This window comes from Uloborus diversus, chromosome 7 (assembly GCF_026930045.1).
Source record: "Uloborus diversus isolate 005 chromosome 7, Udiv.v.3.1, whole genome shotgun sequence".
NCBI classification, from domain to species: Eukaryota; Metazoa; Arthropoda; class Arachnida; order Araneae; family Uloboridae; genus Uloborus; species Uloborus diversus.
The window spans coordinates 150,427,592-150,549,835 of NC_072737.1; the positions used below are offsets into that span (position 1 = coordinate 150,427,592).

General features: G+C 34.2%; 3 protein-coding genes across 3 annotated transcripts; 1 reads left to right on the plus strand and 2 right to left on the minus strand.

Moving 5' to 3' along the window:
* Positions 1-39,569: 39,569 nt before the first annotated feature.
* On the minus strand, positions 39,570-75,483 carry LOC129226056 (anaphase-promoting complex subunit 2-like). Its single transcript, XM_054860637.1, has 12 exons — positions 75,258-75,483; positions 73,847-74,303; positions 70,632-70,725; positions 65,354-65,486; positions 63,902-63,994; positions 60,180-60,372; positions 57,667-57,784; positions 56,802-56,977; positions 50,859-51,145; positions 47,378-47,636; positions 41,045-41,274; positions 39,570-39,782 (listed from the first exon to the last, which is right to left on the minus strand). Exons 1-12 carry the CDS (start codon positions 75,321-75,323, stop codon positions 39,570-39,572), a joined length of 2,319 nt encoding a protein of 772 aa, XP_054716612.1. The 5' UTR covers positions 75,324-75,483.
* A 214-nt stretch (positions 75,484-75,697) lies between these two features.
* LOC129226178 (histone deacetylase 11-like) lies at positions 75,698-108,385 on the plus strand. Its single transcript, XM_054860778.1, has 9 exons — positions 75,698-75,825; positions 76,834-77,003; positions 78,954-79,054; positions 95,626-95,742; positions 97,364-97,543; positions 98,663-98,759; positions 104,476-104,545; positions 105,167-105,275; positions 107,969-108,385. Exons 2-9 carry the CDS (start codon positions 76,865-76,867, stop codon positions 108,119-108,121), a joined length of 966 nt encoding a protein of 321 aa, XP_054716753.1. The 5' UTR covers positions 75,698-75,825; positions 76,834-76,864; the 3' UTR covers positions 108,122-108,385.
* Positions 108,386-109,626: 1,241 nt separating this feature from the next.
* On the minus strand, positions 109,627-121,285 carry LOC129225994 (uncharacterized). The gene is made up of 3 exons (XM_054860568.1): positions 121,048-121,285; positions 112,396-112,542; positions 109,627-110,607 (listed from the first exon to the last, which is right to left on the minus strand). The coding sequence occupies exons 1-3, from the start codon at positions 121,270-121,272 to the stop codon at positions 109,999-110,001; spliced, it is 981 nt and encodes a 326-aa protein (XP_054716543.1). The 5' UTR covers positions 121,273-121,285; the 3' UTR covers positions 109,627-109,998.
* Between the last annotated feature and the right edge of the window lie 959 nt (positions 121,286-122,244).

Genomic DNA, 122,244 nt, shown 5'->3' on the forward strand with positions numbered 1-122,244 from the left:
TGCAAAAAAAAAAAAAGTAGAAAAATTAATTTGAATTTTGAAATTTGGAATTCAAATTATGTTTTTCGCAATCACGACAGGGCCCTACTCATTGGAGTTATTCTTTCTAGAAACGGTTCCTGTCCTTCCAAACCGGCCCCTCCTTCTGTGCAGTTACGTGTGCATAGTTGTGTGTGTGTAGACTTGTGTGTGTGCGTAGACCTGTGTGTATGCACGTAGGCGTGTGCGTAGTGTATGTGTGTGAAGTCGTTTGTTTGTATGTGTGTGAGCGTGCGTGTGTTTAGGACATGGACGCCTCCGACCAGGAGAAGCGGATAGCTCAGGACCGGGGGACAGCCGCGCCTGGAGGACGGCGGGCGGTGGTCCCCTGGTCCAAGCTGAAAAAGGAACCGTAACATCAAGGACGGTCAAATGAAAGCAATAAGCAATCGTCATTGCTCAAAAAAAAGAGAGAGAAAACTAATGGGATTTTTCTCCGTCAAAGTAAAAGACATTCAGACATCGAAGTAATACATCGTTTTGGATATGCTTACATCATAAAATGGTATGTTTAAACTTGAAGCATCTGAACAAATTTGATTGCAAGCAGCTCAGCTCAAAAGTTCCGAATGCTTTGAGGTCACTTTTATTCAAGCCGAAGTGCTTATTACATGAAATTGAAGTCTCGTAATGAATATAAGACGTTCTAAAGATTTTAAGTTAATTCTTAAGAGGAAAATTGATTACAAATTGAACTTTCTTCTTTTCTTGAAATGTCGGTATCATTTGTCATCTTTATTACGTTTCGATGTTCTCCAATATTATTTTACGTCACATGATGTTATCTTCTTGTCTTCAAAAATTACTTTAGTTCTTAAAAAGTTACTTTAGGGTAAAAGTACGTATATTGGAGCAGGACTTAATTTTCATAAGGACGCATGGGAGCTGAGCACCTGCACTTATTTTCAGTTTTATGCTAATTTTAACGTTTCAGTTGAAATTCAGGCTACTTAATTGTAAAAAAAAAAAGGAGCTTTGGATCCATTGCGCTTCAACATTTCTTTTGGTAGAAATTGAGCCATTGGAGCATTTGACAATCGAGGGAGAGTTTGATCTACAGTTAGAAAATGTTGATGTTAGGGAAAGCAGGCTCGTCTACTTCTAAACAGCTTTTTTTCTCGTTTTGATTTATTTGAAGTTGATTACCTTACGTCTTTTTCTGGATAGATGAATGCGCTTTTTTTTTTTTTTTTTTTTTTTGAGGGGGTATGGGTGAGGGAGGATATGTGATTAACATGTATGAACGTTGAAATTTTTCGAAAGTAGGTTCTCTTAGTTCTGACATTACAAGTATAACAAAATGCAAATAACTTGTCTATGTTAGCCAATTTGAAATTGTATGTTTCATCAGGCTAGACATTTAGGAAGGGCGGGGGGGGGGGGGGTCAGGAAGGAATGGTTTCTTCCTCTCCCCTCCCATTTCTTTGAGAAAAACGAGCTGATGTGTGCATCACATGACTTCCTTTTACACCAATTTAATGCTATTTCCCTATTATTGCAATTTTAATGGGATTCTCTCTCTAACTGTTTAAATATCACTAGCAATGGCCACATTGAAAGCAGATTTAAAAAAAAAAAAAAAAAAATCGCCAAATTTTTCGCCAAGTTGGCGACAAAACTTGGCAACCAAAAGACTGGCGATATATCGCCAAGTGACCGCCAAATTATAACACCACTTGAGTTTGCATCGAAATTAACAATGATTTCCCCCCAAAAAGGTGCAAAAGACCCCTTTAGAAACACCCGAATGCAACCAAAATAGGAGGTGCACAACTAGACCCCACTACGAGTCTATGTACCAAATTTCAACTTTCTAGGACATACCATTTTTGAGTTATGCGAGATACATACGCACATACGCACATACACACATACGCACATACATACAGACGTCACGAGAAAAGTCGTTGTAATTACCTCGGTGATGGTCAAAATGGATATTTCGCGTGTCTATACATTCTTAGGCACTTTTCCGCATGTGGTCGAATCGAAAAAAAAAACTCAACATTCATTTGGGGGTGAGCAAAATGGAAATTAAGGGCGATTTTTGAGTGAAAATTTTTTCGCGAATACAATACTTCCTTTTTTGTAAAAGGAAGTAAAAAACGAATTTGATTTTCGATAGTCTATGCAAAAAATAACATCCTTCGACCCCCCCCCCATGAAAAAGGCATGTGTTTTTATTTTCGATACAATATGTATTTAATAACAGCCTTCGCACCTCCCCCCCCCCCCGGAAAAACTTGAATTAACAGACCTGGGATTAATAAAATCCTATGAAATTATCTAAGGCCCAAAAGGAATAAATAAAGCTATTAATTTTCATTAAAGAATCTCAATACTCGCCCCCTTTTTTTTTTTTTTCAGAAAAATTGTTTTTTAGTATCTTATGCTAAAAATTGTTGCAAATAAATTTAACTCAAGCAAAATAAGCAATCTTATTTTTCAAAGCTACAAGCCGGAAACTTCCTCCGCCCCTCCAATGATACAGCATTCTTTACTACAGGTCAGTGACAGGAAAATAAATGCTCACTGAATGCCGTGTACGGGTACTTGGTGTGCCTTCTGCTGAAGAGTTAATTGGACGAAATTGCGGTTAAAGAGAACAAGGGACGGAACAAATGGAAGAGGAAGTGGTGAAAGTGAAGATCACTTACAAAAGGTTTGTCGCTTCAATCGGATTAGCGAATAAGAGAATCTGTCCACAGTCAAGTTATAAAAAAAAAAGTATCAAGAGACCGTTTAAGTTTTTCTGAAAAGGTTTTGATTGTGTAACGTCTAGAGTCTAGAGTTATGGTTGGTTTGGATGTATCTAGTTTCTAAAACAAATTGAATAGATTTTTTGATTAATGAAGTAAGGCCAAAAGAACTTATTTTGTAACAAACTTTTACAAACATTCATGTTGTAAAAGTTTGTTGTGCATTCATTTCATGTTGTGATCGTCACGAAACATTTTTCTACATCAGGGGCTCTCAAACTTTACCGACTCGAGTTCCGATTCTTTCCGATAATGTTTTCATGGCACCATAGTCTACTTCTATTATATACATATCGAAATCGCCTCCAGGGTTTGGAAACCTCATTAAAACAAATATATTGCCAATCCATCAACAACGCTCATTTAGCAGGAGAATTAAAGATTTTCCGAAATATTCGATGGAGGAACCTTTCGTATTACGGAATATAAAAATCTTGGAAATCACTTGCCACATGGGGCACAAACTCACGATCTTTGATGAAACACCGTAAAAAAAAAAATCGCTTGCTGTTAGATCCGCAGAACACGATGGCCACGGAAGAAAGCGATTATCGTCAGCAGAACCTCATTAAATTCAACGGTTAGGAAACTCGTTATTAAAGAAATGGTGAACATCTTCAGATAATGAGTTTAAAAATGAACAATTATACGACTTAATGTCTTAAAAAAGCTTCAAATACCAAACATTTGGGAAATAATACTTGTACAGTTTCTTTCTCCAGTAAAGTATCCCTGTATTAGCAGAATGTTTCTTTAAATCTTCGAAGATTTGGAAGGAATGGCCACAAAAGCTGAACACTTCGCGGCCCCCCTCTCCAACTTTTGATTGCTTTCGGTATTTAGGGTTACAATTGATTCTAAGAAATTGCTAAAGAGTTATTAACCTTTCTTTTTCGGGGAAAGGAGCGGAGCAGGAAGCGAGTTAACATCATACACACCTGGCGTTTATACAAACAGAGAACTGATTTTTAACGACTACAGTGGACGCCGGTTTATTGAATCGGTGGTTAATTGAATCAACCGCTTTGAGGAATCAAATCATCAAAAACAGAACAAAATCCAGCTTTATTAAATTAGCCGCTTTATTGAATCAGCCGCTTTATGGAATCAAAACTGTTTGCATCAAACGTGATTTGTATAAGCGGCTGTCACCTTGTTCAGAAAAATGCCTGAATTTCAAAAGAAAAAAAAAGGTTTCCGGGATAAATTTTCGAAATACCGTGTTCCCCCCAAAATGAGACCTAACAAAAAAAAAAAAAAAAAAAAGCCCTAACATGATTTTTGTGGGAAATAAACCTCAGTTAAGAATATCATTTAAAGAACAATTTATGACACGACTGCCAGATAAAAGTCTTATAACCTACAATAAGATGGGCACACTTTAATCTGAATAACCAAGCAATAAACGAAACAAAAGGATGTGTTGTGACAAATATCGTTATTTGGTTCGCGAATACTTAAATCGTTTGTTAGGAAAAATCGGATGAAAATTCGCGTTACGGTTAGAACAAAATAAAAATCCCGCTCTCCCTTCTGTAAAAATTGAATTTATAAAGAGCTCATTATAATTAGAACAATATTGAAATCCCACTCCCATCCCAAGAAAATGAGAACTTCTTGATTAAAATGCAAACTTATTGATGAAAATCTTTTGAGCATAGCAAAACGGCTGTTTTGTACGGTTGAAAAATTGTTTTCAAATTTCTAATCTGCAGAAATATTTGGCCCTTCAACTTTAGCCTTAGGACTTTCGCTTCAGTAGAAACCCATATGTATCCTCTTTTAATTTATTGAGAAAATTTGAACAAATTTTATCTTGTGTAGAAAAAAAAAGCTCTTTCGCGCGAATGACAAAGTACTTTAAGTGTTGTGAAAAATAAGCAGTTTGTGTAAAACTTATGTTTTGCTAGTCGCAAAAGAAAAATCAGGAGGGAAATTTGAAATTCCTTTTAAAAGCCCTTGCTTAGATACTAAATTAAATTACTAGTCTTTTATTTATTAACTAATAGAAAATTACAAAGATCTTGAATTCAAACTGTTTTTTGCCACGAATTGTGATAGGACCCTACCCGTCGATATTCTTGCTTCTACGACTGGAATGGAAATGGTCAAGAAATTTGCACCATATTATGACCGGTGATTTCTAGAATAGGTAATACGAGGCATATCCACAGAGAAAGAAATTGTGATTAGGTTGCGGGAAAAAAAAATAAGATTTTACGGCCGATATCCACCAGTGCACCTATCATAAAAATTATTTACAGCGTACATGTATTTGTATTTTTTTATCAATCTTAAATGATCTTATCCATCTTATCAATCTTTTAAATAATGAGAATTAGTAATCTGGAAATTTTATTATTTAGGTGAAGTTTTGCTGTTAAGTTCATCCATATCGGTGTTCTTTCCTGAAATAATGTAATTTTAACCAAAAAAAAAATCCTTCTTTAAGCACTTTTATTATACTTAGCCTGATTGTCACAGGAAAAATCTGAAGCCTACTTTTGCTTATATCTCAGCAACTAGACCACTTAGAAACTTCGGGATCTCTCTAAATAATTTGCTTAATCTTAAGGTACAACTTAAAGCTAAAAAAAATCAATTCTAAAATAATTTCTTATTTCGGTTAGGATGAAAACAGCAAATTTCATGTAATTTCCCCATTAAATGTTCAAATATAAAACCCATTGTTACAAATTTTGTTACCTTACAACAGCAATACTAATAGTATTCATAATAATAAAAAAGATTATCAAGGCTTCTCTGGAGCAAGCATGAAATTTATCCACTATCATCGCTTACGAAGGACTTTTATCCTCATCTATGCCAATAATCAAAAACGGGGCTAAGTAAAGACACATATTAGGATCTTTATCACAAGTAACTTGTATGTTGTGAAATATGAATTACTTTCGCAAACCTTTAATACTTAAATGGTTCTAATTAAATTAGCACACAAACAAATCCTAGAGGGGAACATAGATTAATTTTTAGTGCCAAATGCTTAAAGTTTTCGAAACGTATATAGTTTTTTTCCTTTTAGTCTGAAGTATTTATATGAAACAAAGAGGTGAAATTTCGTGATGGTAAAAATATTCTATTTCTGAAATACATTTACACTAAAAAGAATAAAATAACAGAATTTTTAAAAACTACAAAGCACTTTTCATAATGCACTCAAAAGGACAAAATAACATTTCTGGGTCAGAAAGAACAATATTTAAGTATTCCTGTAGTTTTCAATTATTTCAAGAAAATGACTCCACAAACGAGGAGAAGTGCAGCTCTAGTCATTTTAAACCAAACTTTTCCAGAAATATATGCATGTTTCAACACTCAAATTTATGACAGAATGCAGTTAGATCAATGTTAGAAATTCTCTACCTAACTTGAGCCGCACTTTTCCTCGTTTGTGGAGTCATTTTCTTGGAGTAATTGAAAACTACAGGAATACTTGATTATTGTCCTTACTGACCCAGAAAAGTTATTTTGTCCTTTTGAGTGCATCATGAAAAGTGCTTCGTATTTTTTAAAAAAACTCTGTTATTTCAAAAATGTAATGTCTACTTGAGTGAGTACCACTGAAAATAATATGAATAGTACTACAGAAAATAATAAACCACAGAACGATTTGGAACTATGACCATAAAAATTTCACTCTAAACAAATTTTAAAAACAACCGTTGTCATGGTGATCTGAAAAATCAGAGCCACATCAAACCTTAGTCAAGTGAGAAAAATAAGCAATTTGCAATTGATCAAAAAAATCGAACAAAAATCCAAAGGAATTAAATTTACCGAGTTATTTAATTACGTACTAAACGGAAAATAGCGACAAAATCAGAGTCGATTAAGGAAAAAAATCAATCATTCATACACGTGCGTCAAATTAATATTCACTAAGAGACTACAAAACTAGCTATATTTACCACATAACCTTGAATAGGAGCGCACCAGTAGTGAGTGAAGAAAGGAAAAAAATGCAGGATGGGTGTTTCAAGTATGAACATCTGTGAAGTTGCAAACATTAAGTCACAGGATATCGTGAGTTCGTGCTTGTGTTGGAACTCCCGCAATTACGCGTAACCTCGGACATGATTTCGGCATTGCGTTATGTAAAAGTACAGTTGAACTCGCTTTCAACGAACCCTTATTTAACGAGAACCCGGATTTAGCGAGGAAATCGGAAATACTTGGTTGATACAACGTTAAGTCTATGGAAGCGCAACTCCCATTTAACGAGCAAACCCCGCCAAGGGCGCCCATATGCAAAATTTTAAGGGGGGGGGGCTCAGATATTTTCCCCATGGTTTAGCAGGATATTTTCCCCATAGAAACCGATTTCAGTACAGATTAGAGTTCTTAAAGTTTGACATTTTTACTTAATTATTCATTAATGACTGGAGAAGAAATGTTTTTACATTTTTGCAAAGAACAAAGTACTAAAAGCAAGGAATTTCTAATTTCTAAGGGGGGGGGGCTTGAGCCCCCCTTGTTGGGCGCCCTTGTTGAACCCCGCTCAAAGCGAGCAATATTTTTGTAAATAACATTCCAAATTCAACCAAAAATTTAGTGATAAATCATAAATTCTAAGCACAAGCGATGCCAGCACTTTTTTTTTAAATTTGTGTAGTAAAGGAACTTCTAAAAATTATATATGTGTATATTCCTAAAAATTAATAACATAAGAAACAGACCTTCAGACAGTTCAAAGCAAAGTCACCAACTTATTTGGTTGTGCAGTGGTAAAAAAAAAAGAGGAAGAAAAAAAGCAGCTAAGATGAATTTCATGATTTTTTTCACGAACTCGCTTTTTAGCTTTTTACGAGCACTTGGTTATAACGAGCAAATATCACGGTCCCTCTGCTTTCGTCATGAGCGAGATCGACTGTATTCGCTTTTTTGAACAACTTGAAATTTTAGAAACATTTCCGGTGCCAGAAGTCTTGTGAGAAATTAAACAACGGTCGTCATGAAACAACGACCGACCATGTTTAGTGATAAATGTAAGTTATTTGTGACGGTGGTGTAGCGAGAAATTTTTCATGGGGGGGGGGGGGGGGTCACATGAAAATTTTCGAAATTAAATGGCCGAAACACGCAATTTCAGATCCTTGCTTGTGTGTTCATACCAGGGTTCGAAAATATTATGATATTTCCGAAAATATCGAAATATCCGATATTTTGATATATATCCGATACTTTCAATTAACACAAACTAAAGTCTTCAAAATAGTAAATGCATCCTCAAATCACTCTTTATGTTGTAATAATTAAAATATGTGGACTTAAAATTAAAAATTCTTTCATTATTTACATCTAAAAATTCACTTTGCATTTCTATCAATTTTAATGGAGTTCATTTAGCATTAGCTGTTTTACTCATGTTTCTTCTGTCAGCTACTTTTGCAGTTGTATGACTCAGAAATAAATAATGTACATTAGTCAGTGCACAGTTATTAGACATTTTCATTTTTTCTGAGCGATGTTTAATAATTAATTAGGCACATTTAATATGAATTAAAATTGTTACATTACTAATAATTTTATGAATATAAAATACAAGTAAAAAAGGAATATTATGTTACTTTGTTATATTAATGATGTATAGTACCTAACTTACATCATAAAAATGTACTACATCATAAAAATATAGTACGTAGCTTTTTAGTTATTTTTAACAATAAATTAATAATATCAATATGATTAATATACTTTTTGTATTGAAAATGCCGCAGTTGAAAAAATAAATATTGAAAATATCAAAATGCCATGATATTTTCAAAATAAATATCGGATATATATCGTGATATATATCATGATATATATCGACTGATATATATCGGCAAACCCTGGTTCATACCATATAATTTTGTTGCTTCATGGGGGTGGGAGGAGCTTATGACCTCCTCATTACCCCCCCCCCCCCAGCATCGTCACTAGTTTATGATGTGTGTATGCAAGGAAACAAACTGAAGTTTAGCGTCATTTGGGGCTGTCCATAAATGATTTCACACTTTTTTTCAATAAATTTGGCCATTTTGTGACATATCAGTTTTTCATATGCATATTGTTGGCAAAAGTGATGTCACAGTTCTTGTTACTCCCTCCCTCTTCCTTGTCACAAACCGTCACACTTTCATGACTCCCCCCCCCCTTCTACTTCAAAGCGTGACATTATTTGTGGACGCCTCCTTTAAAAAAAAAGATTTTATAGCTTTTCCTTTTTCGTTTAATAGTTTAACAAATAAGTGAGCGTTTCTCAATCTTTTTTGAGCCGCGAGCCGGTTATATGTTTTTTAAAAAATTCCCCGAATTGATTATTTGATTTTTTTTTTCTCTCTTTGAAAATAGATTTTTTTCTCCGTATCAAAGGCAAGATTTTTATCATTATTTACTTAGTATCATATTACATTATTTAGTTTTTATCATTTTAACTGAATGTAAAGGTAAGTAATAATTGTACTTATTTTACATAAATAAATAAGCTTTCAGAAAAATCACAGAAAATTATGAAAATTGATCTCAAAATAATTCGAAAAGCGTCGTATAAATAAATTATTATACTGAACAAGGAATTCTTTTTAACGCACAGTTAAAAACCATCAAGGAGTAGTCGAATTTTCCCACGTACAAAATTTACTATGAGTTGTTTTATGATCAGTGCCGCAGAGAGCCAAGGCAGGCCCCTTGTCAGGTTTGTCGCCGGGGCCCCCGGTCGCCCAAAAAAAGAAAAAAGAAAACAAAAAGGGGGGAGGGGAAGAAAAAAAAATCAAAACTGCTTACTAGAAAATAATTAACTCTATTATATATGCCACAACAAATACCAAAAGAGTAAATTTTACTTTATCTTTAAGTTTCCGCTTATTCAGAGTTTTTTCCCCCTTTTTTTCTTTCTTCCTTTTTTTTTCGTCAATGTCGCCGGGCTCCCCCAATGACCGGGCCCCAAGTTTCCGAATAGGCTGACACGACCTCTCGTCGGGTCTGTTTATGATACATTTTTCTCAAATGTCACATTTTTTTAGTGGCATGTTTGCAGAGATTTACAAAAGATAGGAAAAAAAAAACAGGTTTAACAGTTTTTTAGGGGGGTGGGGACTTTGAAAACTCGTGCTTGTAAACAAATAATAGGATTGATGTATCAATTTTCGACTGATGGGGATGTATGCAATATATCCTCGTATTGACTAGACCCTACCTCAAAAAAGCACGCGATGTAATACATCTGTTACTGTGAAAATCCACAATTCTCAATTAACATGACCCCAAGTATAGAAGGTATAGTTTCCATATGTATGCAAAGTAGACTCAAGCAATTCATATTACTTTCTGTCCTAGGCTTTCTTTCAGCCTAACTTCAAATATAAACATATACCTATAAATTATGCAAGGCCCAGGGGTCCCCCCCCCCCAAGTTCAATAGCGCAGTTCCCCTTTCCCCAATTTTTTTTTCTACCCTCCTTCCCTTGTTTATTTTTTATTTTCTAGCTCTCTTTTTTGTTTTATTTATTTTTTTAGTATGTTTTATTTATTATTATTATTTTTAAATAATTTTTATTTATTTAATTGTTGTTTTCACTGCTAGAAAAGTTCTGTGCTACGCCATTAACATACACACACACGCACAAACTAAATAAATAAATGGAATAAAATATAGACATAATAAAATAAAATAAATAAATTAAATTAAAAATAAATCAATAAATAAATCTGAATAAATAAATAAAAAAAAATTAAAAATCCTCCCCAAAAATTTTGATGGCGCAATTCGCGCCATAATTCCCCCTGTGGTCACCCCTGGCCAAGGCCTGTTCATACCTATTTCCCTATCAAAAATAGTCACCGTTCGCTTGATCGCTCATCGTTGCATCACTAATTCGGATACGTCAGCCCCAAAAATTAAAAATTCAAAAATAAAGAAAGAAAAGAAAAAAAGAAGGTTGTTTTAAATTTGAGATCACTGAAGTGAAAAAAATCTTACTTCATGGGAAAGGTTCTGTTTTTTACAATTAGTATTTTATTATATTAGTATTTTATTATATTATATTTCTATTTTTATTATATTGCAATTATTAGGTTTTTGCATCATTATTGGTTATTGACCCCCAAATATTTTGCACACGAGTCTTCTCTTCCCCTCCCCTTCAATTAAAATTTTTCTTTCAATTTATATGAATTAATAAAATAAGAGAATCCCATTTTTCCGGAGTTGAGAAAATTTCGTTTTTAACTATCGTGAAATAAGTCAATGCAAACCGAACCAGGAGCGGACTGAGGAACAAAGTGCTTCTTCTTTTGGAAATGAAGAGCAACCCCCCCCCCCCCATGAGAGCAGCCCATATCAGAAATACATTGCATTATTCTATTTCATTTTCTGCGCTACTTGTGATTGAAAAAAAATGTTTGCTTTGAGAAATATTTCGTTACATTTATTTTTAACTTAAAACGGGTGTGTCTTACAAAGTTATAATCATTTTGTAAAACTGTGCAATCAACTACTGAAAAATGCAAATAAAGTGCTTTAATAATTTCAACTGTTCTAGAGTCTGAACATTATTTAAGTTTTTGAAATTCCTTGAAAAGTTCTTCAATTTTGTCTCTTATCAAGAAAATAAAGTATGAATTGTCCGAATGGCCAGAATATTACTCATTCGCTATTATTTTCTGAATCTCTACACCATTGCTTTTAAACCATTTTATACAATTTTTATACTGAAGGGCATTTGATGAAAAGGGGGGGGGGGGGGTGCTGGGGATGTGATCAAAAACAAGCGACACTAAAAGTCAATATGAGTAAATGACGATGTGCTTCTCTTTTCTCCTCTCTCGTTTTTCCTCTCTGTCGATTAATGTCAACGATTTGTTGAACAAGCAATTTTTATTTTGATTGATCTTGATTTGCAAAAGAATGCATAACTTTTAAAAGACTTTGTCTATTTTTCTTCATATTCTTGTAGTCTCAATTACCCCATACTAGGCCTCAAAATACAGATTTTTATACCTATTTTTCAAAAAATTTCCCGGGGGAGAGACCCCCGGACCCCTTGAAATTATGGATCTTCTACATCCGACCTAAAGGGACACTCTCCAGTTATCCCTACCACTGCAAGGTGAATGAAGAAATAATAAGAAATCAAAAGAAAAATAACAACAGTCCAATAGCGGATTCATTTAAAATCGAGACAAAAAACATCTTCTATGTTACATATTTTTATGCCATTATGTGTGTCTATATGTATATATGTGTCTTAAGACAATGGGCAAATCTGGGCCCCTCCTGAAAAAAATTTCTGAGTACAGCCTTGGGGTATATACAAAAGTAAATATAAAGTCATAAATCAAACCAACAAAAAATCCATCATTTAACAATGCTGCGAGCATTAATATTAATTTCGACATTTATTTTTTATCATACAATGCTAGTCATTCATATTAATTTTGCAGCACTAAAAATGTACTTCATAAATTACTAAATATACAGCGAAAAAGTCAAATCTAAGATTGAACTGGTGTTAAACTATGTTATCTTCATTGTAGAAACAAGAGAAGAAAGTAATCAATATGCGTTTGAACAAAATTAACTTTGAATGAGTATGCAAACAGAATATTCAAACACCGTTTCAAATTTCTGTTGAATAGAAAACATTTATTTAGCTTCACTTACGGTGACCCTTGACGAAAAATAGAGTTAAAAAAAAACGCATTTTTGTTTGAAGGTGAAAAAGCAAAACCTCAGGATTTCATAATAATTAAAATACTTTTCGATATAATCAAAATCTAACTGGATGTAAGCATTTTTAAAACATTTATTACTTCAATTGCTAATTAACAAATAATTTTGCCAAATTAATAAATTACAAATTTAACCAAAGTGAACATCACTGTACATTTTTTTTAAATTTTAAAATCACTTACCTGGATGTAATAAATATGTAAACAGCTCGAATCCAAAATTACACTTTAAAATGGAAGCGTGCCCCAAAATGCGGATGCAAATTTTCAAGGGAAAAAAACAAATATAGATACATTGAGGGATAAACTCGTTCTAAGAATGGCAACTCGGAAACTCCCCGAATTCAAAGCGAACTGTCGCTCGGAGCAGGCGGATTCCGAATTTCTTTTTTGCCATTCATGCAGCAGCATCTGAAAAGATTTCCGTGCGCCTGACGTCATGCCCAGAAGGTGGCGCTGACGGAGCGGTCAAGTTCTTCACGATCAAGAAAGTTACAAAGATAAACTATGTGGATGGAAGACATGTTTGGCCTTTCTAAAACTTGGTTTCCTTGCTTAGGAATGTCGGATTTTTTCATGATTTTAATAAAAATGAGAAATTTCGGAAAAGTAAGTTTAAAAAAATAATAATAATTCGTGAATTGATACCAGAGGTGCTCATCCTCCCAAGAGTGATGGCGCACCCCAAAAACCATAGGCACCCATATGGGGGGAGCAAGTGGGGACTTAAGCCTCCCCCCCCCCCTTAGAGTATAGAACTTCCTGGCTTTTAGTACTTTTTTCTTTGCAAAAATGTAGAAACATTTCTTTTCCAGCCGTTAATGAATAAATTTTTTTGAATGTCAAATTTTAATAACTCTAATCTGTACTGAAGTCGGTGTCTATGTCTTGCAAAACCACAACAAAAATATCCGAGCAACCCCCCCCCCCTTAAAATTTAGCATGTGGGCGCCCAAGTCCAAAACCGAGAGCCCCCCCCCCCCCCACCTGTTCCAATAAAGGAGAAAATTGAGCCAAAATAATAACATCCCCTCCTAAAAATTTCAATGGTGGAACCTGCGCCATGACCTACCAACCTCCCCCCCCCCCGACCTTTTGCTTGGGGGGGGTAGAGAGTAAATTGGCCCCCGTGGCTGTGAAAAGTTAATATTTCTACATATTGTGAGCATGGTTTTTGTTGTTTTCGGATGAAACTTGTAAGAGTATACACCCTTCACCTCCTTCTCCCTAAAAAACTTCAAAACGACTAGCCTGCCTTCCCCGCTGGTGGGAGCCCCTGCAGATACTACTTAAGAGACTTGATATTACATGGTTAAATTAATGGAAAGTAAAAGGTTTGTGTAAAAAAAAAAAAAAAAAAAACTAAAAAAGTTTATTAAAAAAATGTCTAGAAAAAGTTATCCTTTTTTGTATCACAAATGGGGATAAATAGCGAAAACGGGGACACGAGGGAAAATAATTTACGCCTCCAGAACCATGTCTTACTATGCTCTTTCGATTGCTACTTATTATTATTACTAGAATATTGCCCGTCAAGATATGACGGGTGAAAATTGCTTTTACATTTGAACGAAGCAATTGCCTGCTTGGTGATATTTTGATAGTGGAAATTCCAACCCAAACTCCAGTGGATGAACCCTAAACTCCAGTAGATAGCGATCCTTGTTGTCCACTTTTTCGTTTCTTCATTCCTCTGAAATGACAGTCTCACAAGTAAAACAGTTAAGTTACCGGATCCAGTTTAGCCTTGTCGCAATAAAGCCTTTCCCTTCGTTTTAAACATTACCAAAACATATTATCAAACTATCATGCCGTGGCGCGAGTTTCATTGTTGAAACACGCGGGTTACTCGATCATCGGCTATTATTTATATGAGGATTTACTTATTTATTTATTACACTATCCTATGTAGGGATTGCAATACCGGTATACCGGAATACCGAATACCGGTATTCGGAGTTATTTTACAATTTCGTAATACCGGTATTTGTTAGGGTAGAATAGCGGTATTTTCGGTATTAGCTAAACATAACAAATTGCTTTTAATTAAAGAGTTTTCAATTTAACTAATTAGATATCTACTGCTATATTTTAAGTATAGATTTCTTTTTTGATGAGACACAGTAATAAAATCAATCAATTAAAGTACAAATTTGGCTTCAAAAGCACGAATTTATAGAACATGAATGAATAAAATTAGTTAAAAGATTAAAAAATAATATTTTCATCACCAGATAGTGTGATGAAGCGTACTTCCGTGAGTTAATGTGAACGAAACCACGTTTTATTTCCTCCATTTCCTTGACTTGCCCTCTTATGAAAATTAATTTTCATCAATTGCAGCAATTCTTTATGTATTTTTTTAAACATTTGTCTCAACTGTACTGAATTTTGAGAAAATCTTTTTCTTGTTAGTATAACAAACGGTAATTAGTTGTCAGTGGTATTAGTGTACTGTTCTATCTCGTTATTCAGTTTTACACTAAGCGAGATCATATTTATAATGCCTTAAACATTTGCAAAGAAATAAGGCATAATCATTTGGAAAATATTTTGAGCTATTTACATAATTATAAAAACTTTCGGAACGAAAACGAAAAAAAAAAAAAAGAAAAGAAAAAAAAAAGAAACTTCCAAGATGAAGTTCATTGTAAATTTCAAACCAAAGGATTAATAAAAAGCAAACACAAATCTATTCTGAACAAGAAGAAATCGCTGAAGATGATGTTAATACTGGAAAAGATTTGTCGCTTGATGAACCGTTATAATTCGCTGTAAATAATAATGATTAAAAAAAAACCTACTCAAAATGCAAAAGGAACACCCACAGTCACAAAAATTATTTTTTCAAAACCAACTAGTTAAAGGTCGAATTATTTGAAGCTGAATGACTCAGGCAACTACAGAAGTTGTATCGCGCATTATTAACAGTACCACCGGCCTGCGAGAATCCAGAAAGAATATTTTCAACTGAAAGAAATTTGTTCACTAAAATGAGTTCCATGCCTAGTAAAAACTAAATAGATGCATTGTTTTTTTTTGTTTTTTTGCTAGTATAAACTTTTTATTATGATATATGTTCCTTTATTTTATACTAATGGTACCCACACGGCTTTGCCCGTAGTAAAAAATTAAAAGGTCTTTTGGTACGCCTGTATATTTACAAATAATGTATGGTGAATTTCTCGGCAATTAGCTTGCCTATGTAACGGTTCCACGTTATGATAACTTAGTAATTTACTCATCCATCTTATGATAATTTAGCTCGGGAAAATGTTCTTATTATTGGAATAGAAAAAGAACAAAATCGAATTTTCGAAAAATCGCTTCGAGGTGCACACTCTATGCTACAAACTAATTCTGTGCCAAATTTCATAAAAATCGGCAGAACGGTCTAGGAGCTATGTGCGTCACAGAAATCCAGGCATACAGACAGAGATCCAGATATGCAGACAGAGAGACTTTCAGCTTTATTATTAGTAAAGATTTGTTCACTATAAGTAAATAATGCTCTTTTTGAACAAAACAATAAAATATAGCAACGAAATATTATGGTTTTTAATGTTTTTTGGGATATTTTTGGTTTGGTATTGCAATCCCTAATCCTATGGTTTCCTTGTCGAAATTGCGGGATCGAATACTTAACTCCAGTTCACTGGAAAATGTAATTTGGGAGCATGAAAGATCTTGAAAGTTCACAGCGTTACATTGCCGAATAGTTGTGTAATTAAAACTAGACATGTCATTTAGGGGTACCAGGAGGAGGAGAATTGCTTCCCCCCTCCCCTGATTTCGAGAAAGCAATGTATTTACACTTGTGGGAGTCATATTCGGTTGATTTGCTGAAAAAGTAAGGGATCAAAAGAGGTGTTGGTGGGGTGGAGGGGCGGCGCCCCTACAGCTGAATTTTTTTTATATAAATTAGGCTAACTGAAAGAGTAACCTCTTAAAAGTTTAAGATATATCCTGAACAGTCGGGACGAATGACCAACGTACACTCCGCAATTCTCCTGATTTGTGTGCTCCATATTTGAGTAATGACTCCCTCCTAAATCAGAAGCTGCTTCTGATCTTTGGTATGCTCTTCCCTGGGCCGTGTCCAAGGGGAGGGTTTTAGATGTTAAACCCCTCCTATTTGAGAAAAATAATGAAAAACCATATGAAGAAAACTGCGCATTGGACTAAAAATTAACTTGAATGTTGAACTTTGTGCACAGCATTTTCACTGCGTTTAATATTGCTGCTCATGAGTAGACTTGCCAGACGTCAGTGGCGTATATATGTTTTTATTTCGGAGGGAGCTCAAAGAACCAAGATTAGCTCCCCCCCATATATATATATATATATATATATATATATATATATATATATATATATATATATATATATATATATATATATATATATATATATATACATTTATTTATTTATTTATTCTGTAATTTCCTTTTTTTGAGGGGGAAGTAACAGTGCCCTGATCTTCTCATTTTTTCGATGCGGTGAAAGGATTTCATACTGTCAGTCCTCTTTATACTGTCATACAGTGGCGCAACCAAAAAACAGTTTTTGGGGGGCATTCTTAAAAAATTCTCGCTTCTGGTGGGAGAATAGATCGGTGGTCCTCCTCCAGAATTTTTTTGGAATTGCAGTCCTAAGAACGCAGTTTTAGACGGTCTCTGGTGATGCTACGGGGAGGAAGAATTCGGGGGCCCTTCTGCGGAAATTTTTAGAAATTGAAATCTTAAAAACGCCATTATAGGCTATATTTGTTAAAGTTAGTGTAATGAGAGGAATGGGACTTTGTGAAGTTGCCCCGAATGGAATTTTTTAAAAAATAGAGTGAAACTCATCACTCCTCAGCCCATTTTTCCAAATTGAAGTTCGAAAAACGCAGTTTCAGACTGACTTAGATAATTTTACGGGCATGGCAGTTCTGGAGCTCTCCCCAAAAACTATTTTGAAATTAAAGTCCTGAAAAACGAAGAGATATTCAATTATACTAAGTGCAGGGATTTAAACGCTATCTCCACCTTAAATTTTTCGTAATTGTAAATTTTTTATTTTCAGATTTTATACGGGAGCAGTGGGACCCTCGTCCGAAATTTTTTCGTAATTGAAGTCTTAAAAGCGCGATTGTGGACCATATTTGGTAATGTTTGGTGTTCAACTATTTTTCAAAATTGAAGCTCCATAAAAGTAATCTTAAACGATTTTCGATGCTTTTAGCAGGCTAGGCGTTTGGTAGTTGTCCCTTGAAAATTTTTCGACATTGAAGCCCTGAAAACGAGGTTTGAGAAGCTCTTTAGTGGTTTTAGTGGGTAGAGAGGGCTTACAAAGTGTAGCACTTTGAAGACTTAAGAAAAAGAAAAAAAATGGGGCGGAAGGGGTAAAGAAATAGGAGGTGTTGGACGTAATTACCCAATCAATAGTCAGTAACTTTTGAAAATTTTATTTTAAGGTTCTTTTCAAAAGTAATTCAGATTTTCCCCCAACATTAGGCAATCTTTGGAAAGGAATAGTTCGAGAATCCTCCCCTGAGAGATAAAACGCAATTTCAGGTCATCTTTGGAGACGTCTAGAGGTAAGGAGTGGTTTTAGAGATCCCTCCGCAACTTCTCAAAATTGAAATCTTAAGGCACAATTTCAGACTATTTTTGGTAGTAACCTTAGTGAATAGGGATTGGTTCGGGGATCCTCCTCCAGAAATGAACGAAAAACGCCTAAATAAGTGCATTTTTAGAACATCCATTGATCTATTTCCATTATTAATCCAACCGAACAACTAATTTAAAACTTATTTTAAATTTCTTGCTGGGGACGAGAGTTAAAGAGAGAAATATTTTGAAAACCCTTCGTTTTAGAAAAACAAGGAAGAAAAGGGGGGTGGGGTGCGAAGAGAGGGGAACTTACTTTCCTAAGAAATAAACTGCATCTGTTAAAAACATTTTAATTTAAAGATTTATTTTGAAAGAATTGAGATTTTCCCTTATCATTATTTGCTTTTCTTTTTGTAAAAATAACTTCGCTTTCCCAAGGCACGTTCTTTTCTTGAGTATGGGGTATGGATCCCCTGACCCCTTCTGAACACCATTGTCTATTGCCATCTAACGCAGAATTCCCAAACTTTAACGATTCGCGGCAGCCTTTGAAGAATTTGAATTTTCTCACGACATCCTAATCTAGTTTTATATACATATTATTGTTACTATGGACCTGCGGCACCCAGTTCGGAAATCTCTGATCTAACGTGTTATAATAGTTATCACTATCATATTTATTTATTCCTTCTTTCTTTCTTTTTTTTTTTTTTTTTTTGTAGCAAAAAGTTTGGAAATTGTTTTTGAGCGCGCGCAACTAAAACCAAAAATAACTGCCTTTACTTAAATTTTTTCCAGATTTTGGAGGGGGCCCGGGCCCCCTCAGCCCCTCCCTTATATACGCCCTTGCCAGACGTCCCGGTCCCAGTTTGACCGGGACAGTCCCGGTTTTCAGACAAAATCCCGGTGTCCCGGCCGGTTTACTTCACGTGCCGGAAAAAAGATAAATTTGATTACAAATGACCAAAAAAAGTCTAAAAATAAAAAACTGTTAAGAATTATTTAGGGTAAATACTTTATTATTTGAAACATTGATTTGTAAAATTAATATCGGATTGTTTGAATTTTTACAACAAGATTAAAACTAAAATAGATTTTCTAAAACAGTCCTAGCCAATGAAAAATGCACATAACTATTGTTAAAATTTTTATTTCTCATTTAAAGTGTTTCTTCTTATTGAAGTAGCTTTTAATATTAACATGTAGAAATAAAATGTCTTTTATCTGCTTTGATCATGCATTACTACTCCTGTTTTAGGTCTCCACTTTTGAAGTCGGGGCCTCCTATAAACTACTACCTAACGTAACTGAGTAGGTTTAGTTTTAAAGAGTAATTTCGCGTATAGTTAAATTAGTGTTTAATTCAGGATTCGGTGGGTTATCAGTTACGTTATGTAGTTGTTTATAGGAGGCCCCGACTTCAAAAGGTTATTAAAAATTAAGAGATCGTATATAATTAGTTAAGTATTTAAAATAATTCATCGTATAATAATTTAAATCAGTGTTTATTTTATAATTCGGTGTTTAGTTTAGTTGATTTTTGTACTGGAATTGTAAAATAAATTTCATTTCTATGTTTGGGTAAGAAATAGAATGCAAGTGTAATCAGTTATTTTTTGCTTTTTAGTTCCTGGGTATTTTTTGAAGGCGGTTTTTTTTTTTTTTTTTTTTAAATTTAAAAATAATTTATACTGTACCTGCAACTAAGATTTGAAAAAAAATTTAAGAACTCCAGAACGACCTACCTGCACAACCCTCAACCCCAGATTCCTTGTGAGTTTTGTAGCAGCCTTTTGTGAAAATAATTTTCTTCCCTAACCTTCATTTTCATGAGATAGAGTCTAAAGTTGAAAAAAACCTACGAATGTCGTGAAAAAAATTTCGATATATAGAGATTTTTTCCGTATATAGAAACAATTTTTCTATTTAATAGACATGGAAATTTGCTTGGATTTCGATATGTAGAAAATTTTGATATGTGGAAGTTCGATGTATGGAGGCTCGAATGTACTTCCTTTTTTGGAAAAGGAAGTAAACAGGTCAAACATGGCCGTTGTTTCCGTAGCTTGATATTTCTATTCCGATCTTAACCTGCAGACTTCTCGGGGTTCCTGAATTTACCGTCTCAATGGATGGAGATGTCTGATATTTTATTTTTCGGCCGGGGGGGGGGGGGGGGGGGTTTTCTCTTATTGCGGTTCAACGATGACGTCACTGCTCGTGGCTTCTGTGACCAGGTAGGGATGAACTTACAGGCGGCCCTTTCTAGGAAGCGGGTTTCTGGGCAATTCTCACAAACTTGATTCGAAGAAGTGCTGAGTGAGAGACCACTCCTAAAAAACTCAAGGAAGAATAATCGCCAAGTATATCAGACATTCATCCATCTCTTCTTTGATTAGCGAGATAATTTCAATCTTGGTGCTGTTGGCTGCACTTAATGGATATTGCATGGTATCACATAAAGTCGAGAAAAAAACTGCAAGAAACTTTTATACTACTAGGTCAAATTCAAAGTGATAGGAAAAAAAACTTCATAGCTCAACCGGTTTCTTTAGATTTTTAATGCCTAGTACTTTAACTACTTAACTGCCCAATTTGTTCTTAAGAGTTATTATATAACGACTAGAAAATAACCCGTCAAGGTATGACGGGTGAAAATTACTTCTACAGTTTAACTAAGCCATTGCCTGTTTGCTGATATTTTGATATTTGAAATTTTAACCCTGAATGTACCTAAACTCCAGTAGATAGCGGTAATAGTTTTCGTTTTTTGATTCCCCTGAAATGAGTCTTACGAGTAAAACAGTTAAGTTACCGGATCGAGTTCAGCCTTGGCACAATAAAGCCTTTCCCTGCATGTTAAACATTACGAAACACATTATCAAATTATCAGGGGGTGGCGGGAGTTTCATTGTTGAAACACGCGCGTTACTCGATCATTGGCTATTATATATATGAGGATTCTTCTGACTAAATCTTGCATTTTCATAGATATAGTTGAAAATATTTGTGTTTGTGTCTGGAATATTCAAAACATCAATAACGCTTAACAATCATAGGAGCACGGCATCAGACAGTGCCTAGTTTTAGAACGGTAAAGCTATGTAACGCAAACAGATAAGATTTTTTTTTTTTTTAAACATTAGATTTCAATTTACAATTCACAATAAACCATGATTTGGTGAAAAATAGCATTTGAAGTTGCAATGTAAAGAATGCAAAGGCCCTTAAAGTTAAATAAGTCTTCCTCGGTAAAGTAATCTATATCATCGTTATAATCTTTGGATGTTTGACATGACAGCTTTTATGGGTCTGGCCGTTCTAGAATTCTTCGTCAGAACTTCTCCTCCCTTCTTTTCAGCTATATACATCTCCAATTAGTTTTTAAGTGCCTGACACTTGACACCCAGGCTTTATGAGAGGGGGAGGGGGGAGACTACCGAGGCACTATCCCGTGTGGCTTGCCGAACTAGAGGGGACTTGAGTAAATGAGTAAAATAAGAAAACGACAAACAAAAGCAATAAAAAAGAGTTAAAAGGGGGACTTACAAACTTTAATCTCCTCCAAGGCTTACCTTAATCTCGTCTCCAGTCTCCAGTAGACTTATGAAAGGGGAGGTCCTTCCCAGTGGGAGGGTAAAGCTAGGGCCCGTGCCCCAGGTGGCAACTTCAGGGAGCAGCAAATTCAAGTATTGTGCCCGCAAGGGTGGATCCAAACACGTGCCATGACAGTCATGACGAGCTAAAGGAGACTTAAATTGCGAAAAATTTTCGGGTGAGAGTCCTCCAATTTTCAGGTTACTCTACTGTCACAAAAGACACCTAAAAATTTTCTTTTTTAGATTTTGTATTTCAAAAAAGTTCCGTATGAGAGCCGCTGATATTGATACTCGCATATTCGGCCTTAACTGGTTAAATATAGAATATAGAAAAGTTTTTAAATCAATTTAAAAACATCAAGTTCAAATAATCTCTGATAGAGATCTCCTCCCTGTTTAACGATAACATACATAGCTTTAAAATCTTTTTATGAAGGAGAGCTCCCGAAGTTTAAATTTCTTCCACCCATATCTACAAAGGTCAAAATACAAACCCGAACCATGATCAAATTAGCTTAAAATACGTTTTAAGGACTTCATTGACAAAAATTCTGCATTTTTAATAATTCAAGCTCGAAATGTTTTTGGGGACGGGTTCCTGAATCCATCTTTGCCATAGCCTAAAATTGACATCAGTGTCCAGGGAAAAAAAAAGTGGGTGAGAAACCTGTTGTTTTCACTTTTCTTTACTAAGCATAGCTTAAAGTTGCATTTTTAAGACTTCGGAAAATTTGTGAGAGAGCTCTCAAATATTGCTCCCCTAAGATCGTTTCAACTCGCGTTTTTAAAACTTCAATTTCGGAAAAGTTCCGGGAGAGTCCCCTGTCCCCTAAACGTAACTTCACCATGCAAAGATGTTCTAAAATAGAATTCAATTTAAGAATAATCTGAAAAATGTATTTACTAGTATGAAAGTGATTTTTTCTAAATATGATGTTTAACGAACAGTTCCAAACTGCTTAAAAGTTTAGATTCATCGTTTATATTACAAGATGTTTCTGAAAGAGCACTGAATACCGAACGTTTTTCAAATGCCACGAAGTTTTAAGTACAGCTGCTACAACAGAGAAATGAGTAATGAACCAGGTAGTAGAAGCAGGAAAAGGGAAGGGAGAGCACTTTCTGTATTCTCTCAACTTGAAATTTAAGTATTAATTCTAGAGTGAACTAAACAAATTCAATTCTACGAAAATATTTAACTTTTAACGTTGTCATCTTTTTACTATTCAGTTTTAAAAAACTGTGAAAGAAATTTTGGCAGTAATACCAGAGCCTGATTACTGAATAGGCCACCTAGACCGCGGCCTAAGGGAGGAGCGGTTTTTAGGGGGACTAAATGGGGCCCATGCCCTTCCAAAAGGGGTAAAATTAATTTAGATCCCATTAACTATCTTTAAATTCATTTCTTCGTAACATAATTCAAATTTTTAAACTATTAATTAAAAAAACCACCCAAAGCATATTTTAATAGAATCACTTTTGTTTGTTGTAGGAGTAATATCGAAGTCGGAAGTCAATATAATATTGTGATTCTTACATAAATTCTTCGATAAATCAGTAATTAACATTTAAAAGTAAGTGTGTACGTATAGTAGAAGAGTCATTCAATCAAAAAAGATAATTTTTGAAATTATGGATTTCATTTTCAATTCATAAGAAATGGAAACTGAATGAAATAAAGCCCCGTATATGACTTTCGCAGCAAATTCTTATTAATGGAAACGACTTACGAGCACAATGGCAATTGCTTCGAAATTCGCAAATCAAGAGTTTCTGAATATTTCAGTGAAATTTATGAGCTATGAAGCTATGGTTTTTTCTCAGTAACGTAACACATAATATTTGAAAGTCTCATAAATCCGACGCCGGGTTCATTCGCGTAGTGATGGAGAGGAGAACGTAAAGTTATCCCATAGGAAAAACTGTACATAAATTTATAAAAACTCAAAAGGAGACTATGGGCCTGTTTCATAACTTATTCCTCGTGTTTTAAAAAATTTGAGTGTTTCTGATAATTTCCGCTCATTCTTACAGGGATTTTGTGAAATATTTTAGGGTTTTGCATTTAATTGACTTGAACTGTTAAAAGAGACATTTTTCGTCCGCATTCGCCATTCGCAGTATCTTCGCTCACAATATTTCTGTACTTCTAAGTAGATTAATTGACTTTTAAGGCAGAGCCTCATTAACTTACGGTCCTACAGGTCCGTGGAACTGGGTACCACAATTTTAGGGCACACAAACAAGGAGTCCTATACTGCCGTGTCCTTGTAAAGGGCAGTAACAGCAAATTTTTCATTTATCTTTTTTTTTTTTTTTGGCATCTATTGTACGTTTGCTTTGTTGTACAAGCTTACTTATTTGGTTTCCGCTGAAAAAAAAAGCGCGAAAAAAAAAGTATAATTCCGACATTTCCCTATTGCTAGTAAATATTGAATCCAAGGCACATTTCTTAAAATATCTCGAAAACTCATTTTTGCAGATACTACCGTTTACCTGCACACGGCAGTATAGAACACAGAAATTCCAAAACAGAAAAAAAATAACGTTTCGAAAAATATATATAACTAACTGCGTTGCACGATAGATGCTACGTCAAGTGACGCATGTTAAGCAATCAACCTTAAATAAAAGAAGGGAAAAAAAGTGTGAAATCTCCCGTCAACATGCAGAAAAGAGCAATTTTATGACTCAAAATTCAAATTTAGGCCTCTATTGATTTATTATTATTATTATTATTATTATTTTACAATTGCAAAAATTCAGCCATTGTTATTTATAAGCGTTAACATTCCGTTTCAAATTTTCTGACGAAACCCCATAGGATGGCGAAAATCCCCCTATGTAAGTTCCTGAGCATCAAATGATTCCTATGCTAAATTTGGCAAATATTCATCGTAAACTGTTGACTGTATAAGGAAAACGCCCTATGACGGATATGGAGAAAATCCTCCCTCCCCCTATGAGAATTTCTAAGCATGACGGACCTTTGTGTCGAATTTGGCATAGATCAGAAGTAAACTGTCGATTTTAATAAAGAACTAGTAGCAACCGCACGGCGATGCCCGTGCTAAGAATTTAAAGGAAGTCCGTTGAATAAATAACTCCCCCCCCCCCTCTTTTGATGTGAAATGATCATTTTTCTCCAACTAAAATGCGTACACACCTTATCAAAAAGCTATTAAATATCTTTGGAATTTAAAACTTTTCGCCAAAACAAATAGAAAGATTAACAGCAGCTTTGAAACTCTAAATAATCCTTTGACTGTATATTCGCTTAACGCGCCGGGCTACCCTATAATAAAAACGTTATAAAGAACAATCACAATTGAATAAGACGACAAATCAAATTATTTACTTAGATAAAAATAACTATAAGAACAAATACAAACGTTGCAGAAATAAGGAAAATAAAAACCGATAACAAAATCTTACAAAATCAAATTATGTACCTGAACATTGAAAAAAAAAAAGAAACAAAAACAAAAAGCTGAATTCAAAAAGCAGTTCGCTGACCACAACAGTCCCACAATAGCGTATCGTCTGAGCCGCGAGACATGGTTCCTCGCAGCTATCGACACTGTCGGCCAGCGCTCTCTCGGTGAGTTAACTTACGCCGCCATCTTTTCAGAATTCATAGAACTAAACTTACCCTGCCATTTAATAAGAATTCATAAAACTCAACAATTTAATTTGCAATTACAAATATTTCAGTCAATCTGATTTAAAAAAAAAAAAGCTTTCCTCAATAAATGGACTATTTAACACACACAAAAAAAAATTTCAATTCGAACCTGTAGTTCCAGAGATTAACGCGTTCAAACGAACAATCTCTTCAGCTTTATATTATTAGTATAGATACCCCTCTCCCTACACATACATCCATTTTTAAATGGATAGGGTCTGGTGGAGGAAAGTGGTCGATGGGGCAAAGTAAGGCCCCTATATATACGACCCGACGCATCAGCTTAAGATTAGCCATCTTGGATCGGAGCGCGTGTTTAAGTGGTTGTCTTTTCTGGCGAGGTGGTTGTTCACTGTGAGCAACTATTAGCAGCACGTGAATAGTTTGTTAAATAAAATACTTTTTTCGGCAAATTTGGCGAAATCCGAAACTTTGCAGCGGTAACCCTACCAGCGCAACAATGAAAAATCCGATCCAAAATGGCTAAACTTAAGTTGATGCTTCGGCCTATCTATATAGCAGCTCTAGGGCAAAGTGGTCATAAATCAAATAAAGAGCTATCTCATCAAAAACAACCCTGTTGTAAAAATTTCCCCGCTAAGAAAACCCATAACTTTTCCGCAAAAAAAGAAAGCCTTCACACATCCTAAACCCCAAAACCCTCAGCCTTAAAAAGTTATGATATCTAGTTTGCCCGCCAAGTATCTGCCAAGCTATCATCCTCCCTCTTCTCCTCTTTCATCACACCTACTTCCATTAGAACCTCCTCTCATTTTCAACTCCTCAGAAATATGGATAGATCCTTTAAATTGTTTATCCTGTCTGGCGGGAAGCTTTTCAAAGTGAAGTGGTTCTTGGTGAGCAAAAAGCTTCCCGCAAACAAGATAAACAATTTAAAGGATGTAGCCATATTTCTGAGGAGTTGAAGTTGGGAGGAGGTTCTAATGGAAGTAGGTGTGATGAAAGAGAAGAAGAGGGAGGATGATAGTTTGGCAGATACTTGTCGGGTAAACTAGGTATGGGGCCGTGGTAGCTCGATCGGTAGAGTGTCGGATTCGGGGCCGGAGGGTCCTGGGTTCGAACCTCGATGGTCGAAGACCCACCATCGTCATTAAAGGAGACTGGGCGACGTTAAATATGCTCGTGGTCTCAATGTCCTCCAAGTGAAACGATACCTCTGGGGGTGCTAGCAATAGGTAGCTATTAGCTCTTGGACTAGTTCTAAATTCTCATTAACTGTTCGATCCGGTGATGGTGCTGCCATCTATCGGTATATAAAATAATGGAGGCAAGGCACTTAGTATGCAGTCCTCGACATAAATACAGTTGTAGTCAGTTGTGACTCTGAATAGGCATAGGAAACTAGATATCATAACTTTTTAAGGCTGAGGGTTTTGGGGTTTAGGACGAAGGCTTTCTTTTTTGTGCGGAAAAGTTAAAAGTTTTCTTGGCGGGGAAATTTTTACAACCGGGTTGTTTTTGATGAGATATCACATCGTTTTGCATTGATATTATTACTTTGTCCGTATTTTTAGAATTGAGAACTTCAAGTCAGAAAATGTTCAATTGAAACAACCCTGTTTTGTGTTTTTAAGGAACAATAATGGCAAGCCAAATTTTACGTCAAGTTATTTTCTGACCATTTAGATTCTATGATCGTTTTGCGAGAATTGGGCTGTTTAAATTTTATTGCAATCCTTGTATCCTCTCTGTTGCATAGAAAACTTCTTGGATAATAAAATACTATATTTTAAATTATATTGTTTTCGAGTATTTTACAACTTCGCAATAAATTCTATTAGTTTCTTTATTTGACGGATTATTCAACATTTTCATTAAGGTTTGTTTAATTGTTTTACAGCTTGCGGGCTATTTTAATCTAGCTTTTCACTTTTAATTTTATGACTTTTTTTCTTAAACCGTATTTACTTTTTAAGAAAAAACATCGTATTTACGTTTTAAGTTTTTTACGTTTTATGGGATAATTTTAATTGTTTGGAGATTTATCTTTCTTTTGGTGGAGGTCTTTGTCTTGTTTAATGCCTAGTTTTGTTTAAAAGAACATTAAAAAGACGAAATAACGCATGTTATTGCCAAGGGAAAAAAAACATTAAATATTTAAAATTGAAAGTGTTAGAAGAGCTATACAACAGTATAAAGCTTGATCATTTTTTCCCTTTTGTTTCTTAATTAAGTAATAATTTTTCGGAACTCTATTTGAGTGTAATGTTTTGTTATTATGTAATTTAGGTAGTTTAGACATTATTCAGACGCTAACTTTATTATATTCCTAAAGAGATAACATATTAAAAACTATCACACCTTTCTTGATGATATTGAGGAAATCCAGGAGTGAAATATGATTAAGATTCTTAGTGAACCAACTTTTGACTATAGTTAACCATCAAAAATTTATTTAAATAAAGTTAATTTCTTCAAAAGAACTAGGAGGGTTGAGCATTAAAAAAATTACGGTTATTCATGATGGTTTTAGTTCAATTTTTTTGAACTATGACGACTTTACTCCACCCCACGTCATTAATCCACATGAAAAAGAAAATGCCATTAAGCTAATTAAACCAATATTTTTCTGCCGAAAATTCAGTTCAGCGTGTTCTTTATTAATGTGACGTAAAGTAAAGACAAAAAAAATTTGAAGTTGGGAAAAAAAATCCTGTAATTATTATTTATCAAAGTTGATAATTCTATATTTTATGACCACTTTATCCCACAAGACTCTAATAGATTTCTTAAAACTGCTATCCTTGATTGCTAATACGTTTGTTTCACAAAAAGAAAAAAAAATCAATTTTTACTTTCCTCTATATCTAATATATAGAAGAAAGTATTGGATTCGTGCAAATTTTCGAATTTCGAATTTTGACGGATTCGAACGTTTTGAGGTGTGCTGAGTCCATTTCGACCATTTTTGGAAAATGTCTGTCTGTCTGTATGTGTGTGTGTATGTGTGTGTGTATGTGTGTCACGTCTGTGTGTGACCAGTTTTTTGTGGCCGCTCTACAACAAAAACTACCGCATGAAATCGAACGAAATTCGGTACACATATGTGCCCCTATGTGAACTTGTGCCCATTAGTTTTTGGCGCGAATTCCTCCAAGGGGGGTGGAGCAATGGGACGTTTTTCGAGCTACGCGTGCTTGCTATTACTCAGGAAGTAACTGGCGGAATCAAACAAAATTTGGTCCATATGTTGGTATTAACAGGAACAGGTGCTGATTCAATTTTGGTGTCAATAACGCAAACGGGGGTTGAGCTATAGAACGTTTTTTGTCGTCAATTGTGACTGCTGTATCTCAAGAAATAATGAACGGAATGAAAGAAAAATTTATCGGCAAGTAGCCCTTAGTGGGTATAAGAACTGATTTTATTTTTGTGTCAACAGCTAAAAAGGGGGTAGCGCAATCACCCGTTCTTTTTTTCCATTTTGAGTGTCCTATCTCAAGAAGTAATGCTACGTTCTGGTTGAAATTTGGAATATATGTGAATCCATGTGTAAACAGGCTTTGGTTCAATTTTGACGCCGATCGCTCCAAGAGGTGTTGATTTTTTTTTTTTTTTTGCAAATAAAAATATTTTTATTAATGCAACAATAAGAAAGATAAATCGTAATAGATTGTCGTCTGCGTATTTCTCGTGATTTTAATTGTATGGAAATGATAGGAAATATTATCTCAATGATTTAAAATTTTTAACTGTTGCCATCTTATGTTTGTTAACAAATAAAATATTTGTAATTAATTCAAGCAAGGCTTTTAAAAAAACTTTCAATTTTCGCTCTTTGCTTTGCTTTTGCAATAATTCAGACATTGGGATGGTCGTCAAGTTTTTGCATGTGTAATTTTGTTTTTGTTGGGAATATTGCTTCCTCGTCAAGCATGGGGAGGGATCAGAAAAAAATAAAAAAAAATTAATTTGAATTTTGACATCTTGAATTCAAATTATGTTTTTCGCAATCACGAGTGTGTGTATGTAGGCATGTGTGTTTGTGTGTGTGGGGGGGGGGGGGGGGGTGTTTGTGTGTACGGGTATGTGTGTTTGTGTCTGTGTGCTGGCATAAGTGTGGGGGGGTATGTGTATGTGTGTGTGGGGGGTATGTGTATGTGTGTAGGCATTTGTGTTTGTGTCTGTGTGCAGGCAGGAATGTGTGGGTAGTTGTGTGTATGTGTGTGTATGTATGCGTGTGTGTTTGTGTAAGTATGGGTAGGTGTATGTGTGTGTAGATGTATGTGTGTATGTGTTTGTGTGTGTGTATGTGTGCGTGTGTGTGTAGTTGTGTATGTATGCGCGTGTGTGTAGGACATGGATGCAACCTGAAGACGGCTTTCGCTATAGGTGCTGCATCGTGAGGAGCCCGCCTGTCCACGGTGATGGTGCAGAGGGTGGCGGTGGGAAAAATCAAAGGAACGTCAAAAACGGTCAAATGAAAGCAATAAGCAATCGTGATTGCTCAAAAAAAGAAAAATATAGAAGAAAGTTTCGTGATGGCCACAACATACTAGTTACTATTATGTTTTTACTTTCTTCTATATCTAATACATAGAAGAAAGTATTGGATTCGTGCAAATTTTCGAATTTCGAATTTTGACGGATTCGAACGTTTTGAGGTGTGCTGAGTCCATTTCGACTATTTTTGGAAAATGTCTGTCTGTCTGTGTGTGTGTATGTGTGTGTGTATGTATGTGTGTGTGTCACGTCTGTGTGTGACCAGTTTTTTGTGGCCGCTCTACAGCAAAAACTACCGCATGAAATCGAACGAAATTTGGTACACATATGTGCCCCTATGTGAACTTGTGCCCATTGGTTTTTGGCGCGAATTCCTCCAAGGGGGGTGGAGCAATGGGACGTTTTTTGAGTTACGCGTGCTTGCTATTCCTCAGGAAGTAACTGGCGGAATCAGACAAAATTTGGTCCATATGTTGTCATTAACAGGAACAGGTGCTGATTCAATTTTGGTGTCAATAACTCAAACGGGGGTTGAGCTATAGAACGTTTTTTGTCGTCGATTGTGACTGCTGTATCTCAAGAAATAATGAACAGAATGAAAGAAAAATTTATCGGCAAGTAGTCCTTAGTGGGTATAAGAGCTGATTTTATTTTGGTGTCAACAGCTAAAAAGGGGGTAGCGCAATCGCCCGTTCTTTTTTTCCATTGTGAGTGCCCTATCTCAAGAAGTAATGCTGTGTTCTGGTTGAAATTTGGAATATATGTGAATCCATACGTAAACAGGCATTGGTTCAATTTTGACGCCAATCGCTCCAAGAGGTGTTGATTTTTTTTTTTTTTTTTGAATAAAAATAGCTTTATTAATGCAACAATAAGAAAGATAAATCGTAATAGATTGTCGTCTGCGTATTTCTCGTGATTTTAATTGAATGGAAATGATCGGAAATATTATCTCAATGATTTAAAATTTTTAACTGTTGCCATCTTTTGTTTGTTAACAAATAAAATATTTGTAATTAATTCAAGCAAGGCTTTTAAAATAACTTTCAATTTTCGCTCTTTGCTTTGCTTTTAAAATAATTCAGACATTGGGATGGTAGTCAAGTTTTTGCATGTGTAATTTTGTTTTTGTTGGAAATATTGCTTCCTCGTCAAGCATGGGGAGGGATCAGAAAAAAAAAGAAAAATATAGAAGAAAGTTTCGTGATGGCCACAACATACTAGTTAATGTATGGATTGTTATTTTATTTTTCTTTGCTTATTTGTGTTTTGTTTTTTCCTTTCTGAATTAGCCAAATGCTATTTCCAGGATCCGAAAACGCATGAAACACGATACCATGTTGAGGCGTTGAGAGGGGCATCCTTGAAAATAGCATTTCCATTACATCGCACATCAACCGTGAAAAAATGCATTTAGAAATATGTTTTTTAAGTAACTAGAACGTGACTGGTCACACCAAATGAGGCACTGTGGAGGTGAAAGATATGTTACTGTACTTTCTTTGCATTCGGGTTATTCAGAAGGAATAAAATTTTCGTAGGTTTTTCATTGGAACGAATGCATCCAAATCTTCTTTCAGTGTATTCTCTCTTTATACAAGTGCGCCCCGATGGGAGGTGACTGATCCCTATTCGGATTTCCTTATTCGGCAAAATTTTTCTGACGATTCGGCAATTGAGAATTTCCACACCACCGAAAATTCAAGTTCATTGCATCCCTGCCTTTAGTGGTATCCGCACGGCTTTGCCCGTTGTTGAAAATTAATAGGTCATTCGGTTCGCCTGTATATTTACAAATAATGGATGACGAATTTCTTGCCAATTGGCTATGTTCATTCGATCTCCCATTCCACGTCATGATTATTTCGTAATTTACTTGTCCATCTTATAATAATTTTGCTCTGGAAAGCGTTCTTAAAATTGAAACAAAAAAAGAACAAAATCGAATTTTCGAAAAATCGCTTCGAGGTGCACACCTTTATGTTACAAACTAACTTTGTGCCAAATTTCATGAAAATCGGCCGAACGGTCTGGGCGCTATGCGTGTCACAGACATCCAGACAGAGAGACTTAGAGCTTTATTATTAGTAACTAGTGGCACCCGTACGGCTTTGCCGGTAATAGAAAAATTAAAAGGTCTTTTGGTTCGCCTGTATATTTACAAATAATGTATGGTGAATTTTCTCGCCAATTGGCTTGTACCCACGTTACAGTTCCACTTTATGATAATTTCGTATCTCGCCAATTGGCATGTGCCCATGTTACGGTTCCACGCTATGATAATTTCGTAATTTATCATAGTTTTTTTCTTAAAATTGGAATAGAAAAAGAACCACATCGAATTTTTGAAAAATCGCTTCGAGGTGCACACCCCCATGCTACAAACTAACTTTGTGCCAAATTTCATGAAAATCGGCCGAACGGTCTAGGCACTATTTGCGTCACAGACATCCTACAGACATCCTCCGGACACAGAGACTTTCAGCTTTATTATTAGTAACTAGTGGCACCCGCACGGCTTCGCCCGTAATAGAAAAATTAAAGGTCTTTTGGTTCGCTTGTATATTTACAAATAATGTATGGTGAATTTTCTCGCCAATTGGCTTGTACCGACGTTACGGTTCCACGCTATGATAATTTCGTATCTCGCCAATTGGCTTGTGCCCATGTTACGGTTCCACGTTATAATGATTTCGTAATTTATGATAGTTTTTTTCTTAAAATTGGAATAAAAAAAGAACCACATCGAATTTTCGAAAAATCGCTTCGAGGTGCACACCCCCATGCTACATACTAACTTTGTGCCAAATTTCATGAAAATCGGCCGAACGGTTTAGGCGCTATGCGCGTCACAGACATCCTACAGATATCCTACAGACATCCAGACATCTAGACATCCTCCGGACAGAGAGACTTTCTGCTTTATTATTAGTAAAGAAGATAAAGAATACAAATTGTTATTAATTTTTGTTCTTGGCAATAGTAAAAGAGCTTGTTCCAACTAAGGGTAAGGAAAGTAACATAAATTTCCTTACTATATGATTCCAACCAAACTGGCGCCACGACAAAGCAGTTATAAAAAGTGTATAGTGAAACTAGCTTTCAAACTGATGACTTAAACCAAGAAAAAAAATCCTTGAAAACCAGTATTATCAAAGTCTGATTACCTCACAGGCCAATTAGGCCTGGGCCTAAGGCCCCATTTTCCTAAGGGACCCCGAATGTTTTTAAAACTCATGCATAAAATTAAAAAATCATGTATTTTTGTGAAATTAATAAAACTTCTTTAAAATAAATGTTAAAATTATTTTAACATTATTTTGCGTCAACTAAAAGTCATAGAATAAAGCCTTGGGCCTCACTTTTAGTTTGCCGCGCACTGTGTATTATTTGAAAAGTTTCGAAAACCCAACACCCACAAATCTATGCTTGCTTACAGGGACGCTTCGAAGGGATGCAACTTCCCGAAAATTCCTAATTCGGCAGATGTTCCACGCAATTGGGCATTTGGAAATAACATTGCAACATAGATTTTTTTTTTTTTTTTTTTTCAATTTTTAAATTGTTCTTCCCAATGTTCCTCCTTTGTTACATGTTATGTTTGTATGAAAATATCATAATATTTTCTAAAATATCGAAAATACCCGATATTTTGATATATTATTTCGGATATTTTGATATATATCCGATATTTTCAATCAGCACAAACTACAGTCTTTAAAATAATAAATGAATCTTTAATCACTCTTTATTTTCTTACATTATTTTTACAATATGTAGGCTTGAAAGTAATGTTTCTTTCATTATTTATATCTAATATTTATTTTACATTTTTATCGATTTTAATGGAGTAAATTTAGTATTAGATGTTGTACTCATTTTTCCTTACTTACATAGTTATATAATTCAAAAATAAAAAAATATGCATTAGTCGGTGCACAGTCATAAGACATTTTTTTTTCTGAACAGCATTGATTATTTAACTAGGCACTTTTAATCTATTAAAATTGTTACATTACTAATAATTTTATGAATATAAAATAAAAAAGGAATATTATATTACTTTGTTACATTAATGATGTATTAATACATCATAAAAATATAGCACATAACTTTTTGGTTAATTATAATAATAAATAAACAATATTACTACAATTTATATATTTTTTATATTGAAAATTCAGTAGTTGAAAAAATAAATATCGAAAATATCAAAATATCATATTTTCAAAATAAATATCGGATATATATCATCTTTACTAATAATAAAGCTGAATGTCTCTCTGTCCGGAGGATGTCTGGATGTCTGTAGGATATCTGTAGGATGTCTGTGACGCGCATAGCGCCTAAACCGTTCGGCCAATTTTCATAAAATTTGGCACGAAGTTAGTATGTAGCATGGGGGTGTGCACCTCGAAGCGATTTTTCGAACATTCGATGTGGTTCTTTTTTTTATTCCAATTTTAAGAAAAAAAAAAACTATCATAAATTACGAAATTATCATAACGTGTAACCGTAACATGGGCACAAGCCAATTGGCGAGATACGAAATTATCATAACGTGGAACTGTAACGTCGGTACAAGCCAATTGGCGAGAAAATTCACCATACATTATTTGCAAATATACAAGCGAACCAAAAGACCTTTAATTTTTCTATTACGGGCGAAGCCGTGCGGGTGCCACTAGTGATATATATCATGATATATATCGACTGATATACTCTATATCGGCGAGCCCTGATGTATTTGTATTTTGTCATTCGGTAAAATTGGAATTCCACTCGACAAACTGAGAACTTTTCCCTCCGAAAACTTTTAGTTCAGAGCGCCCCTGCTTGCTTAGGGTTGGCCTTAAAATTAATTTGTTAACTTAATTAATAAAAGTATATTTAAATCATTCACTTTTGTTTTTGGCAACGATCAAAAACCTTGTTCCACCCACCAACGACAGAGTAAGCACAAGGGGGAGGGTGGCGCCATTACAATTTTTGTGAGGTTGTTTTGAGGGGCATATTTCTCTCTTTTTGGGAGGCTCTTTTTTGAGGGGCACTCTAGCATTTGAGGGTACGCGCTATCGCTTGGGGGGGGGGGGGCACCCCGGATGTAAGCTTAATAAAAAACAGATAGCAATAAAAACTAATTATATAAATCAAAACATTCAGCATCCAGCCTGACATTCATTTGAATTTTGACGCCTTGAATTCAAATTAATGTTTTTTCACAATCACGAATTGCGATAGGACCCTACTCGTTGGTTTCTTGTTTCTACAATGGAATGGAAATGAAATTCACACACGTCATATTATGACCAGTGATTTTCTAGATCAGGTAATACGTGTCATATCCATAAAAAATGGTAATTAAGTATATCTATTGCAGTAAACTTGCACCCATCATTTATCATAATGATTATATTTACAGTTTATACAGTTATGGTACTTTTTATTTCTGATGAATGTTTTATGATGGGAATTAAAAATCGGAAAATGTATTTTCGTTTCTTAAGTTCATCTATATAGGAGTTTTTCCTTAAAAAACATGACTTTACACACACACAGACAAAAAAAAAAAAAAAAAAAAAAAAAAAAAAACGCTTTAAAATGTAAAATTTGCTTGAGTTAAGCCTTGAATGAACGCAAACGATTTATAACCATGACGTCGAAAATTTGTCTCTCTTTATAAATATCAAATCGAGTTGAATTTATTCTCGTCGAAATGGTAATCTGAAAAATCAAAGGAACATTAAAAACGGTAAGTGAGGATAAATTTGTCATTGCTCAAAAAACAAATAAATAAAAGCGCTTAAAATAGCCACTAAAAATGAAATGTATCTACCTACACTGTAACTCTCTCTCTCGCCACACTTTTCTTTTGTGTAAATGCTCGTCAATGATCATCAAGATCGCGCGTTTGCCACACAAGATCATGTTTTACCCACTCATCTCTCAGTTGTTCGCCGCAAGGTCAACTGCGCTATCTTTTTGTTCCGTTCTTTTGTTGAAACGGAACCCAAGCATTCGTGAAGGTCTCCTTCCTCCTCATGAATGAAATAAAATTATACTACGCGAAGCTCGAAACCATATGCTAGAAGTTTAGAGGTGCACCTCACATGATAGTGATAGCATTTCTCTATATACCAGTGGCGGCAAACTTGACTGATTTTGATCAATTTTAGGTTTCCTCCAGTGGGGTAGCGAGAAATTTTCCATGGGGGGGGGGGGGGGAGAACGGATCATTTATTTCTACACCTACCCAACAGACAAATTGATATATATAAATATATAGATAGAAAAAAAAAAGATTTAAATCGGTAGACAGGGGCGGATAAAGACTGCCATTTTAGGTCATGCCGAGGAATGACCCCCCCCCCCCCCTCCTTCCTTACAAACGAATCTACGGTTGTGGGTGCGAAAAAATTTCTGAAACTTCTTGGGTGTCAATAAAAAGCGCCAAATCGGCTAGGAATAATGCACCAAAAAGGGTAAAAATGTTACTAATTAATTTCATAAGCAATGAAAAGAAGTAGAAATTTCAAATGTTTACTTTAAAAAATTGAATTTAAAAGAGTTCTGCAATCGTTTACATTTTGTTCATAAATTGTTTGAGCACAATGTGGATGGATCATAGTGTCAACGGTTTTAAGGAGGGGGGAGGTTCATGATCCCCACGACCCTCCCCCTGTATCTGCTCCTGCGGGTAGATAAATCATAAATACTATATAGATAGATGCCGACCCTGAACTAAAATGGGGTGGGGGGGGGGGGGGTAAGTATCCTTGTTGAACCGAACGAAACTCTAAATTTTACCGAATGATAAATTGCGAGCATTGTCATACAACCGCATCCATGAAAAGAATTGTTAGGCATTGTTTAAAAAAAAAACAATATTGCACTTGTGTTCAAATTTGCCGAATCGTTATCCAAATTTGCCGAATTGGGAGCTCACAGCTTCTGGATAGATAGATGTATAGATTGATATAAACAGCCATAGCGGTAGACATGTGCAGAAGTTGTATTTTTTGAAAGTAAAAGTTTTGAGGCGAGCTATAGTTATAAACTTTGCATCTTCATGAGCAGTGCCGGATTTAGGATTTTTCTGAACCGGAAAAAAAAAACTTGAAACCATAGCGGCTTGTGTGGGGGAGGGGGGGGGGGGCAACCGCTCCCTCACTTTAAAAAGTAGGAGCTAGCCCCTCCACTTTGCTATGCTCAAAATTAACGATCGATCAAAAAATGATCGATTCACGTGCTTCAAGAAAAAAGAATGACCTTAATAGGGGTTTCATACTTTTCTCAAGTTTAATGTAATGTTAATTGTTAAGTAAAATAGAGCTTTTTAAATTAGAAGAAAGGAGTCTACTGTCCCGATTTTTGTGGTCGTGTCCTGAATGCTACATAGATGATAGGTGATTACATCAATAATAAAGTGAAACTTCATAAAAAAATCAGCTGTAGGGCATCCTGCACTTATTTCAACTGCCCCTGCGCCCCCACCTCCTTTGACCCCCCACTTTTTTGGTGTACCAGTCACCTATGCTTGAAACTGCCGTTCTTTCAGGTTTTAATACCCAGTTTCAAGACCCTTCCCCCTGCCCAACTCAGAAATGAAGGAATTTGCCCCCACCCTCCCAGAAGTTGCCATCAGGTACAAGGACCCTGGTTTGCTTCCTAATAGATCCGGCACTGTTCCCGAGAGATATTATAAGGATTAACCTGTGAATGCCAGAATCCTAGATAAGGTATTATAGTTCATTTCGGCGAATTCAGTCAGAAGTTCTACAAAAAGACTTGAAAACCTTTATAGACTTTGTTTCCATCTTTTTCCCCCTCCATCATCACAATTGTTAAATATTTTAATTTTAATTCAAAATTTAGTTTTTAAGGCATAATTTCTCCTTTTTCAATACCTTGGCTATTTATATATATAATCCTTGGGCTATTTATATGGAATTTTCCAGCTTTGTCAGAATCTGGAAATTCTATGATTTTTCATGGTTGTTCCTCCCTTTGAAGTAGCAAGCGACTAAATGATCCGACATTTAGAAGGTTAATTGGGAAATTATTTGGCTTATATTTATGAAGTGCTTTTTCGTGTCTAAAATATGTCGATGTATGGTCCTTGAAATTTTTTTCTTCAATAAGGGTGGGAACCATGATACAGGTATATCTGCCACAGAGAATTAATTTTTACAACAGGACTAAGTTTTCTTATATTTTCTTGCCTCTATTAAATGGTTGATATATACCGTGTTCCCTCCAAAAGAAGACCCAATCTAATATCAAATTTTGTCAAAAAAGGTACACTAGGGCTTACTTTCAGTGTACCCATCTTTTGTCTTATTTCTATGCATAATAATTGTTCATATTTAGAAAACACATTTATTCGGGTTGAAGAAGTACATTTATTTAAATTTAAGAAATATGCTTATTCAAGTTCGATTCTCGTTTAATAAACATTAAAAAATATACAAAATTATTAACACGAGAATGAATTCAAGCACATATGCATGGGGGGTAATGTGGTCACGAGCTAACCTTTAAAGTGAACAAAGGCATTCTAAACTGCGTTTTGGGGACTTCAATTTTGAGAAATTACAGGGGAGAGCCCTATTTGTGCCCAAATACTACTTATGCCCTTTTCTGATTTCTACAGCAAGAGGTTCAGTCTTTTGAATGACAATTCTAACTAGGGCTTTTTTTAGGATTAGGTTTCATTTTTCAGGAAACGCGTTACATTTTAGCGTGTGTCTGTCGGTTATGGCCACGGTCAATGTGATGATTGGTTTTTGTTAACAACTAGCTGCATCGCCTGGCTTTGAACGGTCTATCTCAAAAATAAAAGTTGTGTCAAGTGATGTATTTTCAACAATCAGGCTTAAATAAAAGAAAAAACCCGATGTAAAATTTCACGTCAGAATAATGACGACATATATTAAAAACCCCCATTAAAATTTGGACATCAGTCCCTAAAAATTCCCATTCGAATAAGAAAACTTCATAAATAAAGTTAACACTACCATGAAAATTCTAATGAATACGGAGAGATATATCTAAAAGGGTCATTATAATAAAGGCAAGAGTCCCGAAATAGTGAGAAAAGGACCAAAAACTCCTTGTTAGAATTAAAACTAAGCCCTATAAATCCTTGTAAGAATTAGTATAACAGTCCCCGAAAATCTCCAGTACAATCTCGACATCAGTCCCCATAAAATTCTTACTTGAGTGCGGGCAACAGTCCTTAAAAGCCCCCCTCAGAGTAAGGACAACAGTCATTCCCAAAAATTCAAATTAGAATAAGGACAATAGTCCTCCAAACTCTCCATTAGAAAAAAAAAAGTCCATAAAATTTCCTACTCTGATAAGGACATCAGTTTCTAAAAATCCCAGTTAGAATAAGGATTAGTTTTCAAATAACATCAACAATTGCTTTAAAAATATCTGGATAAAGAATGGTTTTGCATTCACACTTACCGATAATTCAGTTTAAAAATGAAAAACATTTATGAAAAGAATTATTTTAAATTCTGTGAAACATCAGGAAAACTAAGTGTTCATTAAATACACAGTACAAATGTGCATACAACTAGATGTAACTGCAACTTAACTACAGAACACATAGAAATAAATGTCATTTTAACTATAAAACTTTTATTATCAATACAATATTTATTACAATATAATATTTACAAATAACTTATGAATCAAACTTTGGTAGTTTAAACATTCCCGCAGAATACACAAGCTGTCGATCTCTAACTTTTTTTTCTAGAAATTGCTTCATGTCCTGTATAGAGCATTCATTTGTGCTGGTGCCTTGAACTGCAAACATCCTTAACATGCTATGAATACGCTCCAAAGGCAACGAGTCCATATTTGTTAACATTCCAACAATGAAAGACCAAAATCTCTGGGGGAAAAAATACAAAATATTTCAGACTTTTAGGAAGAAATTTATTAAAGTTTGCTGCATAAGTTGAAATATATTAGTCAACAATTTTTTAAACTAGTTTTTATGGATGTTTTCAGTAAAATTAAAAACAAAGCGTCAAATATCGAGAAAAAATTAAGTCAAAATTTGTTTAGATGCAATTAAAAGGAAATTAATGTTGAAATTTGGTGATAAATTTCTCGTGAAGACAATGGTTCATTTTCTTTTAAGGAAGTAAAAGGTGCTCCTCCTTATGTCCACCAAATAATGTAAATTTTGAATCTGGAAGAATTTTCTGTATAATCCGAGTTTTCAGTGATCTGAGGTGAGGGGAGCCCGAATTACCTTGGATTTACTAGACTCTACTGTATATGAAGTAGAGATGAGACGGACTCAGCTTGGGTTCGAGAGCCCGAGCCCGGGCCCGAAGCGGGCTCAGGCTCTAGAATTTGAAATAGATTTTGGGCTCGGGCTCATGGTAAGATTTTTAACCTTCAATCTCCATACAAATACTTTTTCTATTGAAAATGGATTCTTTATTTTTAAATTTTACTTTGCTGTAGTGTAAAAATGCATAAAACTTAAACCATGGAATAAAATATTTCAATTTTTATATTAGAATTTCTTTTTTGGGCAATAAACGTATACTGTTTTTTTTTTTTTTCAAAAACAAAAAAAGGATATTTGACTTAATATTGCCTCACATGAAAATTTGAAAAAAAAAAGACAAAAAGTAATTAACAGTTATTTATAACATGTTTGTTTGCGATTACTCTATTACAAGACATAATATACTAATTCATCTGAAATACAGCATTTTGAGAAAAGTTTTAATAAAATGATTTTTATTAATAGACAGATTTATAAAAAATGTTTTGAACCAATCGCTGTTGAAATAATAAGAACCCATTTTTGGTTGACTTAAAATAAAACAACAGCTGAGAAACCATGTCGGACTCTAGTGGGTTCGGTTTTGAGAGTTTTCGACTCGGGCTCGGATTTTGACACGAGACAATGTCCCCAGGCTCGGGCTTCCAAAAATGAGCCCGAACTCATCTCTAATATGAAGGTAAGAAACTACAACACAAGCAATATCTCATATTAAGTTCAACTGCTGACATGACATTATCTACTTGGGGCACAAAAGCACACAATTCCTTACGTATGGGACTGTGGATATTTTTAAAAATCATTATCTGGTAATTAAAAAAATAAAGAGCAATGATTTATGTATTTGATACCTGTAGCTCTTCCTCTTTCATTTCTTGTGAAGATGCAGTGACAGATTCTTCTTCCTCTTCAATCATAACGACTGATTCTTGGTTAGTAGTATTCTGGTCCTCAGTCAAAACGAAGACATCCGTTTCTTCTTCATAGAGAATACCATGACTCTGCCAGAAAGTAATTTTTCGTCGCAATACTGATGCTTGCAGCTGTATTTCTGTACTTAATTCATTTATACTCCAACGAGCTAAAATAAGTGTTAAAAAATTAATTTCAGATCTGAGCAGGCAGTATCATAGGTCTGGTGGAAGCATTTCAAATCTTCAAAAAGATGTAGCAGAGTTACAGGTAAACATGGGCGGATTTATGGGAGGGCAGAGGGGGGCAATGCCCCCCCCCCCCCAGTTTTGGGAGAACGTAATGTAGTAACAACACATCTTCCAAAAATAAAAAAAAAATCATTATTTTTTTGTTTTTGAATAGTTCAGAAGAGCATGGGTGGATTTATAAGGGGGGGGGGCAAAGGATGCAATGCCCCCTAGTTTTGAGAAGAGTTCATATAGTAACAACTTATCTTCCAAAATCTTATAACAAAAAAAAATCATGATTTTTTTTTTCTTTTTTGAATAGTTCAATGAGACTGAAGAGAATAGCCAATGTTCTTTTCTGAAGGGAGAAAAGAAAAAGAAAAAAACCGAACATTAAATACAAATAGGTACTGAAAACATAGGCGGATTTAGGACTGAGTTCCTGGGGGGGCAGCATTTTTTTTTTTTTTTGAGCAACAGTTTTAATTGCCCCCCCCCCCCCCGCATGTTTTGTCTGTTTTCCTGTGATGCATAAGGCCATGCTTTACTTTTTGTTGTGCGTCGTTTTCATTAATGTGTGTTTTCATGCTATCATTTTTGAATTGACCTTAAGAGGGGTGACTGGTATCAAGAGAGTGATGCAAGGCTCCCTTTTTAAGTGGGATATAAAATATCTCCAATTTTAGGGGGTCTGGGGTTTTTTCCCCAGAGAAAATTTTGTAAAATGGATATAAAATACTGCATGTTGAAGCCATATACTAGTTAATTAAATAGACAAAAATCTCGGGGGGAAAATAGACAAATATTTTTTTTTATTTAATTTTTATGATTTAAATGTGCTTTGTGATGTAAGTTAATACTTTAAAAGAAATGGTGTACAAATTTAGAAAATAGGTAACATGAGAGTAACATGCTGCTTATTTGAACAATTCATAATTTATGCACTTGATAAGAAATAAAATTGAAGCACACTTTGCTAAGGAGTTTCAAAGACTTGTCTAATTATTTTCAAGGTTTGGTTGGTTAGAATGGGTGTTTTGGTACAAGAGCCCTAGTAAGCTATACTGCGCCAATTCTTTTCAACGGTTTTAGAACATTTTATAATTCAAGGCACCTCATTTGCACTTTCCAGTCTCTGAAATTGTGTACTGGATTATACAGTTGTACAGTATTGTTCAAACTTTGTAAAAAAAAAGGTATTTAAGTTTAAAAGGAAAGATAAACTATAGAATTTTCATTACAACAGCCTTTTTTTTAATTATAAGCAGTGCAGAAAACGAAAAGGAATAGAGGTAGTGTATCATTTTTTTCCCGGGCTAAACAGATTAACAATATGCAGTAGAAGTAAGATAGAAGCAATCAATACAAAATAATTTCCAAAATACTGCATTCGGGATTAAATAAATAGCAAGATATGAAACATGTGAGTCACCAAAAATTATTTCAAGTAATATGTTACAAACGTAAGAACCATGATTTTTACAATTTTGATGCAGGATGTAGCGAGGAGCTGAGTTCGGCATATTTTGGCATTCCTCCCTCTACCATTTGTTAGAAATTTTAAAATTTGAGGTTTGTAGCCACACGTTTCCAAATATTCAAGGAATTCAGCCACTTGAAAACAAAATTAGTTTTTTCAAGCACTTTCCATTTTTTAAGGAACAATCATGCATTTTTTTGCAAGTTACGGGCCCACTTCAAAGCAGTGGCCCTAAGCTATAGCTTGTTTATCTTATAGGCGAATCCGGCCCTGTATGTAATTCACTCTTACCTGCAGAGTTTTGTAATTTTTATGAAAATTCGTCAGTTTTTACGGTTAAAGGATTTTTACAATTTTATCAATCTGAACGTGTAAATCCAGAAGGTTCTTCAAAATCTTTTAATCTGTAACAACACAAAATGTCTAGTTTTTGAAATCACGCAAATTGAAAATAAACATTCTGAAAAGAAAAGAAAACAAATCATGACGAGTAGATTGTTCTGTTAGTGCAAATGGGGGAGGGGGGTTCCCTTTGTTTTAGGTTCTAATTTGTAAAAATAATCATCAATTATTATAAGTGTTGCAACCGAATGCATAGCTCGTTTAGCCTATGTTTTCATTTATATACTTGCCCAAATGGTTTTCAGTTCAAAATAGTGAATTTTGACATATTTTCAGCACCCCAGTGATAGCTGTACTATTTTTATTTAATGTTCGTTTCCCCCCCCCCTTTCTTTTCTCTCATCAGAAAAGGACATTTTTTTCTTTTCTCTTCATTTTCATTGAACTATTCAAAAAAGAAAAAGTCATGATTTTTTTGTTTTAAGATTTTGGAAGATGTGTTGTTACTATATAAAGTCCTCCCAAAACTGGGGGGCATTGCCCCTATGTCCCCCTCTAAATCCACCCATGCCTTTCTGAACTATTCAAAAAAGAAAAAATAATAATAATTTTTTTTAAAATATTTGTAAGATTGGATTGTACTATTTGTATTTAATGTTGTTTTTTCTTCCCATCAGAAAAGGACATTCGCTATTCTCTTCATTTTCAATGAACTATTCCAAAAAGAAAAAAAGAATGATTTTTTTTTTGTTTTAAGATTTTGGAAGATGGGTTATTACTCTATAAAGTCCTCTCAAAACTGGGGGGCATTGCCCCCTATGCCCCCCTTCCTATAAATCCATCCATGCCCTTCTGAACTATTCAAAAAAGAAAACTAATAATGATTTTTTTAAAAAAATTTGGAAGATGTGTTGCTATTACATAAAGTCCTCCAAAAACTGGGGGGGGGGGGGCATTGCCCCCCTCTGCCCACCCATAAATCCGCCCATGACTGAAAATTGGTCTAAATTCACTATTTTGGACTGAAAACCATTTGGGCAAGTATATGAATGAAAATATAGGCTAAATGAACTATGCATTCAGCTGCAACACTTATAATAATTGACGTTTGGGACACTCCCTCCCCCTCCCCAATTTGCGCTAACAGAACGATCTACTCGTTACGATTTGTCTTCTCTCTTTTGAGAACACTATTTTCAATTTGCGTGATTTCAAAAACTAGATGTTTGGGTTGTTACAGACGAAAGATTTTGAAGAACCTTCTGGTATCACGCGTTCAGATGAAATTGGCTGATTTGAAATGTATGCTATTGCAAAAGAAGTACATAGCTTAAAGGTTTTTGTACAGCATAATACTATCAAATGTAACAGTTAACACCATACTCAACGAATGTATGTAACAATGAAACAAAAGACTAGAAAAATTGTCCAACCATTGAACAAACATAAGGTAAAATCACTGTAAACAATGCGTTAATTTTTTTAGGGGAAAAAATTAAGAATCTCAATCCCTAGCAGTTCAAAACTAAATTTCTGATTTTCCAGAATCATACATTGTAAGGAAAACGTCTGAATAAAAGAAAAAGTGAGGGAGATATATTTCCGGCACGAAAGCTTTGCACAATTCTTGTAAGATCGCATTATTACCTGATGAAATGTTTTTCTGTGTTTTCTTTATTTTTTAAAGGAAAAAATTTATATATATGAAAATAATAGTTAGAACTGTACTTCATGCGCTTGGAAAATTTTCGGCTTTTTTTTTGAGAAAGAAAAGTAAATACTATCGCAAACTGAATAAATTTTAGTTATCTGAACGTTTCGATTAAATGAATCTTTTTACTTAGAGGGAAAATACCATTTTCCTTACTTTCTAAATACTGTTTAAAAATTACGGTAAGTCATAATCATCTAAGTCTAAATGAGACAATTATTGTCATTATTGAAATCTGAGTAAATAAGTCATCAAAAGTTTTAGAAAAATTTGCTGAAATTTGTTAAAAACCGATAAAAACCTTACACAGATTGGTAAAATCGTAAAAATCCTTCTAACTGTAAAAACTGACGAATTTTCGTTAAAATTACAAAAAATCAAACAAAAATCTGCAGGTAAGAGTGAATTACATGCAGGACCGGATTTGCCTATAAGATAAACAAGCTATAGCTTAGGGCCCCTACTTTGAAGTGGACCCCTAACTCCCAAAAAATTGTGATTCGCTCCTTAAAAAAATGGAAAGTGTTTGAAAAACTAATTTCATTTTCAAGTAGTTGAAAACCTTGAATATTTGGAAACCTGTGGCTACAAACCTTAAATTTTAAAATTTCTAACAAATTGTAGGGGGAGGAATGCCAAAATGTGTCAACTTCAGCTCCTTGCTACATCTTGCATCAAAAATGTAAAAATCATGGTTCTCGCGTTTGTAACATATTACTTGAAATAAATTTTTTTGTGACTCACATGCTTCATATATTGCTATTTATTTAATCCCGAATGCAGAATTTTGGAAATTCTTTTGTATTGATTGCTTTTATCTTACTTTTACTGCATATTGTTGATCTGTTTAGCCCGGGGAAAAAATGATACACTACCCCTATTCCTTTTCATTTTTTGCACTAATAATTTTAAAAAAAAGTTGTAATGAGAAATTAAAGTTTATTTTTTCTTTTAAACTTAAAATAGCTGTTTCTTAAAAAGTTTGAACAATACTGTACAACTGTATAATCTACTACTCAATTTCAGAGACTGGAAAGTGCAAATTATTGGTTCTAAAATCCCTGAAAAGAATTGGCGCAGTATAGCCTACCAGGGCTCTTCAGCCAAAAACCCAATCTAACTAACCAAACCTTGAAAATAATTAGACAAGTCTTTGAAACTCCTAAGCAAAGTGTGCTTCAATTTTATTTCTTATCAAGTGTATAAATTAAGAATTGTTCAAATGGGTAGTATGTTACTCTCTTTATACCTATTCTCTAAATCTGTGCACCATTTCTTTAAAGTATTAACTTGCATCACAAATCACTTTTAAAGTGTAAAACTTTTTAAAAAAATGATTCGCCTATTATTTCTAATTAACCCTTATAAGACTTCAAAATGCAGAATTTTATATCCATTTTATATATTTTCCTCCCGAGACCCTAAATGGCCGCCTAAAATTGGAGATATTCAATATCCCACTTAAAAGGGAGCCCTGCGTCACTCTTTTAATACCAGCCCCCTCTCTTTTAAGGTCAATTCAAAAAGGACAGCATGATTACACACAGTAATGAAAACGGTGCATAAAAAAGTAAAGAATGGCCTTATGCATCACAGAAAACAGATAAAAACATGGGAGAGGTGGGGGGGAGGGCAATTAAAAATGTTGCTCCAAGAAAAAATCCTGCCCCCCAAGAACTCAGTCCTAAATCCGCCTATGCAGGTAAAACATTACATGATGAAAATGTCAGAAGAAAGTATCCCTTTTTCTTACACCCTATTCAATGTGAATATCGGCGAAACATGAAAACCAACTAACAATACATGATGCCAAACAAATATGAAGTAAAAATCTGACGCAGAGGTCAACTCAAATTACGGAAGCTTCAGTGAAGCACTTAACCATCTGAGTCTACTATAATCTGTTTCTTTGGAATAGGCCCGTCAAGGACACGTTTCCTGTGTTGTCTCTATGGAAGTGGTAAGAAAGATAACAGCACCATACTCTCGTTTTTATGCACTGCAGTTATGAAACCACATTGAAATAAATATAGTGTTAGTACTAGAAATTTCAAAATTTATACGTTTTAAATCATTTTATCTTTTGCAAAATTAAAGATAATGAATTTTTTCATTGACTACTGCAAATAAATGTGTCAAAATTAAATTGGAAACTTTATTCTTCCTCATACATTTAAAAATATTTAGACATTTATAATTTATTACGTCTTTCAACATTTCTTGTTTAAAATTTTAAAATGTATTTTTGTCAATGAACCTAAAATAAATTTGATTTAAATCTTATTATTAGAAACATAACTAGAAGAAGAATCAACCATGTTATATGTTGCAGAGGCAACATATGAAAAAGTTCATAGTATCGTAACCATGACAACCAGAATTATGAAGAATGGGGGTTACTTGGGCTTGACACACTGATTTTAAATACATAGACTATAGCAGTTCAGAACTGACAGTTTTTAACTTCTACTCTAAAATATTAAAACATAAAATGAATTTAAATACTAACGCTTTTCTTGAAAATGCCATAAAATGGTAGCATGAACAGGTGTCACAGATACATTCAGAGTTCTGCCCTTCAATTCAATGCATAAGTCAACATTGCCCAAGTGAGGTTTCCACACGAGCGTTCGATTTCCCTTGAGTGATTCAAAGGCCTTGGTATACTTCTTCAGATGCTCCCAAATGTACTCAGGAAGCTTAATTTTTTCTTCCTTGAAGGAAGGCCAGAACTGAGCAGATAAGATCATGGTATTCACAGGAAAATCCTAAATATTCAAAAAGTATAACTTGAATATAAAAGAAACACATTTCAATCAATCTGTGCATTAGATGAGCTGTTGAGAGTAAAAGTGTCCGAAGTCAATAAAAAAAGATTTTGAGCAATTGAACAGTAGATACTTTCTCACAAAAAAAAAAAAAAAAAAAAAACTGCTGCTCTTCTGTTCTATGTTTACTCTCTATGGGCACGTGATTAAACTTAGACTTACACCACTTTTGTATGACATACAATGCGGTTAAAACTAAAAATTTCTGCTGGTGCCTATACAAATTAAAAAAAAAAAAAAAAAAAACTTAACCATTTCTGCGCTAAAATGCTCGTATATCAGACAAAAATCATGAAAGCCATGACATGATTTCCTCTTGTATGATTGTCAAACTATATATACCGTAAGATGGGGTAACTTTGGGACACTTTTCAAAGTTTTAACCCTGTTCCTATCTTGATTTTCATACCAAAAAAGCTTAAAAAATCATTAATATATCAGTTAAGTATTCCTCTTACAAGATATGACAAAAGAATAACTGTATTTGCTATGGTATTTCATGAGAAAAAAAAATTATTTTGTGCCATATGTACCCCACTGATTGGGATAACAGTGGGACAGTGCTTTATCCTCATTGAAAACAGTAGAAAACAAGATTTTGTACCAATGTTACCCTGCTATTATTATATAGGTGCATTATCTGCATTAGAAACAGCAAGAGAGAAATGAGTTTATATTAATCCTAAAATATTATATTTAGCAGATCATGAGAACAATACATTGTACTTACCGAGTAAAACTCAAGACAACAGATATTACTTTAAACTGTGCTTTTAAATGTTACTAAACAAGCAAATAATGAAACCAATATTATTTAAACACTTTATAAAGTTTAGTTTTTGTCAACCGAAGCCAAAAGATTGCTGTAAACTTGCGGCTCCTTAACACTGAAAATTTCTCAGTCCCAGAGTTACCCCATGAAAAGATGAAAACTTGCATTGTAGAGGTTGTAAAACATAGAATTTATAATAACATGGTTACTTCTAGATTAATCACTTCAGGAGGTATTTTTCAATGTATATGCAGATCTTAATGTAATTTGGTGGCATGGGCATCCATACACAAAATTTTAAGGGGGGTGGGCTCAGATATTTTCCTCACAGTTTAGCAGGATATTTCTTCATAGAAACAGACTTCAGTACAGATTAGAGTCATTAAAATTCGACATTTTTAATAACTTATTCATTAATGGCTGGAAAAGAAATGCTTTTACATTTTTGCAAAGAAAAAAGTACTAAAAGCAAGGAAATTCCAATTTCTAAGTTGGGGCTTGAGCTCCCACTTGCCCCCCTATATGGGTGCCTTTGTTTGGTGGGCGCAGTTCTTGAAGCGTAAGCTAAAGTTGTATTAAAACAAGAATTTTCAAAAACAAATAGTTATAAAAATTTGCTGTCCCAACAAGTGCAGTTGACTAGGGTTCTGACAACTGCTGTTACATAACTGCACACTACAGGTCTACTCAACGGTAATTATTTCAGGCGGAATCAAAGCAGTGTGTCCCACAGAGAATCCAGTAAACTAAAAATTACCCACTGTTCCAAAGTTAGCCACCCAATCCAAAAGTTACGCTGTTTCTTGGTATTTCAAATAGTTAAAAGATACACATAACTGTAACAATAACATAATCAAATATAAATATTAAAAACGGCACCAAGAAATCTTTTGCAATTACAAAATTCTTTTAACTGCAAACAACAGTGTAGGCGCTTTTCTGTTATAGGTACGAACGTCACTTGCACCATTTTTAACCTTGTTCATTTTATTCATTGTCACCATGTTTGCTCAAACTTATATAGGAGGTATTTGTTTGGCAATACCATACAAGCCTAAAAGTTTCATTAAAAGAAAAATAATAATGTGCCAAATAATGAGATTAAGCCACTGACAGTGAAACAAGACACCAAATGAAAAACAGGCTATTGAATAATATGAAAAATTCCATTAAAATAATTTTCTACATGGCAAAAAAAAAAAAAAAAAAAAAAAAAACGCTCTATTAAAATGTAAAAGAAGTCAAATACATTAGACTTTCATTCTTGCGGCTCTTACCATCTGATCAAAAGCATTGCTTAGTTACTAAATTAAAAGTTACTTGTAAAGTGAAGTTACTAAAATTGAAGTTAAAGTTGATGGACTTTTCAGCAAATACATTACTGAAATTTGGAAACCATATTTATAGCACATTTATTCATACCAAATAAAAGATATTGATATTTTGGTTTGCCTTAAAAATTGCCAATAAAACTCTTTGGAATTTTGCCTAGTTCTGAAACTTTTCTACACTGCCTTTTAATAAAATTTATTTTCAGGGGTTTTCACATTTACTTTAGGTATTTTCAATTGCTAGACTTTGATTTAATACTTAAGTACAGTCAAACTCCCATATAATGAGCTCAAAGGGGCTGTGGCATTTGCTCGTTATTAATGAGTGCTCGCAAACAACAGGTTTGTGAAAAAAATCATAAAAATTTATACATGCTTGCTTTATTATTTTTATATTTCTATACCATACCAAAGAAGTTTGTTATTTGATTTTAAATCTTATTGTCTTTTTCTTGTTTTTGTTTTCAAGGAGCGTTGGGTCCAAAAAACATCGTCATTTGCATCTGTGGCTTCAAAATATTTTGAAGTTTTTATGCACTTTAGAAGCCAAAGTATGTCGAGGGCTATTTAACATCAAATTCTTCACATTTGTCGTTATGGTGATCACTTTCATTTCTTTCTCTCTCTTGGATTTCAACTACAATATCCTTGGAAGTATATCCTGGAAGTGATAAAACATTCTCTTCAACAAATCTATTATTTTTAAATGCTCCTCAATTCCACGAATTAAAAAAAAGGCTGTGTCATCACTTGTTCTCATGATTTATGTCTTATCTCTAACTTTTAATTGAATTCAAAATGTCAGTGGAATTTTTCCAAAAATAGAATGATCTGAGAAGGAAATCAACAGACATTTCATGAATTACAAAAATTTTGCTTGTATTAAGCGGGGTTTGCTCGTTAGAAGCGAGTTTTGTTCCCATAGAATTAACATTGTACCAACCAAATCTTTTTGATTTCCCCGCTAAATTCGAGTTCTCGTTAAAACAGGGCTCGCTATAAGTGACTTCGACTATTTGTTTTTAAAATAAAAACAAAAGACTTAATAAATTTTCATACCCCACTTTCATAATTCTTTGATTCAGTTGAATTCAAATGAGCATTTAAACGTTTGGAATCCGCAATGTCTCTCAGCATCACTTCACAAGAATGCAGCTGAGATTCACCGAACCTCAGTTTCAGTAGCTCCAAATACCGAATCTCACGCTCTGTATTATAGGAGAAAGTCGTCAAGATTCTGTCAGCCAGAAGACTCCTGTATTCATTTACAAACAGCTCCTTGCTTCCATAAATGTTAACTAAAATGCCAATTATGTCTGAGGAGCGTTGGCATTCTGTGGATTTTGCTAAAATTATAAAAGAAAATAAGGCATGTTTCTATTATCATTCAAAATTTATTTTAAATACACAATCACAATAGATATTCAGAGATCAAAAATCAGTTTTTGCACTATGTGAAAGGTACTCCTGGTTTTTTTTTCTTGAGATGGGTAACATGAAAAGGAAAGAATTTGATAAAATACTATCAATTGCAACTTCCAAACCAACTACAAAAAAATAATTTTCCCTACATATGAAGCCCTTGTGGCCTATTCACTGAATCAATTGAACAAAAATTTTAGATAGAGTAATTTTAAAGTATGCGCCAAAGATTGTGATGATTTTAAACAACACAATGCTCATGGCCACAGTTATAGTGAGCAAACTATACAAACTACTAAGGATGGACAACATGGGGTATGTTCACATAGAACAACCAGTAGGTTTAATGATGTTACAGAAAGGGTCCATAGGATGTTTTCATTAACCGGTAGCTGTAATAGAAAGCACCCAGTTATTCACTGGTCACCTTGGTCGACTGGCTACTCGATGCCAATAGACCCATGAAAAGAAATAATATTACACAAGGTGGAGATTATCCATAAACAGACACCCAGCAATGATTATTATATTAAAATAAAACAGTATTTTGCACAAAAATGTTTAGTTTTGTTTAAATTTTAATTAAATGAAAAATCATCAACTTTATTGTGTTAATGGAGTGAAGTTGATTGTGTTTTTGGACCCTAATACTATGTATTTATCATATATTTATTTATATACTATGCATTTATTTATCTATATGCTATGCATTTATTTATCTTTTTACCATAGATCTTAAAATAGAATAGATGTGCCTTCTCCCCACTTTTCTCCTCAGAGCGCGCGCCAACATCCCCTGTTGGACATCACGTGATCAAGGGACAACCCGCACAAGAAACTTTCCCTTATCGAAGAGACTCACTTTGCGCTGCAATCATTTGCACAATTAAGGGAAATTAAAGCATTTAACCCATGGGTTAAATGCTTTAAGCATGGGTTAAATTAAAGCATTTTACCCATTATTAAAGAAAAAGGGAACACTCTGTCCCTCACGTAACACCTCATATTTTTCACTAAAAGTAATAATTAAAAAAGGTAATTTTTTTTTCATTAAGAAATCGCCAATGTATTTGTACTTTTGCAAAAAATGTTCTTTCTTACCTTTTTAAGTTATTACTTTTTAATGAAATGCGGGACAAAATGACAGCTTTTTCATGGAATAGTCCATTAGATATTTTCCCATCATAATTTTTGAAGCAGGCGCACAAGCTATTTAAACTTTTTTTCAAGTGCTTTAAATACTAAGTAGAAATAGACGTCTTCAAAAATCTTAAACAAAAATTGACCTTATAAATTTTCTTTTATTTCAATTAAATTTTTCAAATACAGATAAATAGTTTCAAAGCGTGCTTTTTCCCACAACTTTTGAAGCCAGTGCAACAATTTAACATAAGACCCTCTCTAAAACCATAAACCACAATTAGAAATACAAATGTAAATAGTATCGAATATCAATTAACTCAATTAAATAATATTCTAATATTCACATGCGTTTCGCACCAACACTACATTAGCCAAACAAATAACTTTGGTTTGTTCCTAATTTTTAAGCAACTTCAGTGTTTTTTTTTTTTTTTTTTGAAGTACTCAGAAAATAAATTCATTTGCAATTATAAACTACATGAATGGTCATTTGACTTCCGCCCCCTCTCCAATTTTTCTTTTCTTTTTTTTTTCGTTCCATAGAATAAGATAATTTTGACAATTTAAACTCGAGGGTTAAGAAAACTAGTGATTATTGTCCCTTAACAATATTAATTTTGTTACTTTCCTACTTATTGGTCTTTGTGAATTATTTTCATTATTTGAATTGACTGCGCGATACATTCTAACGCTTAAATACTTAGTAACGATTGATTTTATAAACTTGTTAACGAGAAAATCTGCTGCTTCTGTTTCCAACATATGCTTATTTAAACTTAGAAAAACGGAATTCGATTTTTTTCTCATAACTCTTGTGGTCTCATGAGTAACATTATATTTTTGTGTTTTACTCCCAAAACTTTTTCACATTCTCTCTCAGTTGTTCTTCACGAATGTACATATTTCAATGGCTGCAATCTTGCAATAAGTTATCATACTTGAATGTGTCCGAAAATTCTTAAATTTTAGTAGGCCTATTTTTTGGTTTGTTGTAGTTGAGACTGCGTTGCAGTCCTCGCAGTTCACAACAGAGTGCACTTGCCGGACAAAAAAATCCAGCGTAGTCAGAAACATTAATATACTGCGTCATGTTAATTGAGATGATTTCTGAATCTTCCAAATCGTCGTCAAAGGAATCGGAAGAAAAGGTTTTCTTTCAAAGCATTTTTGTTATGCTTCAAATTTAATCTTAGCATTTGAAGGTTGTCAAAATCAGCGAAATTGGAAGAACTGGAATCGATCAACAGCGTTCATACACTTTTGGTTAAAAAAAGTTCCCTGACTTTTCCAGGTTTTCCAGGTTGTTTTTTAGAAAATTCCAGGTTACTCGCTTCATTCAAAATTTAAGTTTAAATAGTAATATTTTTAAAATAATTAAAATTGTTCAAAGTAGCGATGCAGAAGAACTGAAACTTCTCCCCTTAGATTTAAAAAAAAAAAAAACTTGTTTTTTTTTTCGTTTGTTTTCTCTGTCAAAATTTTAAGTTTTTTTTAAACACTTTGTTCAAAATTGTTTTAATTTGTTTACTATTTGTTGAAAACAGAGTACTTTCAAATTATTTTAGCGTTTCTTTGATGTCACGCGTAATATTATAGCGTTTTGCTGTAGTCCTGCAGCAACCTTTTAGCATCCGCTTTTGGTTTACAATACTTTTTATTTGCTTATAAGTAGGTTACACAAAACATATTGAGCAAAATGCAATGCTAAATTTCAGTATAAATATGATTAACTTGTTGCATCAATCGGCATACCATGTAATGCATAGTAACAAAAATCAACTCCGCCAATCATAGGCCAATGCCAATAATCTTTTTTTTTTTTTTTTTTCACATATTAAAGGACGCTTACATTAAAATTTCAAACTTTCTTTTCCAGAAAGTAATAGTTAATTTTCAAAAATTCATAACTTTTTGCACATTTAATGTTGTTTTCAATATTACACATTAATATAAACGTCCAATTCTGTTTCTGGAAGTTTAAGTCTACTTCCATTGTGCAAACGATCAAATATGGCAACAAAGTGAAAAATTTAAAATAATAAGTAGATTTTTGGATTTGTAGTATAAAAGTAGTAATAAATAATTAATAATCCTTAAAAAATTACAATAAAAGCAAAATAGTCAGTATTTAGCACATAAGAGTCTAAATCAATTTTAAAAAAAATGTTATGAAGATTAAATTTTGCATTTTTCCAGAAAATAATTACAAATTATCCGAAAAAAAGGGCACAATTTGTGTTGTTTTCAATAGTTTGCATTGCAATTAACATCCAATGCCATTTTCGGGAACTTAGGCACTTGAAAAAGTCTTGTGTACTTCCATCTTGGGAATGACCAAATATGGCGGCTATGCCCAAAAATAAGAAATAACTTTGATTTGTTGCATGAAGACAATTAAAAAATAATAAATCTTCATGATACTACAATTCATTGAAAAGTTTTTATCACATTTGCGTCCGAGGCAGTGAGGATAAGATTAAGTTTTAAGAGCAAAATTTTTCATTTCTCAAGAAAATTATTACAAATAATAATAGAAAAACAATTTGCAGACCATTTTTTGTTGTTTTCATCAGTTTTCAATTAAAGAAAACATCCAATTCTGCTTTGTTTTTAGAAACTTAGGCATTTTTGGATCGTATCTACTTCCATCTTGTGAATGACCAAAGATGGCGACTACGTTTCACACGTAGCTGAAATGATTTTCCGATCAAAAAAAAAAAAAAAACGATTTCCCCAGATCGACCCTCCCATCTACAGGTTGTGCTTCCGAAGCAGTAAATTGTCTTCTCTCCTGTTGAGTTTGTGCATAATTGCTGTTCACCTGATTTTTTTTCCCTTGGGAACTACTGAGAGCCAAAAATGGCGGCTGCTGAAGATTTTTTGGGTCGCCACTTTTTTCATTGCTTTAAAATTGTTACAATTTTTTTTAAATACATCGATAAAAATGAAGATTAGATCTTATAAAACGAAATTCCCTGGGAAAAAATTGGGAAAAGAAAAATTTTGGGGACACATTTGGAAAATTCCTTGACATTTTTGACTAAGTCATTTTTCCTGATAATTCCAAGTTTTCCCGGAGCGTACGAACCCTGAACCGAACAGAATGTTGTGGCAACCCATCTAAAACTTTAGGCAGTAGAAAGAAATGCGCTCCCCTCACTGACTCCATGCAAGAAAATCTTCGCTCTTTCGGCGCATTTTTCGTTGTGAAAAAAAAAACGTTCATTTTTCGATTGCAGTTTTTAAGTGCCAGCGTCGGTTTAGATAAAAATTTACAATTTTTTTCGTGAAATCACAATAAAAACGAAGACTAGATCTCATAGTACTTAATTCCTTGGGAAAAAAATGGGAAAAAAAAAATTTGGAGGACAAAATTTGAAAACTCCCTGACTTTTCCCTGACATTTTTGACAATGTCATTTTCCCTGACAATTCCCGGTTTTCCCGGAATTCCCGGAGCGTACGAACCCTGATCAAGGCCTCGACTGTGATCGATCAAGGGCTATCTATCCCTTTTTAAGATCTATGGTCATGAACCCCCCCCCCCCCCTTTGTATCCGCCATTGCTCCACAACATATTTAAGATCAAAAGCGACTCTTTAATTTCCGTATGAATGAATATTCTTTTTTTCGCACTTCGAAATTGTCCGACGGTTATTGTTGAATCCCCCCTCACAACCTGATCGCACTGAAACAAGTTTCAAGGTGATCCTGAGTAAGCTTATACGTCATTACGCAATTTAGAACTGGAATTCGGGCAGTTACATACTTTTCATATGTTCCCAGCACACTTTTCATAGAAATTAGGGAACCTAAAAATCCAGTTTTTCGCGGACATACTATAACTAATTTTCCATCGCTGGTTTTTAGTGATTTAATATAATGCTCGGCATCTACAGTAAATTGTTTGAAATATTCTTAATTTCGATTCTGCATGGGGACTTTTTTTGCCTTTAGCAGGAAGAAAGATTTCTGCTACTCACTATGTCTTTATTTTTTAATAAAATTGGCACTAGCATCGCATTCATCAAAACCTCTTTCGCTAGAAAATCTCAGATTCACACATATAGAGATTTCTCACATAAGTATAAGGAAAATCTTCAGACAATCCTAGACTTTTAATGACGCTTCGCATTGTTAGATCACTGCTGCCCCAGAAGAGGGAGACACGATGTCCCTTGATCACGTGATTCTCGGCAGAATCATGATGACCCCACTTTCTTCGGGCGAAATACACTGCGCTGTAGGAGGAAAGGCCTATCTATCCCTTTTTAAGATCTATGCTTTTTACTATGTATTTATTTCTTTATACAGACATTCAACATTAATTTTTATTTTTAACGACAAAAAGGTCCATTTTTATGAAAAAAAACAAAGCAGGTATGGGGAAAAAAATAACTGAACAAAAAAACATCAAAATGCAATTAAATAAACATACTTGGATCAGCATCTATAGGATCAGGACACCATTTTTCCCAATCATCTGCTTCTTCTTCGTTAGAATAATTATCTTCCAATTTCAAAGGAACTCCTTTCATAAGTTCACATGCAAGCTCCCCACAACTATCTTCTCGAAGGCTTGATATAATGCACCTAACAGTATCATCACGTGATCTAAGAAATTAAAGACCTTTGAGGTTAAAATTTTATGAAGCATACTCTAAAAATGCACCGCCTAGTATTTTGATACAAACTGAAAATCAAAACATTTTCAAAAATGGAATGAAAACATTCAGAGAAAATGATCAGCTGAAAATGAAGGCCAGTATAAAAATAAAACACATTTTTTGCGCAATCACGATTGCTTCTTGTTCTCACTTGACTGTTTTTGGCGTTATGCTGATTTTATCTCCCCCCCCCGCCTCCCTCCGCAGCACCACCCTTGGCCGACCTCACGATGCTGCTCCTCTTGAGAAAACTGTCTCCAGGTTGCGTCCATATCCTACACGCATACATACACACACGCATGCCTACACACTCATACACACATACCCCCACACACACACTCGAACATACACAGATATACACACACACATGCCCACACACTCATGCTGGCACACAGACACAAACACACGCCTACACACACATGCACACAGACACAAACACACACACCTACACACACACATACCCACACGCATACACATATATACACACACATACACATATATACACACACTCATGCCTGCACACAGACACACCCACACACACACAAAAAAACACGTGATTGCGAAAAACATAATTTGAATTCAAGATGTCAAAATTCAAATTAATTATTATTTTTCAAGTGTGGAGAAAAAACTTACTTTAAATATTTACAAACAGGTTCGCTTACAACTTGCAAAACAACTCCTGTATGATCAAGTACTCTCAAAGCTTTGATTGCTGATATATAGGCTGTTAAAATATCAGCTGTATTCACACCTAAAACAAAAGCAGAGATAAATACCTTTACAAAAATAATTAAAGGTTTTTGCACTATATGAAGTTTCTACAGATCACACTTTAAAAAAAGAAAGAAAGAAAAAAAATCATACAGTAATTTCTCACTTAAATATATGTCATCTCTTTTGTGATCCTCAGTTTTATGTAAATATTTAAAGGTCCAGACAAAAAAAAAACTTTTATTAATATGTCAATGATTTTCTCCTACTTATATACCTTTAAGGTTTATTTGTTTTATAATAACCATTACTTTCATGTATACCAGAGGGGGCAATTCGGACTGAAAAGTGGGGGGAGAGGAAAAAAAACTGACAACTAAAAGCCACTGGATTTTTAGTGGCAGCAAAAAAGTGAATGAAAAAAGGGGGGGGGGAGTACAAATTTTTGCAAAGGCTGATTTTGAAAGCATATGAGTGGTAATTGATGTAAATCTAATAGTTTAACTCACGTTTTTCTTAAGATTTGGATCAATTATGTACACAATAACTTTTCTCGAAGAAAACACTTAGAAATGAATTAGGCTTACATTCTTTACAACAAAGTATTTTGAGATGTCACAAATGGTAATAATTTCACTAAGCAATGGATCCTTTTGCTGATTGCATAGCAGAAAAACAAATTTAAAATTGTAAACAGTCTGAGTTGCGTTGGCTATGCGATATATCGGATGCAAATTTTGACGATGTCACGTCGTTGCGTAGGGTGTAACTGAGACTGCTTAAATAGCAAGTCAATCAATCAATTGATCTCTTATCATTTAGTTCCGTGGCTGCAGTTGTCGGTTTTGTTTTGAAGTGAGCATGTGAGATCGGTTTGATTTGTCCACTAGAGATGAGTTCGGGCTCATTTTTGAGAGCATGGGCCCGCCTGAGCCCCAAAATTTGTAACCGAGCCCGCCCGTGCCCAAGTATCTGGGACCAGTAAGTCTGGGACCAAAATCCAAGCCCGAAGGAAACTTTCTTGTATGAAAAACCGAGCCTTCTACAGTTTTGACATGATCTCTCTGTTAATGAAAAATGTTACGTCAAATGTTCATTAACAGAAGTTTCTAAATTTTCTTAAAATGCGCCACTTCAAATGCATTACTGTATAACGTATTGCAATAGTAATTGCAAAAAAACACTATAAATAAGCGTTAATTAATTAATTTATTTATTGGAAGGGGGGGGGGGTAAATTTGACATTGATTGAACTGATTTAAATGTTCTTTTCATTTTTTCACAGTAGGAAAATGTTTATTAGCTTTGAATTTGTATGGAGATTGGCGATTGAATATCTGTGCTTGAGCCCGAGCCCGAATCCTATTTTCGGTTCTAGAGTCAGAGCCTGCTTTTGGCCTGGGCTCAGACTGTCTTGCCTGGGCTGAGCCTGTCTCATCTCTATTGTCCATGCAGAGGATGTGGAAGATTTTCTAGAGAAATGTGAAAATAAAGATTCGTTTGCCTGCTAAAAGTGCAGGAAGTGTTCTAAAACAGTACCCTATGCTTGGAAGGGGTTTTTTAAAAAGGAATTTAGGTTTTAAAGAGTTGATGTTTTGAGAATTAGGCGTAACAGGGTCGGAAAGTCCGATTCGGCTCAGATCAGGTTTTGGAGCCAGTCGGACTGTACGGGATTCAGTGTGGGGTGAGGCATCCTCTCACAGACTGTGTGTCCCCTACTAGGGTGAGGTGTCCTCTCACAGACTATGTGTCCTCTACTACTGAATTGTTTCCTGTTTTGCTTGGAAGCAAGGTAAATAATTTCCTGTGCTGCATACGGCGAGGGCATGGGTGTGCTTGGAATGGAGTGACCATTGCCAGGGCATGGTCTGTCGTAAACGAGTGGAAGTTTTTCAACTCAACAGTACATCTTATAGGTGGATGTAGAGTTCGTGTTTTGTGTGCCAAGTGCTTGTGTGTGGACTCCCAGTGGTATGAACTTTTCAATAGTTTTTTTCCTGGACTGTACCAACAATGCGGCATTGTGTTTAGGGTCGATTTATGAAGGACGTTTTAGAACTGACATTTAGAGAAAACTAATGTGTGATATTTCTTAGTAATGTTTGTTTGGGGGAAATATTGTTTGATTTGTTAATGGGGATTTGATATTTAGGGGGGGCGTTTTGAGGGGTATTTCAATTATTTAGGGGGCTCTTACATTTGGGGGGGTCTCTGCAATATTGAGGGGGTGCACCCTTGCCCTTAGGGGGGCACCCCTGATATAAATACTTCATTTTCATTATCAAAAGATTTAAACTCAATTTAGTGATGCCTAATTCAAATTTAAGAGTAACAATTTGCAATATTGTTAATACAATTATCAAAACAGTTGTTTATTACAAGACAGTTCCTATGAATCAGAAATTGTAATAAAAACAAAAAAACAAAATTTTTACCTGGATGTAGAAGTCTAGTTTCAAGTGAAGTTTTAAGAGTTGTAATTAGTTTTGGCCGCAAATTAGTTAGCGCCAAACATTCCTTTAAGTCCAAAAGAGCATTTTGAGATTCGGGAAATTCAATTATAATATCAAATAATTGTTTCATTCTCACTTCAGCATATGCCTCGTGTAGAATATTGACTAATCTTTCCTGTAAAAGAAAGAGTTAGTTTTCAAAAGCAACATATCAAACAAGTAAAAAACATATTTAAAAAAATTGTTACTGGAGTATTATACTCCATAAAATAAAATTATCAAAAGACATTTTGGTTGAAATTATCATCCCACTTGGTAAAATCAATCAACTTTGCCCAGTACTTTTCTAGTGAGAGTTTAGCTTCTGTCTAGACCGAAAATCAGAGAATGTCGATTTTTACCAAAATATTTGAACTTTTGCTGATGCCTTTGGTACCTGAATGGTGCTATTCACCTACTAGTGCATTTTAGAACCTTTGACTCCGAAAGCACTGACAGAGCTGCAGACTTTGAGGAAAAAAATCAACTCCGACTCTTAGAACTTCAATCCGTTGACTCTCGACTCTGACTCCTTTATCCCAAAATCAATCCGACTCCGACTTTTTGACTCTACACCCCTGCATTTAAGGATTTTTCAAGGATAAAATGAGCATTTTTAAGGTCTAGTAAGGACTATTTGAAAGTGTGTACTTGTTACAATAACAAAATAATGAGTTTTGATTTCGTTCCAGTTCACATAAAAGCTTCAACATTCACAAAACCATTTACACCTTGTTACAAAAGCTTTAAAATCAATCTTAATACTAGGCAATAAGGATCAGACTGACTACTACTGACCTGAAATTCCAATAAAAGCAAAATATTTAAAAATTAAAGCCTAATGTAGTACAATCAGTAATTGAAAAATTTCCAAACGTAATTTTAAAAATTTGTTGTGGTTGCACGGGCAAGACACATTTGAACTATTCTCCCAATGTTTATTCGCTTAATACAAGCAATAAGCATTTGAGTCTTTACCGTGCGCAGAAGTTTGGCCTCAAATGCATCGTTTTTAGTCACATGCGATTCAAGGTAGCAATACTTGAAGCTGCAGATTTGGCAAATAATGGCGCTGATTGTTGTAACCAATTATTTAATAACATAAATCAAATTTTAAAATAAAGAAATTGCTAAAAGAAAAAATAAAATTGGCAGATTTAAGACAGCATAGGTTAAAAAAGTTTCCACGTTTAAAAATAATTGAAAAATTTACAAGATGCAAAAGGATTGAAATCTTAAACACTGCATGCAACTTTTGGCAAAGCACTAGCTCCACGTTAGCCAATTTCCAAAAATAAGATATTTACTAAATGAGCTGTTAATTCTGAATAGAAATTCTGCAAGACAGAGGTCAAACCCGCCCCCCCCCTTTTTTTTTGCAAATTTTTTAATGTCTCTTTTTAAAAATAAGTCACAAAATTCAAGAACTAAAGATTCATTTTAATATTCTTCAAGGTTTTAAAACACTTGAAAATGATTTTTTACTTATTTATTTTTTTGCAAGCAGTTTTCAAAGTTTCTCAAAAGCTTATAAACCATGAAAAAATACATAAGTGTCACATACATCAAATTGTATTTTCAAGAAAGCCATTCAAACATTAATTTGTAAAGCTTACACCTTTTTTTTAAAGAACTCTATTTAGATATTGTTGGGAAATATTTAGACTTTTCTTGTCTGTGCTTTTTTTTTTCTTTTTCTTTTGAGAAGAAAAAATGTTAATATTAATGTAATGCAAATGTTAAATATTAACCTACTGCAATACATAAAATGTATTTATAAAAATTACATAACTGAATTGCACTTTGACATTAAGTAAATTCTCATGGTGGGTTCTAGACCACAGCTTTTATTCCAAGCCTCAAAAACAAAAATATTTTTAAATAACAAAATAGTATCCACAGTAAAGCATGTGCCTATGAGGCAGAATTAGCTATCAAGGTTCATACTCAATTTTAGAAATAAAAATGAAGAAGTTTGGAGAAGAAAAATTAGATTTTAAAGAACTACTTTTACATCATCAAAATTGGTATTTCCTATTCTGTTTTGTTTTAGATACAATCACGTAATATAAAGTAATAATTGGATAAACTGCTGCAAGTGAGGTGAAAGGGAAGCAATACACATACAAATACATGTTAATATTGTATTATACATGTATAAAACTTTGAAAGAAAAAAAAAGGCATTAAAATATAAATAGTAATTTCTAAGCACATTATTTGTGCAAAAATTTTCAAATTTTAAATTTTTTCCAGTGGAAATAAACCTTTTCAGAAAAAAACTTATTTCCTCAAAAGCTTATGTTTTTTCCCCAATTGCTCCTATCTTTAAAGAGTCATAATATTTGTTTAATTAGAAAGGCGAGAAAAGTGATATACAGTAAACCTTTGTTTTACGCGGGTTTATTTTACGTGGTTTCGATTATACGCTGTTTAAGATTTGACAACTTTATTTTATTTTATGCGGATGAGTTTCGGTTTTATGTGGATGCGGCAAAGCAAATAGATAAAATATTCCCCTCTTTCATAATCCTAACTCCAAAGGACCTCAGATTACACATAACAAACTGCATTTTGGCGAGCTAATAATCGAGCTTGGGCCAGTGGTGACATTTTATGCGATTGGTTCCAGAGCTCTTTCCAGAAGTAAAGTTATTAAACTCACACAGTTCAGAACTCACTGGAAGAAGAGCTTTTAGGAGTGACATAGGAGGCCAAAACCAACGAGGATACTGACGTCGGCGACGCACAACCAAAAATGTTAGCATTGAAAATTTTGAGCCATTCCTCGACAATAGAGATGATCTTTCTGTTTTGTTAGTGAAGGAAGAGTCTATCATGGAAGGAAGATTCTATCATGGAAATGATCATGGATGCGTTAATGCACTGCAAAGAACTACAGAGAAAAATTCTTGATTGCCAAAAGACTATCATAGCCAGCTCCTTTCCATAAAAACTAAATTAATATATGTTTTCTTTATGCATGTTGTGCATAGAAATCGGAATAAGTACACATTAAACTTATTATACAATTAGTTGGATGCTTCACTTGCCAAATCGATTAACTCCATAAAACGAAAAGTCGAGAAAAGTGATGATGAAGATAGTGTTATCCATAGGAGTGAATGGGCCCTTGTGTTACATTTTCTGCCATCGCAGGATCAGAAATGTACTGAATCAAAAGTTTAATATAAATTCACATTCTAAGCATTGATTAAGCACTATTAAAGCAGAAATACGGATTTTTTTAGAAAGAGGAGTTCATCAATTTGGCAACTGAGGTATCAAGTTATCACTAGGACAAAGTATTTTTTTTATCCACAGAACCTAACCCCTATTTTAACACTAATATTAAGTCCCAATTTACGCAGTTTTGATTTACCCAGCATTTCTGAGGTGTTTCCCCACCTAAAACAAGGGTCTACTGTATTTTGAATAACTCATAGAAAAAGATTGCATAATCTTAAACCAAAAATGGAGGAGGTGTGCAGAGTTAGCATCAAAATGCAAAAGTCTAAGGGCAATTCAAAATAATTTCCTAAATGAAGAAGTAGTGGAGGAGTTTTGAAGGCGCATACAATCCCCAGCTGTAGTAAAAAATTGATTTGTAAAAAAACTCTTTAAATATGAAAATAAATGGGAAATAAATTCAAAAAAAGTACTTACTTTATACTTTTCTAATCGATCTACTGGTTTTGAGTTGTCTGTGTATTCATAAAAGATAGAGCAGAACCATTCCACAATGTCAGTAACAATCCACTAAAGCAAATAATAATAGCATAAATGGGAGATATAATCCACATCTAATTCTCTTCACAATTTTAAATAAAAAAAGAAACAGATATTTCAAATAAATTGCTGCCTTTAGAAATGCCTACACAAACCAATTAGATGTCTTTCACTTCAGATGTCAGTCTTAAAATTAAGATGGATCTCGAATCACCAAATAATTTATGACTACATTTCTCGTTTATGATGTCAAGATGACATCATGCTTTTTTAGAACATTTTTGACTCGCCTCCCCCCTTTGTCACAAAATGTAAGGGGAGGTGTGGCACGTTGGTCCGCTTTTTTACTTATTTTTTATCTCATCAAAAAATTTAATGAGCAGTTCAATGTTCAATAATAATTTTCACTAAACACTTCCCAACACCTCAATATTTTTTGGAAATGTTGAAATGATAAACTGTTTTTGTATTAATTTTTTAACGGAACTTCGTAAAGTGGACCAATGTGCCCCATGGGTGAGGTACATTGGTCCGACTGGTGGGGCACGTTGGGCTACATAACTCAAACAACATTTGTTATAATTTTAGTGATATATACTAACAAACGTTGTAACTACCTAGTTCTTTTTTGTGTGTAGAGTGAAAGATATTAAGTTTAAAGGTTAATATAACATATTAAATTGATAAATCATCTTTAATTGAAAACATTAATAAGCATTCAATATTAGTACACAATTATCTTTTGAAAATCAAAAGAAAAATCAATTGTTGAATATTCATGAGACAATATTGAAGTTAACTAAAGATGTGTTAAATGACATTTGAGAATATAAAAGTGCTACTTCAAAAGCTTTGGAAGTAGCACTTTTATTGGACTGAGTTTTGGGAGGATGAGTCATGATGAGGTAATGGGTGAGCAACCGCCTCAATTTATTAATGTTTTCTAGGGTTCTTATTGAGTAGTGAGGTCTTGCATGATCATGGTATGGAATCACACTTTTTCGGCTGACAATTGCTAGAGAGAACTTCTCGACATTGCACTATTGGATTTCTTTTAGTTTTGGTTGATATTTGACAAAAAACTTGTAAATTTGGCTGACATCCAAAATGCCCTCTCCAGATATTTTTCTCTAGAAACCAATTGATTTGTATCAGTCTGGCATTGAAAATTTGCTCAGTAGAAAGAAAAATGCTACTGATGATTACACAAACTTGTTGAAAATTTAGGGCTTGAAAAAAAAAAAAAAAAACACTGCTTTCAGGTTCTCCAAGAAAAATAGAACTAATAACTATCATTTACTAATGCTCTAAAATTTTATTGCAAGATTACTGATACATTTGCATGAAAGAACTGTTATTAATAAAGCTAATTTGTACTAAATGAATTACCAGGTATAATTTATCTAGAAGAGGAGTTTCAAAATTTCCTTTACAGACATCCTGTATGTGCTTTTTTACTATATCTTGAGCAACATTAATTGGCACATCTCCAATTACAGTCTCAAAAAAATGTAATTCATACCTGAAAAGGAAAAAGTATTTGCTTAGTGAATGCAATATCAATGCCCTTCCAGTGAATACAATGAATATTAATTTTTAATACACGTTTTAGTTTCGGGGTGGAAAGGGGAGGGAAGGAACATAGATGTGTTGTCTATTAGAAATAGTATAAAAATTTAAAATAGTAATTCTCATTAATGATTGCAAATTGTTATAGGCATGGAAAAACCTTGAGCCTTCAATACAATTGAGAACTGTAAAAAAGTGCATGCAAGTTCAAAAATTTAAATTTAAGCACCTAGTGTTATTAATGAGATTCAATGCTAAAAGAAAAAAAACGAATTTATTGAGATAACTTTCCTCTAAAATCAATATATAAATCAATAAATCAGCAATATATTTTTTAAAAAAATAATCAAACGTAGTTTAGTTACAAAACCTGGTTACTGAGCTAAGGGGAATAAATACGTTCACAGAAAAAAAAGGTGGGGACGGGGAAAAATGTTTATAACTACTAACATAAGATTAAATGAAACTCAGAAAACACTAAAACAAACAAGTAGATGAAGCTTGGCTTCAAACAAAATATTGGGGTTCCCCTCCTCCTGTGCTTATTTTCTGTCTCTATTTATGAAAATAATAATAATAATAATAAATAAATTAACTAAAAAACTGAAATTTATAAAAACACAAGGATTCATTATTCTTGCTCCAATCACCCATTAAATTTCTAGGAGATAATTTTCATGTCTTTTTAATTTTATGATCATACAAAGAGGCTCAAAATATTAATGAATGCATAAAAATGTCTGATTTTTGTTGTTGACTTATTCCACATAATCTAGCTACTATTTTCATATTTTGTGCAATAATATTGGATAATATAAGGGTAATGGTGGCTAAAGAATCTCATTTAATGTTCATACTACTAATTACTTAAAAAATGCATTTAATAAGTTTTCTGTGCTCTAAGTGGGAAAGCGTTTCCTTAATTAATAAAGAAACCTATTTCGCAAAAATTCACTTATTGCATCAGAGGCTGACACAAATTAAACCAGGGTTGGCTGTATATCGACTTTCATGCAAAAATATACACCACCTTCATTCAGAAATAGAACACTCAAATACAAATGTGACGACTAGTGTTCACTCTAGAAAAAAAAGGGCAGAGTGCTGGCCTTTGAAAGGGGCACTATTTTTTAAAAAGGGCACTATTTTAACCCTTTCCGGCGCGGTGGTCACAAAAAGGGACACCAATTTTAAAAATTTCTTTAAAAAAAAGTTTTTTCTTTAAAACTCCAAAAATCGCTGCATCAGTTGCTTTTATTTCTCTTTAATGCACACAGATGGCAGCACTATTAAATATGACTCTTTTTGTTGTCTTAATTTCTTGTTCAAAATACCTCGATTTTCAAGCTCAAATACAATATTTTTTTCAAGATTTTAAAATTTACACCATAAACTAAATCAGTCAACCATTTTCCCTCAGGAATCCTGAGCTAATCAATCATAATTTTGTAAAAGATTTGAGTTCATTTTTAAATGCATAAACAAAGTTTCTTTCCAGGTGTCCCCAAATGTGGACACTGCCCGTCTAGAGCATTGATCTCACTGTTGTTGGTGAAAGATGTAATTTGATACATTTCAGAAAGGGGGGACCAAAAGAATAGTTTACAATGGGCTTTTGTTTATTTATTTTGGGTTCTTGACCCAGAACAGGTGAATTTGAAGGTCCATGCCTGCACACATTTGAGATCTGCTTTTCCTACCAGACAGTTGTATACTTTTTTTATTATCAGCTTTGATATTATTTTTTCTGTAAATGGTATTATACAGTCGTATTTTTTCATTTAATATTTTATAGCGAAAAAGGAATGCACATAAAGCAAGAACAATATGCCAAAAATATTTTTAACATTTTAAATTGCTTATTTAGATAATTTTATATAATCTATATGAACTTTCTTGAATTTTACTTCATCTTTATCTTGGAATTTTTATAGTAAAAATATTGAATTTTGTGTTCTAAATATTCTTAATGGCATAAATTATTGAAATAATTAGTAAAAATGCTTAAGAGCTTAAAATATTTGAAATTACTCCAATTGTCATACGTGGTAAGCATAACCACTTCAGAAAACAATTTCTGCTCTAGGAGGGCGGTGGTCACAAACGGGGACACCACCCCAAGATGGAGGGGGTGAATTTAAAAAAATTTTGACTGTAAAATCAATGTCCAGATAACCAATTTATCCCATCCATTGTGTTTTTTTTTTATATTTCTAAAATTTTAATGACCCGTGCCTGTAAGGGTTAATGGGGTGTCCCCCCACCCAAGGCCAATGATGCACCACTCAAAAAGTACTGAGATCCCCCCAATAAGAAGATTAAGAGGAGAAATAACATTTTAAAACACCTTGCAAAAATTCCCGCATGGAACCCCCCCCCCCCCCCAATCGCCGTCACCACTGACTTCAGTATTAAATATGACTTCATCCAGAAAATGCACTTGTCTTCAGAATAGGGTTAGCTCATTCCCCCCCCCCCCCCCAGCACACAAATGCCAACTAAGCTAATCATTTTCCACTCTCCATAGGAACATTTATCTTATTCTGAAACTTGGTTTTGGGTGTTTTTCAACACTTTTCAGGCCATAATTTTGGCTACCTGGCTTTAGATGTTTTTCAACACTTTTCAGGCCATAATTTTGACTACCTATCCTATAAGAGTAAAAAAATTCTAGGCATTTCAAAACCCTTTTAATTTCAATTTAAGAAGAACAGTATTTAATTACTGATCTATCCTTTCTACTTAAGAAACTGCCTAGTAATGTGCATAGTGCCATTAAGTATTTTAGTAGACATCAAAATCATGATAAATGTAAGTTCTCATTTTTAAAATATATTACACTTCAAATAGAATAATTAAATTAAAATACTGTGTGCAGTGCTTCAGAAATGCAGTCGTAGCAAGGTGCAAAACAAAAAAGACTTTATTTGAGTTCTATTTCCTAGTCTTGGAGTTGTTCAAATTCATAACACAAATGTGTTTACAGATGTATGCGCTGCTAACTGCAATGGCATAAGCAGCTTGGGCCACGCAAAGACATCTCAGACAATTTTTGTGAAAATTTAATATATCGGCATTTTATTTTTGTGATTTTTTTAAAAATCAATTTTATAATATTTATGAACGCAAAAGAAGCAGTGTAAGATCATTTTAGTTGAAAAAAGCACAAGTATGTCAAAAGTCTACTTTTTCTTCTGTCAATAAGTGTTTAAATGGTCTGTTATATGAATCATATACAAAGATAATAAAAATACTTAGCAAAAAGGAAAGAATTGAATGAACGCCCTGTCAAAGCAATATGTTTCCATTTTTAAACGATTTTTTTATGGGGGGGGGAGGGGGCTGGGGGTTAAAAATCCAAGATATTAAAAAAAATACCCTTGTATTTTAGCCCAGTAAGCTTTGCACTATGTTCTTCTTAGGAAACAATCAGAAAGTAAACTTTCCAGAAACAGATGTGAAAAAATTTGCTACACAATCACTAGCAATGCGCTAAAATTAGCTAAGCCTAATTTTCACGTGCAAACGAAAAACGGACACAAAGGGCTGAAAACGTTAGAAAAATGTCAGTTGATTCACGTTGATTTTCAGAAGATCAAGAATGGGAAGGAATGAAACAATGATCTCTCCCCTTCCCAGAGGACCCTACTCTTCCCACAACCTTTAAAAAACCCACCCTCAGTAAAAGGAAGAACATGCCTTTGTTTCCTACTGATAAGCCTGTTTGAACTCTGGGAATCTCATCCCCTCTTTGCCTAGGTATTTGCTTCCCCTTTTGTTTATGAGGCCGTTTTCAGGGTAAAATTCTGGGAACAATGATAAGACATTGGCGTTTTTGCGGATGATCGCTGGACAAATAAAATTGCTCCGATATCGCGGCAGGTCCAAATGATGCTTGAGGCATCTTTTCAAAAAGCCAGGGTGCAATTTCTTATTTTTGAAAAGGGCAGGGGCGCATTCTGCTGATATGGAAAAGGGCAGGGCGCATTCTGCCTGTATGGAAAAGGGCAGGGCGCTGCCCCCCTTCAAAAACGGCGTAGCGGGAACACTAGTGACGACCAGCAATAGGCTCTTGGCCCAGCTAGGATGGTTCTAGTCAATTAATTAGTACCCAATGAAGATCAATGGCCCTCTTAACACTATCCACACTCTTGCTCATTACCACCTCTTCTGGTAAGCTGTTCCAAGTGCCCACAAAACCCTACTAAAGTAGTAGTTTTTCCTTATTTCTAGGTTAGCCTGAGGTTTGAATAGCTTAAAACAATGACCTCTCGTCCTGCTTTCAGTGCAAAAATTTAATCCATTAATGTCATTCATTTTGATACATTAAAAACAACTGAATCATGTCCCCCTCTGATCCTCCTTTGCTCCAGGCTATACATATTAAGCCTATTAAGTCTGGTATCATAATCTAAATCTGAAAGTCCCCTTACTAGTCTAGTTACCCTTCTTTGAACCCTTTCTAATGGACAAATTATCTTTCCTCAGATAAGGTGACCAAAACTGCACAGCATACTCCAAATCATGTCTTACTGAACTAACAGATTAACAAGGTCCTGTTCTAAGCATTTACCACAGTGCTAGATGTGATAAAATTGTAAATGCAGCGACACAAACTGATTTGACAAATGAAAAAATTTTCAAAATTTTCACAGACAAAAATATTCAACTAAATCTGCAAAATGCTGTTATAAATTCTGCAAGAGAAAAAATGCTCCTAAATTGAGAATTGACTTTGGAGTCTGCATTAAATATCTTATATGCTGTTATTAAGTGTCTAATTTAACTTAAGTGTACAGTGTACACTGCAGGTTTAAAATATAAAGTAAGTGTTTGCATTGCATATTTTATTAAATAATACTTAGTTCGTATATTCAAGCTTTTTAAAGGAAAAAAAATCCCCATTAACGTTTGTCAAATTTAATCCCTGGTTAAGATTTTAAAAATTTGGCTAAGGCTTTTCAAAATTTGGCCAACTTACTGGCTAACAGTTTAAAATCCCTAGCACAGGTACTAGATTAAAAGATAATAAATTATTTTGATTATAGTTTATTATGAGTCTTTCAGATGATTTTCGAAAAGAAATACCAAAACTTACAACTTTTTGATCGAAGTGGAAAAAGTATTCACAAAATCTTTGCAGCAGCATTTGCCATCTACAGGAATTTCACAGAAAGATTCAGAACCTTTATCTGTAAGTAATAGCAATTAAAAATAATGAAGTAATAAAACTTGCAAACTACTCTAAAACAGAATTATCATTCAGTAAAAACTTTTTGCTTTATACACAAATCTTCAAAAACAAAAACTATAACATAATAATTTATAAATGATTACTATTGTGAGGAAATAATATTATTAGTATGACCATTGTGCGTGTGTGATGAGATGGAAAGGCACACATCCAGTTTACAGGTGGAAATGGATGCATTGATTAGTTTTCAGGGATGTTGGCGTTTGCAGATGAGTGTTAGCCTCTAAATTAAGCAGAGTCGTTTTGAAATCAACAAATCACACAAGTAAAATTTTTACTTTTCCTCCTCATTAAGATTGACTTCTTTTAACTAAACATCTATTCCTTAAAATAGGTAGCGAAGGATGAAAGGACACATGCCATATTTTAGAATTTAGCGACATTTTTGGCAATATGAAAAAAAAATTTTTTTTAGTATACAGTAAAACCTCGTTAAAGTTCGTCAGTCAAGGGACCAAAAATTTTTGAACCACTTATGCGGGAGTGACTACTTATGTGGAGTGGGAAATTAAGGAAGAAAAAAAAACGCCTTACAAATATTAATGAATAGTAGTAGAACTCTGTGAGAAAAACAATAACTTATCTAATCAATTTCCATAAATTAGTGGAAATTTTAAAAAGGGGGGAAAATACTAATGATAGTTACTTTTTTATTTTCTCTTACTTATACATTACTTAGTAACAACAACTTATTTTAATGTAGTTACGATACATTAATACAATCCTTCAATGTTGACTGATGAACAAGTTGTTGCTTACGGAAAAGAACTACAGTCAAACCTTGATATCTCGAACCTCCTTATCTCGAAACCCTTGATGTCTCGAAAAAAAAATTTTCCCCACGATTTTCTATAAAAACCATTATGTATTTTCCATAGTTATCTCGAAATTTATTTTTCGAAACCCTTGACATGTCGAAATAAACCAGTTCCAGGGACAATTGCTTAATATTTTTCATCCCTTTTCTTGGAAATTTTTTGAATAGGGGATTGGGGCAAGATAATAGGGGAGTGTTGGTATGAAGGGGGGTGCTGTATTTTCCCCAGAGTTTAGAATCTTTGTGCATTTCTCTCGAACATGTTGTCCACTTTGAGGAAAATGGTTCGATTTTTCGTCCGTCATTTTTCCGTCGAAAACGGAAATGGCGTTCCTCATTCAGCTTTTTCAACTTCTACAAAATGGCTGCTGAGAACTTTTTGAATGTGAGGTTTACTGGTTAAAAATAAAATTAGAATTTTTTAAACGGTTTAGGTGAAAAAATCAAGTTGAAATTGTTGATTTCAAAATCTGATCAGCCTGTGCACTTTCGACAATTAGAAAATTTCAAATCTAGTGAAATATTGAAGACTACTTTATTGATCGGAGATTTGAAGTGGTCCAATAGTACATATATAAATGCATATAGCGTACGTGTGTTAAATGTGAGAGTTTACTAGTGTAATTTTTTTAAAAAGCTTGATAACTCAAAAACTCGATATCTCGAAAATTTTTCCTGTCCCGAGAGATTCGAGATTTTGAGGTTGTACTGTATCTCTTCTAACGTACATCAAGCTTTAACATCCTGTGTTGTAGTTCCTTGAACGGATGTTAAATACTGGACTAACTTTCTCCATGTATTAGATTTTGTCTGTCTTGCTGGAAAGAGTTTGATTCATATTCTCGGCACTCGGCAGAGTCACAGCAAGAAGTATGCTTTGAATGACCAGAACCGAGGATCGAGATTTCAAGGGAAAATGACTATCAAACAGCCTTTCAACTAAGTTTGACACTATTTTTCTAAGATCCAATAAGGAAAAGAAATTTTAGAAAACCAATTTTTGAGTGACTAGTTAACCGGTGTAAAATTAAATTTGGTGACCAGTAAAGGAGGATCATTTTAACATGACTGTGAATGAGACCTTGTCGGGACCAAAGAAAAACGACCACTTAAACGGAGTGACTACTTAACCGGTCGACTACTTAATGAGGTTTCACTGTATTTTCTTTACGTGATTATTTAGACCTGAAAGATTTAAGTTGCGGCAATAACTGTGTTGAGTTGGCAAAAAAGTAAAAATGACAAGCCTTGCATTCTTTATTCCAGCCCTACTCATGCCAATTTTCAATTGAAATTAATTATCAGGAGCATTATTATTTCTGACCGATGGCTGCTGAAAGAATAAAACCAAGACTCACCCACTTACATAGGATGTGACCTGTCCAATGAGACAACTGCCTTGACCACACAAAATTTAAATGTTTTACCTCTTGGGTTATTTTCTTAAATTAAAAAGTGACATATTCAATCTATAGAACCAATGACGCACTTGCAAATTCTGTTCTAACTTTTCTCTCCATATCACCCCCTTCACGAAAATGGACAATTCTGAAACAAGGCGGAGCAAAAGCTCAACTTTTCATGGTTGGACTATACTTCAATATACAGTAAGAGAACCTACCTTCAGACTTAGATAAAATGAAAAGCTTTCTGTGAACACAAATCCTAACTGGAAAATTTTCTGCAAATAATTATTTTGCCTAACTCATCCTTGAATAAAGAATTAAATTTACATTTAAATATGAAAGAGACAAAAAAAAAAGTGCTTTAAATTGTTTATTTATTTATTTATTCTTCAATAACATATAGTTTGCTTATTTTTCACCAACTGAAGAAAACTCCCAAAACCATTATTTTTTTCACACATGTGCTTTAAAAGGCTTTTACAAAAATAAACTGGGATTTTTTTAAAATTCCCTTTAATTTTTTTTAAATTAACATTAGTAGTTTGAAAAAAATTTCTGCAGAGTCAAAAATTTTCTGCGAATGCCGTTTGTGTGTTCGTCTATATTATTCAAGACTGCAGACCTTGTGTGTGGGGCGGAGACTGTCCCAAAAGACAGGGGGTTGAAACCAATTTACACTATTTTTACAGTAAGAAACCAAATATTTCTTGAGGTACCCGCCAATGGTTCAGTTTAATTATGCATGTCTCTCTTTTATTACTAGAGAGCTTCTAGTTATACTTCATTTTACTTTGAATTTCAAAAACAATACTAGATAACAAAATAATATACTTAACCTTTTGAGATCTTCCTGTAACACTCATAAACTTTAAAGGAATGTTCAAAAAAATCCACCAACACAGCTCTGAAATCAACAGGCCATTTTGCAAATGTGAGAGATCTAGCTGTAGAAAGCACTTCTTCTTTAATAACTGGTTCAACATATTGGATGTTAGATGAAGTATTCGAAGGCAAAGCCTGTGATTTTAGGTTGTCTTGTAAAATTTGCAACTCATCAATTGCAAGATAATAAGTCTTTAAATGATCATAGATATAATCTAGGGCTTCTGGGAACTTTTGGTATCTTCCAACACTGGAATTTTCAAAACGATCCCAAAATCCGGGAATTATGTTGTCATGCAGATCATCTTTAAGCGATGCTAAAAAATATTCTTTAATTATGTGTGACAAGCCATGTCTGTGCAGATATGAAAGAGCTGAAGTGAATTCGTCAGGGCTACATGATCTTCTAGCCTGAAATCAAGACCCAAGAATTGATCAAGTTTAATGCATGCCAAACATAAAACTTCATACATAATAAGGATTATGACAACAATAGAAGTAGATTTCAATCTGTCAAATCTTAGCTATTTTTTGTATAATTCACACTTGATTTAATAATTCACTTACTTGTTAACAATTTACCAACCCCAAAATGTCTTTTATTGAAACAATGCTATTTGTTTTAATATTTTTTTTTTTTAATTTTCCCCAAACAGTTTGTAAAACTGAGAGCCAACTTTACATTTTTTTTCTTCCCAAAAGCACTTATTACTTTCAATGCAGGTGTCCTTTTCATATAAACTAATAAAATAACAAAGGTCTTTGTTGTTTCTGATTTCAATTTTTTTTTCTGTTTAAATTGTTTGTTCCCAAAAACATAGGAAAAAAATTTTCAATTTCTAAAATTTTTTATTCAGTAGAGTAGGAGGAGATGGGTCAGGTTGGTCTGCTTATCAAATTTCATATTTTATCCCATAAAAAAATTTAATGAGCGGTTGTATAAATTATTCAAATTAAGGCTCATCATTTGTTCAAATTATTCCACAGGGGGTGGAAAGGTGTTAAAGGAAAGAATTAAACAACAATATGAATGCACAAACATGTGAATACATGATGTTTCTCTAGACCCGTCATTCGAATTTCTCGGGGAGAAGATGTAAACTGAATGCAAATATTATTGGGAAACAACAAAGACCGCGGCCACTAATGTGTAAAAACTTTGATTTTTCAAAGCTAGAGGGATGCAATTGACTCCCCTAAACGACGGACCTATGTTTCTCAAAACCGAGTGCCAACCAATTGCCACTTTGCTCAAAAATATAAACCTATTTAGATTGTACATTAAATTCCAATCTCTTTGAATGGGATCATAATTTAGCGAGTTTAATATCGTAAAATTAAATATGCACCTATACAAATATATACCTCGTTATCGGGGCCCAGATACGTTGTAACAACATTCCATGCTAAACCAAGATTCTCGATCTCCATAAACTGTATCAATAAATTCCAGCAAAAGTAAGTTTCTGAAATAGTAAAATCTATGAAAACAGATTTCTATGCTATTATTTCTTACATCAATATTTCAAAAGCGTCTTAAAGTAGTGACAACAATATTTTAAACGGTTTGTTTACTATTTACTTCGCCGCTAAAGTTTCTACGACTATTTCTCCTACCGACCTACTTCTAATCAACGATGAAAAGGCGTGCCTGACGTAATGCGCTACCTGATTGGAGGTATGGTGGAGATCAGTAACCAATCGAAGCCAATCCTCGACATAAATACAGTTGTAGTCAGTTGTGACTCGGAATCGAAATCGAAATCGAAATCGAAACTTTGAAAAGAGTTCTCTTTAATTTTTATGTCATTTCAAAGTTGGCATAATAACATATACATTTGGCGGGTCTTCGAATTAAAACTTTTGTTTAACCAAGGATACTAGCAGAAGCAACATTTTAAACTGCGGGCCGCAAGAGATGTATAAAGTTGTTGTAAGTACTCCGGTAAAGACTAAATATTGACAACACGTAATTCGATATTTCTACATGTTCGAGAAATCGAAACTGTCCGACTTTCTTATCACAACAAACTTGAATAGTAGAAAATGGAATTGTATAAACAATGTAAAGTGTTAACAAAATGCATAAGTGAACTTTAAGGATGAAATTGGAAGATCCAATCTTGCTACACATCGCATTAAGAAATATTACACTGTTTAAAAAGGTAGGGAGTGAAATTCTTAAAAAGAAAAAATAATAATTTTGTGAATCGGAACTCTCCAATATAAAGTATTTCTAAGCGAAAAAAGTTTTAGTTTCACTTTTTTGAAAAAAATTAAAAGAATTTTATGTAAGTTGTAAAATTTGATTGAAACTTTTCATCGTTGCAATTAACAGCTGCTTCAGGTAAGTTAAGCTATTCCAAATCCTATAACCTGTTAAAACAGTAAATTTGCCTGACTTTAAAATAAGCTTGAGATTTGAAAAGCTCAAAACAATGACCCACTGGTTTTGCTTAAGTCCATAATAATGTCCTCCATTTTAATAAACTTAAATAACTAGATCATACCTTCTCTTACTCTCTTTTGCTCGACCATATATTTTAAGTATTCTAAGCTTGGAACTATAATCTAAATTAAAAAACCCATTTATTAACCTGGTAGCCCTCGTTTGAACCTTTTCCATTAAATTGGTATCTTTCTTAAGATAAGGACTGCATAATCCAAATGAAGTTTTACCAAACTTCTGTATAAAGATAGGAGAATTTCATTAGAATTTTATGAATTAGGCCTAGTGATGAAACCCAACATTCTGTTGGCATTTTACTACTTGATATACTGCACTGCTGACTACTGATTAAGGCACCCAGATCAACAACATTTACACTCCTCCCATGTGTAGAGATATGTGTTAGTACAAGGTCTTTCAGTTTCATTTATTTTACTCTATATTTCCTCTTTTTTTCTGAAATGAAAATTTGTTGACATTTTTTTTTCATAGCAGGTGAACGACTTTGTCTTCTGCTTCCAAAATGAACATGTATTTTGACATTGAAGAGCGTCAGCTGCCCATTATATATTCATCGCATTACAATATACACTTCATGGGATTGGAAAAGCTGCATCCTTTTGATTCTGCTAAGTGGGGCAAAATTTACCATTTGTTGGAAGGTAAATTTGTATGATAACTGGCCATTGATGAAATGGAATGGCGAACATCCGCTTTACAGGCAGAAATGGGTGCATCTATTGGTGTTTACAGGGATGTTGACTTTTGCAGATGTGTGTTAGTCTCTAAATTAAGCAAAGCTTTATTAAAAAAATGAAATACGTACATCAACTCGTCAACTGGATGTTTGCCAATTCCTTCGCAACAATGGGCAGATAATAACAAAAAATATAGTTTTTTCTTCATTAATTGGTATTACTAATAAAAAATTGTTCACTTGAATTATCAGTTTGAGTTAGCTAAATTAATATTGTAAGAATGAAGGCTCTCTGTGCCGATGTCAATAATGTTGCAAGATTCCGGGCTGTTGTGCCATGATCTGAGTGTTTTCTCCCAATCGTTTCGACCACCTCTGTGGCAGTCATCTTCAGTGTCAACGTTGTCGAACATTGCCGATGCAGATGCGGTCGAAACATTTAGGGTAATAACACTCAGACCACAGCACAGCAAGCCTGGAATTTTACAACATTATGAAGTTAATATTGAAAAAAAAAAAATCCATTTAAGTCTAAAGAGGTATAAATAGAGTAAAAATAAAATTGATTAAAAGTGTTAGCAAGGAGCTCTATTGAGGTTTGAAGCTAAACAGTGCATTGCGGTGCTGGATTAAGCCAGTATGGAGCCTGCAATAAGGCTTTAGTCATTTGTAGGATCAAAAAGGAAAATTGGCTCTTAGACACAATGTTTAAAATAAGTATGTTTGTTGTTTTTCCTTTTATGTGAATTTAACCTTTGTACTTCCTCTGCCCTGGGAAACTTTGTAATGACACATTTTTCAATTACAAATGTTACTAAAATGCCCTATATTCTATATAATTAGGAACAGTCATGGACTTATTGTGTGTTTTTGTTTCATATTTGAAGCAAAAATTGCAAAATCACTCTTTATAAAAATTAAAATTTCGAAAAGAACACTTTAGAAAAAGTTCAGTTCCAAAAGCTATGCTATACTAAAATTGCAATCTCAAATATGGACAAATCTTTTCATGATAAATGTGAATTATACATTAATTCTCATCTGAATTCATTCATTTCTTTGTCTCTTTTTAAAATGTTATTTCTAAATTACAAGCTATTTTTAAAACAAGACATTTTCTGAATGGTGTTGTGTTCATGTGGAAAAATGCTCTATTTCAGAAGTTAAAATGAAAATACCAGTTCCATTATAAATAAATTATTAAAAAAGTAAAATAATATAGTACATTTCTTATTGTAAAACCTTTAAACGAAAAAAAAAGGGGGATGTAATTAACTGGTGGTGGAGGGGGGTAGATAAAAGGTGGTATATTTAGAATTATATTCACTTTCAGCAAAAAGAGGAATCTATTCAGTGGGGGGGGGGGGGGTCAGGACCCGACTACTGAATATTCTGAATAGACCATTGAGAAGAGATAAAACAGAGAGAGTGAAGACTTTCATTCGTGTTGGAAGACCGCAAGTCACCTGATAGATTTTAAAGAAAAGCATTGGAAGAAATCAGGTTTCCTTCACTAGTTTCACGCAAAGCGTGTCGACCATTCGTCATTGTTGAGTCACGTGACTTGAGCTCTTTGCCCAAACTTTTGCTTGGCCTATGATTGGACTATTTTCTTCCATTTACTAATTCCTAGGGCCCTCATGATTTAGGGGCCTCCAAATAGCAAAAACTGTTTCTGTTAATGGCTAAAATTTAAAAGCTTGAATACAGAGGGCATTAAAAAATAATTTGGAATTGAGCCCCTTATATCTTAATCGAGCCCTGGGGGGGGAGGGGGTATACTTTTTAAGTTTTACAGTGTATATGTGTATTTATGTAAGTTTCAATAAATGATCTTTTAACAAATTTCATTTAGCTTTTTTTTTTAAACTTATATTACGTACATTTATAAATTTAATTCTTTTACCCTTTGTAGAAGCAAAGCTTTTATCAAAAGACACTGTTGTTGAGCCCCATGAAGCGAGTGATGATGTTTTAAAGGTGGTTCATCCAGACACATACTTAAAAAAACTGAAGGTATATTTTATAACGTTAAGTACCTTATTGTATTAAGAATTAATTTTTAGTATTTTTCCCCCATAACTTTGGTCTGATGTAATTCATATAGATGTTATGAGTACAGTAATGAAAAATTTATATATTGGTGCAGTCGAACCCTGCTATAGTGAAACCAGGATGTAGCATTCCCCTGTTTGTAGTGAACCTTCTGAATGCTCTGAACTGATGTCCTATGTCATTAATACAATTTCAAACACTTGTAATAATCCCCAAATGCTAGAATTGGCTATAGCGATACAAAATTTCAAACTTTCATTCATCTGGGAAAAAAAAGTAAGAAAGACATCCTATTATTCATAAATGTACTTGACTTAAAAAGTGGATTCACTTCAAACAAATTTTGTTGGACAGAATTTTTGACCAGTGGTGTTCCCATAGTCCATATATGCCGTATACTCTTAAACATTTTTAGACATATGGCGTATACCCACAAGCTTCAAAAATTTTCATATGACACATTATGTATATGATCGCATACACATATTGTGCATAACTGATTATTGGGAGTATACCCTCAGAAAATTTGATGGAAACAGCACTGTTTTTCATTTTGAACATGTGCAAAGAAACTTTCAGGTTTCATGAGCTTCAGTATTTTCCGATCGATCCAAAACCTTTCACAAGAACAATTCATCTTCTGTTATTGATGAAAAAAATAGAAGATCTCGAACCTGCAATTTCAGCTTCAGAAGCAACTATCTGTGTTTTGATTTTTTTTTTTTTTTTTGAAACTGAAACTATAGATCAACATGTTGCGGATTTGTTTCCAATAGTTAACTAAAAAACTATTTATCAATAGTTAACTAATTAACTTGGCAAAATTCATTTAAAATCAAAATGCTTGCTCCAAAATGATGCTCAAAAAATAACATCCTTCTTCCATGCTATAGATTTTTTTTTTTTAAAAAGATAAATTTTTATAGTTATCTTATTATTGAGTAGCAAACCTTCGGCTATAGCCATCTCTCAAGTCGGTCAGTTGAGTGTTTGTTATAACGGGGTTGGACTGTATTACGAGAAAAAACATTTGGTATAAATAAAGAAATTGTTGGTGCTTAAACTATTCAAGTTTTACAGTGCCTTGTTTTCACTTTAAATATTCCTATGACAAATTGCTCTGGGTAGTGTTATTAGACAATTTATTCGTATGTTACAGTTGACTCTAACAACCCGCCCTAGACTCCTGGATTTGTGTTGTTATACGAAGTGATTGCTTTATCAAATGAATTGATTATATTTTAGCTATTGCTTTCTCCTTAAATTCGACTAATATACTGTTTCTGAATGATGCAACCAGTGTTAAGTATCATAATATGAAAAACAAGCTTAAAACTGAAGTTCATTAAAATATTATAATTCAGATAGAAAATAATGCTCTTTAAATGTTATGGCATTATATGATGATAACATTATATAGCATTATAAATTAGTTGTACTTTGTATATGTACACACTGCAATATACAGTAGATGCCTCTTAATGTGATCAAGGCTAACATTATCAGAATCACGAAGTCCCGGAACACTTGTGTATTAACATGTGTTAAAAAAAGTATGATATTTAATCAGTGTCTCTGTTTATTGTTATCAATTTTTCCTAAACTTTCAATTTTTCCCCTTTTTTTGTTCCTCAATCAAAAGAAATACAAAGGCAAACCCTGACAAGTAGCTTCCTAGAAAACAAGTTCCCTGCTTATCAGTAAAGCAGAAGAATTTTTCTCCCTGCTCAGTTACACTAAAAACTTCACTCTAAATGGTCAAACATTTTAGCCATGGGGAAAAAGCACAATGATTAACTGTCGAGGAAAAAATTGACATTTTAAACAATTTTTGACAATTTAACCATGATGAGTCAAAGAAATACTGCACAACAGATAAACATTTCTCAGCCAGTAATTTGTAAGTTATTACAAACTCGTGATGAGATTGAAAACAAAGTGAAGCCAAAAGAAAATTTAAACAACAAGCGAAACTGCTGGAAAAGATGGTGAAGTTGAAACTGTTTTTTGTGAATGTCAGGGAAAAGGATGTGCGAGTAAACCATACCTGCCAACTCTTCCAGATTTCCCGGAAGTTTTACGGATTTTCATGTCCTTTTCGGTTTTTCTGATTATGAGGAAAATCTTCCGGATTTTTCATGTTTTGTAGGAAAAAATAGTATCTTGCCACTTTTGGCGCTAACAATACTTTTGCGAAATGAGGCACCACGATTTATAGTACAGTAAAATTAGGCCAAAAAATGGCCAAACCCAAACATCCAAAAAAAAAAAGTGAAACCTGTTGCAAATTACTTCTTACCCTTCCAGCAAGAAGGGGTAAAAAGTCCCAGCACTTTGCACGTCGAGTTTTGGGGGGAAGGGGGGGAGACGAAATAATCCTCTATTTAAATAAAAATAATTTCTATTACTTAAAAAAAGTTCTGAAACCTCGCAGAAACCACTCTATAATAGTAAAACAATAAACTCTCACATAAAAAAATTCTAATTAACCGGGGTGTACAGGCGGGGGGGGGGGGGGGGGGTGTCCATGGAGCAGCTTTGCGTCATTGGAATTTTTAAGGCAGTTTTTTCAAGGGGTATTTCTTTATTGAGGACTTTTATTCTTGATGGGTACTCCGTCACACTTAAGGGGTGCGCCATCGCTTTGAGGGGGGGGGGACCCTGAATTTACATTCTAAAATCACAGTGAGTGCACATTTGCAGTGAAGTTCACGAAAAAATTTCCCTGACTTAAACTTTTCCGAAGTACAAAATGCCTCACAATGATATGGTAATGTCAGAATGACAATTCTAAAAGATCTAAGCGAGCTCAGTAACCAAATTATTTGTGACTGGAGTTATTAAACTGTTTAGAGCGCTGGAAAAAAAATTCCTGTGCAGCATAAAAAAAAGTCCAAATTGACCAAAGTTTCCCTACTTCTTCTTGATTAACTTACTTCAACTTCTCTACAATCTTTTGCCATCACCGTAAGGGTGGGACAAACCGGAATTGCCAATAGTGAGATGGGCATTCCTGCAATTCTGCACCCTCTAAGTCGGTGGGGGTTCTCATTTGCAAACACCAAGCTACCTCTCTTTTACGCAGCTGGTTATGTGAATTATGCTAAATATGCGGACATATACTTGCAACTCTATCTGAAACTTTTGAGTACATTATGCGATAAAAAAAAATTTGATCACATCAAACATCAGCAATCCATCGATCTAACGCAGTGACAAATTCAGGTGGTCTAGAACCTGTAGTGATTCAACGATAGAACAAGTCTTGATGAGAGCAATGAGCAATACATCAATAGAATGCTAAATATTTACACCTTTTTGTCTCTCAGTTTGGAAATCTCAATCCGTTTCTAAAGCCCCAGAAGTTTCTTTCCTCTCAAGTTGGTATGGGTATTGCTCGCTGATGATAAGGTGAGTTGCAATAAGACCTTTAACGTTCGGGAAGTAACATCAAATCATATTGAAGTCAAACAATTTTGTGGCATTTCTTTGTAAATTAGGTAAACACAGTTATGTCTTTAGCTTCTGTTACGAGAGTAGTTACTATCTGTAAAGATGTGTAAGCCCAAACCATCTTTTACATCGAATGGTATGAACAGTAAAGATGGAATAACAAATTGCTAAAAACTTCTGGTACGAGTTATGCACTGATCCTCCATCAGTATTCGATGAATCTGGTTTCAGAAGGAAAGAAATCCTGTATCGTTAAAGTGCTTTTATCTGAAGCAAAAGGTTCATCCACCATCACAGAACGAACAGCTGGTGTCATATATGAGGCAATGAGAAGCAAAAGGGATGTAAGTGGACATTTTCAAGTTTTGAATAAAATGCGTTTAAAGATAAGATCCTAGGTAGACTTTCATTGATTTTTTTTTCTAAATCATGCTGTATAGAAGCAACTACCAGGTCTACTAGGACCATTTCTTGCCCCAAGATATAGGAGAGGTTCACCAACCATTTGTACTGGTTATCTCCAAATTTTTAATTTTGCCCTTTGCTTCTCACTGCCTCATATGTAATAGAAGGAAGATACCCGCTTGAACACATTTTTGGTAATGATATGTAAGTTTCAAGGGAATATGCCAGCAATGCAGCGTGTAGGTCACTTGTAAGTATGGGAAAGCTAGTGTCATTTTTGATGAGTGTAAAGAAAGCACCACAGAAATATAAATGAAGTCCTATTACAACAGCCAAGCCTTCTGCTCTAGAAGACTTTCTGCGTCTCAAATCTTGTGCTTGCTCTGAGGGGTTCATTGGATATAGTGAATGTTTGAAAAGTCTGAAAGTAGACTGAAGTGCTCAATTATATGCACAAACTGTGTTAGACATAGCTGCAACAATAACGATTTTGCTGAGGATCTAGATTCCAAAAAACATCTTGATAACGAAGACTTTTTGTTACAAGCTTAGGAGAAATCATTTGAAAGCAAAAAACAGTTCAGCGTTATTTTTCTGGCCATTTAATCAAATGTGCACCATCAGAGGGGGTGGGGGGGGAGGATAATATTTTAGTACATAATTTCGTTTTGGGACGTGAGCTACTGTTCTTATGGGGTGGACAGTCCTGATTTATGCATTTTAGATTTGCATGAAATAATACTTCTACTTGAAATAAAAGGTGGGGGGGGGGTGAGGATTTATTTTATTTGGCAGAGGGGGGGGGTGTTGTAGCTTAAAGAGGAGGTGCACCATCGCTCTTGGAAAATGGACACACTTGATTTCTAACAATTTTCTTAGCATAAAATAATGTTTCCATATGAAATGTATGGAGGGGGTTCGGGGGGGTACTGCTTCGCTTTACGGGGATAGGGGGGCTCTGTAGCATTTGTGGGTTTTGTCATCCCTCTTGGGGGTCAAACACCTTTAATTTTATGCTTTTAAATTTAGTATAACATAATATTCCCACTTTAAATTTATTCTAAAAATTCTGAAAAAATACTCAACTGCAATTTTTAGATGCCCCCCATTCCAAAACCCGACGCACAATGGGGTGGGACTTTTTACCTGTTCTTATTGGGAGGGTAATAAACAATTTGCACCAGATTTAGCTTTTTTTTTTTGGATGTTTGGGTCCGACCCCTATTTTTACTGTACTATTAGGCCAAGTAGCAAGGAGAGGTTGCCGTAGGAGAATTGCACGAGAAGATGTAATGCAGATTATGACGCCACTCAGTGATACAGAACATGACTTTACCGGGATCCAGTCAAAGCGAGCGTCGCGACGGGCAACTAGGGGAACGACTTTGGAACCGTTTATCATTTTCTCTTTCCCTCAGATTGTGCCGTTTTTGCTTCGTTCTATTTTTAAGATGAGTAAACATTATTCCCAAAAGCAATACAAGTAATTTTTACTAAACGAAAGTTAGTTCAATTGATATGAAATTCATAACTAATTTCATATTGTTAAATGTAAAGAGGTTAGGTGCCCTGTTTGGTTATATTAAGAGTTATTTTGCTCTTAATTATTTAATTAATTTTGAAGAAATTAGGTACAATTATGAATGCTAAACATTCCTTAACAATTTTCATAAAATCTTCATGAAACCGAAAAAGTCTGGTTTAAAACAATAAAAACTATTTTTTTCAAAAAAAATAAAAAAAACGGTTTTTTTACTAACCTTGATTTGCAGTTTTAAAATTAAATGCTTCTTAATTGCACAAAATCATCATTTTTTTCACCTGTATTCTTTTCGGTTACTGTTATCAAACTATATTTGTCCCAATGTGATCACATTAAGTAGTGCCTACTGTATTAATTAAGAAAAAAAAGAGCTTAGTAAGAATTTCAGGAGAAACAAATTTTAAAAAGGTATGAGCAATTGATTTATTACATCCCAGAAAATACGGTACCAATCTTCGAATGTATTTTATAAAAATATAAGATGTACTTTGTATATATGTTTTATTTATTTATTTAATTTTCAAGAAAATCGGTACTTAACTGCAGTTTAGAAAGCTGGAATTCTGCATCTTCTAAATGATTCATATTGTTACGGATTCGGTGCGACTTCCACTTTCTTGAAATGAAGACACAGTTCTTGATAAAAGCACAGGAAATTTATTTACACTATGTACAGGAAAGATCGTCAACAACTGCAAAATTATTCATCAGCAATTAAGCAATTATCACGCAACACCGTAAACTCAACGTTTACACACGTATTTACTTCCAAATACGAAAACAACACAGCGAAATGCCTCGCTATAAACAGAGCTAATACACACACTCAGTTCGAAATCTGAATCGAAACTCACTGTTTATCCATCGCTAACGGCTTTTATAAACATCGAAGAATTTTCCACAACATTCTTTCTGCTTCCAGAAATACGTAGACCGTTTTACAACTACACTTCCATTGATAAAATCAGTGAATGAAATAAGAAAAAAAAAAGAATAGGGGGTTGTATACTTTAGCCATATGTTAAGGGGTTGTATATTCATTACGGGAAACTATTTACAGGTTACGTTACTACAATAATTACTATTTACAGAATTTGTAACATTGCCCCCTTCCTAAGGACTGCACGTCCCGGGCAGTACAATCCCCAGAAAGGGTGCCAAACTTCTATCACAAGTTTACAAATATACACATTAATTAATAACTAACAGATACAGAAAACACAATAATAACAAGAAATATTACTAAACATTAAAAGCAAAAATTATCTACCACTTTTATGTTATCAACCATGGTTGTTTACGTAATACTCATGAACTATGGCCATAGTATGGGGCTAACCGATCATAATGTACAACCCTAGGTTTTGCATTAGGTGATTTTTGGATCCTCACTACGACGTCATTTAGTCGGTTAACGACTTTGTAGGGTCCATCCCAATGCGACTGCAATTTGGGTGAAAGACCTTTCCGTCGGATGGGATTCCATAACCAAACCTTGTCGCCTTCGTTGAATTCATGTCCAGTAGACCTTGTGTCGTATCGGGTCTTCATCTTCTCCGCCGCGATGTTGATTCGCTCTCGTGCGAAGTTATGAACGTCTTCCAACCGGGCCTGGAGATCCTGGATGTACTCCTCAGGCGATGAAGGCGCATCCGGAGGACGACCGAAGACGAGATCACAAGGTAGCCGAAGCTCTCGTCCGAAGAGCATCTGAGATGGGGCAAATCCGGTAGTCTCGTGGACAGCACTTCGGTAGGCCAGCAGGAACAAAGGTAGCTTCTTGTCCCAATCCTGTTGATTTCTGGATACCATAAGCGAGAGATTGTTCAGGATTGTGCGGTTAAATCTCTCCACCATGCCGTCCGATTGTGGGTGTAGTGGTGTTGTCCTAGTTTTCTCAATTCCGAAAATTTGACATAGGTCCTTAAACACAGCAGAGATAAAATTCCTCCCTTGATCGGAATGAATCTGCAAAGGTGTTCCATATCTCGAGATCCAATGTTGAACTAGAGTCTCTGCTACGGTGGTAGCCTCTTGATCTGGAATGGGATATGCTTCCGGCCATTTGGTGAAGTAGTCGATGGAAACAAGAATGTATTTGTTCCCATCAGCAGTTCTTGGTAGAGGGCCCAGGATGTCGATCCCAATTCGTTCGAAAGGAGCTCCAACGTTGTACAGATGCAGCTTCCCTCTGCTTCTCTTCTTCGGTCCTTTACGAGCAGCACAGGCGTCACAAGAATGGCACCACTTCTCCACGTCATCCTTCGCCTTGCTCCAGAAGAAGCGCTCCCGAACTTTATTGAGGGTTTTCAAGACACCAAAATGTCCTCCAGTCGCACTACTATGTATTTCTTTCAAAACATCTGAAATCCTTGATCGGGGAAGTAGTAACTGCCACCTAGATGCTTTACCGTCGTCAGATTCCCATTTCCGGTGTAGCACGCCGTTCCGTAAATGGAGTGAGTTCCATAAAGCCCAGTATCTTTTTGTTGCAGGACTGAAGATGGAAACGTCCTGCCAGCTAGGGCGTCGACTGTCACTTTCCATGAACTCTAAAATTGGTTTTATGTCGGGGTCTTCGAGTTGATCTTTTCGAACTTGGTCATCACTCCATGGATCAGGTTCTGATGATGTTGGATTCACTGTCACCTGATAGGCGGTAGGGCTAGTCGTTCCATACTGTTTCTCGATTCGGGAACAATAGTGGCAGTTCTCAGGACAGGGTCTCCTTGATAAAGCGTCAGCATTACCGTGAGATAACCCTTTTCGATGCTTGATCTCCATGTCATATTCCTGGAGCCGCTGTATCCATCTGGCTATCTGGCCTTCCGGATTTTTGAAGTTCAAAAGCCAAGTTAATGAGGCATGATCTGTCCGAAGCAGAAATTTTCGGCCGTAGAGGTAATGATGGAAGTGTTCTACAGCTTTCACTATGGCCAGTAACTCCTTTCTGGTGACGCAGTAATTTCGCTCCGACTTTGATAAGCATTTGCTCCAGTAAGCGATGACATGTTCATTTCCGTCAATTTCTTGGGATAAAACAGCTCCAATTCCCTCGTTGCTCGCATCAGTGTCCAGGATGAAGGATTTTTCAGGCTGAGGATAGGCGAGGATAGGCGTTGATGTTAAAGCCTCCTTCAGTCGTAGAAATGCATCTTCGCATTCTTTTGACCATTCAAACTTTTGCTTGCTCTCCGTCAGCTTATGCAAAGGTCGTGCAATGTTGGAAAAACCCTTCACAAACTTCCTGTAGTACGTGCAGAGCCCCAGGAAACTTCGCAACTGATGGATGTTTTCGGGACGACTCCAACTCCTGACCGCAGATACCTTCTCTGGATCGGTTTGCACACCCTCAGAAGAGATGATGTGACCAAGGTAGTTCACTTCCCGGCGGAACAAATTACATTTGGACGGGCTTAACTTCAGATTGGCTTCCTTAAGCTTTTGCAGCACCTTCCTAAGATTTGCCAGATGTTCTTCGAAGCTGCGTCCCACGATGATGATATCGTCTAAGTAGACCAGACAGGATTCGTAAGAGAGTCCTCTTAACACTGTCTCCATAAGACGCTCGAACGTAGCTGGTGCATTGCAGAGGCCGAAGGGCATCACTTTAAACTGCCATAAGCCTTGTCCAGTTGTAAATGCTGTCTTTTCTCGGTCATCAGGGTGTATCTCAACCTGCCAGTAGCCGCTCTTCAAGTCCAGGGTCGAAAACCACTTGTGTCCGGAAAGAGTGTCTAAGGTGTCGTCTATCCGTGGAAGAGGGTAACTGTCTTTCTTGGTGATTTCATTCAGTCGTCGGTAATCGACACAAAATCTGGTGGAGCCATCTTTCTTTCGGACCAAGACGATGGGAGAGGCCCAAGGACTGGATGAGGGTTCGATTACATCATTCTCCTTCATCTCTTTCAGGAGGGTCTCAACCTCTTCCTTCTTGGCGAACGGTAGTCGTCTTGGATGCTGTTTAATAGGGGGGTGTTCTCCAGTATAGATCCTATGCTGCGTTAAATTCGTCCGACCCACATCCTCCGATGTAGATGAAAACAGATGCTTGAAGTCGTCCACCAATTGTTCCGCAGCAGTTCTTTGATCCTTCGATAAGGGTGCACTCCCAATTAACTTCGATGTCAAGGACTCAGAAGACACAGTCTCGGGGGAATTGTTTCTTCTAATGATGCAGTTTACGGGAGTACAAGTTGCTAACACTTCGCCTTTCCGGATATTCCTTGGCCTTTCACTCACGTTGGCGACTCTCACTGGAATTACATCCTTAGAAAGGTCCACAAGCGTAGATGCTACCAGCACTCCTTTTGGGTTATTGCTTAAGTTGGGGTATTCAATGAGTCCAAATCTAAAACTATTGCTTTCTTCAATGGAGCCGGGTATTAATGATTCTGACCTTGAGGGAATTGATAAATCTGTTTGGGCAATTATTTGATGAGCGGATTTTACATCACTTTCTGCGGGAAAGACTGCTATGTCTTCTCTCGTCGAGTGCAGCTCGTTAGTCTTGAAGTCGAGGTTGAAGTCATACTTCTTTAAAAAGTCCAATCCGAGAATGAAGGGGTCTATGATAGCAGCAACGAATGCGGTATGATGGTAAATGGCATTTCCAAACACAATTTCTAAGTTCACTTTACCTTCAATCTCGATCTTGTCACCTGTCACAGTTTGGAGGGTAACGCAGGGCGGCGTCCACAGAATGTTGAGTCCAAATTGACGAGCCACATCTGTTCTAATGATCGTAACATTGGCTCCAGTGTCAATAATCAGTTCGCAGGGAAACCCGTTTACATATGCGTAAACAAACAGTCCATTACTGCCGCCACTCGTCGATGAAATCTGGAAAACTTTAAGATGGGGCTCATTCCAATTTGGCGACCTCCGCCCCGCGAGATTGCCATGGCTTAGTTTTCCTGGACCTGCGAGGGAGAGGTGCTCTTCCCTCTGGTTCCTTGACGAGCTTCACAGTTTCTTCGTAAGTGACCCTCGCCACCACATTTCCAGCACTTAAGTGATTGTCCATTATGGTCCTTGGGAGCCGAAGTCCTTTTGAGGATTCCTGCAATTTCTTTTATTTGCTTTTCCAGTTCAGCAAAACGTGACGAAACCGGATCAGGCTCATCAGTTTTCACGCCGCGGATTGAATGGCGATCCTTGCGGGTTGCTTGCTGGGCGGCCTCCAACTTCATCGCATACACAACAGCAGAACTCAGGTCTTTGACATCCGCCATCCGTAGAGCTTTCTGGATTTCCGGATCTCGAACCCCGTCGATGTAGTAGTTGAGTGCCAGGTTGTCTCGAACATCCGCAGGACAGTCACAAAAAGCAAGATGAGACAATCTCTCGACGTCCGCCGCTAGCTCTTGCAGGGTTTCCCCGGTTTTCTGGAAACGGGACTTCAACTGGAGTCGGCTGAAATCTTTCTGGCACTTCTCACCGAAGCGAAGCTCCAACGCAGATGTGAGGGCAGCGAAATCCAGGCGCTGGCTGTCCGGAAGGGTCTGGAGAATGTCCGCTGCGTCACCTCTCAGGGATGCTGCAAGATGACAGGCCTTGGTAGCAGAGTCCCATCCGTTCGCTTCCGCCACTATCATGAACTGAGTTTTGTAAACCTGCCACAAAGTTTTCGCATCAAATGTGGCAAGTTTAATGGACGGTCGAGCAACCGATGTGGGAGCGCCAAACTGTACAGAGCTGCTTTCCGCGGTCGCCAATCTCCTTTCCAGGTCTTTAAAGATGTCTTCTTTAAGTTGATGAAATTTTCTATCTTCTTCTTCCAGTTTATTTTCTACAGCATTGCATCGGCCTTCAACGGAACTTAATTTTTCTTCAAATTTCTCTTCGATTTTATTTTCCACTGCGATGAATCGGCCTTCAACTGCCTCAAACTTTCCTTCAATAGCATCAACTCGATGCTCTATCTCATTAAATTTATTTTCCATCACAGTCTTTACCGAAGTAAGATCGTTTTTAATTTCCTCTTGGTTAGAAACTAGGTCATTTTTCAGCACCGTTAAATCACTTTTCAATTGGTTTTGATTAGCCGCCATATCATTTTTTAATTGTTCTTGATTAGCTGCCATATCATTTTTTAATTGTTCTTGATTAGCCGCCATATCATTTTTTAATTGTTCTTGATTAGTCGCCATATCATTTTTTAATTGTTCTTGATTTGCAGTAAAACTTGCAGTCAAATCACTTTTTAATTGGTCTTGATTAGCCGCTAATTCATTTTTAACAGAGTTGATTGCATCAAGAAGTTGTTTTAATTGTTCATCCATTGCGCGAGTAATCACCATAAAATAAAGTCCAAATTCAAAAAGTCTTTATGAAAAAAATGTCCAAAGTCAGACTTACTCCAAGAAAGTCCAGAAGAAGCCCCACGTTGGGCGCCAAATTGTTACGGATTCGGTGCGACTTCCACTTTCTTGAAATGAAGACACAGTTCTTGATAAAAGCACAGGAAATTTATTTACACTATGTACAGGAAAGATCGTCAACAACTGCAAAATTATTCATCAGCAATTAAGCAATTATCACGCAACACCGTAAACTCAACGTTTACACACGTATTTACTTCCAAATACGAAAACAACACAGCGAAATGCCTCGCTATAAACAGAGCTAATACACACACTCAGTTCGAAATCTGAATCGAAACTCACTGTTTATCCATCGCTAACGGCTTTTATAAACATCGAAGAATTTTCCACAACATTCTTTCTGCTTCCAGAAATACGTAGACCGTTTTACAACTACACTTCCATTGATAAAATCAGTGAATGAAATAAGAAAAAAAAAAGAATAGGGGGTTGTATACTTTAGCCATATGTTAAGGGGTTGTATATTCATTACGGGAAACTATTTACAGGTTACGTTACTACAATAATTACTATTTACAGAATTTGTAACAATATTTTCTTGCCAGGAGTCTCATTAACAGCTTCTTTAAGTTCCTCATCACTACACTAATTTTGTTGCACTTAAGCAGAGCTTGGAAGAGGTTTTTTCATCAGGTTTCGAAAATAGCGATGTAGATCAGCAGTGGACATAGTTTAAGGAAAAACTGGCAAACACGGTTAGGGATTATGTTCCATTTAGAAGAAAAGGTGTTAGTACTAAAATTTAGCCCATGTGGTTCTCCAGGGAGATTAAAGAAGCTCTAAATTATAAGCAAGCGGCTTTTCGTCAGTTTAAGAAAACTGGTCAGAGTGCAGATAGGCTCCAGTATTGTAAGGCAAGACGAAATTTTAAGTATTTGGTATGGATTTCCGAAAAGGGAATTGGAGCAAAGGCTAGCAGATAACATTGATGGGAATATTAAAAGATTTTTTGCTTACGCTAATTCTGGAAAAGCTCGAAATAGTCAAATTGGGCCATTGGTTGATGAACATGGAAATTTAATCCAAAACGATATAGATATTGCAAATGTTCTAAATAACTTTTTTTCTAGTGTTTTAAACGATAACTGTATCTCAACAGTTGACACTAGCAAGACACAAGCTAATATGCAGCTTGAGGATTTTGTGTTTTCCAGGGAGGAGGTTCTATTTCATTGGAAAAAAATTAAAGCAATTAAAGCTCCAGGACCAGATAATGTATATCCAAAAATTTTAGTTGAATGTGCAGAGGAATTAGTGGATGCTTTTTTAAATATTTCAATGCTTCTTATAACTCAGGGACAGTGCCAGAGGACTGGAAACTGGCTAACATAACGCGGCTCTTCAAGAAAGGGTCTAAAGGTAGTGCTGGGAATTATGGACCTATAAGTCTGACTTCAGTAATTTGTAAGAATTTCGAAACTTTGATCAAAATTAATATTATGAATTTCTTAGAGACTAATAGTCTGTTGACTAGTTTACAGTTTGGGTTCAGGAAAGGTAAATCATGTGCTACCAATTTATTGCATTCGTACGACAAGGTTACCTTGGCTTTAGATCACCAAAAGTGTGTGGATGTTGTTTATATTGATTTTCAGAAAGCTTTTTATAAGGTACCGCATGTTGCTATGGGAATAGGAGGAAAAACTTTACTTTGGTTTAGAAATTGGTTGACTGGAAGGAAATAAAGAATTGTTGTGAGGGGAAATCATTCTAAATGGAGTAATGTTTTAAGCAGGGTTCCTCAGGATTCAGTTTTAGGGCCTCTCTTGCTTATTATTTTTATGAATGACATCAATGAGAATATTTCTGGGAGCATGAATTGTTTTGCTGATGATGTAAAAGTTATGGGGATTGTAGAAAATGAAGAACAAGTAAAACAGCTTCATGAGGATTGAAATTACATTACTAAGTGGGCGGATAAGTGGGATATGGCAGTTAATGTAGGGAAGTGTCAAGTGCTACACTTAGGTCATGGAAATAAGCATATGAGGTATTGTTTACAGGGTTCAATCATTAGTCAGGCAGACAATTTTATTGATCTGGGTATCTTAATAAATCAGGACTTCAAGTTTAGTCAACAGTGCGACATTGCAAGTAACAAAGTCAACAGAATGCTTGGGTTTATCAATAGATCTATTTCAAACAAATCTGAGAAGGTTCTTCTGCCTTTATATAGGAGTTTAGTAGGATCCCATTGGAGTATGTTGAGCAGTTTTGGTTGCCTTATCTGAGGAAAGATATTTGTGCATTAGAAAGGGTTCAAAGAAGGGTAACTAGACTATTAAGGGGACTTTCAGATTTAGATTATGATACCAGACTTAATAGGCTTAATATGTATAGCGCTATTCCAACCTTAGGCTAACCTAGAAATAAGGAAAAACTACTACATTAGTAGGGTTTTGTGAGCACTTGGAACAGCTTACCGGAAGAGGTGGTAATGGGTGGTAATGAGCAAGGGGGTGGATAGCTTTAAGAGAGCCATTGATCTTCATTGGGGACTAAGAAATTGACTAAAACCATCCTAGCTGGGCCAAGAGCCTATTGCAGTTCGTCACATTTGTATTTAAGTGTTCTATTTCTGAACGAAGGTGGTGTATATTTTTGCATGAAAGTCGATATACAGCCAACCCTCGTTTAATTTGTGTTGGCCTCTGATGCAATAAGTGAATTATTGTGAAATAGGTTTCTTTATTTATTAAGGAAATGCTTTCCTACTTAGAGCATAGAAAACTTATTAAATGCATTTTTTAAGTAATTAGTAGTATGAACATTAAATGAGATTCTTTAGCCACCATTACACTTATATTATCCAATATTATTGCACAAAATATGTGAAAATAACCTTATTAGACATAATTATAGATATTGTATTTTCACATTGTTGTTATTGTGCATTAACTGCTCACATCAAGGGCGTGCACAGAAATTTTGGGGCCCGTCACAAATGTTTTTTACAGGCCCCATCCCATATTGTTAACCCCTATGTCCTTACATATACAGTGAAGCACCCTTTATATATTTCTCTTTTATATGTTTTTATCAATTATACGTTTTTAATATTGTCCCTACAGAGTTTATTACATATTAACGCATACCTATTGTAGGTTTTTTTCATTTTTACGCTTTTTAACATACAGTCCCTTCAGAAACGTATAAGCGGTGCTTCACAGTATTTCACTTCTTATTTTAAAATTCTTGAGCCCCCTTCAGGCTCGGACCTGGCCCAGCAGGTGTCACTTCCACCTAGTGATGTGCCGGATCGTTAAAAAAGTAGATCCGCAGATACGGATCTCAATTTTTTTTTTACCCAATTCAACTATCCAAGTGTAAAATTTGTTACGGAAGGTATTCCCCTCAGAATAATGACTATGAAATTTCAACCAATCACGCGTATAAAGGCTTGGAATTGCATTTAAAATTTACTTAACAAGATTATAGCTCCTACTGTATATAAGTTGGAAGTTTCAAATAAATATCAAACACAGAAAACTTCGTTCTTTCAATTCAGGCCAACATTTTTAACGTATGGGTGAATTTTTACTACCATAATTGTGAAAAACGTTGTCATTTTTTAATTAATATTTCCAGTAATTAAAGTTCTACAAAAACGAAGCCAAGCTAAGAACACTTTCGATCAAGTCACCTTTTGAACGAAAAATGAACTATCAAAATCAGTTCATCTGTTTAGGAGCTACGATGCCACAAAAAGACACACTGATACACACTTTTAAAACTTATTTCCCCTTCATTTTTGCATTTGGGGGGGGGGGGGTGTACAAATTGGCTTCTGAAATGATACCTTATAATTCAAATAGAGAATAAAACCTAATTTAAATGGAATTTAAGAGTCTTTTATTCAAATATTTAAAATTCTTTAGAATAGAAATGATCCGTTTAAGATCCATCAAAACAGTAACGGATACGGATACAGATCTTTATTTTCCCTCGGATATCTACGGATACGGATATCCGGAACATCACTACTTCCAACCCCCTGGCTCACACTACAGTGTTCTTATGTTTTTACTCACTATCACTTTTCTATAAAACTGTCACAATGATGAAAATGATGATAAGATAAATGTAAATGAGTGACAATATTTCTCCTTCCTGGCCTCTGCATTATTTCCCTAGTGAATGTAATGCTCGAAAAGCAAGTTGAAAGCAATTTACAAATACATCTGTCGTCTTTCAATAATGTAGTGATATAATACATTCCCCAGTAAGTGTTTAACAGTTGAAAGTAGATAGCAAAACTTGACATTTTCTGAAGCATTTTTATAAATCCGCCCCCTCTCCCTCAACTGACTCTACTATAGCCCCTAAGAAGAACTTGTTTTATTTAAAATCAATGTCATGTTAGTTTTTTTTTTTTTTTTTTTTTGAGGAAAGAGTTGACTTGAGGCCAGTGTGAAAGCTAATAAATGAATTTGAAGTGAAAGAAAGAACCACAAAACTGCAATAGTTGAAGCCCGAAGTGGGTGGGAAGGCTGTGTTTTCTTTCTTCTTGTTGTGAGATAAATATGGCGTTCTGTATTTTCAGACTGAGAAAATTTCTACGTGTCTGGTTCAGGTCTTTGTGAAAAGATCCTTCTTTTTATGGTCGTTGTACCAAATGTGAAATAATATGTTAATGGAAAATATTGCCTTTTTTTGTTGCTGGCTTTTTCAGTAATTAATAGTCTTAATTTGCTTTTTTTAGTATAAATAAATTCAGTTAAATTACAGATTCTTTTTGTCCCTAGTGGAGTGTTAATGTGGCTCGCATAACTGAAGTACCTTGTGTGTCGGCTTTACCTAACAATTTGGTTCAAAGAAAAGTTTTAAGACCTTTTCGTTATCAAACTGGTGGAACAATTCTGGTAAATATATAATATTTTTTCTCTATTGCATTCTATATTATACTGTATTTGTTTAATATGTTCATATATTCTCTCTTCAGAGGTAAAAGTTTTTAAACTAGGCAAGTGTTTGAACTATATTTTGGTGACAGTGACTATGTTTTTGAATGATGGTATTTGTTCATTTTTTAAGAAGTTTTCTAAATTGCATGCTCTGTGATATTATACTAGATTCAAGTGGTAGAAGGATTAAAAAAATATATAATCCTGCATAATTGTTAGAATACCATCGGCGCCCATATTGAAGGGGGGGGGGGGGCAAGTGGGAACTCAAGCCCCCCCCCCCCAGAACTTAACTTTACCTTGTTTTTAGTACTTTTTTCTTTGCAAAAATGTAACAACATTTCTTCTCCAGCCGTTAATATATAAGTTATTAAAAATATCAAACTTTAATAACTCTAATATGTACTGAAATTGGTGTCCGTGGGGAAAATATCCTGCTAAACCAAGAGGAAAATATCTGAGCCCCCCCCCCCCCTACCTACCTCCTTAAAATTTTGCATATGGACGCCCATGGAGTTTACCATTTTTGTGTCTGAAATAATATTTTAATATTGATATACATTTAGATCAAACCCATGTCTTTCTGAGCATCCATAAGAGTATTATAGTGGAAAACCCATATAATGCATATCTTGGGACGAGAATTTTGGATATATAGCTTTGGGCATTATATATATCAAATCAAATTTATAAAATAATATTCTTAATTGTTCCTGAGAATGAGTTTTTACTACATTAAGTACTAAGCTGGAAATTGTGCAATTTAATTAGCTCTCAAAAATGTGTGAGCTTCAGAATCAAAAATGCATTACCCTAAAATTGGCTAGCTTTATGGTTTTCATAGCAGACATCAAAGACAATCTGTGCAGGTCCGGATCTGCTTTGAAATTAAAACAAAAAAAATTGAAAAAACTAGCACTAAGACTTATTAACATTGCAAATATGCACTGCTGGTCCCTAAGAAGAGGCCCTACAGATTTTGTTACAGGATGGCTCAAACTTTATAGATCCAGCCCCGAATCTGGCACTTAATTACTTTGAACACAATTTTTCATTAAAATCTTTGAATTAGTGTGGAAAAATGAAAAACAGTTTCATAATTCAATGAACGAAGAATGTTGTTGTGTTTGTAATGAAGAAAATGGTGCTTGTTTAACTACAGTTAAATCTCAATAGTTCGAAGTCCCGAGGGGCCGGCTAAAACGTTCGAGTTATTGGTAGTTCCGAGTTATGGGAAGTTTCCACAACAGCCTCAAGAGTTTGGGACCCAATGAAAACTTCCAGATAAAGGAATATTCAAGTTATAAGCTTCGAGTTATTTAGATTAGACTGTATGCAACTTATTGCTTACTCCTAAAAAGTTGTGTGGTTATTCAAATGTATTCTATTGTGATGTTATTTACTTTAATATAACAAGTTTCTTTCTCTCTCTTTCTTATCATTACTATTTATTGCTATTGCGTTAGTACCGAACTAATATTCAAATGCCATTTTAAATGATGTATTTTTATCATAAATTTCCAGATTTTATTTTGTATATTTACCATGAGTTTATTCTGTAGTTTTATTACTTCAACAGGCTGGCAAATTGGCTCTTGAAAAAGGATGGGCCCTAAATCTTGGCGGTGGCTTCCATCACTGCTCTGCTGAACAAGGAGGTGGCTTTTGTGCCTATGCAGATATAACATTATCCATCAAATTTCTTTTCAAGCATTTTGACATCACCAAAGTGATGATTGTTGATCTGGATGCCCATCAGGTCAGACATTATTGGTTGAAGCATGCATTCTTTCTGTATTTGCAGTATATAATTCACGTTTTGCAAAGTGAGGTTTTAGCTTTTCTTCTTATACTAGAAAGTCGCCCGTCATGGTATGATGGGTGAAAATTGTTTCTACATTTCAACGAAGCAATTGCCTGTTTGGTGAGAGTTTGATAGTTGAAATTTTAACCCTAACACCAGCGGATTAACCCAAATCTCCAGTAGATAGCGTCAATTTGCATCTCCAGAACTCGAATATGCTATGATTTACAATACTACCGAAAAAGGTAAAACATTCCATTCCACGTGTTTTTGGGGTAAATCACAGGCTTCAGATGGTTTATAGTGTAATGTAATTTCAGAACAATAGAAAAGAAGCTTTCGCTGTTGTAAAACATGGGTTCATGAAAGTTATAATAAGTGATTGGGAGGCTGTGTTGGAAGGATTTATAACATGGGTTCCTAAAGTGGATGCCACAGTGAAAATTGAAAAGATCTCGCCTAATCTACTTTTCGTAAAAGTTTCAGACAAATTCGGAATTTTTATTTTAGCACCACACTCAAAACTAACTGAGCTGTGCTGTGTACAACTCGAAAATAATGAAAAAATTCAATTCGTCAAAGGGTGCCCCAACTCGGAAAAGTTGGGAACCCCTAATTTATACTGACTCCCCATGATCGATAGTGGTTTGTGTAAATCATAAAGTATCAAGTAATATAAAACTTATTGACTTAAATAATTACACTAAAATAGTTCAAACTAAAACTTATATCAATCATTAAGTCATATATTAACAATTTTCAAATATTATCTTCAAATCCGGACTTTTTTTCCAGTCCTAACATCAATCCGGGCGAAGGTAAGAAAACTTTACCTCTAGTAACTATATGTGTTATTGGTATTAAATTTGAGTTCAAGTAATGAAACCTCTTGCAAATCTTTTGTTGTTACACGTAGGACTTTTCTGTGACTATTTATTATTTTTTATTGGCCATTGATCTTCACTGGGGATTGTAAATTGACTAGGACCAGTCTAGCTGGTCGTCACTTTTGTATTTGTATTTGTATATATATTTTTTAATGTAGCTGCTACGATTTATTTGCTGTATTTATAGGGAAATGGCCATGAAAGAGACTTTATGGGGGATGAACAAGTTTATATTTTAGATGTATATAACAAAGGTATCTACCCTCATGATGAATATGCTAAAGGTAAATTTTATATTGCTTCTATAAAAAAAAGATAAAAAGTCTGAGATCTTTACAAAAGTCTTAAATAAAATTGTAATGACGGTGTAGCATAGTTTCCAACTCACCAAATTTGTTCAGAAGACTCTGGAGTTTTGATGCCTTCTCCTGAGCTTCCCTAAAAAAGTAAACATCTCCCAAAATTTCATAAAACAACAAAATTCCTTATAAAAGAGATTTTTCAGTGATTAGAATTTTGGGAAAAATCTCACATTAAAACGATCACAATCGTCAAAACTAACCATTTCATAGTATGAAAATTGTATACGTCAATCATTTAAAAAATATGTTGATTTCATTTTCCTTCTTTTGAATATTTTTATTTCCAAAAAATAGCATTAAAATGCTATAAATTTTTCTTCAATTTTTGCCAGAGAATATTTTGCTGACGAATATTTATCATTCATTACTTATAAGAAATAAAGAACTTATGCTTATTTTAAAACATTTTTTTCAAACCCTGAACATGTAGTTTTTGAAAAGTATAATTTCAATCTCTGAATTTCAGTCATATACAAGGTAAAATTTAAGAAATCCTTACTTATGTTTTAAACGTTTCTTGTGCACTCAAATTTTTGTAGTTAAATCCAATCATATGAAGTCTCCCTAATTTTGCACGTAAGTCTACCTAATTTTCAGCTTTTAATGTAAGCAGCTATGATGTAGTGTTCTGAATTTAATATATTTTATATGAAATAGCAAAGTTTTTACAGACTATTTCTTCGTTTGCCTGCGTTTTACTTCCAACTGCCGAAAAAAATAAAAAATAAGAACAATTATTAAGTTAGTTTTGCTAATAAATTTAACAAATTAATTTCAAGGCTGGACTTAAACAGGCATTTATTTGAGTTTTGGGCATTAAATTTTTCAAATAATGCAGGTTTTCGAGCTTTATTTAATTCAAGTTAAGTCATCAGTTTAAAAGCATTTTTTTTTAATTTTTTTTTTTTTTTACTAGTTTAAAATTGTTTTTACATTCGAGCATACAAACTTGCAATATTTAGAACAGATAATAGAAAAAAAACTTTTCTCTCTTTTTGTGCAATGCATCTATATTTTTGATTAAAACAAAAGTCAGCACTTTTTTTTTTTTTAATAAGGACAGGTAACAGCTAACTATGTTTTAAATTTTCTGAAGTTTCACCTCAAATAAATTTCAAAATGAAAAAACTTTAAAATAAAATATAAAATCTGTTTTTTAATTCTAAAGGCTATTACTATAAGTTTGGTTCACACTAAAAAGAATGAAGTAAAATAAGCATATGATTTCTCGATTACAGCTCCCAAAAGTTGCAGTTGATGTTAATATCTTTACATTTAGGATAATTCTAATGCAGCTAATGAAATTTAAATTGAAAATATGAGAGAAGAAATAGGAGGTATACAGCTTTGTGCGAATAGCCTTTACTATACTGCCTAACATTTCTTCTTGCTTCAATTTTTAATTAAAAAATTTATTGGCTGCTTTAGAATTAACCTAAATATAAAAATATTAAGATCATCTGCATTTTTTGAGAGCTCTAATAGAGCTGTTTTGAGTTCTGTAAATTTTTAAATTAAAAATTTAGGAAAGAAGAAATATAGGTGGTATATCAAAAGTTATTCATACAAAGCTGTACCTCCTATTTCTTCTCTCATATTTTTAAATTAAATTTCTTTGGCTGTGTTAGAATTATCCTAAATGTAAAAATATTAAGATCAACTGCAATTTTTGAGTGCTGTAATCGAGAAATAATATACTTATTTTATTTCATTCTTTTTAGTGCAAACCTGCAAACCAGTTATGATTTGTATCTAAACTACGTTCTCGTAGTAGCAAAAGAAATGAAAATGAAAATTTCAAAATGGATTGAAATGTTGTGTATTAAACCCAATTTTATCAGCCATAGTATTCTGTGATGAAATTTTTATGATCTGCATAGAATGTCATTTACTTAGTTAATATTTTATATGCAGTCAATTTGCAATAACTTGGAAGTCCAATAACTCAAATATTTCTATAACTCAAAGATTTTATCAAGTCCTGATCCCTGTGTCTTTAATTCCATGCTAATTCGAAATATCTCGAAGTTAACTTCCTTTAACTCAAAGTTTTTTCAAAGATGATTTGAAAGTTATTTTGAAAGAATGAAAAAAAAAAGGAAGAAAGGAAAAAAAATATAATTCAAGTGACTATGAGAGAAAAATTCATTAACCTTTATTTGCAATTCCTGCACAATAGGCCTCTAAAGCAAGGACAACACCTGTTGAGCCAATGTGCGATAAAGGAGTCACACCGTGCAGAAATGTGTATAGCTTGCTTTCTTTTGTTGTACTGTACTGTTTACACTTAGACACAGGGTTGTTTGGTTTAAACCAACCATGGTTTAAAGCAAGTGGTTTTCATCAAAAATAACATGTGGTTTTCTTTCTTTTTTTTTTTGAAAAATTTCATTGTTTTCCCCCAAATGTTTTCATAAATTTTACATATTGTTGCAAAGACTAAAATTTATTTAATGAAAAGTAAATAGCAAAGCTTTATAAATAAATTATAGATTCAATAAATTTAAAAACATGTTTTTTAAAGTAAGGCAAGTTTGATAAATAGTTTTTATTTTGTTTTTTCTTTTTTTTTAAAATCTTTGCAGCTTTCCTATTAGGTACATAAATATACAAGGCAAACCAACTAGGTTTTTCTAAAGTTACATGGGGGAAAAATTATAAAAGAAGCTCTTTTATGTCTACAATGGAAAACATAATGATTTTCTTAAAACCTACTTGTCCTATTTCTATACTTGTTGTCACTGATACATTAGTTAAATAAATTACATGATTTGAAACTTTAAAAAAAAAAAATCTTCAAACAAAATATGTGTTGACCTTTTGATTTTTAAAGCTGTATAATGTACATCAGACTTGTGATTCAGTTGTAGATACTGCAAAATACTTTCCATGTTTAAAAATGCATGATTTTAATTTTACTTTTATTTTTTTATCTACACTCAGGAACATTGAAAATAGCGCCCCAAAAAGGAAGCATTGGATTGAAATGAAATATACATGAAAATGCGGGTGAGAGAGACACTTGATCCAAAAATCCAGGCAATTAAACAAATACAAGCTAAGAAACGAGATAAATACAGTTCTACGTCAATAGTGCGTTGGACCCCCTTTTGCTGCAATGCATGCCGTAATACGAACACGAACCGGCATTGAGCTAATTAAACGTCTGATGTGCTCCTGAGGCAGATGGACGCTCAAATTTTGAACAGCAATTTCTAAATCTTGCACAGAGACACATGGCAGCATTTGGTGTTTCAGCTCATCACATACATGCTCTGTAGGGGACAAGTTGGGGGAGCAGGCTGGCCATGGAAGAGTCTCAAAAGGATATAAGAAGTCTTAAGCAACTCTAGCTGTATGCGGGCGAGCATTATCTTACTAGAAAATTGCCCCTGGGGGAACATTTAGGAATGGTCCTACATGTGGTTGCAGATGTCATTAAAATAATACTGACCCGTTATGATTCTATGTAGCACAGCTAGGGTGGATCGACTATCATAGGCTAAGGCCCCCCAGAACATTATGCTCGCTGTTCGGGCAATGTGTAGTGCGGTTAAATGAGTTGACTGGTACCTTTCTCCAGGGCACCTCCACATCCATTTGCGCTTATCATCTGACCTCAAAACAAGCCAGGATTTATCACTCAACACCAACTTTTGCCAATCAAGGACATCCTACATCGCTCTGGCTCTGCACCATTGTAGACGGAGTTGCCTATGCTTCGGTGGAAAAGGGAGTACACGAAAAGGGCATTTGGACTGCAGATTCTGTGCCCCAAGACGTTTAAAAATGGTTCGAGGAACAACTGCTACCCTTACGTCTGCTTCTATGGTGAAACTAGTCACTGCGGGATTCACGAGTGCTTGTCTCACAATCCTTCAATTATCTCTCCTTGTCGACTTCCTGGTCGCTCCAGACCTGATTTTTTGCACGTGGGTACCATCTCGTGTCTACTGCCTAAAACAGTTTCTAACGAAACATTCCCAATGATCCACCTGAGCAGCAACACAGCTTGTCAACCAACCTGCAATTTTCATGCTTATGATCAAACCTCTCTCAAACTTGCTTAACTGTAAGAAACGCTTTCTAATTAATCGACCTGGCATCCTTCACTTATTAAGGCTCTCCAACAATTGTGATGTAATCCTAACACTAATAAAACATTAATAAATCCCTAATTATGCACTGGTTTATATAGCACCTTTTTCCCGATTGCACCGATACTGTAAGGTAAACGGTCATGCGCATTGACACCACATTTGGATCATTTGCATATCAGATGTCACTCTTCTAATACGCAAAATTTCGCAATTGTACCTTTCTTCTTTCTTGGGGCACTATTTTCAATGTTCCTGAGTGTGTTAATAGATAGCTATGATTATGAGGAAATTAATTTGCAAGAATTTATTCCTCGATATTTTTAAATAATAATGTCTGAACTACCACAGTAAATTATGTCTTTGATTATTTATACAGAGACTCATTTACGTATTGTATTTTTTATAATAGTTAAAGATTTTCAAGCAATATTCTCCCATACAAATCTAAGTATGAGGAAATGAAATTGCAAGATTTTACTCCTAATTATTTAATTAATTATAAAGAAATTAGGTACAAATATGTATATTAAACATTCCTTCAAAATTAATTCATAAAAGCTTTATGATTTTCCTAAATTGAAATTGTTTTTCTTACAAAAAGTAATGAAAACCAAAACCCGGTTTAAACCCAAAAACCCGGTGTTTTTTTGGACTTTTTCAACAACAAAAAAAAATAACTTTTTATACCACCTTGCTTAGACATGTTGGTGGACTACGAATCTCCTTTTAAGCTGTCAAGTTATCAACTCATTGTACCTTTATTCAAAGGCTGAACTAAGTTAAGATACGGCCCCCTTCGTTCTTTAATTTGATCATTTGCTGATAAGTTCCCGAGAGCGAGAGAGTTTTACTATTAAAGATGTCTCAGCGAAAGCTAAAAACCTTGGATTTAGAAAGTAAGGTAAATCTTATTTATGGCATTGAAAGGAATCCAACAATCAAAATGAAAGATATTGCATTGAAATATGAAATACTTTCAAATACTCTGTCAACAATATTAAAAGAAAACGAGAAACTTCAAAAGTGGTACAAATCTATGAATCCGAATTTGAAATGAGTGAAGATGTGCACCTTTCCTGAAGTAGAATCAGCTCTATTCAAGTGGTTTCAGCAGTATCGAAAACAAGACCATGCCATTCCTATAAGTGGGTCTTTGCGGTGTGAGAAAGCAATGAATTTTGCTGAACATAAAAAATTTCCACACCAGTGCTGAATTGCTGGAGAAGTTCAAGACCAGACACTACTTTGACTTCAGAACTCCACAGAGAAACTGCATATTGTGCTTAAAATCTTTTACGTTCTGTAATTTTGTCTGTTATATGCACAATGTTAAAATATTCGATGGTTTTTAATATTAAAATGTCCAAAACCAAAACTAGCGGTAAGTCGGAAGTTTTTTGTCAGTCCCTTCAGATTTGAGTTATTGCGAGTTGACTGTATTTATGTACAATGTAGTTTATATATTTATGTGCATTGATTTTTATTTTTTTAAATCTGTGAGTTACATAAAAAAAAATCTATTTAAATCATTAACTCAGGTGCAATAAAGAAAAAAGTAGAGCTGAGACATATGACAGAAGATGAAGAATATTTAGGAAAAGTCTCTAGGTAAGTGAAAAATTGTTTTGTAATAATATAAAATTATTGAATGAAGTTAAAAAAAAGAATAATAATAGTGTGTTTCCATTTGGAAATATTATTTGCATTTTAAAACTTTTCTGTGTCTTTTACTGTACAGGGTGATTCAAAAAGAGTGGTGGAGTTTCAAATGTGTGTATTAAGTGAAAATGTTACAGCAATTTCCCCCCTACTTTAATCATTATAAAGATGTTAAATTTTGTCTGATGATTTGGAAAGTTTGTTTGCTTCAATTTTTATCAATATTATTAATTATTTATATATTTCAGTAATATTCAGAGTTTCATTCTGTAAATTGAGATTTACAGAATGAAACTCTGAATATTACCAAACTTTACCCCCTCATAAAATTTTAAGTTTGGGGTGCCCCTGAATCCTGATCAACTTGTAATTAGAAAACTTCCATTATTTGAAAGTATTTCATGCTTACTGCTTCCTAATACCTTTTATGTTTATAATAGTAGAATAAGAAATCTAATTTCCAAAGGTTTTGTTTCTTTGGGAAACAGTTTTGATAACAATAACAATTTTTGAAAAATTATGTTTTATTCATTTTAAGTCAAAGCACCCTTCTATTTGTCCATCAAATAGGAATCTCTCGGAAGCTTTGGAAGAATTTAATCCTCAACTGATTGTATACAATGCTGGAACAGACATCCTTAAAGGAGATCCTCTTGGATGCTTATCTATCACGCCTCAGGTATTGTGAATAAATTTTAAAGTCCGTTCAGTGTTCCCTGAAATACTCTTCATCTATCCAAATAGAAGTATTAAATATCACTGACTTGTGAAAAAAATATTCGAGGAAGCAGACGAATTGTGTAATAATATAAACTAGTATGTTGTGGCCATCACGAAACTTTCTTCTATATTTTTCTTTTTTTTCTTCTGATCCCTCCCCATGCTTGACGAGGAAGCAATATTCCCAACAAAAACAAAGTGACACATGCAAAAACTTGACGACCATCCCAATGTCTGAATTATTGCAAAAGCAAAGCAAAGAGCGAAAATTGAAAGTTATTTTAAAAGCCTTGCTTGAATGAATTACAAATATTTTATTTGTTAACAAACATAAGATGGCAACAGTTAAAAATTTTAAATCATTGAGATAATATTTCCTATCATTTCCATACAATTAAAATCACGAGAAATACGCAGACGACAATCTATTACGATTTATCTTTCTTATTGTTGCATTAATAAAAATATTTTTATTCGCAGAAAAAAAAAAAATCAACACCTCTTGGAGCGATCGGCGTCAAAATAGAACCAAAGCCTGTTTACATATGGATTCACATATATTCCAAATTTCAACCAGAACGTAGCATTACTTCTTGAGATAGGGCACTCAAAATGGAAAAAAAGAACGGGTGATTGCGCTACCCCCCTTTTAGCTGTTGACACAAAAATAAAATCAGTTCTTATACCGACTAAGGGCTACTTGCCGATAAATTTTTCTTTCATTCCGTTCATTATTTCTTGAGATACAGCAGTCACAATTGACGACAAAAAACGTTCTACAGCTCAACCCCCGTTTGAGTTATTGACACCAAAATTGAATCAGCACCTGTTCCTGTTAATACCAACATATGGACCAAATTTTGTTTGATTCCGCCAGTAACTTCCTGAGGAATAGCAAGCACGCGTAACTCGAAAAACGTCCCATTGCTCCACCCCCCTTGGAGGAATTCGCGCCAAAAACTAATGGGCACAAGTTCACATAGGGGCACATATGTGTACTAAATTTCGTTCGATTTCATGCGGTAGTTTTTGTTGTAGAGCGGCCACAAAAAACTGGTCACACACAGACGTGACACACATACATACACACACACACACACACACACACACACACACATACATACACACACACAGACAGACAGACATTTTCCAAAAATGGTCGAAATGGACTCAGCACACCTCAAAACGTTCGAATCCGTCAAAATTCGAAATTCGAAAATTTGCACGAATCCAATACTTTCTTCTATATATTAGATATAGAAGAAAGTAAAAATGAACAGGTAGCTATCAAAAGAGCATATTAGAAAATTTTATATCGAAAATGTAATATAGAAAACATTTTTTGGCATATAAAATCTAATATTGATCTTAATATCAGAAGTGTGCAATTTTGTTATTGGTATTTGAGAATCAAACTCTATCTTGAGCTCGAGCTCGAGATCACTCTTGAGCAGATTCAATACAAATTTGTTCATTACTTATGTTACAGAACTAATGATCAAGATTTTTTAACTTATTCTTACTCTCATTTATGTAATATTTATAATGTTCTCACTCCTAAATCACGCCGTAAACTTTTGTGTCTTCTTTTTTTCTATAAGGTTCTACATAATTTAATCGACTGCTCTGATATCATTAATTCGATACAACTTGCTGTCCCAAGTAGGACTCTTAGAAGTCGTTCTTCTTTTTAAAAAAAATTTACCAGACGGAACTATATAATTTTTGTCTTTTCAAATTTCAAACTTTTTAACATTCATTATCGTGATTTTGATATTTTTAACTTGTCATTTTACATTTTAAGTCTTTATATTTTAATATTTTAAATGTATAATTTATTTTAATTTTTTTTAATATTATTGTTGCCACTGTAACTGGATTTTTTCTGTAGTGTGCAATACTTTTAATAAAAAAATAATAAAAAACATTAATTTAAAAAAAATATTTTCCCTTTTGCGATCGCAATTTTTGTGAAGGATTCGTTTTTGTTTTCGCAATGTTTGATAATTTTTGCTTCTACTCCTCCTGTACAATTCTGAATGACAATGCACTTAAATGGGGAGTTTGGATATTTTGGAAAAATTATATGAATGTAGGTTGTAAAACCAAAATTAAATATTCAAGTTTTGTTGGAGTGATATTCAATCATTTTACAAATATTTTATTGTTGCCTTTACTCTTTCTGTAATGGAAAAATCAAAATATGTTTTATCAACACTGAATGGATTTTCTTTTCTTTCTTTCTTTCTTTTCCTTTTGTGAATCAAATATGTGTCTGAATTCAATGATTTAATTTAATAGACTGTTGATCAACTTTTATTTCCCAACATTTTAGCAGACTGCAGTTTTATTTATTAGAAAATGTAGAGTTTTTATAAACTTTAACTTTTTATCAAAAAAATTTAAGTTTTACACATAAAATAGATTTTTTTCAGATGTTGCTCTATTGTACTTGATTGAAGTCTTTTAAAGCAAACGAAAAAACTTTTTGTTTATACTGACGCTGATATTTTTACTTTTGGTTTTTGTTTTACTCTTAATTTCAAAGCAAAGTTATAATCTGTAATACAGTAAAAATGTTTTTGGTGTTGCAAAATACTTTTTTTTTTTTTTTGGCATAGCATATGATTTAATTGTATTCTCTGGTTTTAGGGGATTATACAAAGAGATGAAATTGTTTTTCGAGCTGCCGTCACGAGAAAAATTCCAATTGTTTTTGTTACAAGCGGTGGATATCAGAAATGCACTGCACGAATTATTGCAGATTCTATTATTAATTTGAAAAATAAGGGTATTCTTGTTTAATTTTATTTCTCTTGTTAATGAATGTAAGTGACATAACTCAAATGCAATTACATTACCTTTTTAAAAAATTTAATATATTTTTAATTTTACATAAATATATGAATGAATTGTACATAAAACTAAAAACTAAGGGACTGTCTATAAATGTTGTCACTTTGCCTCCTCCTACCTTTGTTACACTTCACTTTACACCTTCACCTCGCTACATTTTAACATCGGGTAAAATTCAGAATTTCATTCAGCAAATCGTATTGTTATAAAAAAATTTTTATTTGAACCAAAATGTGTGCTGTCACACTTCTTGTTGCACTCTCCTTCTCCTATGTCCCCATCTGTCAACTTAACACCCCCCCCCCCTTTCTCCCCCATAAAGAGTGGCATCATTTGTAAACAACCCATATAAGGAAAAGAGCTGATGAATGCAAATATGAAAAAAACGAGCAAAAAAAAGTCTGCTCTACGTTTAATCAAGCAAAAGGTTTATGTGTGTTTGTGGGTTAAAGTATTAGCCATCTGCGGGTCAGATGAAGCTGAAGATTGCGGATCTCAGAAGAGATGTAGATGGTGAAAGGAAAACGAATGTTTTTTCGTTGTTGAAAATAAGAGTTTGCATACGTTTTAGTGTGTTCTTTTTCTATGAAATTTTGGCTAGCAGCATCCAGAACTATGCCCTAACCCCTTTGAGGACTTGTTCCCCATTTGTTTCAGTTTTAAGCAGAATTTTCAATTTATTACCATTTAATCTGAAATGTTTTTATTTAAAGCTAGATTGACAATTATATCTTGCCCAATATTATTTAAAGTTCTTTTTAAGTTCTAAAACATGACTCATTTTATACTTAACTGCTTGGATTATGTGCTCTAAAAGGTAAAAGTACAAACAACTAATGGTTTAAAAGAAGACTTGTGTATGCATTATTAGCAAAACTCGAGATTTGATTAGAAACATATTTAAACTGTGTACACGACCAAAAAAAATCTAAGTATTTTTGTACTAGATTTTGAGTGGAATTATTTTTTATCTATCTTTGTTTGCATTACTTCACTTGAATGGATTAATCTAACCATAAGTTTAGGCCTTGATGTGAGATTTTTAGCAACTGTAATTATTAATGCAGTTGAAAATCTTTTACTGTCAAATGCTTATAAACCATTAGAAGAATTGCTTCTTTTGAGCTGCACATTTGACAAAAGGTTGTCGCTTTTCAATCAAAAGGTTGTTGCGTGAACTTTTGATTTAATTCCAAAAGTAAGCTTCCAACTGCAACTTTTGGATTTGTTGGATGAAGGCTTTTAAAACATTGGTGCCAACTTTAGCAATTTTCCAAAAATATGTGCCAAAAATCACCATTGCATGAATTTTCTTAATATACCCATCTTGAAATTTTACTAAAGTGTACAATCATGATGCATTGGCACTGTAACTAACTTATCACATTAGACAACTAGAGATTTATGTATTTTTGCTTACTGGTTGAACGATTTGGTAACAGGGACCCTGACGGAAGGTTATTGACCCTCCAGAATTTTTCTTATTCAGGAAATTTTGTTTGACAATTTTGCAAATTTGGAGACAGCATTGCAAAACTGCCAGTTTTTTAAACTTTAAAAAAAAATGTTTTGCGTCTTTTCTCATTAGCTGTACATACACATGCTTGCATTTCAACATTGAGTAAAATTCAGAATTTCATTCAGCTAATTTAAAAATTCAGGATACTCTAACTGAACTTTTACACAATAAATTTTATTAAAATTTCCTATGTTCCAATTAAATAGTACAAAAATAACAATAAATATTTATGCTTATTTATATATCTTTTGCCAATAGTAATTTTTACTATTGAACAATTCAATTCATATAATTGCTAGAACCCACATCACTGATTTTTTAAATAAATGAAAAATCCTAAAATGATTATACTTATGAGCCCAATGTTTAAAGATGAATAATGCCTCAATTTAGAATCTAAATTAGTTTCATAATTGTTAAGTATTTCTTCTATACTTAAGCCTGATGAATAGTTTTCATGATGTTCAGAAACATTGTATTTTTGATTTAACAAATTCTGCAGCTTTTTAACAGTTTCATTTAGTATTTCATGCTGCAATTTCACTGCAGATTCCAAATCTTTCATTTTTGCTTCACCCTCAGCTACGTTTAACAGGTGTTTATCCGCCGTAAACATTGAATTAATTCTGTCCATTGTTTTTTGAAGATCCACCACTTGGCTTAAGATGTCATTAGCAAAACTTTTTATATCTTTTCGATGGCGCCAGTTGTTGATACTTGAACCAAGTATTCCTAATACACCTCCAACAATTCCAGTAATTAGAGAGAGGTATTTGTTTTTTTCTCTGTAAGTCCTCTCTTGGTCTTGACTGTTATTTATTGATAAAGCTAGTGTCGTTTGCTGTTCTTTCTCAGTTTGATCATACAAAGAAAAGACATCTTGTAAACGTTTTTGTTCCTTCAGCAGTTCACGAACCTGAGGAAAAGCAAAAGATTTGTGAATACAGTAGTTGGATGAACATTTATGTGATGTACAAGTAAAAACATGTTTTTTCTTCTTGCACTTCCAATTTTACTACATTCCCATAAAACATCTTTGTCAGAAAAATTGGTTCTAGATACCATACGGCATATAAAACTAGGGTGTACAATGTTAAATACAAAAAGAAATAAAGATATATTTTATTAACTCAACACACATGTTCACACTAAAATTGTAAAATATTGTGAAGTTCCATGTAAACAAAATAATGCAATGATTTGTAAAAAGTTCATATTATTAATTGGGTGCCTCAATTGCCAATTCGATTAACTCCACTTAAAAAAAAAAATCATCATTTCTGCTTTAATAGTGCTTTACCAATACTTAGCATGTGAACTTATATTAAAGTTTTGGTTCAGTACATTTCTAACCATATGATGGCAGAAAATGTAAAACGAGGGCCTATTCACTCCTATGGATAACACCATCTTCTTCATCACTTTTCTCTCTACTTTTCTTTTTATGGAGTTAATCGATTCAGCGAGTGTGGCATCCAACTGAGAAAGAGAAAACTTTCAAATTTTATCTTGCCATGTCAGCCAAAAACTAAGATTTTTATACAACCTTTCTTCGCATACTACTTTTTCAAAATTCATTTTTTATTACTTTAAATGACAAAACTAGACCAAAGCAATTAATTACTAAATTAAATTACTTATAACTGATATAATTTCTAAATAAAACTGACTGTAATAGATACCAAACCTTTTTTGTAGTTAATTCTGAAATGCTTTAAAAATAAGCATTTTTTTTTTTTTACTTTTTTCAAATTATTATTTTTGGCTAACAACTATTTCCAAATTTAATGTTACAAGCAACACTAAACACTAACAATAGGAAACACGATGTTGATAAAGTATATTTTAGTTGCAAGTTTGTGCTGTATCAATATAGTGTTTCCTATTGTTACTTTGTGGCTCAAAACTATTTATTTAGAACACTACACAGATTTTAGAACTGATATAACTGACAATCAATATTAGTCTATATTATTAACCGAACAATCATTATGCTTTATGAAATTACTACATAATGCTGAAAAAAAGTAAAAGCTTTTATTAATAATGACAGTAAACCTACATTTTGTTTAGTATTTTTTAAAGAAATTTTCTAAATTTAAAAATAAAACAACTAGCTTACAAAATGTTATAAATATCTGAAGTCTGACGCACCCTATAACACAATCATTCCCTATTTTCTGTTCCATATAATAATACAAATAAAATGAAATTCATTTTCGTGCTCACTTGAAACTTGTGTTCGCATGAGTTTTTTTTTTTTTTTTTTTAATCTGTTTTGTTTTTAAGATTAACTTGGTGATATTGAACTAATAAAGTTTTGGGAAAAGTGTGCCCCTTTCATATCCCACTTTTTCTGGTTGAATATCACATTTTACATTGTTTAGAGAAGGTGGTACTAATTTCTGTACCTCAAAGCCAGGCTAACGTAATTCACATAATTGCTATTTTACAGGATAGCGGAAAAACGGTTGCTTGGTGCATTCTAACTGTATGACTTGTGCACTTTAAACACTGGTAAATTTAAAAAATATATATATATATTTTGTTTGTTTTGTTTAGGATTACGTTCATATAGCTCGATGCAGAATAGCATTCTACCTACAATGCACTAATAAACAGAAAATCGGAATTTTTGGACTCTCTGAGTCTGGCTCTGAGGTACAGATTTGTAGTGTAGATTATAATAAAAACAAGAACTTACCTGTGTAACCACAGATATATACATATCATCTCCCATTGATGTTTTATGTAATATATCTTGCATCTCTTGTAATTTCTTTTGAACAATAAAAATTTCCTCTTGAACTCGTCTTCTCTTTTCCTGTGTAACTTGCACTTTATTTTGATGCTATATTAAAAAAAAAATCATCAATGAATTCCCAATGGAATTCTTTAAACACACTGTACATGAAAATGAATACATAGAAAATATTTTTATTTTAGCCTTGATATTTATCTATATATGTACAGTAGCTTACACTGACTGTCACAACTACTAATGCTACAAAGCTGAAATTTGGTTTATTTTATAAATGTAGGCACATGATAAGAATAGATTTTTGAAATTTTAATTGTAAAGGAGGTTAGATAGTATGAGGAACCTTGCCCACATATGTACAAAATGTTCAAGGGCTCGAGTTCAAGGTGGAACCAGATGTTAAAACATTTGAAATTTTGCAAGAATTGCTCTCTCCCCCTCATAAAACACTAATTAGCAGAGATTATTAGTTAAAACTCATTTTTACATCTACCAAGAAATTATCCAATCTTTTCAAATTTTATACTGTTCAAAGGTCCACAAAAAATAACCCCTTGGGAAATTGTTTCGAACCTTGAAGTGGCTAAAATAGCTACAAAAAAAGTTATAAGCGTTTTTTAAATTAAAAAAAAATAACTTCCAAAAGATTTCGATCCCTCCATCTTTTGTGCGAGAATTTTAGCTTGAAAAAAAGCTGTTGTCATTTCTTGCATATTTAGAAATAACATTTCTTTTAATCATTTGTTAATACAGTTGGCTCTCTGTTGAAAGATTTTCAAGGGTCCACAAAAAATCGTCCTTAAGTAGAAAGCACCCTTAAATGATTTGCTTTTAAAACTATAGCGGACCATCTGGGACCGTGAAAAGCCGTCTTTAAATAGAGAAAGTTGTTAAATAGAGCGTCGTTAAACAGAAAGTCAACTGTAATGGGGGCATTTAAAATATTTTTTTCCTTTTGATTATGTTTTTGCAATTTAATATTTATATTTCAATTTTTTTATTTTTTGTGCAGCCACTGAGATACACATCAATGTATGCAGCCAACAGGCAGTTGATATTACAATTTTCAATTTTAATAAGTTGACTTAAGGACCTACAAGCTTTAACATTATTTTTAAGGATGGGTGGTGTGATTAGAGTTTTGCAGAAGTGACGTTCTTATTTTAGTGCCAACATTGAGGAATATTGTCCTTATTTTAAAGGGTTTTTTTTTTTAAAATGATATTAGAGTTATTTTGGTGAAGATTTTTGGATCTGTTCCAGGTGAGGAATTTTAGAGGGCAGCCTAAGTTATTTAAAATTATTACCTTAATTATGTCTGGGATTATCAGACCTGATGTCTTTTTTTTAAAACCCCGATATAAAGAAATGTTTTTCTTCTAATGTAGAATTTTAGGTAGTATTTTCCTGATTCAGATTATAATTTTTAGAGACTGCTCTCAATACTTTGATGGGTATTTTTAAAGGAACCGCTGATGTCATTTAGCAATTGCTGTCTTCCTTCTGATGGGGATTTTTTGGACTGTTCTTTCCATATTAATGGAGATTTTTAGAAACTACAGTGTAACTTCGATTTAACGATACCCAATTTAGTGATTTCTTCAATTTAATGATACATTACACTGGTCCGGATTTAACTGCATTAAATTTCTATGTTTCTTAATTTAACGATAACTTTTTCTGGTCCCTTGACAGTCGTTAAATCGAGGTTATACAAGTTAAAAAGGTTAATGCGGAACATGACCACTGTTCCTTCCTTCTTGAAACAATGCAACTATTGAGATAGCTTGCAAAGTGCAGGGCGTAACATAATAGTGATTCAGATTTCCAAGGGCAATGTTGACTTCAATAAAGAACTACCTTTTTGGAATGGAAATTTTAGGGATAGACCGTGAAAAGCTTGGTGGATTTTCAGAGAATGCTGTCATTTTTCTGATTCTAAATGAAACTATAGAAATATTTCTTCCTTTTTATGCAATATGCCAACTGCCTGGTTATCATATCCAGAGACTGCCGTTTCATCCTTGTTATTTACCGAAGCAATGGTTCGGTTCAATCTTCGAGTTGAACCGAACCATTGCTTCGGTCACTCGTCTGGTCTGCTAATCCTGTATTAGCTACCAGTTTGTTTCCCACTCTTGGCTTCCTTAAAAGGTTTTCCATCTCTAGCTCAGTCACTTTCCTATGCTGGGCTGATGAGTGCTAATAAGCACGAAATTGCAGTCCTCGGCTGGAAATGACGGAGCTGGCGGTGTATTCCATGAATTTCATTGTTATTTTTTCTCTGCATTTTTACGTTCTGCAATGGAATCAGACTTTGTTCAAAGGGTGTAAGTCAACTTTTGCCGAGTAGTGACTTATATGCCCTTTTAACCAAAAAGTGATTGAATTATAGTATTAATTAAAAAAGCATTCTGCTAAAATTACAATTTTATTTAGCTTATTGTCTGAATAATATCTATACTAATATTATCAAGAGAGAGGGCGGAATTTTGTTAGTTTATATGTTCGAGGCAATCTCCGGAACCACTGCACCTATTTGAAAAATTCTTCACTACATGAAAGGTATTTCCTTACTGAGTGCCATAGGCTATAATTCGAAAAAAGCCGATAAAGTTCTTTTTTTATTCCAATTTAGGCCCAAATTTCACATAAATTCCTGAATATGGGAGTGAAAAATTACTTTCACATATTAATATTATATATCGTTGAAAAGGGTAGAATTTTCCGCGTTCTAAACAATTTGTTTCAATGTTCTAACTTAATTACGGCAGGAGTAATTTGAGTTTTTAGCTCAATCTTTTTTAGGCTTAGCTGAAATTTAGGCACTACTTTCTTCATTAAATCTATTAATAAAAAGTGAAGAAATTGTCCCACAGTTTTCTTTTTGACACCATTGGAAAAAGCGACATTTTTTACTCCAGATCTCTCTCTCGACCTATGGTCGAAAAACTTAGCTTCTAAATCAAATTCGAAAAATGTCATTTTGATTCAGGTTGTCATCCATTTTATTTTTGCGTTTCCACAGTTACGCTTTCTGAATCCATTGTTTCTTTCCTTATTTTGCATTTAATTTCTTAAACTTATTTTATTTCGTGTTTCCATGGTTACGCTTTTAAAATCCATCTTTCGCACTTTAATTTCTTAAAAGTATTTTAATATCTGTCATTATTGTCTGGAAGGGTAATTATGCAGGGTGTTTTTTTTTTCTTTTATTTAAGCCTGATTATTGAATATATGTCACTTGACAAAATTTTTATTCTCAAGGTAGACCCGGCAAAGCCGGGGAACACAGCTCTTAATATATAAAGATTTGAAAGCAACTGTTAATGTGATTTTGTACTTTTTTGTTTGTTTGGCGAAATATTTATTATTGCCAAAGAAAAAAACATCCACTTCACTCGCATAAGGGCTGGGTTCCGGTAGCGTGGTCGCTTGGCGCGTTAGCCTCTGAGCAGTTCAGTCTAGGATTATTGTTTTAAAGCAACCGTAAGTGTAATTCATTGTTTTAGTGATTTGTTTTAAGAAAAAAAGAAACTTTTTATTTGTTTTTATCGAGTAAAATGTATGACATTTTCTTTTTTTTTTCTGACAATGATTTTTGAATGTTCCACTGTTTTTTTTTTTTTTTTTGGTTAGACGGATGGACTATGAGAGCGTGGTTGCTGGGTGAGTTTGGCGATAAACAATAGAGTTGTAGAACTATTTTTACATTTGAAAGATATTATTTGATGTCTTTTTTTTTGTTTATTTGGCAAAATATTTTAAATTGCAGTAAAAACCCCTTCCTTCGCTAAATAGAGTTTTAAAGCAACTGTAAATCTAATTTAATGATTTGACAAAAAGTTTTAAATTCCAGAAAAACTTTAATAGTTTTTTTTTTGGAAAAGGTGTGTATGCATTTCATACATTGAAAAATAATCATTTCACATCAGAGGGGTGTTTGGCGTCAATTTTTTTTATTCAACGGACATCATTGTGCAGTAGTGCTGGACGATATATTGATATACCGCTGAACACCGGTTTCATAGCCATATCATAAAAACCAGTTTTTTGGAAACCGAACCCATGATATATCACGGCGGGCGGTATATTGTAAACGAAACCGGTGTCTTCGAATTTCGAATTCACCGACGCTGGAATTGGCTGCAGGAAACCGGTTGAATAGCGATCTCTCCGACGGACGTTCGATTTGCCTGAAGATCGGTGATTCCCCTCCGAGACCTGCTGATTCGAAGACTACGCTCCCCCCCCTCTCCGCCGCACGATCGCTTCCCGTTGCATAGCGCGAATGGAGGAGTGTTACGTCATCGGTGCATCTGGTATGGACCACGCTTGCGCTGCTTCGAGGGTGGATGGAGGGTGGGAGGGGACGCGCCCCTCCCTAACGCCTAACGATACCGGTATTTGGTAGCAAGCTTCGTCGTTTCTAATTTCGGAGGAGATTCGAATTTCGAACTTGTCAAAGCTGCTGAAACCGGTTTTTTCACCTTCGTGAGCTTCACCGAATTTATCACTAAGCTTTTATTTGGAACCGTTATATTGGTTTTCTGGCGCTTTATTAATTTTCTTTTATCTGTACTTCTTACTTCGTTGTTATCGTTATTGTTACATATTTCAAAATAATTATCGTTGTTTATTGTTCCTATTGTTCTTTTTTTAACTTTCTTCTTAGTTTATGCTTAGACCGTTTGATGCAATTTATATCACTATAAGTTATATATAGTTAAAACTTATTCTGACAGGGATACTCACAGGGAGGAGAGGAGGGGGGTATAGCACGACTTGCGCCATCCAAAAAAAAAATGGACCGAGGGGGGGGGATAATTTTTTTATTTATTTAACTAGCCGCCTTCGGCGACCAGCTGGTCCGCCTTTTTACGCCATTCGCTTTTTTGCGCCAGGGGTGCCGCCTTCGGCGGCTGCTTACACAATTTAGCGACGGTATTAATCAATGTTTTTTTTATATTATCATTCGCCTTTTTACGCCAATGTTGCCGCCTTTGGCGGCTGCTTAAATAAATTTCGTGGCGGTATCAATCAATCTATATCTAATTACATCATTAGTAGTTTGAATAAAATATTTTCTAGACCTATCTCCAGTTCCGTCGTTTGGAATACTTTTAATGGAGGGGAGGGGAGACACAAACGGTGTACTTTTCATGCAAATTTTGTCGAAAAATAACAAAAAGCACTCCCACTTTTATGTGAAAGCATTGTTTTTTCAAAGTCGTGGGGGGGGGGCATTGACAGCCCGTTGAAGTACCTTAAATGACGGGCATGTCTCTTTCTTGCTGCCCATCTACTATATCGACCTCTATATTTGTCTATCTATCTGTCTATCTATACGATCTATTCATATCTACCTCCGACAGTAATTAACAATCTTTTTTATTTATATAAGTATTAATTCGAAAAAAAAAACATTTTTTGTTCACTCAATCTCTATTTCTGTGTCTACCTAACCTAAACGCCAATCCGTAACAAAAACACAGATCATGCAAAAACTCGCAGGCTTTATTTAATCAAAATAGCCCGCAAAAAAAAAAAAAAAAAAAAGGCTCTATGTTTTCCGTAGTGTGCAAAAAGTAACGCTTGAAAAAAAAATAGAAAACTAAAAAAAAAAAGGTGAAGAGAAGGCAAAAGATTTCAGTTGGATCACGTGATGAGGTAAGTTCGGAACTCAGTCGGCAAGCGAACAGCTCGCGTTCCGTTCTGCATTAAAAAAATTGTAAAAAAAAAACTATTGCGTATTTTTAAAAACTTTTTTCTTCTGAAGGGGACAGAATGTTTTTACTATTACTAACTAAAATTTTAGAATTAAAGGGCTCAATACTTTTTGCACAATGAGTTTCGAAAAAATCTAAACCCAGAAAAAAATGCAAATTAAAGGTTTTTTCAAAAATCTATAAAAAATACAAAAATTGCTCTATCTTCAAAATTTTTTCATTTATCAAATTTAAAATAAAATTCTCTACACTATAGTACAAAAAATATTCGTCTGGCGTGATTGGTTCAGGCTCTGTGAGGTTAAAAGTGCTAAAAATCACATAAAACATTAAATAACTTTTTTTCTAATTAAAATATCAAAAATCGAAGCCCGAGGTGCATATCTTCGGCAAAAACTGCACCTGTATACTAAATTTCATCTTTCTAGGCCTTATCGTTTTCCTGGGATGCGCGCCACAAACACACACACACACATCTTATTTTATTATATGTATAGATAAAGAGATATATTATTTTATATTTATTATTGTTTTTACTAGTGATACCCGCACGGCTTTGCTCGTAATAGAAAAATCAAAGGGTCTTTTGGTTCGCCTGTATATTTACAAATAATGTATGGTGAATTTTCTCGCCAATTGGCTTGTGCCCATGTTACGGTTCCACGTTATGATAATTTCGTAATTTATGATTTTTTTTTTTAAATTGGAATAAAAAAGGAACCACATCGAATTTTCGAAAAATCGCTTCGAGGTGCACACCCCCATGCTACAAACTAACTTCGTGCCAAATTTCATGAAAATCGGCCGAACAGTCTAGGCGCTATGCGCGTCACAGACATCCTACAGACATCCAGACATCCTCCGGACAGAGAGACTTTCAGCTTTATTATTAGTAAAGATTTTTTTATTTATTTAATTTTTTGATTTATTTGTATTTTAAATTATTTATTTTGTTCTGTTTATATTTTATTTCATTTATTTATATAGTTTGTGGGTGTGTGTCATTGGCATATTACACAGAACATTTCTAATAAAATAATAATAATAAACCAATAATATATATAAAAATATTTAAAAAAATAAATGAAATAAAAAGGAGATCTAAAAAATAAAAAAGGGAGAGGGTTGAGAAAAGGGGGGGGGGCATTGGCACACCTGTATTCTGATGTGATTGGCTGATTGGTATCTGAATAGTATTTTATAAATTTTAGAAATTGTCTATATAATGCCAAAATCTTTGATGCAAATGATCCCAAGGTGTGTGTTGTAACGCTCTTGTATTGTACCCATAAAGGTTGGGAAATTCTTCAAAACTCTCATTTCGAATTGAAAAAAGGAATTATTAGTATGATCCTATAAAAAAATGAGAGCCTGATTTTGATATGTATTTCATAAAGGTGTGGAGAAGGGATGCCATGATAAGTCCCCTTCTATATGTATACAGCTGATTATACCTATATATCGATATATCATGATGTTTACTTTCTGATATATCGCGATATGGAAATCCAGATATCGTCCAGCCCTATTGTGCAGCTACTGCTAGTATTGAATATTTTTGTTTTAAAACATTAAAATTATTAGATTAAAGATAAAAGATCTGAAATTGAAGCTTGCTATATCTGATCCTCGTAAATAAAGTCGTCTTTTTGTCACTTCTACAACTATTCTAAGAAATGTATTTAAAAAAAAAAAAAAAATCCACCTTTGGCAAAAATGTGCCTTCAATATTTGTCGGTTACATCCATTCTTCTCCGGATTACTAATGCACAAGTCACTCCAAAAGTGTGGTTTTTCTTTTTTTCATGTGATTTTCGTAACAGAAATGGCATACGAAAGCAATATAAAGTAATGTTTTTTTCTTTGAACTAGTAAACCTTTCTGGATGCTTAAATGTGATAATTTGTAATGTATTTCAGAGCAAAGTGCTAAAACTGAGTAACTTGAATAAATAAACTAAAAATATAGTTTAATTGGGTGTGCTTATGTTTTGGTGTTACGCTGGGTCTAGGCTTGTCACTTAGAAGGATCAGGACGTACACATGCCGTGTGCCCACCTCCTAAAATACCATGAAGACTGGCCCCTAATTGCGAGTTCCCCCATAAATAAAAGAAAATTACAAATATCCCTTTCAACCAAATTGACGAGAGGCCATGTCAGTCTACTCGGAAATCGAGGGGCGTGACCCTTAGGAGGGCCCGGCTAGCTATTGAAGAAGCATAAATATTATAAGTTTTATGGGAGGAGAGGGCCGCCGACCAAACTGACAAGGATCTTGCCTTAACTCTCAGCAGCCCAGGGCAGCTATGAACAAATGCCTATGCGGGCTTTTAGAAATTAGTGTATTTACGTGTGTGTGGGCATGTTTTTTGTTATTTTCCATCACAACATAAATTAAGCCCTTTAACCATTACCTGACCTGGAAAATATAAAAAATTGGGCCTAATTGTGTGTTAACCAAAACAAGTAAAATATAAATCAGTAAAGTATTAAAGGACATTTTTAATGAATCTACGTGCATATTTTACGCAGTGAATACTTTAAATGCGCTTCAATATTTTCTTTCAATGAGTAACTTTTTGACTTTGTATTTTATATAAAAACTAGTGTGGAGAAGAATAAAAGCACTTAATTTTGAAAAAAAAAAAAAAAATGCAGTTGGTTAATTGTAATTCTTTTAAATACAAAATGTCAAAAAATCTCAGTCTTAAAGATCAAAACACTTCATTCTTTTTTCCCCTGTCACATCTTTCTTTTCATCCTTAGAAAGCTATTAATAAGGTTTCATGAGCTTTAGTTACTACTATCAAATATTGCTCAGATAGAAATGTTATCAAGTACGCAGTATGAAAAAAAAAATCTTACTTCTAACACTTTTTCATGCATTTCTGACAGTCTAGTTATTCCAAACAAATCTTCGTACGTTTTCATCCAAACTTTTACTTTCTTTTCTAAATTCTCTTCAATTGTATTTTTTGGTTTAATTATTCGAGATTCTGAGCAGTAAAGTAACGATGCATTAATTTGAATACTCTTACGAGACTTAATTGATTTAGTGAAAAATCGCATTCTGTTCAATTTTAAAAGCATGTTGTAATGCTGAAATGAGAATTACAGAAAATTGTTTTACATTGTGTGAATACCGCGCGGTTTTCAGTTTGAGTTTTATTCAGTGAATTTTGGCTTTGTAAGGTAAAGCCGATTTTAGAAAGAATTTTTTTTATTTATCCAACTTTGCAACATAGAACGTTGGAAAGGGTAGATACATATATTTATGAAATAAAAATGTATGAAGTTGTTATGCATATGGCTGCTGGATAACCCCTCCCCTCACGCAGGACACACAGGGTGCATTCGGAAACGCGGATCGGTCGCCTCGGTGCAACCGCAAGCGTTCGGAAACGCTTGCGGTGGAACCGGTGACGTCACTTAACCGCGTTCGGAAACACTGCGGTTGTTTTCTGGCGGTCGACTTGGTAGCAACCTGTGGCACCGCTGTCTGGAAGCGGTTAGAGTCCCTATATGAAAACGTAGTTTTCAGAGTTGCGACAACGCGGTATCATTTTCCTATTGGTCGAAGACCGCCTGAGGCAGTGTTTCTTCTTCTCCCGTAGGATTAACATGGAGCGTATGACAGTGCTGTGGAAAAACCCAGAATCTGGAAAATTAAAGGTGAGTCCAAGATTTTAATGCTCATATTACTGTTCTACAATGTTCAAATTATAATTGTGTAGCTTTACTTGAGTGAGTCCATTCCTATTTCTTTAACTATCGCGTAATTATATCAAGAACATGTGTTCCGGTGTGCTAAAATTCCCTTCTGACACTTTATTTGGGTCTTTTATAGTTAGTTTTCCTGTTAAATCATTTAATCGAATCACAATATTATTGAAAAACAACACTTTAAGACAAGGCAAAAGTTTAAATTGTGTAAATTAAATTTTTTTAACGATAGATCTCTGTATTCGGTTTGGCGCGATCAATTTCGTGCTTGGCGACGAATGGAAGTAAACAAAACATACACTTGTGATGTACGCAGGGATGTACGTGAGGATGTCTTAA

Coding starts and splice junctions, on each gene's coding strand:
- LOC129226056 (XM_054860637.1), bottom strand. CDS start 75,323: ATGGAGATCGAGAATCTTGGTTTAGCATGGAATGTTGTTACAACGTAT. Junction 74,304..75,257: donor ATCTGGGCCCCGATAACGAG/GTATATATTTGT, acceptor TCTTGATTTCAG/GCTAGAAGATCATGTAGCCC. Junction 51,146..56,801: donor TCCTATAGATGCTGATCCAA/GTATGTTTATTT, acceptor TTATAATTTTAG/CAAAATCCACAGAATGCCAA.
- LOC129226178 (XM_054860778.1), top strand. CDS start 76,865: ATGAACATGTATTTTGACATTGAAGAGCGTCAGCTGCCCATTATATAT. Junction 97,544..98,662: donor TTGATCTGGATGCCCATCAG/GTCAGACATTAT, acceptor CTGTATTTATAG/GGAAATGGCCATGAAAGAGA. Junction 98,760..104,475: donor TCATGATGAATATGCTAAAG/GTAAATTTTATA, acceptor TCATTAACTCAG/GTGCAATAAAGAAAAAAGTA.
- LOC129225994 (XM_054860568.1), bottom strand. CDS start 121,272: ATGCTTTTAAAATTGAACAGAATGCGATTTTTCACTAAATCAATTAAG. Junction 112,543..121,047: donor TGCATGAAAAAGTGTTAGAA/GTAAGATTTTTT, acceptor TTTTTAATATAG/CATCAAAATAAAGTGCAAGT. Junction 110,608..112,395: donor ATATATCTGTGGTTACACAG/GTAAGTTCTTGT, acceptor GCTTTTCCTCAG/GTTCGTGAACTGCTGAAGGA.